Source organism: Oryzias latipes, chromosome 10 (assembly GCF_053564925.1).
Source record: "Oryzias latipes strain Hd-rR chromosome 10, Olatipes_Hd-rR_3.1".
Lineage (NCBI taxonomy): Eukaryota > Metazoa > Chordata > Actinopteri > Beloniformes > Adrianichthyidae > Oryzias > Oryzias latipes.
In genome coordinates, this window is record NC_136246.1 from 8,228,205 (window position 1) to 8,372,383 (window position 144,179).

General features: G+C 41.6%; 8 protein-coding genes across 25 annotated transcripts in view; 4 read left to right on the plus strand and 4 right to left on the minus strand.

Moving 5' to 3' along the window:
• Positions 1-528, plus strand: part of LOC101169707 (heterogeneous nuclear ribonucleoprotein A0-like) — a 5,700-nt gene extending 5,172 nt beyond the window's left edge. Inside the window, exon 1 of the mRNA XM_078953495.1 lies at positions 1-528. This exon is cut by the window's left edge and continues 5,172 nt beyond it. The gene's annotated coding sequence lies outside the window, so the exon portion shown is untranslated.
• Positions 529-16,261: 15,733 nt separating this feature from the next.
• Positions 16,262-24,767, plus strand: cxcl14 (chemokine (C-X-C motif) ligand 14). The gene is made up of 4 exons (XM_004073010.4): positions 16,262-16,673; positions 18,389-18,494; positions 21,331-21,444; positions 23,380-24,767. Exons 1-4 carry the CDS (start codon positions 16,610-16,612, stop codon positions 23,393-23,395), a joined length of 300 nt encoding a protein of 99 aa, XP_004073058.1. The 5' UTR covers positions 16,262-16,609; the 3' UTR covers positions 23,396-24,767.
• A 3,749-nt stretch (positions 24,768-28,516) lies between these two features.
• Positions 28,517-86,051, plus strand: fam13b (family with sequence similarity 13 member B). Of its 18 annotated transcripts, none has more exons than XM_020706382.3 (24): positions 28,517-28,824; positions 40,043-40,194; positions 41,559-41,780; positions 43,979-44,191; positions 45,124-45,301; positions 45,420-45,564; positions 53,394-53,515; positions 68,201-68,245; positions 70,696-70,791; positions 71,115-71,250; positions 73,325-73,452; positions 74,687-74,738; positions 74,824-74,953; positions 77,524-77,598; positions 77,927-78,197; positions 78,278-78,416; positions 78,974-79,055; positions 79,619-79,825; positions 81,087-81,301; positions 81,651-81,734; positions 82,362-82,457; positions 82,541-82,893; positions 84,291-84,392; positions 84,629-86,051. In XM_020706382.3, exons 3-24 carry the CDS (start codon positions 41,615-41,617, stop codon positions 84,750-84,752), a joined length of 3,159 nt encoding a protein of 1,052 aa, XP_020562041.1. In that variant the 5' UTR covers positions 28,517-28,824; positions 40,043-40,194; positions 41,559-41,614; the 3' UTR covers positions 84,753-86,051. The 18 variants fall into 18 exon arrangements, with proteins under 18 accessions (XP_020562041.1, XP_011478148.1, XP_020562042.1 ...); XM_011479846.4 differs by having other exon boundaries at positions 77,527-77,598; XM_020706383.3 differs by having other exon boundaries at positions 73,355-73,452.
• A 1,922-nt stretch (positions 86,052-87,973) lies between these two features.
• klhl3 (kelch-like family member 3) lies at positions 87,974-109,551 on the minus strand. The gene is made up of 16 exons (XM_023958958.2): positions 109,512-109,551; positions 108,692-108,777; positions 106,285-106,419; positions 105,807-105,913; positions 105,611-105,732; positions 103,151-103,313; positions 102,958-103,067; positions 96,974-97,090; positions 94,894-95,043; positions 94,692-94,809; positions 94,386-94,583; positions 92,585-92,686; positions 92,380-92,508; positions 89,079-89,219; positions 88,846-88,989; positions 87,974-88,774 (listed from the first exon to the last, which is right to left on the minus strand). Exons 1-16 carry the CDS (start codon positions 109,512-109,514, stop codon positions 88,746-88,748), a joined length of 1,854 nt encoding a protein of 617 aa, XP_023814726.2. The 5' UTR covers positions 109,515-109,551; the 3' UTR covers positions 87,974-88,745.
• Positions 109,552-109,711: 160 nt separating this feature from the next.
• LOC101163177 (heterogeneous nuclear ribonucleoprotein A0-like) lies at positions 109,712-112,370 on the minus strand. The gene has a single exon (XM_004073012.4). The coding sequence runs from the start codon at positions 111,207-111,209 to the stop codon at positions 110,301-110,303; it is 909 nt and encodes a 302-aa protein (XP_004073060.1). The 5' UTR covers positions 111,210-112,370; the 3' UTR covers positions 109,712-110,300.
• On the minus strand, positions 112,364-115,769 carry LOC101163417 (heterogeneous nuclear ribonucleoprotein A1-like 2). The gene is made up of 3 exons (XM_023958959.2): positions 114,260-115,769; positions 112,853-112,952; positions 112,364-112,765 (listed from the first exon to the last, which is right to left on the minus strand). The coding sequence occupies exon 1, from the start codon at positions 115,320-115,322 to the stop codon at positions 114,420-114,422; it is 903 nt and encodes a 300-aa protein (XP_023814727.1). The 5' UTR covers positions 115,323-115,769; the 3' UTR covers positions 112,364-112,765; positions 112,853-112,952; positions 114,260-114,419.
• Positions 115,770-121,487: 5,718 nt separating this feature from the next.
• Positions 121,488-122,566, minus strand: LOC101170194 (heterogeneous nuclear ribonucleoprotein A0-like). Its single transcript, XM_023959438.2, has one exon. It carries the CDS (start codon positions 122,489-122,491, stop codon positions 121,490-121,492), a length of 1,002 nt encoding a protein of 333 aa, XP_023815206.2. The 5' UTR covers positions 122,492-122,566; the 3' UTR covers positions 121,488-121,489.
• An 8,143-nt stretch (positions 122,567-130,709) lies between these two features.
• LOC111948052 (heterogeneous nuclear ribonucleoprotein A0-like) lies at positions 130,710-131,980 on the plus strand. The gene has a single exon (XM_023959437.2). It carries the CDS (start codon positions 130,832-130,834, stop codon positions 131,552-131,554), a length of 723 nt encoding a protein of 240 aa, XP_023815205.2. The 5' UTR covers positions 130,710-130,831; the 3' UTR covers positions 131,555-131,980.
• Positions 131,981-144,179: the final 12,199 nt, after the last annotated feature.

Sequence of the window (144,179 nt, forward strand, 5' to 3'; positions counted from 1 at the left end):
ACTTCACAGCCGTGAGGCTGCTATGTTTAACTCCAGCTGTCCCAGCAAGGGAGACAACTGCAGCAACATCCACTGACCAAGCTGGCAAGCCCTGGCAGAAAAGATCCCCACAAGAAAAACACTGGCTCAGGCAGGCTGGTCAATAAAAAAATATAGTTTTGCCAATGTCTTGCAGCTCGCAGATCAAGTGGTTTAGTTTTCCAGTAATGTCAGTCAAGAATACAAGTTCAGATTCACCATATTCATATTCACCATATTCAGCAGATATCTCCACCAATAGCACCTTAAAAATCCTGTTCTGTTTTGCTTTGCAGCTGAGGTTTTTTTTATGATTTTCACAATAGGAGTCATTATGTGTCCAGAGCCAATCACTTCTGCACATAAGGCCTACTGGTGAATGACGCAGCAGTAATGCAGACATTTTGGAAAGTCTGCGTCAGCTTTACAGCTTACAGTGAGTGATGAAACCTGTCTGCAGTCACTGCTACTGGCTTTTCTAATGGTACCTTTTTCTGCACAAAAACTCCTTCACCGTGTTATACATTTCAACTCCTCTTGTAGATGTCTGTTAGGGCAGATGTGTCAGGAGTTCTTCTCTTGTGGAAACCAAAGGCTATGCTGTACTGTTGCCGTCCACAGACTCATCACACTGGACGTTAACCACCTGCACTTTGCAAGATCCCGGTCCAGCTAATTGGCCAAGTTATCAGACATAGCTGACACTCATCTAGACATTGTAGTGGAAATTGAATGAGTTCTATTGTTCTCATTCTTAGGAACAGTGATAGCAATTATCATCATTGCTTGTTTCTTAATCTGATAAAAACCTTCTTCTACTTGATGAGAAATTGAGCAGGTCTAAACGAGACTTAGATTTAAGAATTTTTTTCATGCTATATGCATAAGTCTTTGTCCTTTAAGGAAACAGATTACAGTCCCCCCCCCCCCCCCCCCACAGGCTGCTGTCATATTAACATTATCTTGGAGCTCCAGAATGGACAAGAAAAAACAACGAGAATGGCTCGAGCAGGGCGTTGCTCACGGGGCGGTCGCTCGTGCCAGGCGGTGGCACGTGCTCGGGCCCGCTAAATGCTACTTGTAGCTTTAATTATTATTATTATTATTATTCTACCGGAAGAGTCGCCTTTTTGAGGCCTTTAACATACCCCAAAACTCACCAAATTTGGCACACACATCAGGAGTCGCGAAAAATTTCGTATTTTATAGGAGATTGGCATGGGCGCAAAAAAACGGCTCGATAGCGCCACCTACAGTGACTTTTGTCCCGACGCCCCGCATACGCTTTAACGTACAAGCTTGAATTTTACAGGGCATGTTCTTCAGATGGAGACCTACAAAAAAGTCTGAAAGGACCCACCTGTCACTCGCACAGGAAGTCTGATATATTGAGGTCAATATGTCATTTTTGCTTCATTTTGGACATTTGCAGGCCTCGCTCTAGAACGAACTCCTCCTAGAGATTTTGGAGTAATGACTCCAAACTTTGGTTTTGTAAACTAGACACATGTCCGATGTTAAATTGCGAAGCTTTTAAGTTTTTACGGATGTTTGTGACCGTGGCGGCGCGTCGAAAATGGAGGTCATTTTGAAAACACGCCATGAAAAGAAAAATGGCCATTACTCAGCCATGCAAAATCCAATCTGATCCAAAATTGATATGCATGATTGTAGTCTGACCCTGACCACATCAGAAGTGGAAAAATCCAGAACAGGTGTAGCGCCACCTGCTGGCAAAAGGAAATGACATGTTTTACTTGGAGCATCACTGCTCAAAATAGGATGAGCCGACACACCTCAAAATGATGTCCACCTGTTGAAAAGCCATTGAAGTTTACTCTGATAAAAAGCCATAACTTTCAATGCGGGGGTGTGGTCGTGACAGAGCGGTGAAGTTGGGCGTCTCGCCATGCACACAAAAGTTGCTCTCACGTGCACATTCCTTGTCCAATCTCACTGAAATTCAATAGAGGTGATGAGGCTTTCATTCTGAACCAATGGATATGACAATCTTGGACGAACTCCATAGCGCCACCTAGATATTGACAAATACATTTTATGTCACATTCTGACCTATCTTTTCTCTTTGCTTTGTCCGACATTCATAAAATTACAACAGGAGATACTCATAAGGGTCTTCTCTCATCGTCTAAAGTTTCATGGGTGTACACCTGATGGTGCCTGCGCAAGCCACCACCAAACAGGAAGTGGTTGATTGCGTTGCAGTCAGATAATTAAAAATTCATAAAAAATCAGCCGTTTGTATCACGAGGCTGAGATTTCAGAATGAGATGCCTCATAAATATCTCCAACTTAGATATACAGCACTTGCATGGGTGAACAAAAACGGCTCAATAGCGCCACCTACCATGTTTGTTTTTGAGAGCCCCGCCATGTTCTTTAACATACAAGCTTGATTTTTACAGGACATGTTCATCAGATGAAAACCTACAAAAAAGTCTCTTGGTACCAAGCTGTCAGTTGCACAGGAAGTCTGCTATATTGGTGTCAATATGTCATTTTTGGTGTATTTTGGTCATTTGCAAGCCTCGTTCTAGAACGAACTCCTCCTAGAGATTTTTGAACAATGACTCCAAACTTTGGTTTTGTAAACTAAACACATGTCCAATATTAAATTGCGAAGCCTTTAAGTTTTTACGGTTGTTTGTGACCGTGGCGGCGCGTCAAAATTTGAGGTCGTTTCGAAATCACGCCATGAAAAGAAAAATGGCCATTACTCAGCCATAAATAATCAAATCTGATCCAAATTTGTTGTGCATGATTGTAGTCTGACTTTGAACACATCTGCAGTCGAAAAATCCGAAACAGGTGTAGCGCCACCTGTTGGCAACAGGAAATGACATGTTTTACTTGGAGCATCACTGCTCCAAGTAGGATGAGCCGACACACCTCAAAATGACGTCCACCTGTTGAAAAACCATTGAAGTTTACTCTGATAAAAAGCCATAACTTTCAATGCGGGGTGTGGTCTTGACAGAGCGGCAAAGTTGGGCGTCTCGCCATGCAGACAAATGTTGCTCTCATGTGCACATTCCTTGTCCAATCTCACTGAATTTCAATGGATATGATGAAGCTTCCATTCTGAACCCATGGATATGACAACTTTGGACGAGCTCTATAGCGCCACCTAGTTATTGCATGGGGCACATTGTGCCCTGTATTTTCTCTGTGCTTTGTCCGATGTGCATGAAATTAAAACTGGAGATACTCAGAAGGGTCCTCTCTCATCATCTCAAGTTTCATGGCTGCACATCTGACGGTGCCTGCGTAAGGCACTGCCAAACAGGAAGTGGTCGATTCCGTTGCAGTCATATAATCAAGCTTTATAGGAAATCAGCCGTTTGTCTCAGGAAGCTGAGATTTCAGAATTAGATGCGTCCTACAAAGCTCCACGTTTGAAAAGCAGCACTATACGTACGAGAAACATTTAACCACCTTAATCACCCTATTGTGCTAAAAGCAAATTTTGGGACATTTTGACTCAAGCAAATATTTTTATCATAACTTCTGTTTAGTTTATCAGCACCAAAATAAAAAATATTTACATTTATAAAATGAACTGGTCAACTCTAGGATTTTATTTATTCAATCTTACATCCTCAAGCTTTTCATCAGTCTCCCCTGCTGCAGGAGTGGAGTTAGCCCCCCCCCCAACCCCCGGCTGTGTGCTCACATGTAAATTAGCCAGGAGTGGCAGACAGAAAGTAGAACAGTTAGAAAGCCTAGTTCAACCCTAAAATACAGCATTTTCCTTTGTTTTGTTTGTCTTTTATACATCCTTAGCACTAATCATTGCTTTTTTATTCATCCAAAATACAATTAACTTTATATTTTATCTTTTTTTTTTTTTTTTTACAAACAAAACATATGAATGTGCTCCAAAACAAAACCCAGCCTCAGTACACTCCTACAGATGTAACATCAGACAGTAAATGTCTCTTTTATGCTTTTTTTAATCAATGCTGCAACTTCTTTTCATTTCCTTTCAATACATCCAATAAAATTAAACTACAATGACAACAAACACAACATATAGCAAATGTCTCTAAGAAGATTGTGTATATACAATATGTACCACCTTTAAACACCAAATAAATAACAAATCTTTCTAATAAAATCACAAAAAATGGAACACAAAATGTAAAACCCAAATTAGAAATTGCAATTTTAAAAAGATACATTTTTCAGCAGCTTTTCAAAATCAATCACATATTTTACTCTTCTGTGGATGAAACAAAGAAGTCCAGAATAATGTAGCCACTTCTCCAAAGTCTCTGTCACCTTCAGTTTTAAACAAAGTCTTTGAAAATCCATTATACATTGGTCACATGTATTCAGAGACCTGCTAAAAGTGCACAATTGTAAAAGCTCTTTTATATAGACAACTGTTTGTTTGCTTAGAGCTCTAAATATAAAAAAATGCTTTTCTATCACCTAGACACAGGTGGGGAACCACATCAACTGGATTAGTAACAGGGAAACATGTTTAGGTTTAAACTTACATCAATACACAACATGAAGCTGTTCATCACATTTTTGACCTAAACATGTAAACACATCCTTGGCTCTGCGGTTAGGAAATTGTAATTGGGAATCTCTTCATACCAGGAGCCAGCCTGAACATTGGAACATCACCACAGTGCCCACCCAGACTGGGACAGCAACGGGGTCCACTTCACAGCCGTGAGGCTGCTATGTTTAACTCCAGCTGTCCCAGCAAGGGAGACAACTGCAGCAACATCCACTGACCAAGCTGGCAAGCCCTGGCAGAAAAGATCCCCACAAGAAAAACACTGGCTCAGGCAGGCTGGTCAATAAAAAAATATAGTTTTGCCAATGTCTTGCAGCTCGCAGATCAAGTGGTTTAGTTTTCCAGTAATGTCAGTCAAGAATACAAGTTCAGATTCACCATATTCATATTCACCATATTCAGCAGATATCTCCACCAATAGCACCTTAAAAATCCTGTTCTGTTTTGCTTTGCAGCTGAGGTTTTTTTTATGATTTTCACAATAGGAGTCATTATGTGTCCAGAGCCAATCACTTCTGCACATAAGGCCTACTGGTGAATGACGCAGCAGTAATGCAGACATTTTGGAAAGTCTGCGTCAGCTTTACAGCTTACAGTGAGTGATGAAACCTGTCTGCAGTCACTGCTACTGGCTTTTCTAATGGTACCTTTTTCTGCACAAAAACTCCTTCACCGTGTTATACATTTCAACTCCTCTTGTAGATGTCTGTTAGGGCAGATGTGTCAGGAGTTCTTCTCTTGTGGAAACCAAAGGCTATGCTGTACTGTTGCCGTCCACAGACTCATCACACTGGACGTTAACCACCTGCACTTTGCAAGATCCCGGTCCAGCTAATTGGCCAAGTTATCAGACATAGCTGACACTCATCTAGACATTGTAGTGGAAATTGAATGAGTTCTATTGTTCTCATTCTTAGGAACAGTGATAGCAATTATCATCATTGCTTGTTTCTTAATCTGATAAAAACCTTCTTCTACTTGATGAGAAATTGAGCAGGTCTAAACGAGACTTAGATTTAAGAATTTTTTTCATGCTATATGCATAAGTCTTTGTCCTTTAAGGAAACAGATTACAGTCCCCCCCCCCCCCCCCCCCCCACAGGCTGCTGTCATATTAACATTATCTTGGAGCTCCAGAATGGACAAGAAAAAACAACGAGAATGGCTCGAGCAGGGCGTTGCTCACGGGGCGGTCGCTCGTGCCAGGCGGTGGCACGTGCTCGGGCCCGCTAAATGCTACTTGTAGCTTTAATTTTATTTTATTTTAATAGCATTCCAACTAAAATTGTCTATTGTAATATTTTTACCTCTCGACTGATTTAGAAAAGAGGACCAGAACAGTTTAGGATGTAAACAATGAAAAAACAAATGTTGTACAGTTTTAACCTCATTTAACAGAAAACATAAAGATTTTAACAGAACAAAATATGTTTGTCACAAGAGACGCTCAGCCAGAAGGAGCTTTTGTTCAGGATAAAGGAGTTCATCCATCTCAATAACAGAACTCACTCATGACTGAAAAAGATAGAAAAAGTTTTCAAACTCCGTTAAGGACCAAACATCAACATATTGTGCAAATGCAAGAAAACTAAATCAGAGAATATAAAAAAGGAAGAAAAACAAATGCAATGCAGGTCAAAAAGTCAGCACTAAAGAATTTCCACAGACAGAACACAGCCCATTCTTCACAGCTGCTCCTCCAACCCAGACATTGCAGAAATCAAAGCTCACCAGGTGGAATGGTGTTGCTCCATTCCCCTGTTTTAACTGCACACCTCAGTGTACACCCACAATAACAAGAGGAGGGGGGTCACGTCAGGCCCTGTCTCTTGTCTTGAGGTGGGATGGGCCTATGACTGATGCCGGGGTGGTGGGGGTGTCTTGGGGGATCCTGTTCCCCGTAACATCTGAGCTGGGTGGACCACGCTTTTTTTTAGCTTAAACAAGGACACTGACTTTGAATTAAAAAACTATGAACTTAACTATGTGAACAGAGCAGACAAAAAAGGTGGAGGAGTCACAATATATGTGAAAAGAAATTTTAAGTTTACAGTAATTGATAAAGTGTCAGTAGCAGTGGATGGAATATTGGAATGTATTACAATTCAAAAATATTCAGGGAGAAATGTCATAATACGCTGTGTATATAGGTCACCAGGGTCAAGCTTAAGCCTCCTTTTATGCTCAGGGTCAGATTGACCCATTTTGAATTTTAAAATCCAAAAAATAAATAAAAACTGAAAAGCATTTTTCAGCAGGAGGGTTAAAGGTGTTCAGTGACTGGATGGAAAAGATGTTTAACTCTCAAAATAACAAAATATTTACTATAATATAGAATACACTCATATGAGTAGACCAATGACATGTGACATAACTGATCGTTTACCAGTTTTAGCAACATGTCTATCAATCAATCAATCAACCAATCAATCAATCAAACTTTATTTATATTTTATATTTCACATAAAAGTATAACACAAAGTGCTTTACATTAAAACAAATAATACAAAAACGTGCCTGAAAATTAAAATAAACAAGCACAAAAATTAAAATAGAGCCCCCTCCCCATACCTATACACAACCCCCACCCCTTTCACACACACAACCCCCCCTAACTGATGGGGATAGACAATAAGAAATAGGCTGAGCACAAAAACAAGATGTTTGTTGTTGGAAACATTAATCATTTGGAGCTCCCTCTCTGTGAACAGCTGCATAGCAGCCAAATGCAGCATCACAGGCGGGGACCGCTCCACCACAGCAAAGTGGAGATGCAGGTCCCCATCTAGAGCTGCAGCGGCTGAACAGCAGCCGACCCAGAGGGACAGGATCCAGCTGAGGAAGCACCGGAAAGAAAAATGAGAATGAAAAAGTAAATATTACTGATGAAAGCAATAAACAAATAAACAATAAAATATTGAAATAAGTTAAACTAAAAGAAATCTTTAAAAATCTAATATAAACTCATAAAACAAGATAAAATGAACAAACAAATAAATACATCAAATAGATAAAAGTAGTAAAAATGAGCTAAAAGCTAGATTAAAAAGGTTTAGCAATAAAAATAATAATAAACTTTATTTGTATAGCACCTATCAAGATAAAAATCACAAAGTATTTCACAGTAAAACACAATAAAACAATCCCTGATTATCGCCTGACTTTCTATTGCAATCACTCACAGTCTACGTCGCACTGAGTGAGGCTCAGGGCGAAGAAACAGTGCGCTGGGGTTGTTTGGAGATGTAGTGCATTCAGAACTCTGGAGACGGTTTCTGTCGGTGACCAAAGGGGGAGACAGAGCTCTGACTTCTGACAGAAGTATTAAATACGATAATTAAAAATGGTTCAATATCCAGACATACCCAGATTACTTTACAGAAGAGAAGGGTCAAAACTATAACATCAATGAAGCTGCAAAACGGCATCAATAACCCCTCTGTAAATGTGTTTCCAGAGTTGTCAGGGGAAATTCTTAAATGCAAAACCAGCAAAAACAATAATCCAACCATTGAAAGGATCTCACACTCAATCTTTTTTTCTGATGTAAATGAAAAGGAGCTGATATCAATTGCAAATACATTCAAGAGTAAAACCTCAAAAGATTGTGAGAATATAGATATGTAGGAACTTCAAGATCAAACTGAAAAGAACCACCAAGAAAAGTTTCTGTGTGTCTGTGTGTGGCACTAAACTCTGGAACAGGTTAAGTAATGAGCTCAAACAATGTTTTAAATATAAAGAAATTCAATGAAATGTATAACGAAACCAGTGGTGGACAGTGCATTAATCACCTGGGCCTTCAGTAGTGCTACGTCTGAATCACTCAACCCCTAATTAAGCATTTTTATGCCTCTAAATACACTGAATAAACAAAACAGTAAACACATCTCATTATGCAACTACAGCCAGCATAAAACATTGAAAACAGCCACATGCATTTGAAATATTATTTATTATGCGCTATATAAGTATACGCCATTTATCATTTCACTCATCAAAAAATTGGATTATTTGAAGACAAAATGCATCCTCCTCTCTTTCCTCAAAAACAGTCCATCACCCTGTCATGGAGATCATCGTCGTCAGTTCCATCAAGAAGTCCTTTTCTATTCCATCAACGCCAGTGCTGAGAGTCTGTCCAGTTCTGTTTCTGAGTAGCTTTAAATTAGCTTTAGACCATTTTTTTATGTTATGCCCCTCGACGTACCCCTAGACAGCAAATGGGGCGCAACAATACACTTGGTCATTTTTACGTTCCAGTAAAATAAACCTAACGCTCTTCTATCCAAATGGCATTTTCCACTCTTGATAATATGCAATGTTTTCATTTTAAGATGATTTTGCATCAGACAGATGAATCTGGTTGGATAAATCAATGCATTGATTAATTGTTACACCCAAAACTGCTGTCAAAAAGATTTACGTTGAGGTCGTTTGTTTTAGTCCAGACATAAACAAAAACCTACTTTCACTCCTGACTGTAAATAAGTACAGCCTTGAACATCTACACTGCTGCAAAATACAGCTGCTTGGATGCTGACAAACACTGGAAAATAGATCCACATTTCTGCACTTACCCCATTGGCTTCTGATCCATTTCAGAGTTGATGTTGTACTTATTTGCCCCCTTTCCTCTTTGTGATCTTTGACATTTTCACAAATCAAGTTTATGGTTTACAGATCAGCATTTGCTGGAAGTCCTGTGTGCACAGTCTATGCAGAAGGACGATCGCAGATCTGCCTGTTTTGAAAACATAGTTTAAGGCATGTATTTTTAAACTGGCTTTGAATTTGTGAAAGCACTGCAACTTTCCTGGTTCTTATTCGTTTTACTTCCATACGTTGTTTCGTGATCTGACTTTTTCTAACATTTTTTTTTTCAGTATTTTAGCACTGCTTTAACGTTGCATTAATGGAAACACTCCCTACTTTCATTTTTACTTATTCTTAATCAAGCCTTGGTCTAAAAGTGGACATAACAGATGTTAATTCCATTGCGACTTTATAGTAAGCAACCTCTGTCTGTGTTTTTTACTAGTTTGTACATCCCGTCTAGTTCATGCCTTTTGGTGTATATGCACGTGAAATACTAAAGCCAGTTCAAAAGAAATTTCACTTGTAGTACACTGCAGCTTTCCTTTTGTTCCTAAACTTTATCTTGTGTTCCAGTTTCCAACAGGCTGAGAGTCCTGACTACCTGATGAGACTTCATGTTGGTATCTCTACCTTCTGCACTCAACCATGATGTGACCCTCCTTCCCAACATGGTCATAGCATCATCTAGTCTATCTTGCATTGACTCTAGCTTTCCTTACATATTTTTGGCCAAGTACTAAGCTGGTTGCAGGGATCATAAAACCCACTCTAGTTCAAGCTCATGATCCTGCCTCTCTGGCCTTTGTTGTGTCCACCTCCAGTCTTTAGCCTCTAGTGCTCCATTCTTGTAGATGTAGCTTCTCAAGCCAGCAACGAGTCTATAGATCACTTCCATGTTGCTCCATAGTGACAAACCCTCACAAAAGTAAATGGTAAATAGCAATTTTCTACCTTTTTAGACGGCCCAAAGCGCTTAACAGTCACAATCCTGTTGACCCATTCACACACACATTCACACACCGATGGCAACTCCAATGTAGAACACTGGCACCAACCTAATGCCACCAGGAGCCATGCTGGGTTTAGTGATTTGCCTATGGATACTACAAAACATGGTTGGGCAGGACGGGAACCAAATTTCCAATCTGCACCACACCACACACCAATGACAACAAAAAAAAGTCACATAAACGTTCATGTACTCACAAAATACCCTAATGTGGTTGCAAAATAGATGACTATATAACGAAGTGGGAATGTTGGAAAAATAAGGGCCATTGCTCCTTCCCCTTCCCCCTCTGCACATGCATATTCTGGTGACATGCATGCTTTGTTTTGTACAAGTTTCAACAGTTTCAGAGTTTCAGAAGTCTTCTCAGGTTTCTGTGGTTAGAGTTCAACACAAGCTGGTTTGTAATTAACTGTCCTTTTCCATTAGTCATGAATACAATATGAAGGTGTCATTTTTAGGGATTCAAATTCTAGCTTGGCCCCTTTTTGTCTAGAAGCAGTAAACAAGTTGTGTTCTAGATATTTGTTAGGGTTTTTTTTAGGGTGGTGCAGTGTTGTTTTGTGGTCAAATAAATCCCATACCAGCATAGTCATTTGATTTTCCTGTTCTTTACAGATTGTGAGCAAATTTACACCCCTAAGCCTATCTTTATCTTGTTTTCTTTTTACAGCTCCTCAATAGTGTAGAACAAAGATTGAGCCTTTTTCTAAAAGGTATGTAAACTTTTTTTTAAGCTTTTTCTCAGGGTGATGTTTTAGTACTGTTCTTTTATGAGCCCTGTGAATTATTGAGGACTCTGGTCATGTTTCAAGCAGGTGTTAAGCATGTCTCGTGCATATGCGTTCATTTGGTAACCTGTGTCAGTTTAAAACCACACCCTAAATCTGTCGTTGTCTGCTAGATTTCTAAAGAGCGACAGTGTATTTGGAATATGATAAATTAGAGGATGGTTCCACTTACACGTAAAGTATAAGAAAACCTGTTGAACATTTTGTTTTCTACTGTTCTGTGCTCACTGGGCCTAATGCATGTCCCACATTTTTTGCACTATAGGTCACATCAGAGTATAAGACGTAGGGTCAATGAATTGTCTATTTTCAAACGTATATCATATGTGAGGCGCACCGAACTCTAAGGCACATTAATGCCACAGTTACAAATCCCAAGTTACCACTGAGGCAGTTGTGGCAGCTCCCTTTGTAATCAGGCGGCGGCAGTTGCATTTTTATATGCTGCACGATGGCTGGCAAGGTTGTAAGAAAAAGTTTAACATTTTACAGTGACTGTGCAAATTTCAAGGTTGTGATGGTGGCAGTCCAGTGACATCCAGAATGGCCCGCTTTTTATACACTCGCAGGCTACCGAGCGGCTGGTGGTACTTGACATGGACGGCCGCCGAACAGAGACATTTGCACATTGTCCAATCAGAGCTGCTGTTGGACGGTGATCCTGCGTTTTCTTAGATTTCTGTTACTACTTGACACAGTATTCAGCACCCCTAAATGGGTGGGGTCATCTAAGATAGCACAAAGGATAAAGAAATAAATCAAATGGGAAGGAATTACAAACATGTCATGATAACTCCGTCATCATGACATGTTTGCTAGAAGGGCTAAAACAGGCAAACAGATGTCAAGCGTGTACCCCCCCTGCATGCATAGACTGTGATTGCCTTAACAGTTTTCAAGACACCACAGTCAGGTAAATTGTGGTCCTGAGGGGAAATACTCCCATATTCAAACCCCTTTCACTTCAGCCCCACCCAGTCTTTATTGTTAAGCCTTCTAGCTGTAAACATCTGAAAACTCTGTGAGAACATGACTGCTTTAACGGTTAATTTACCCCTCCCGGAGGCTGTTTGCCCCACCCTCCACTCCTCTTCAGGTAATTTTGAGGAATGTTACTGGGATCTGCCACAAAGCCTTTCTCTTTCCCCTCTGCTGTAGCAGCACAGACTTACACACACATTTTAATGGTTTTTAACCAGAGCGCAATGCATATTTCAGCTTCTTCAACCAAAGCAAAAACAATAGTAATTATTAAAATTCAATTATATTGAACAGAATGAGAAAAGAAAACGTTGTGAATTTTTTACAGTTTTTAGAAGCTAAATGAACACAATGAAAGTTGTTAGGTTGTTATAAACAATAGAAAAATAAAATGTTGAGTTGTTCTTTTGAGATAAACTGAAGTAAACATTTTCTGAAACCTTAGGTCTAGTTCCCTAAGATTAGAAATTTCCAGAAACTCCAAGTGACCTCAACTAGAACTTTCTAGAGTCTCGCCAACCTCAACAAAAATAGCTGACATTTTTAAACCCAGTTCACCCTTAAATATATATTTTTGAAAATTCAGCAACCATTTAACATTTAAAATTTAAATCCTGTAGATAGAAATGTCGAAATAAAGATTCCTGGTTGGATTGACTTTGATTTGAATGGCCTGCATGCCTGACGATTTTAGCCGTCACATTCAATTTCCAACTCAAGCAATTGTGTTGTAGTTTCACGTGGTTTAAATGCTGCAACAGTTAGTGCAACTACTCTTGGAAGTAATTACCCCAAATCATCTTTTTCTGTTTTGGACACCACACCATCACTCCATTTGCTTCCTTGTCCATCTCTGCCAAATTCCCTGTCCCACTTTTTCCACAAACCAAACCAAACATCAGCAGCAAGCCCCTTCAGTTTTCCAATTTTTAAGCTATTTTTACCCCCCCACCCCCACATAAATAAATAGATAATTAAATAAAAACCATGGTGAAACAAAATCACAATTATGAAGAGGGCAAATTGTAATTTCAGGATTTTAGTCTCAAAATGTTTAGAACTTTCTTAACGTTTTTTACTAAATTGCCAAAATTTTAATTAGGCTGTTCAGCGTCAGGAGCAGAGCTATGGGGGGCAGTGGGATCTCCTCTCCCCCCCCCCCCCCCCCCTCTCAGCAAAAATACCCACACACACTTGCCCCCCAATGTTTGAATCTGCATTTGTATTATTATTGACAAAAGATTAAGAAACCACCAATATGAGCTCTATTAAGTATTGCAAAACTAAAACAAGCAATATGTTTACATGAACCCCTCAAGTTATTTGCTGTGCCCCTTTAATGTTTATGCTCCATTTCCTTGTGTCAGAGACTGGTGGTGCAGGACCCCGAAATGCAGGAGACAGGCTGGTGGCAGAAACCTGGAATATTTAATCAGCTGAAACGTGGCAAAACCCTGCAAGCAACAAGGAGTGACAGAACACAGTACATCACCTAAAGAGGAAGAACTGAAACCAGACACTTGGACTGACGGTAATTAGCTGAACTGAAGACAGTCGAGATAAACCTGAAACTGGTAACTGAGGGACAATTCAAAACACAACATGACAAAAACCAAACTAAAGGGCAATCCTCACAGCTTGCTATGGCAAGAGGAAATTCTTATTTTAAGAAAACTCGTTGATATTGACTCATCAATACTAAAACCAGCTGAAATAAATATTTTTGATCTTTTCATTTGTAATGGCTTTCCACTCTCCTGTTCTCATTTGCCATCCTTTCAAAGTCTTCCGTCCCCCATTAGCCCCCCCATATAAAATGTCCTAGCTCCTCCACTGTGTAAAATGTAAGTTTCTTTGTCTACTTAAGAATAGCCTACAAGATACATGTCGTGTTTTCTTTTTCCACAGGGAGATTGAAACATAATATTAAAAAATGTGGTTTGTGGAATTGCTGTCAGTGCAGACTGATGCCCGCAGAAACCCCCTTCTGTGTGCATCAGTCTGCACTGACAGCAATGATGACCACCCCCGGCCAGAGCAAAATGCAGGGTGGCCAAGGGATGTCATGCCAATTATGCATAACAGCAAATGTTCACGCTCCATGTGCGGAAAAAGTTTGAGCTGATGCTCAGAAAAGTTCCTGGTCTGCAATATTCCTAGAATACAGAGAGTATTAATACAACTGTCTTCCAAGATCCTAAAAAATAAACCTAAATAAACGATTGTCATTCAAGTAGTGTCTCTGCCACCAAGAAGTTGGCTTTAAGTTTAGCATAAACCTGCATTTATAGATCTGAGTCCAGAGTCTAATCATGTGGAGATTTAATGGTCACAGACAGTTTTATTTTGGATTCAAATTATAATTTAGTAGAATTCTTGTGAAACAGTCTTGTATGGTGTATGAAAAAGCTGGATGACCTTAAATGTGACCATTTAAACATATAAATCAAATTAATGGTCACATATGATGAAAAACACATCTGTTAATACTGAATCAACATTTTCAGATTTCTGTTTAGTCCAACATGTGTAAATACCAAGACAAGTTAGGACAAAAGGGTTGGTGAGACGCAAACGTGTGGCCGGGATGCGGGGGAAGTTGGTGGGGGTGGGAGGTTGGTGGGGTGTTAGCTGCCGGGAGCTCGCATTCCCACCACACTGAACTCCTTTTAGAACCACTGTATGAGAAATTTTGTTTTAACAGTGGATATGACGTCATCAATTTTCACGAATTTAAAATCTCATTGATATGAGTGTTTTGTGAGGATTATTTATGAGTCTACTGTAGAACGGGCCGGTTTAACTCGTGCTGGTTTGCGGCGCCTTCCGTCCATGAAACCAGGGTTCAAATCCGGGCTGCTCTCTATTCCCTTCTCTGCTGCTGTGCCGGTCCCGAGCCCGGTTGGATTGAGAGGGTTGCGTCAGGAAGGGCATCCGGCGTAAAAACATTGCCAAGTTAACCATGTGACTCATCCTCGTGGGAGGGTTGTTTCACTGTGGTGACCCCTGATGGGAGAAGCCGCAAGTGAAGGAAGATTTATGAGTCCACTTCTGAAGATAAAAGCATATATGGTTTATTAAGAAATACTTATTTAAATACATTTTTTGGCAAACATTGTTCCGATGCAATGCATTGTGGTCTATATTTGCCGATCCAGTGAACATCGATGCACTCTGGTTTTTCACAGAGACCTCTGGGAAATGTCTAGGGCACTCGATTTTCTAATTGTAGATTCAGACGGCACTACTAAATGGCGAACGCACTATATAGTGCATTACAGTACAGACCAAAAAAAGTTTGGACACACCTCATTCAAATGAATGGGAGAAGGTGTGTCCAAACTTTTGGTCTGTACTGTAGTGTACTATATAGTGCACTACCTGGTGCACTATGTAGTGCGTAGGGAAGGAATTCGGACACAACCATAGATGTTGCAAATTGTAGGACTTTAGAAAAAGCTTTTTTGAAGCTTTGTTTCCTAATTCGGTAACTCAATGCCTTTGAGACTTTTTAGGACCATGACAGCCCTGTTTAAAAGCTAACTAGCACTAGCCATCACACTTGCAATTATTTTAAACACATCAAAAAATGAGCAGAAAACCAGAACTTAAATGTTAAACTGACCATTCCATGCCAACTGTCTCCATCTTCTGAAAATCCAGCCTTTTCCATAATGCGCATAATTTTAACAGGAACTCCCGCCTCCGTCCTCAAACTTCACTACTATTAGTAGGACCCAACTTTTGAGGTGCTCAGATTACATTTTTTCCCAATTATTTATTTTTATAATATTAGATCATATTTTGAAAGATTTTGACTTTTAAAAATCAAACAACATTTGTGGACTGTGTTGACAGTCCACAAATGTTGCTAAAAAATAAAATAAAATAGTAGAATCTTTTTCATGGGTGGCCAGCATTTTTTTTGGGTGGCCAGTGCCACCCCTGGTCACCATGTGTTCTTGTTTGTTTATGGTAGGTTATGTTGGGAACCCTGACTAGGTTTTTTAAAGCACCCAATCAGAACCTTCTGGAGGAGTGTGCTGGAATCAGTTTGTCAGATATGACCCTACAATCAGCATTAAACGACACTCTAAATGACTGATTACAGGTTTTTGTCTAATATTTCTGCCTTAATGTTTCAAACTGGGAATCCCCCACTGCCAGTTTCCATGTTATTTTTCTAAGATTTGTCAGATTTGGGGTTTTATGGTTTAAGAAATAGGCCTAACAGAACTTTACTAAATCTCTTGCTATTCTTGAGTTGTTCCTTTGGACATGAACAACCACAAACCGGTCAGAGCAGGCGCTATCCCACCCCCGTCCTGAGTTTTTCCTCCTCTCATCCCCTCGCCGGTCTCTCGACTTCTCTCTCGGAGGCCACAAGTGTTTGATTCGCTGCCTGGTCGTGCATATTAATGAGCTGGAGGCAGCGGGCAGCTTTATAAAGCCTGACGGAGACGGAGAGAGACCCCAGCGGCTGACTGGCAGCTCATCCAAGTGCTCCAGACGCACGGACGGGTTGCGCAACCAGCGACGCAGACTGTCTTTCCTTCACTCTCATCATTTTCTCGCCTAGACTTAAAACACATCGGATTTTTTGAAAACTTTGTTTCTAAAACTCATCCCCTCCACCCCCATTTTTCCATTTGTGGAGACATGGGTCGGTGCACAGTGCTCATTATTTTGCTGGTGGTGTCCTTTTACGTCTTGAGCGCAGAAGGTAACAGACTTCATTTCAACTTTTTTCTTTTAAATGTAAACTGTTTTTGGTTAAAGCTGTGGTGATGTAACTGAATAACAAGCAGTAGGAGCATGTAGGGTTGGAAGTTCCGTCTGTTTACTGGATTTACTCAAACTTTTCAGTGTTTCTACTCACTCACTAGTTTGTGTTTACTTCACCCAAACCTGCTGCGCACACTGGTTTCTTCTAACAACACTAAACAAAATGTTTAAATGCTGAAAGTATGATTATTTTTTCAACACTTTTTATTCAAACGAGAGCAGCTGAGCAAAAATGTCCACATATGAAAGATTGGTTTGGACTGGATGTTGTGTTTCCTGTTGTTTTTTAATGTTAACTATTGTCTAAAAAAATAATAATAATAATAATAATCATCATAATAAAGTAATAAAAAAAGATGCTGAACACAACTTCCCAGAGGTAAAAATGTTTGTTCCAAAGTGCTGAAGGTGTTTATGTTGCGCTGCAGATTTAGTGGCCGGAGGTCAGGACAGATAGCAGGGTGATGGATAAGAGAAACCTTGGAGGCTGTGGGGCATCACAGACATAAAACCCCAGCAAAACCAATTTGCTGCGCCTCCGTCTTTCAGCGGTGAAGCCTGGAGAGCATGACCCGGGGATGATGATGCATTGCTTCTGAGTTGTTGGCTTACTTAATGGCAGTTCATCTCTTCTGTGCTATTTTGATAGGAAAATAGACATATAGAATGTGCTTTGTGCAGCACTTTAAATCTTTTGTTTATCGTCCCTGTAACTAAAAATCTGAAACTATGTTAAATCTATTGAAAGATCAGATAAAATAAGTTTGGGTTTCACATGGTTTTATTTTCTCCTCCTGAGTGACACAGAGGTGTCCAAACATTTAACTTACTGTCTAATAAAAATTAATAAAGGCTACAGATAAAATATAATACTATACAATACAAATGATTTATAAAGCTAAAAAACTACTTCCTCAGAACATACAAATATATGCCTTTTGATGCAAATGTGCATCAAACTACTTCGGGTCCAAACCCTTGTGCTATCCTAGGCACTTTAACATTGGAAGTTGGGTCATCTAGACCCACTAGACAGTGCTCTGAACCTTTTTTCTTCAATGATTTGTGATCTTCAATGGTGTCCATGGATTACATGAAATCTTTCCACCTTTATCCACCTTTGTCATGGTAGGGAGAACACGTCAATGGAAGGGGGGGGTCATCTAAGATAGCACAAGGGTTAAAACAACCACGTAATGGAAAATGTTTACTTAGAAAGGTAAATGACATCAAACAACCTTGTGTAAGGACAACCCAAAAAACTATGTGCATTTGTGGGGTGAGGTTGTGGAATAAAGTATCAAAAAGTTACACAAGAAAAAATGCAAACTGAAAATTCTGGGAACATATAATTTAGAAAATGAGAAGCCTAATGGGACAATGTGAGGCCTTCTTGAGGCTGTTTTGGTACCTTCACTTCTCTGTTTATGTAAATAATGTTTAAATGTGTACAAATGTAAGCATTATATGTAATTAGATGAATTAATGCATTAATTAATACATTTTTCTTCTCCCCACTCCTTTTTTGTTCATCAAGTAGATTTAAGTATTTTTTTTTTTGTATTTGAAAATATCAGGAATTTAGTCAAAAAATATGTTTGTGAAAAGTTGCAGCAGCAAACTCCAGTCTAATTTATGTTGTATTTTTTGAAGCCTACAAGTGTAGGTGCACCAGAAAAGGACCAAAGATCAGATACAAGGATGTTCAGAAGCTTGAGATCAAACCCAAACACCCCTTCTGCCAGGAAAGGATGATTTTGTGAGTCAAACTTTCTTCTTCATTGTGTCGGTTCTCCCTCTTTAATGTAAACTTAAGTATTTCTTTGCTCCATTTCCACCTGTCAACCATTTTCATGTCTTTTAATTGCTCTGCATCAGATGTTTTTTTTTTCTTTGATCCCATTAACTTACATCGTGGAGTCACAAACCCAGCACACACTTAGCAGGTTTGTACTCACAGCGCTGTATGACAGCAAGAGTATCTGACAGGTGTGCATGGAAAGCCTCCATCATCCGTGCTAAGAAGCCAGAGAGCACTTCACGGCTTGACGAGGGTTTAATTACCCGCTACAACCTAGAAGGTGGGAATTTCTCACTTGGGAAGGGGGAAGTGCAACTTTCAAGAACGCTTAACATCATATGGGCTCGTTGCGAGGTTAGACCTAACCCGAGCTGATAAATGTTTTCCCACAAGTGTGAGCAGCTAGTTCAAGGATCCGAACCTGTTGCCTTCGTCCTCTCTGCTGTCTAAGCTTCAACCCCTGGAACCACGTCTGTTTCACACAAACAGATGTTACCTTGAGTTTATAGTATCACAAATAAACAACATCATGATATCAAAATCTACTGCTCTCCTTTCTCACTTCTAAATAAACTTTAAAAAGGTGGGGTTAAAGACCCACTCTGATCATCTTTTGATCGATTTCCAAAGCATTCTCAGTGGTATTTTAATCATGAATTACCGTTTTTAGCCACAATTTAAAAAAAAAAAAAACCCGTGGACAGAGTTTCTGCAGATTGACAGTAGTTCATTTGAAGTTCATCTCAGTTATGGGTAGGACTGTTGGTGTGGAGTAGCCCTGACCCCCCTTCCCATCACCCATAACTGAGAGCTCTCTACTTACATGCTCTTCCGCTAACCCCCAACCTCACACTAGCTGTCCAACAAAAATGATGAGCAATATCAGAGCTATCCAGCCGCACAGTTTTGATCCAGATGCCAGCTCAGACGAGAAGAACAAAGACGTATGTGGATCTATTTGTCTGCAAGTGGATGCATCGGAATGGAGCGGAAGCTGCTTGCTGTAGTAGCCTCCACGTCTCAGTTTCGAGCTTTCTCAAACAGCATTTTCTTCATCTGCTTCTGATTTACAATGATTTGAATAAAAAAGAAGTACTTAGAAATGCAGTTCTAAGAAATTTAAGACATTTTTTTAAATATTTGCCCTTTCTATTAGAAGAATGCAACAAGAACATGATAAAAAAAATAATACCAAAAACACATCAAAGTGGGTCTTACAGGCTGCATCAGTGAGTAACATTTCTAAGAAAAAACACTCTGCTGCCCCCTACTGTTCTCTTCAAGCCAGACACAACAAAGAATGTTTGTGTGAAATATGTCCGTTTTGAAATATTTACTCTGTAATTCAGGCAAAATCGTACAGTTTGTAGGAGAGAGGAGGAAAATGATAAGAAAACTGAGCTTGTTTGATGAAACTGTTTTAAATGTCTTCAAATGTAAATAATTTCGACCACTTGGAACCACAGAATTAACTTATTTATTTTAAAATGTGTTTTGCTGTTGTGTTTTCTGACCATTTGCATTTGACGTGGTGTATCCGTAGAACTAGAGAGCTTCCGAAGACAGCCGCGTTTCCGAGTGTTTGACTGAAGTGTTTGTAGCATTCAGAAACATGGGAAGCACTCACAGGCCCTCCACGGCTTGTGTGTCTGTGTTGCTACCTGCCACACAGCCATCATTCAGCGCAGCTCTATTAGCATGAGATGGAGGCCACCAGCCGTTAGAGCCTGATGAAAAATGAGCCTCAGCGGGCTCCGGAAAGCCACAGAAAGAATGGGAGCGGGAGAGAAATGAGCATGAGAGTCCGCTTTCGCTTTGGCATTCTGAGCAGCAACTCCAGAAGCACAAACACAGACAAGGAGCCCCCAAATGTTTCTCCTTGCTCCCTTTTGTCTTCTGTCTTTTTCAGTCGTTAACATTTCATCCCCACCCCTGCCTCTGTTCCTTCCATAATTTTTAGAGCTGGTGGCTTCCCTTAGATACCTAGGAGAATGAGAATGAGCTGGAATTCACACAGCAATTAGGTTAACCCCCCCCTGCTGAGCAGATATGAGTCCATGGGCCTGCATGCACAAGCAGGTTTTTTAGGGTCCGTTTCCTCAATAACAAAGCACAAATGGCTATCAAACCGAAGCTAACTAGTCAAACGCAGTGACAAGTGAATGGGCAGGAAAGCAGATGCAGAAGTCTTTAATCAAATCATTAGAGGGACTGGCTGTGAGAGGGGAGCCTTTCCTGCAGCCATTTAGCATGCACGGTCCGCTGAGGCTTTGAGCGTGTCAGTAGATGAAGAGGCCCCCCCTCTTCTCTTTTCTCCTGCCTGTTTGAAATGAATATGCCACATGCAGGCAGATTGTCTCTGTCCTCACCTCAAACGCAGGGTTTACAGACAGACCCTTGATTCATCAGGCTCCCATGTCACATTTTTCTGTGGCAGCTCCGTGATGTTGCCAAAAGAAGTAGACCCAGCTGCGCAAGCCGCTCTTTTGAAATGTGAGCGCTTTCTTATTTTTTCATGGTGGGAATTTGTTTATTAGCTGCACTGAAGTATGGCATCCAAAGCACATCAGCTATACTGCAACAGGAACAGCCGTCATAGAGAAAGCCTGGCAGGTTTTGACATGTTCATAGGGGTTTTAACTCCAGGAAAATTCCTGTGGTCACAGGGTTTTGTGGGAGAAGGTTTAGGGTGACGACTGAAAAGCTTTGTACGTCTGATGGATTCATACTGGGCTGTTTTTTCTCTCCTCTTCAGCTTTGACTGAACTGCTGTGTGTCCTCTGATCCTTTTCAGCGTGACAATGGAGAACGTGTCTCGGTTTAAGGGCCAGGAATATTGTCTCCATCCCAAACTTCAGAGCACCAAGAATCTGGTTAAATGGTTCCGGATTTGGAAGGACAAGCACAGGTAAACATCCTGTGGCCTCCATAGAAATGTCCGATTTTACATTTGTAGTAATTTAACTTATTTAATAATGCATGTCTGAGGAAAAGTTTTTTTTTAATAAAAATAATAATGGATTAGATGTAATCTGTGCTTTTCCAGATGCTCAAAGTTCTTACTATGTGTCCATTATTCATTCATACTTGGTGATGGTAACTACTGATGCCACAGCTGCCCTGGGGCAGACTGACAGAGGCGTGGCTGCCAGTTCGCGCCTACAGCCCCTCTGACCATCACCGGGACATTCACACACATTCATACACCAGTGGAGCCACACTGGAGGCAGGGGGGGGTGAAGTGTCTTGCCCAAGGACACAGCAACGGTTCACTGGGGGGAGCGGGGATCAAACTGCCGACCCTTTAATCATTGGCCGACCTGCTCAACCTGTTTGCAAAAGTCTGTTTGTTTGCAGTAGCTATCATACTGGAAAACAAATGATGTGGTCCCTTTATATAACTCCCCAATGGCATGTTGTTGTTTTAAATATTTTATCTTCAAAAATGATATTATTAAAGTGACATTACATCACGTTCCCACTGTTAAACCATGAATAAACACTTCACTATTGCTATTTTGGTCAACAGTTTCCTTCCCTGAAGGGGGCAAATATGAAATAATTTAAATGAGCCAGACCGGTGTCAGAACATGTTGAAGTGCGTAGCTAACAAGTTTGAAGCAAAAACATATATTTATATTTTTGCTAAACATAGTAGAGGATGAATGTGGCCTTTTTAAAAACCCAACTGGAAAAGATTATGCCAAATTTTCGATATATTCCTTGGTACTACAGACCCGCGTTATTATGTCAAAGATGCTTTAGAATCTTTGAATGGGTTTGATAAAAAGTTGGTTTGAATATCTATGTCCAGTTTTAAGCTGCAATGCTGATGCCACAGTATGACTCAGTGAGCTATTTTTGTGGATTTTATGCAACATAGCCATGATGCACACACAAAGCTATCGTTCTCACATACTGCAAATTCCAGATGCGTCAAGTTCTATTATTAATGTCATGAACGCTGCATTAAACATTTCCAAACTGTCTTATTTCTACACACTTACAATGACATAACCTACTGTAGGTCAGAAGAGTAACATATGAATGGATTCTAAAATAAAAACTCTAGCTGGTTTGGAAATATTTCAAAAAATGAATTTATTATGCTGTTAATCTTTGTAGTTTGTTCTAATAGTTGCCTATCAAATTTGAAAAACTGGGAATCATCTTTTTATACTTTCATGGAAATGATTATTTAACGTTTACATAAAAATGTGTTGCTAAATAAATTGTTATTTCTGCTATTTTTCTTCAAATCATGTTTATCTTCTAGTTTGACTGTCTAACTTCAATAAACTGAGCAACAGAAGAATCCTTTTTTTTAAAACTATCTATGCATTTTATGTCATTATTGTTTTCTGTATATGTGAGACGGTTAACAGAATGCCAACAATATTTTTTTAAACTTTTTTTTTTATTAGAAAATAATTAATGTGTCATATGTGGACACTTTTTGCAGAGTGCCAAATTCAGTTGGTTTTATGGCAAACCATTCAGCCTGCATTGTTTTGAACTCTTATACATTTACTGTAAATGCCAATGAGTTATTTAGTGGAAATTTCATTTTAATCAATACTTGTAATTTCTTCATGTTTCCTGAAAGCAGCGACCCTTACTGTCAACTTTATTTTCTTTTTTTATTTACCGTCGACATTTTAGAAATGAGCTACACAGTGTCACAAAGGAGTCTTGGCTTATAACATAATTTAGCCAGTCGCAATAAGAAATCAGACAGTTTTTAGAACGTGAAGGGGTTCATGATTCATGATTTTTTGACAAAAGTCTGCAGGCCGGACTTTGGACATGCCTGAATTAATGCAATTCTGTTTTTGTCTTGCAGGGTGTATGAAGCCTAAAACATGGTCTACGCAGAACACATGGATCAAACAAGATTTTAAAAAAGGACAGGATCCTCACCAGGACTTTTTTGATGAAGAACTAAGTTCATCTGCAGTGAAGTCACACTTCTCCTCCTCTGGCTCAAGTTTACTCAAGAATGCAGAGTTCTGCCTAATGTGTACATAATCTGGTGGGCTTGTTTTAGTAGGTTTTTAGCTACATCACTTACTTTTCTTGTCTTTGCAAGTGTAGCTAATTCTGTGAGGTAGTGGGAGAGACAGCGCCATCTGTCTGTGAACAGTAGGGCTCATCTAAAGGGATTATTCCCACAAAGCAATAGATGAGTTTACTGTCCGCATTTCGGAGATTGTGAGGTCATAGATGAAATGCAGTGATAAATCAATGTCCACGTCTTCAGTGGGTTCAACATACATGTCGCCGTTGATCACACAGGTCATTCACAGCTGTGTGTGTGTTTGACAATTACATGTTTTCTAAAGAAAAGCACAAAGTCACACACCCAACTAAAAATCCTCTCCTGTACCAGCAGATAAGACGGGTAATAAGCAGTTCAAGTAAAAGCTGTTACATCAGAGTATGCATGTGTCTTACAGATGATAAAATTCTTTTAACTGCATTGTTTTTATATTTTCCATATATATATTTTTTCCATTATTTAACAAGCTGAACAGTCTGATTAAATGAAATGACAACATAATGGCAACAACACCACACGTCTCTATACTTTTTGAAACTTTGATTTTTGAGTTTCAACACAGTTTGTGTTGACAGCTCAGAAAGAAAACTTTATTTTTTTAATAGCAAATCATTCTGTTGTTAGAAAGTAAAAGCACTGTAGAATTAAGACGCAGATGGTTGTGATAATATACGTATTCCATCTATAAGGGATTTGATCTGACAAGAAAGGTCACAATAATGTCAGCCTAATGTCTAATGTTTTTCTCTTTTTTTTTTGCAAAAATAATACATTTGCAGAGAAACATCTGATTTGTGACAACTGAGATCAACACAGAGCTAACTCTCATTTGATCATCTAATGTAGTTTTCTTTTTGTTTTAATGCATTCTTTATATTCCACTTAAACAATGTTTGTGTGTCTGCATGTACACATCTGCACATATGGTAAAATTTAAAGCATTCTTCATTTTTATGTTCCATGGATGTGTGTATGATCATTTTCGAGTGCAGTGATATGTTAATGACAGTAAGTCGATATTTACACTTTAGTGTCATGGTTACGTCAGTCTCAATTACGTCAGGTTTTTTTTTTTTTTGAGATTGAGGATTTGGAGTCGCCACCAAAAACAAACGTAGATATTTCATCAAGTGTAAAAATGATAAACACGGTAATAAACTGTCTATAGTGCATCTTTTGTTTGATTTACTGCATAAGGAAACAGCTGTGAATAATGCCAACGTGGTGCAGTGGAAGAGCGGTCAACCTCTAATAGGAATACTGCAGCTTTGGGAAGGGACCAAACCAGTGTCCTTGGACAAGACACTGATCTCCAGATTGCTCCTGGTGGTTGTAGGTTGGTGCCAGTGTTTGGCCACCGAGCCATCAACAGTGTGTGCATGTGAGTGTGCATGGGGGAATAGGACAGAGACTGTATTAAGCCTTCTAAAAAGGTAGTAAAATCTAAGAAAGTATAGGCTAGGGATGTAACAATTATTTGATTAATCAATTCAATTTTATTTGTATAGCCCAAATTCAACAACAGTCGTCTCAATGGGCTTCGTACTGGTAATTGTAAGGTAAACATACAATCATAAAGGATCATAAATGCATAGAATTCAATAGGATAATAGTAAAACTAAACAGACTAAACTAAACTGGACATCCCTGCCCTTCGGGGTAAGGAAACCTCCTAAAAAAACTGATTCCGGAAAAAACGAAGAAACCTCAGGGGTGTCCACATGAAGGAAGGATCCTCCCCCAGGACGGACAGGCAATGTACCAGAACTCATAGAGAAGAATTAACTTATCTAACCCTACAACTACATATTTAGAGTCCAGCGGACGAGCTTCATCCAGATGTAGCTGGGGGACGGCTGGGGGCGCGAGACGAGCCGAAGACCGGATTCACAGACAGAGGTAGGAGCAGTGGTATATACGAGCCAGAGACGAAGTACTCCATGGTGGGGAGTGGGAAAAGAGGGACAGCACCTGAATTGCACTGCATCAAACAGAGGGAACTAAATGATGAATAATGATCAAGAATAGAGAAGAGAAGGAGAGTAAAAGTAGATGAGAATAGAGGACAAACCCCAGTGCACCATAGTTACCCCAGCTTCAAACTTCTAGCAGCTACTAAAAACTAATTGTTATTGTTACGTTTAATTTAAACAAATTAACATTAAGTTAAATAATCTCTGAATAATAGCTAGTCTGACAATAAGCCTGTCCAAAGAGGAATGTTTTAAGTCTAACTTTGAATGTAGAAACTGAATCGGCCTCTCTTACATGAGCTGGGAGTTTATTCCATAAGACAGGGCCTTGGTGGCTAAACGCTCTACCTCCAACCGTACTTTTACTAATTCTAGGAACCACAAGCAGTCCTGCATTTTGGGAGCGAAGTGTTCTGTTTGGGTGGTAAGGGACTATGAAGTCTTTGATATAGGACGGGGCCATACCATGTTAGGCCTTATAGGTTAGCAGGAGGATTTTGAACTTGATTCTGGAATAAACTGGGAGCCAGTGAAGTGAAACTAACACAGGAGTGATGTGATCTCTTCTGCTAGTTCCTGCTAACAATCTAGCTGCTGCGTTCTGAACAAGCTGGAGACTTCTTAAGGAACTCTTAGGACACGCTAACAAAGAGTTACAGTAATCCAGCCTAGACGTTACAAATGCATGGATGAGTTTTTCAGCATCACTTTTGGAAAGTATATTTCTGATCTTAGCAATATTCCGCAGGAGAAAAAAGGCAGTTCTACACACCTGAGATATGTGAGCCTTAAATGATAATTCCTGGTCTATTACTGGGATCAAAACAGATTGATCTGTCTGAGGCAGAATCGAATTGACCAATACCATTAAAAATCATTTAAAAAGAAGATAAATTGATAATTGAATTGATATTGGAAAATACCATTTGGATTGAGACATGGTGGGTTTATTTTACTATAACGTAAAAACAACCAAGTAGATCACACAACACACACGTGATGTCAGCAGAAACTGATCAGTCCATCGTCACAGTCCAATGTGTGGAAACACTTTGAATTTAGCAAAGTCATGTGACCATCCAGTGTCTAGAATGTTCTAAGAATGTTCTTTTTGGATTCTTTGGGTGTGGGAAAACAACAGTGGACTGAACTTTAGGAAACTAAAATGTGAATGGATTTGACATTCATTCTAGTGTACTTGTTTGTTTGGACACATATTTAATTTATACTTGATGATCTGGAAGAAAATACAAGGAATCTGGAAAACTTCACTGTTCAGTAGCAGCTATTTCTCTCTGAGTCCCACTGGTTGAAGTTCTGGACAAAGATGTCCTGGATCCATTTTAGGTCAGTGAATTGGGCCGAATTCGATAGTTTAAAATGAACAAAAACCAAAAGCGAATCAAATTGGCAACCACAAATGTCGAATCAAATCAAATATATATTTTAGAATAACCGTTGCACCCCTAGTATACGCCAATTACCAACAATGAAGGAGTGTCAAACTGAAATCTGCTAAGAAAGAGCAATCCACTAGGTGGCAATAAAGACTGCCTCATTTTTCTTGCAGTCAGTTGATTGTGAAGTTATAACAAGATGATATCAAAAAGGTTTTCGAATCCACTGCAAACATAACAAATAACCTTAAACACACCGTAAAACAGCCTAAGTGGAAAGAAACCAAGAGAGAAACTTTAACAAAATTAAAAACAATACTTATTCAATGAGCCTAAGCAATGTCAAGTTGAAAATGACGTTTTTGAGTTTTTTAAGTGTGTTTGCACTATGAAGTTGAGTGAATGTGATGTAACTATGAACTCACAGTGTTATGCTTACTATAAACCACACCCCTTTACTATAAAAAAAGGTATTGTGAAAAAATCTATATATATTATTTATTATTTCTACAAATGCTGTCCTAATAGTTGTGTTGACAGTGCTATTAAGATGAAAATATGATTAATTTCTAAATTTCTTAGCAAAATTGTAGCTCATTTTGCACGTAGCATGTGCAAAGGCACCAGACATTAAAATGTGGACATTAGGGTGGTCCTTCCAGAGGGTTACATTTTTTCAAATTAATATTTTTTCAGCTCCAACCCCTGAAATTTGTTGGAATAGCTGAAAAAACTCTCCTTGTAATTTTTTTTTTCCAATTCCAACAACATCTACCCCTCCCTCAATGAGACTGGTATGGCGCCTCAGCAGAAGATTAAGGAGAACTAAGCTGGCTGCCAATAGATGGGCTTAGCAGTCTCAAAGTGAACACTAACAAATGTTTGCGACAGAGACTGTAGATTGGATATGGAATATGAATATCGCCTTTTTAAGAATTTTTTTTTCACATTTAGAACAAACAGGAATACAAACATACTCAGTTATATAATGGATGTTTTGAATGTTTACAATTTTTCATCATCATTGATATTTGTTCTTTTTCATACATGTAGAATTGTAGATTAAATTGTTTGAGATCAGTTCTGATGTTACAACTTTCATTGTAATTCTAATTTTAATTGTTATGTTGTTTTTATTCCTTCCTGAGGGAGGGGTAAATATTGTCAAATTGAGACAAAAAATTCACAAGGACAGTTTTCTCAGCTAATCCAACCAACTTCATGGGTTGGAGTTTAGAATTTCCAACTTCCACTTTTAAGGACCACCCTAGTGGACATGCTATGTAAGTAAAGTAGATCCATTATAAAACAGCCAGAGATTGTATGATTGCTTTAAAAGGGTGTAATACATGTGTGACAATTATACAATCAGGTCTAAGGGTAGCTTCAATGTGAAAAGAAATGTGTATTAAAAAATGAAAATAAAACAACTGACTTTAGAGCAAAAATAAAAGATCGTTTAGAAATCAGCTTCCAACACTACTGTCGTGTGAGAACGGGGCCTGGCAGCGAGGCGGGGTCCGTATTTGGCAGTGATCCCCCGCTGTCTTCACAGCCAGAGGGGCGGGGTCAGTGTTTGGCAGGTTCGTCCCCAGAGGCGGTGCGTGTGCGCGTGTGTGTGTTTCCTCGTAACGACAGCAGAACTGGCTCTGGAGTGTGGACCAGCTTCCAGATAAGAAAACGCGCTAAAGTAGATTTATATATATTTTTGCCCATTCTGCAATGTTCGCAACGCTCTCCATGCACCGTCTGCTGTGAATCCGTCAAAGTTTTGGTTTCCACCGACGTCGGCTCCAGAAACGAAAGCAGCTAATTGATGCGTCTCAGTCTGGCTGCGGCTTCCTGTTTGCTTTGACCCGGTAAGGCTCCCCGGAGCGGCTCACTTATTACCCCGCCGTGCTAACAACTCCTGCCCGGCTTCTTTCAGCATCTCAGAGGCTAGCCCATGCTAGCCTGCTTTGCTAGTTTTAGCTTTTAGCCATTATTGTCTATTTAACACTCATTTGTACATTCAGCGGTGATAATTCATCTGTGTCTCCACATTTGAACATCATAGGAGGGGTGGAAACGATTTTCACGGGCTTTTGGCTTCCTTCGTGTCCGCTGGAAGCGAGCGGCTAAAGGCTAGATGGCTAGGAGGAGCGGCGGCACTTCCATCCCATCCGCGGCTCTTCGCGCATCAAGCTAACCGGAAGGCACAAACCTAAAAATAATTTCCTGGCTGATTTAAATAGTTACATCATTTTAATCGCACTTGCAGACATTTTGAGCTCTAACAATGCCCATCTTTTAGTTTGTCGATTTAGCCTTTAACACAGACAGTAGGTGTTTAGTGTTTTGTGTAATAAAAGGATGAATTCAGTCCCAGTTCTGACTGACTGTCATCAGGGCCGCACAGAAAAACATGACTGAATTTCTGTTTTTGGGTGTTTGAAAGGATTTAAATGAAGGCGGTTGCTTTATTTTATTTTATTTTTTATTTTTTTTGACGGTCCGTTTCTGGAAGGCTTCTTCTTCATGCATCGTCAGGCTTCCATACGGGCTTCACTTAGTGACTGTGGAATGTTCTGGTGTTTTTGTGCCAAGTGTTTGACACCAGGGCGCTTTTTTACCTGTCCTCCTTTTTGTTGCTGTTTTGAGCTGCTGATCAAAATCGATTGTCTCAATTTCCCAAACGTTTGTGTCTGCTGTGCTGCTAATGAAGACAGACTAAAGTGTCTTTGTGGTCAACACTAAAGCTTTTAAGAACCGCAATGGAGGATTTTTGTGCAACAATGTTATTTTTCATAGATTGGCTCAAAAATCCTTTCCGGTTCAGTTCAATCACCTTTTTTTTATGTAAAGCTTGATATGGTTAGATTTACCAATCTAAAAATAGCTCCAAGCTACTTTTTTAAAATGCACATTATTATCATACACTAATAATATGTTCGACCTTTTGAAATGCACATCAAAGTTAGCAAAATATTTTACATTTTCTAGCATATTGATGCAGAATATGGTCAAATATTAACGTATATACTGCTAATAATTAGTCCCTGTAATAGTACACATCAAATAATATGAGGTGAGTGTGGCCATTAACCTTTATTCTTAGTGAATCTTGCTTTACGTGAAAGCTGTCACGTATTCACATACCAACTGTGTTTAAACTCTCCAGCCTCCTACAGTGTGAGATAAGGCCTGGATGTAACCTAGGACACGGTTTCAAATGCAAAGAAAATATGTGCTCGCATGCAGCAGGAGTTTCATAATGGCACAGCTGCCTGCAGCGTCCGACTTTTGTTGCCGGGTCACCGAGTTGTTGTTTTAGACCGGATGAGGGGGCCAAACTAAACCGAAAAGATGGAGCCAAAAGCGGTCGGTTTTCATCTGCTCCTGTTCATTCAACATCTTTTAAAATCATGTAGTATCTATAAAGTTTTTCAAAGACCCACTCTGATCCTCTTTTGATCTGTCGGCAAAGTGGTCCAAGTGGTCTTTTAATTATGATTATGTCGTTTTCTAGGACATAGTTTCTGCAGAGCAGCAGGAGCTCATTAGAAATTCACCTCTGAGTGGTGGGCTGGACGATTGGCATCCGTTTGTATGCTCTCCCGGTAGCTTACAGCGCCTCACACCCCCAAGCTAAAATTACCAGTGCAATAAAAATGGCGAGCAACATCAGAGCTATCCAGCCGTATGCGATCTTGTCGTGCACAAGTGCATGGGAATGGAGCAGAGCAGGGAGTTTGTGGCTCTTTATCAAACGGCGTTTTATACTTGGAAACTCAATTTTGAGCCTAATTGTCTTTGTATATGTCCTCCATCATGAGAAAAATGGCACACGAACATGTGAAAAACACCATTTTTATCGGGATGGGGCTTTGAAAACCTGATCATCAAGCTCCGGCTCATCATATCAAATGTTTTTAAGAGTCTGCAAAGTGGATTTCTGCATGTCATTGCTGTTTAAAAACACCAGTTGCTGCTGCTGCTGCTGCAAAAAAAAAAGCTTACTGAGCAGGGAAAACAAATCTACTGATCGCTCTGCTATTTACATTAGTTTTGCTGCTATATTAGTTTTATATTCTTTTTTAAAAGATATACCTCACTAGAGGGCAGATGGAGAAATCCTGACCCGCAGGAAGAAGTAATCTAGGGGTGAGAAAACATTCCCAGTAGGTTTAAGGTCAGTGCTTACCAGGTCGCTGTCTGCTAAATGTGTCGGGCCTCCAGAGAGATTGCACGGCAAGTAAAGTCACATGACTTGAAATGCAGCCTATAGTAATCCTTGCCACTAGTTCAGTCGGCTTTGTCTCACATTACAGACTACTCAATATACTCACAAATGTTTCTGTGTCTGTGTGAATATTGTAAATAGACAACTTCAAATGTTCATCTTTTATGTGGTTTTCTATGTTTTGGTAATCTATAAAAAGCTTTTTTTATAAACGTAGCTGTTTGGTGCAAGAGATTTTTTTCTCATCAGATGGGTAAAAGTTATTAATTTTAATCAATTGGATTTTCCAGCTGGTTCAGACTACAGGTGACTGACGGAAACCCCTCTTCTCATGGGGGCGTTTTTCAGAAGGAAAACAGAAAAAACTCCTTTGGGATTGAAAATCAAACATTTCATAGACGGTGTGAAAACGGTAAAAGCAGAGAGCAAAGATTGATTAGAAATCAAAACTGGAGTTCTATAGAAGAAAAAAACAGTTGTTGTTATCTGATGTTTTCATGATGTTGTGACTTCCTCGCTGTTTGCATTTAACGTAACATCATGTTTTAAAATAACACCTATGATATCGTTTTTCTTTGTAAAATAATGGAATCATTTGGTTTCTGGGGTTGTGACTTCAAACTTGGAGCATCAAACCACAAACAGCAAAATCCGTTTCAAGGCTGTTGCTACCAAAAATGCTCTGTCGAGTGCGTTCTAGTATTTCTCATTCTGAAAAGCTCAAGCTAGCGGTAGCTCCCAAAACATCTGCTGCATTGATCTGCAAACATTTTCACAGCTTGGATTTAGTTGAACTTTGTATTGGAGCCAATTTCCAAAAGGGCACCTTAGAATAAAATTAGTTTTTGATAAATTTACTCCATTACTTGTGTTCAAGAAAGTAAAAGCAGGAAGAAATAAATCGATTAAAATAAAAAATGGAACTTGGGCGAAAATATCTGAGATTTTATTTTTTTGCCACATCACCCAGCTCTACATGTAACTAGAAAAAAGAACAATTACTACATTCATTTTTATTCATTATCTTTCTTAAATGTATTATTTACAAACTTACATGTAACAAGGGACACAATCATAAGTGAGCTGGCAGGCGAATTCTTTGATAATGTGCCGTTTCCTGTTTTGTGTTGGATAATGCCCTTAGAACTGCAGTATTACCTCTATGCTTGGTCACTTATTGCATGTTCCTTGCTTGTTGTTATGCGGCTTCCTCTGACAGTCAGTGTTTTCATCTAACATTTACTCCCACTCAAAAAATAAATGGAAAGAAGAGACCGCATCTGGTAATGTTGAGATAGGTTTTGTCATTGCTACAATGACAGCAGACAGTACAGCAGACACACTAGAGAATTTCACCATCAGGTGAGTGCCGAGACCACCACCTGTTCTGTCTGCTGCTCTTCGATCTGAGGCCAGCTTGGCTTACCGCAATCCTGAACACCTCCTCCTGGAACAAATGCCAAATCAAAACCAGGTCACTTAAATTTAACGGGATTGGGGGAGATTAACTGCTGTCAAAACTTGAAAATGTAGCAAACTGAAATTTTCACCTTCAGACCCTGTTTAAGATCAATTTACAACAAAAGAGAGAGATATGTAACTCAGAAAGCACAAACAACACTACAGACTGTTTATCTCCTGCTGTGTAAATGTTGACATGCGTAAAATTGTAAAGCTTTTAAATAATAATTATTTTTTTAAGTGTTGGTCTTATTTTTGCATGATCAAAAGCTTTATTTTTAACAGGAAGAAGAATGTTAGATGGCTTATTTTCAGCGAATCAAACTTCTGGGAATAGAAAAGAGAACTTGAATGACTTTTCAATTGTTTGGCAAATGACCAAACTCTATGCAAATGTGTCAAATGAATTGATGCCTTTCTTCCAGTCCCACAGATGCCAACACAGTACAGTGCTGCATTTTGGTTTCCACTGTAGGAATTTAAAGCCTTTTTTGTGTTCCTGCCTCTTAAGGAAACATCACACTGATTTGCTTTTTTTCCCCAAAACTTTACAGAAGAAAAAAACTACATTAACACGACAATGCTGGGCTTTAGTTGAAAAATCAAGCAGTTCATTAAATTTCACAAGTTAAAATTTAAACTGAAAGTGCATCATGGATTAAGTTATTGTACACGTTTAGAATGGAATAAAACAAACATTTCTTGAGTTATGACATTTTTTTTAGCAAATGTTAACCAACGTGGCAGCTTGTTTTTTTGTGCCAGTGGAATTTTTGGTTAAATCTGTGCTGGCTGGGCTCGTCTCAGTGCCTGGAAGAGGTGGCTCTATTCACGCATCCATCTCCATTGTATCCCCAGGCTTTAAACTACATTGACTTAATTTATTCCAAAATGTCAAGAGTTTAGCTGCAATCTTCTCCCCTTTTCCTTTTTAGTTAAACTATTGAAAATAGCTGAGTAAAAAGAGGAAAGTTGGACTTTTTCATTATCGAAAAGTAAAAGTTGATGCAAGTGTGATTGAAGCCTGTGAACTAAATTGAAGGGCAGATTTCATTCAGGTATTATTTGTCAGGAACAGCGAGTTATTAATTAATCAGTGCAAAGGCCAGCCAAGTTACTGAATTATGAAATAACAGGGTTAGTTACCATTTTGCTCTTCTTTGTTTTTCCCTGATTGCCCGTTTGACTGGCTCCTTATTTGTCACTTATTTAGTAGTGTTCTAGTCATGTTTCTTGTACATATTTGGTAACATTTTCTAAATTACATCAGGGTAAGAAATACCACCCAGACTAATACTACAATGAAAACTACAAAGATATATTTCATGCTAGGAATATTTAATGGAAAACAGTAATGTTTACATTTTTAAAATCCTTTTGTGTGGAGAGAACCAATATAAGACATTTTAATCCACCAGTTTACAATGACGCGTTCTAATGACCACCCAGCTTTATTTATTCGTGATTTGAGCAGTACAGGGGATACACGTCTATGTCAATGGCAGGCAGTAAACGGTGCTGAAAAACTGGTATTAGAGGTTTTTTTTTCTTCCTTTTGCATTGATGTGCAGTAGACTGTCATTTGCCAAACTTTTTAGGCTTTGAATTCTCATGTATGTGTGTAAATAGTAGACTGATGCAGCTGCAAATCGTGGAGTTTGGAGCCACTGAGATCCTCGTGAAACTGCAATCTAGTATAAACAGATTAATAATAAACATCCTGCTGTACAGCTTCCTGTGAAACTATTTATAGGAACCTTAATGGCTAACTGTGATGTTGGCAGGCTTATTGTGAGCACTCATCAAATTCACCTGGCATTAGGGCAGAAAATCAGTCATATGCCAGTTTTTTATGTGATCTCAACATTTTTATTCCTTTATTAGTTGTTTTTAACGTTAGCTGCAATGCACTCTTTAAAAAGACGTTGTAAAATGTTGTTTTTTTTCTGTCTTTGACAGCACAGATGAGGATCTTGGTCACATGGTCAGTGCCTGATAGATGAGATCTGAATCGCGCCTGTCACAAGTGTTGTTTGGGTGTGGGCTTTTATAGATGGCAAATGTGAAACTGACACTGAAGAGAGTACAAGGAAGTTATGTTGTACAAAGGTCACAACACATAGCAGAAGTACCAGACATTGTTTTCAATCCTAATGTTTTCTGGAGTTTAAAGTCACTAAACGGTAAGGCATCTCGGAGTCAAAACTGTGTGTTTTCATCTTGATAGACCTTTAGTTTTTACCATGTTTATTCATTGAAGACATCTAATGTTTTGTTATTCGAACCACCTTTATGAGATTTAGCTGAGAAATCTACATTCTATAAATTAGGGATGCATTAACATGAAAAATTGTGGCCGAAGCCAAATAAGTATTAAAATGGTTGGCCAAATACTGTAGTTACCGAAGGTCAAATGTGGATGTTGACTTTTATTATAACTTTTTTAATGTTCTACAACCTACAATAAATTTTAGACATGTTTTTCAAAGTAAATGTTTACTTCCCAGGTAAGCACATGAGGAATACCACCCCTTCTGTATCGTGTAACAGGGTACAGTCCATGTACTCCACAATCCTTGGAAAGCTAATGGCTTCCAAAACACTATACGGTTGGTCATCTAAAGCTCTGTACTCCTATTTTTGATTCTGTTTGCTTTGACATTACCCTTTGAAAACGTTTTCGTCTTTCCAAATACGTCAGCCATGGACGGAGTGCTGGCTGCTAGCTTTCCTTTTAGCTGCTGTAGCAGTCTCTGTCTCTCGAATCCGTCATCCTGTTCCAGGTGTCACCTTTTAAATGGTTTATTGAGAAAGCGGTTTTAAAAGGTTTAAGCCCCTTATAATTTGGTTCCACATTCATTGCATTTTTAGTTTTTTTTGTTGCTCTTAAGTTGCAAGATCATCCATGCACGTTGATGAACCAAACGTTGATCACATGCCAGTATTTGGCTGTACTTTAAATCACTCCCACCGAAGGCCAAATTTGGCTTTTTTACAATACGATCAGTTGCAGAATATCTGGTGCATCCCTACTTTAAATGTTTGCAATCTATTCCTGTCAGTTTGTCACATGATATCTTTGTGATTGTAATTGTTTTGCAACTGATGATAAACAGTGTAAAGATAAACATCTTAAGAAATGTTACCGTGATGCAAGTTGAAGAAAATTCCTGAGTATTTCAATAACTTAAAGTAATTGTTTTACTGTTCGTTGTTTACTATCTTCTAGAGAAACTGAAGCTCTTAACAAGACTTCTGTCTACTTTTTTTTAGAATGGAACACCAAAGTCGCTTTCATAATTAACACATTCTTCACTGTCTTAATTAAATGAATATTTTGTGGTTATTGTCAGGTGCCTTTATTTGGTAAAAGCTGCCAGCCCTGCAGTGGCTTGTTCTTGCATGGCTTGAGAATGTTGACAGGTTGACCTTCATTCTGATCAGTTCACTGCAACCACCTCTAATCAAGAGGTTTATTAAATGTTTGTGCAAGTTGAAATGGGAGTTAAAGGTTTTCCTTACACTTCTACTGTTCAATGTAATGTTTGATTGTTAGGAAGTAAAAGCCTAAGTGGTGGTATAATGGCACCTCGATGTGCTGTAGCACGTTTAGCAACACAGCGGGAGGCAAGCTTCTGCGTGACTATATGTAGAGGAGGAGGATAGACCTGCAGAAACCTCCCTGAGCTTTGCTCCGGTTTGGTTTGGCAGTAATACGTCTGACAGGTTTACTAGAAAAAGTATTTGGAGATAGGAAACTGGCGTGTATTTTCTAGTCTCTTCTAGTAATTGTGAGTTCAAATCAAATATAGTCTTAGTCCAGCTTTAGAAACTCTTAAAGTAAAGGTTTTTAGTTATTCCAGCTTTTCTTTTTCTCCTTAAATACTGATGTTGGGTTTTGCAGCTTTACCAGCAATGAATCAAAGGGAAAAAAAGGTTAATAATATTACATTTTTCAGTCATTATACACTTTGCATAAATTAAGCATTACTTTAAGCCTTTTTATAGTTTTTCTGAGTCACAATGAATCGTTTAGAACACATTGTACAAATCTAAACCCATTTTAGGTACATGTTTAAGGCTTTTCTGCCTCTGCTGAGCCTAAACCAAGCTTCCACAAAAAAACCTGTGCTGTTGAAAATATCAGAGCTTTGTAGATGCACTGTTGCACTGTTCATACTCTTAAAATATGATCAGTTAAAAAAAAAACTATTTTCTGTTTGTTAACTTTACAATGTGATCAAATACTAAAAGCATCAAACAAGGGAAAGACAATGGCCTTTTTAAAATATTACAAAAAGTTACTTTGAACTACTTTAAGTCGTTTTTAGGAATATTAGTTTTACTGGTGTACTTTTTAATCATACTTTTACGTGCATGTCTAGGTTTAGTATAGGTACAGATTTTCAGTACTTTTTCCATTGATGTTCAGATTAAATCTGTAATTCCCTGTGAAAGCAATTCAGGGTTCAGGAGATGGATGAAGAAACAGATGGAAATGAAGAATTATGTAACTAATAAAATGAAGAAAAACAAAGACACTGTTCTACTCTACTTTAAAGTTGCAGGTCCTTCACCACATTGTATTAGTGAGGTATTGCAACGTCTAGTTCTTCTTATGTTTCTTCTACCATCATCATTTTTTGAGTTTTGTTATCCAATTTATATCTTTATGCTCTGTTAGGAACATGTGGTCAGTCATTTCATGCCTCCTGGTAGCAAGACCATCCTATTTTGTGTTTTCATTCTTGTTTGTCTTGGAGCAGAAGTCCTGGTGTGAACCCCCTTTTGCTTTAGCTCCTTTCTCAGATGCATCCTGCTAATTGACACTTAAGTCACATCTTTGTGGTCCTTGTCTCTTTTTCTGGCTGCAAAACATTAGCCTTTGCTGTATTTGGAGTTCAGGTTCAGGTAAAAAAAACACACACTAGCTTTTAGATTAAGTATGTCGTGTCATTTAAAGCTTCTTGTAGCATAGCCGTTAATTTTAGGCACTGAAGTCCAGTAGCAAAACACTGTTGAGCTTAGATCCAAAAAATCTGTTCCTACAAATCTACCTTCTTCATGCTCCATAGCATTAAAAAGATGCATGAATACAATGAACGGTCATGACAATTCTCTGACTTCCACAAACCCTTTCTATGTAAGTCAGCTTTTCCTTCACACTCTACTTCTCTTTGATGCTTTCTGCAGTTAGATCATCAGTGTTTCTGAACCTGGACTGCCATTCTTTCTATTACTGCATCTGGTCACTTAGCTCTATCATTAATAATGATAAAGTAAAATAAAGATAAAAATACATAATAAAACATCAAGAAATATTGCATTCATGTGTCTCCTTAACTTAATTTTTTTGTCAGTTGACAAAAACATTATGCAGTGCACTGTTACAGTCTTCTTTAAAGACAGACATGGGAATATAAAGTTCTCCTAATTGTATGACGGCGTTCGTATCTATGGGTCTAAAAAGGCCTTTGAGTCAGTTACCTCCAGATGCAGGTTCTGTGCTATTTAATCCGTTAGCTGGTAAAAGTCATTGTGATTACACAAACTTCAACAATTTATTGTTGTACAAAGTAGTTTAGTTTGCTGAGAACAAAATACTTCAGTCTTGGTTTGTGTTTGTAATGCCTCTGACCCGGTTCTAGGATTTCAGCTGGAACACTGCTTTGCCTTTTAAAAAGGCTTACATTCTAGGAGTGCCAGGTTACCTAGCTTTACAAGGAAAAGAGGCTCAATTTGAACTAAAAGCTTTGGAAAAAAAAAAAAGTCCTTTAGTCAAACTATAATAGGATTGACATTTGAAAGAAAGTCTGAAAGCAGAAGTCAGATTTTTCAATCTCCAAATAGTTTCTGAAGTAAAATCGTCTTTTTTTAAGTTTGTGGCTTTTCTCACCATTCTCTTTGTATCTCATCCATCATACACAGCTTCATACCATGGTATCAGATCATTTTTTTCCTTTACGTTGTGCCTCAAACTAATATAAAATAAAAACTCTGCTTCATCTGCTACATAACACTGGGATATATGATCAAGATGCATTCTAATTTTGGAGCTTTGGGTACTGCAGGGCGGAGCTACTCTCATTTGGTGATTTTTGTTCCTGGTCCTCTTGAGGTGGAAAAGCTGCCATCTTAAATAGGTCAGATGGGAAAGCATGCAGCTGAAGATGAATGCACTCAAGACATGTTAAAGGAAAAAGATCACAGACCAAAAATAATTCACTTGTGCTGTTCATAGAGTCCCTTTTATCATTAGTTATGAAGTTTATTTTTTTGAGACCGCTTTTTCTTGGAAAAAGTTTAAGTTTTACCATTCATTTATTTCCCAAACCCACCAATCCCAGTTACTTTTGGGTGAAGGTTCAGTACATCTTGGATGGAGCTCCAGTCCTTCACAGGACCACACACTCACATTCACACCTCGGGACAAATTTAAGTCACTAATTAACCTATGAAGCATATTTTTGGACGGGGAAAAACCTACACAAGCACAAGGAGGATATGCAAACTACAATAAGCAAAAACCTAGGCAGGATTTGAACCAGGACCTTTTTGTTGTAAGGCAATAGTCCTAACCACATACCACCATGCTGTCCCAAGATTTACCAACTGGCTATAAATAAATGTTCTTGGTCACAAAAATCCAAGTGAGCGTTGCTTAAGAGCAGCAGTTTAACTTTAGTTCAGGTTTGGATGTTGTGGCGTTCAAAGGAGTATAAGACTCACTAGCTGGGTGATTGGCTGCAGTATATTAGGAAGTATTTCTGGCACATTCTGATGGTGGGTTTTCTGTTTTTTCACCTAATTAATATTTTCAACACTCTAAAATGTAGAACTGTTGAATGTTTTTATGTTTGTCTTTTCGCTCTGCTTTTATTGCTTATTGTGTTTACAGATGAACAAAGAATTATCTTTAAGTGCGAAAGAATTCTATTACCTTTATCTACCCTTCTTGTTTTTTGTTTGAACAGTCATTTTATTCAGATATGGACCATGCTTTGTTTGCTTTACCTGTTCACACACTAACATCAAAGGTGGAGTTGAGGTTGTGTTTTTGTACACAAGTAGGTGTGACCAAGATATGACCAGATTTTTGAAATTTTAGAAAGTTTTAACAACGTTATTTTAATCCTGATGACATTTCTCGTTTTCTTGACCAATAAAAGCACATTTATGTGAACTTTATTAGCGTTATACTTTCTTTGAAAACACACAGATCTACTCGAGAGGATGTTAGTTGTCAACAAGCAACTATGGCTTTAAGTTGAAGTTCATTAAATTAGGAAACCTTTTTATTTTTACTGTCTGGATTTTGGCCTGCTTCATTATTTCCTCCTTTCTTTCATATTTTGAATGTTTTTCTTTTCTCTGCCACCTTTGTCGCTCCTTAGAGTAGCTAAAAGGGGATCCTGCTCGAGGATTAGCGGTCTGTCAATGAGGAACTACCGGCTCATCTTCTGCCACAACCTGAAGCAGCCATAGATGGTTCAGTGATTCACTGGCCAGGGGAGAAGAGGAAAGGACGCACTTTCACTGCTACACGGTGAGGAAACCACACACCGGCACACAGACAAGCACACACATACACACACAGTCAGGTATTTATTTGCACTTCAGGCTCTATCCTGTTCATCTCAAAACTGAAAGCACTAAAGCAAAAATATGTATGAGGTTCTTTGTTATATACCTAATTTTTCTCATTCAATCTAATATATTGTTTGCTTTACAAACCTATTGTCTTTTCTAGAACAGACTAACAGGATCTCAGTAGACCTTTTCATTGTCATCGATTAATGTTTTATTCCTCGTCATCACTAAGATGTTAACCATTACAATCATGGACAACGGCTCTCACTCACTGTAGTCGACTGAAGGGACTGAGAAGTAGATTCTTTGACAGACGAAAGCTACCACAAGTCTGTCATTCCCACTGCCATCTGCAAAGCTCATCTGTATGACCAGGTCACCCAAATTTGCACAATTGTGTATCTTTCGCTACAGCAAATCTGTTTCTGTAGACCCAGACTTGGGCCCCCTTGTGGCTACATAGTTGGGCAGTAGCATGAAGGGGCAGTAGCTCATTGCACCGCCTGGGAATCGAACCCTGATTTCCTATGTCCTCGTCCTGCGCTTAACCAACTGAGATATCCAGCAGCACCTTATTTATGTATCTGTATTCTATATATTATCTGTATCTTTTTACTTTGATGGATCCGATATCACGTGATGAGTTTCTCCCTGTAAGGCAAAAAAACTTCAATTCAATTCTATTCAATTAAAAAATACAGCTAACAAGAAGATTACATTCCACTATTTTCCACACTCCAACCAAATGTCTGCATTTAACCTGAGGGAGTGAAGAGCAGCAGTAACAGCTGTGTTTGACCCCTCCTGTCCAAGTCTTGATGCTCAGGTGCCAAGCAGTGATGTATTTTTTAGAGCATATGGTTTGACCGTACCATAGAACGGACCATATGATTACCCAGTGTTGGGGGCAGATACTCCTCCACCTAGCCACTCTGATGGTGTGGAGTAAGACCAGAAATGCCTCCTGAACTAAGAGTTACACTACGTAGGGAACCTGTTCAAAGGTGGGCCCTACCAAAAGTTTATTCCTACATTGGTTTAAGCATCATTTAAGCATCATCCTCATATTCTGTTATTCTTTCTCTTTTCTTGCTTCTAAAGTGAGTTAATGAGATGAGGACATTCTTATCTAAACTTTTACGATAATATTAAGTCCAGACATAATTGCGACCTTTCGGTTTTGTGGTTTTTCTTTCTCCTCCCAACGTTCTTTGAATCTCAATGCAAACATCATAAACTGCGATGCTTCACGTGAAGTTCCCTCCGTCAGCAGAGCTGCCAGTCTTACACTTCTCTATGTGTTGCTCCCTCTTTTGAAAGACGTGAGGTCTTGCCAGGGTTGTGGTGAGGAGGAGGAGGAGGCCGAGTAGGAGGCCATGAGGAAGAGCGTGTCTTTGTTGCCAGGCAACGAGGGCGAGGGCTCAGCCAGCACCGCGCGTGTTTTTGGCGTTCCTTTGGAGGAAGTGACTCGAATGCACACAGTCAGCGGCCATGAGGTTCCTGCTCTGGTGAAACATATTGTGGACTACATCGTGGAGCACGGTGAGTGATGGACACTAAAGCACGGGTTTCTGCTATAGTTTGATCCTGTTTAAACATTTGGTCAAAGGTACGACGAAATAATCTTCGTGAAATCATAAGTAAGAACCACAGATGTTTACGTACTGTACCTCAATGTAGCATCACTCTCGAGAAGGACCTGGCTGCAGACAAGATGGTAACTGACATTATTGTCCAGAAACAGAAATTACAGCTTAATTTAAGCCAAACCCTATCCCAAAAGTGTTCAGAATTGTAGAAAAACCGTTTATCAAAGCTTATAACTGAAAAAACGACAACAAAAAAACGTAACTGTTAGGGATGGCAGATCAAAGAGTGAAATGGAGGGACTACAGGTTCCGATCAAGGACTTCCAGTTCTGGCTGTTGATGTCTGCAGCCAGGTCCCCTTGTAACCGTCTCAAAAATGCTGAACCACAGCGACCAGCAGGAGGCTCCGTCTTCAGGTCTCTGGGGTCAGACGGGTAAATATCAGATCAGTACTCTCCTGCATCATGTTGGACCAAAATGTTTGTTAGGGAAAGCCAGTTTGTAAGATGAACTCTGACACCGGTGATGCGCTCCATGGCTGACTGCCTTCATCATTGCATAACCAGTCTGTTAGCTCCAAATCATCTGAGAAAGGCAAGGAGCTGACCTTCCCATGACCTCCACATAATCTTTTTTCCTCAACCTTTTCTGAGGCTCCTGTCAGCAGTTGAAGGTAAAATCCTCAACAAACTGAAGATAATATTTATCTTTAAACGGTGCTTTAATGGATAAAATAAAATGTGTGTTCAGGACCTTTTGCTACATTATAAAGCAATCCATTAATTAAACCCTTAATGCTGAACGGTATGCTGGTTGTGCAAACACAGATCATGTACATTTAATGCATAAGATTTAATGAATGTATACCTGCTACTAAATGAAAATAAGCATTGATTTACTGCTGTGAAACTTGTTAAAAAACCAAAACAGAGAGAAGAAATACAAAATGAAGCTATTAGAAGATGCAACAGATCTTCACTAGTTTCAAAGTTGACATTAATAGTATGATACTTAAAAAACCTAAATATTAATTTGTCTGCTTTGTGACTTTAAAAGCAGGACTATAGAAACGGTCTGTGTTGAAAACTTTCCTCTTCCAGCCTTTGTTGTCGTGCCAAAAGTGGTAAGATTAAACACAAAGCCAATGTGTTTTTAAATTCTCTCTATTGAGAAGTAAAGCAGGGTGGGGTTTGTCTCACAGAGTTATGCCGTACTAACATTTCAGATGTATTTAAATCAGCAATAGCTGTTCATTTTAACCATTTTATCACAGAATGCCCGAAAACTATCAGATTATTCTGAAAGACTTTGAATGCCAGCGTATTGTTGTACGAGATGACTGGATAGTAACTTATGTAAGAAAGAGAAGACTCGTGAATGTGGGCTAACTGGCCACATTCACGCTGGTGTCAGTCATTTCATCGCTCTGTGATTTTGTCCTGCATTACACTGATAACCGTCTGTGTGGTTTGCATGGACTTTGCACAGATAAGTGAGAAGATTGCACTCAGAAGGTCATTTCTATTCACAAAAAGGCAGATTATCTTCTGGTGGACTTGCATAAGAGCTGCATCAATGTGAAATCGAGATTGTTTGTGCAGAAGCTATGAAGATAAGGGCAGATAATTCAGCTCCAACTACCTATAAGGGTTTGGCCTTAATTTAGAAAAATCCCACAGCCAGTGTTTTTATGTGACGTTACTCAAATTGCTGCTTATATTCACTCTTTTATTGGAATTTTTGAGAGCCAAAAATTGAAATTTCCATCATATCTCAGTAAATATTTTTTCTATGTTTTCTTGAAACATTTCACAGTTTCTTAGCACAAACAAAACGGTGATGACTATAAAAAAGCTAACTTAAATAAGAGTTGCTCATCTTCATTTCCGGACATCTTTGTCCATAAAGCAATTTACAAACTGGACACTAATATGCTCAAAACAAAAAAGGAAATTATTAGATAATTACTAGAGCCAGAACTATCCAGAAACCCTGATTCATTTGGACTTAATCAAAAACTGTGAGAAAATGGAAGACATAATATATGTGATAATAATTCTGAATACAGACTGAGAAGATGAGGGTTAGTCATTCAGGTGGTTTGGTCAGCAGCTGACATGTTAATAGCTTGAGCCGCTTGTGTGTCATCAGGGCATCTGGACTTACAAGGGCTCTTCCTGGTTAATGGCAATGCAGAGCGAGTGGACTGGCTGCGTCGGCGCTATGACAGCGGAGAGGAGGTGGAGCTGGAGAAGGAAGCTGATCTGGCGTCAGCGGTCAGCTTGCTGAGACTCTTTCTGCAGGAGCTCCCCGAGCCGGTCATCCCCACGGCCCTACAAGGACACATCCTCCAGCTGCACCAAGGTGTGTCTGCATGGAAACTTTCCCTTCTCCTCGCCTTTTTATTTCTGTCTCTGATGAGATTTTCTTGCTGTGGTGTTTTGTGAAAACTCTGAGCTCAAATCAAACTTTTGTTTGCTTTAGATCTCAATGTGGACCCTTTTAATTTTTTTTTATATATACGCACATGATATTTATAAAGCAGCCAAATTATATTTATATGTATGCCTATGTAGGGCATATATTTTATATATGCAGATGCATTCGGTTTTTATTTTTAACATTCATTGTCATGTTGATAATGTTCAAGTTGTCATCATGTTTCAGCATTTATAAAACTTTTTTCACAAACAAAATCCTTTGAATTTCTGTGAAACTGAAATATATCTTTATTAGTAGCTCAAGATTGCGAAGCACAAGCTCAGTTTTCTTTCTTTTTTCAGCTCAGACAGTGAATCATAGATGCTTTTAGGGACATTAATGTCATTAGCCTCTAGTTCCCACATTTGTTCTGTTTTGTCCTCCATTTTTCCATCGCTGTCATGTCTAATCTCCTCTAATCCTTTGGTTAACAGAATGTTTTATCTATTGCAGTCATGCCTGTCACTGCAGAGCTGTAGTGTCTAGACACGCTCTTGTTTCTGTTTGTTTTTGTTTTATGCTGTGATGGAACAATGATACGAGATGTAGGATTCACTTTTTTCTGTTTACGTTCTTCATAGCCATCTTTCTTTGTCTCATTTCTTTTTCTCATCCGTAGAAATTTATTTTAAAAGACACATCATCAGGTATTTTGTTGTGTCCACTCTTCTTTAGAAAAATAACATTTGCTCTGCAGCAGAACTATGTATGGCAACAGGTGCTTGTAGTAATTGAAATGTATGTAGGACAAATGCCACTTTCTTTCTTGATAGATTTCATCCTAACAATCTCCTGCTTTTTTCCACTAAACACAGATTATAGAAGCAAAGAAGAGCTGTTCAGCAACCTGAAGAACCTGCTGCAGCAGCTTCCCCAGTTGAACTACTGTCTGCTGCGCTTCCTCTGCCGCTTCCTGAGCAGTGTGGCGTCATTGCAGCAGGAGAGCTGGAACATCGGGGCATTAGCTGCTGTCTTCGGACCTGACATCTTCCAGTAAGACGCACAAAATGACTGCAGATGTTTTGATTATGTCATAGGAAAGCCTCCTGTTCTGATGGGAGCTGGTGTTTTTGTCGCTGCAGTAAATGGTTTCTTTTGTTTTCACCTACAGTCTGTCAACTGAAGGAGATGATCTTCGGGATCAGGAGTCTGTCAGCAGAGTGTTGGCCGAGCTGTTGGACAATCAGGAGGGTCTGTTTGACTCTGATGATGAGGACATCTCCTCCACCAATGACTACAGCTCCCTCAATGAACCGGTGAGAGCTGTGTACTTCCACATGTTGCCATTGTAGCTTTGAATCTGGAAACGAAATGTCAGACATAAAGAGACCCCTTGCTGGATTTTGAATGACGAATAATAGAGAGTTTGTCAGGTTTAGCATCACAGATGTGTATTCGTGTTTGCAGTTTCTGGTCTGCTCAGCACACAAACATCTCATTTCAAGCTTCAATGCTTTCTACAGAGAAACCAGTGGATTGCTTTTTTCAATTATTATACGTATATAGATGTTTTTTACAGTACTTTTGAGCTCTTGTTGTTTTTTTTTATGAGAAACCTTTCTCCACCCTTTGTCCTGTTTGGGTTTGTCAACCCCTCCCCTAAATGACGAGGCCATGACTTTCTTCTTAAATCTTAAATATACTGGTACACGGCAATGCTTTACACTTGTATAGTATTTCTCTCCCCACTGATACTCAATATATAGATGATTGAACTGGAGGTCTCCTTTGATCTAGTTAGTGTTTTCAAAAGTGGCTCTTGGAGATGATCTCAGTAATTACATGGAACAGATCCAGAGCTCAGGATAACATGTCACACGTCTCAGATTGATACTTTTCTTCCACATCCATTACTTTTTTTGTTACTTCATGGTGTTTGGTCAGTTGATGTGTACAGTGGTCTCTCGTTTATTGAGGAGGATACGTTCTAAAAATAACCCGCGATTGGTGAAATTTGCGAAGTAGAATTATAGATTCTTCACTATAGAGACATAAACATTTTCTTTATTCTCTCTTTTGTTTAAACGTTTGAAGTTCAAACCTTTTGTAGACAAAAGGGCCTGTATTATAAAATAAAAACAAAGACCAACTCAAAGATTTTTCCAAATGTGGCAAACTAAAGGCATTCGGTACAGGAGACACAACACAGAGGGGACTGATTGACACAGTCAACAGCCAATCAAAACGCAGAACACAATGCACTAGGAAAACAACATACAAGACTGCACACACAAAAATCAGCGAGAGGTGAACAGCGATATAGCTAGGAACCCCCATATAGCAGATTTAGATTAATCTACAATGTGTGTTGGTTGCAAATTTATAAGGGCAAAATCAACAGTGAAGATGAGCAGTGAAGCAGATAAGAAAGAAAACAGGTTTCAGTGAAATCCTGCAAGTTAATTAAGTTGTGTCAATAGAGCTCTAGCACAGACGTCATCTTTCACATGCACTTGCTTCAACATGGGAGACACCCACAGGATCCAAGCTGAAGAGGACATGGAAGTTTTAGAATGTAAAAGCTGCTGATACAAGCAATGCTGGGTTAAAGGTTTTAGAAGAATTTGTTGTAGAGACTGTAGAAAGGACTAAATTCCCCTCTTTCGGAACATACCAAATCACAACATTTCTTTATATGTGTTCTTTTTGTGCATGTATGTGTGAGAGAGTGTGATTCAGTTTTCCTTACCGATCAACTCCTTCCTCCTCCATCATATGTGTACATGTGTAGCTGTTGACGTTACCAAAACAAAAAGTATACCAAAAACCCATGGTGCAATCCAGCATCATAATTTTTTATTAGAAATCTTTCCTATTTCTCTTAATTGCATTAAAACCACATGTGCAGCAATAAAGGCATGTGTAGCACTACAGTGGTATTTACATATTCTTTGCTAGCTAGCTTGTCTTTCGTGTCTGTGGAACCACAGTTGCTACAATGGGTCGGATTGAATCAGAGCAGTGACTCTCAGAATGTTTTTTTTTTGTTTGCTTCCTCTTTCCCTTTTTACATAATTATTTGGGAATTTTTTTTCTCTATGTTTGCATAACACCCTAAATCCCTTTTATTCATCCCTTTGGCCCTCAATCATCATTCAAGCTCCAGTGACTTCATGGGCTTTGTCACAGGCGTGAACCCAGAGGAAAGCCTTTAAGAACCATCACAGCTTTAAGGGCGGTCATTTGATTTGTAGTCATTTCATAAATTATTCTTAAAGTTGCACTTTTAAAAATATCTGTTTGTGTTTCAGAGAAGTTGTTAACGTCTGGTCAGACAAAAGTCATCACTACAAGTAATTAAAAGTAAAACCAGCCCAGTGTATAAATGTAGGGCCTTCAGACCACTATATCTGCAGTAATGCAGAAAGGAATGGAGTAAACACAAAAGCACAACACTTCTTCATTGTGGAGATGCCGGTAAAATGTAATCCCACAGTCCTGGAGCAGCGCGTGAGCTGGCATAAGTGAGAATCTGGTTAGACTAACCTAACCCTAACTAACCCTAACCCTAACGGGACGGTGAAAATAGAAGGTGAAATAAAGCAGCAGGCATGGATTATCTAACCTAAATGGGGCTCAGAGTAACAGCATTGAAATATATACCCTTTTTTTTCATGAAGTGCTTTGAAGAAGCACTGCAACGTGGGCTTCTCTTCTCATGCATGGATTCATGGACAACTCCTTTGCTTGGACATTCAGAGGATGAGTGCAGTTCTGGATCATCCCGCCTACTCACCACGGAAGTGTTAGGCCTGAGGGTTTTATCTCCTGCAGCTTTAGCAGGAAGTCAAAAGTGCATCTGTATGAGCAAAGATAGTCGAAACCCCAAAATAGGTTACTGAACATTTTAAATGCAGGACTGTTGTTGTTCCGGGGCTGTGAATGGGGGTCATTTGAATGGAAAATGAGCTCCAACTCACATATGAAGCATGTAAATACATACAACAGAATTCCGTCTATATACTGAGTATCTCATTATTGTTAAACAGTAATGCCTTAGTCACAATTGCCCTTATGGATGGGGCTGTCTGCAGGTGAAACATTGGCAAACCTGCATGAGGCATGCAAGTGGCCCGCACAAAATGTTAAGATTGTAGACAACCTTAATTACAACTAGAATGTGGCATAAGGGCATTGCACGACAGCATGTCAAAGCACATCTAACTTGCATCATCCTCATAAATACATTTTACGACACACTTGCCCCACGCATGACAATGGTATGTTCACATTTTCGTGACGTTCCGTAACCCTTGTGCTATCCTAGGCACTTTAACATTGGGAGTTGGGTCATCTAGACCCACTAGACAGTGCTCTGAACCTTTTTTCTTCAATGATTTGTGATCTTCACTGGTGTCCATGGATTACATGAAATCTTTCCACCTTTATCCACCTTTGTCATGGTAGGGAGAATACGTCAATGCAAGGGTGGGGTCATCTAAGATAGAACAAGGGTTAAGGTGGCACCATGTCAATGGAACTGAAAGACACACCTGCACACTTCCTCTTTACAGCCCTCCACGGGCCCAGGCAACCCAAAAATCTGCACCACTAAGGCCTAGCTCCTTATAATCAGCAGAAGCTTTATTTTTTTTTGCTTTAGGACTTGTCTTCTTTACTTTGGTTTAGTGTTTGCATGTATTGCTTGATCTAAACTAATTTTCTAATTCCTAAAGCAAACGCAATAAGCCCTAAAAGGCACAGCCCAGGATTTGAGCCACCATTCTAACTCAGCTGTCTTTGTTCTTGGTCCTCAGCGCTTCAGCAGCCAAGCTAATGATGTCAGTTTAGCTCGCTGTTCCATCCCAAAAGTTTGGAGCGGCTTGTTAAACAAGGTCAGGGAGTGTGGCCTTTTGTTCCAGAGTGGACTCCGCCTTGTCCTTTCTCCCACCCATGCACACCGTCCAGACAGAGACACACTTGTGTTTCAAAATGTAAAAGAATTGTAATCGGTTTTGTCCAAAAACAAGTCCACATGACCAGCAGATTTGAATGTTTAGCTCAGCTGTCATTTATCAGTGTGATTTAAAAGTATAAAGTGTGGAACATGACTTGATGAATGGCAATGCAAGGTCATCCTGAATCCTGACAGGACTCAGCAGCCCTGATCTTTTAATGTTGTTACATCACTTCAAATGCTGTCAAAGGACTTGTTCAGCTTAGCTCCGTCACCCTTTTATGGCTTTCTCTGTCATTTAAAAGACCACTCAGAGCCCAGGGAGCAGTTACACAATTAAGCGTCATTGTTCTTATGTCAGCTTCTCCATGCTAATGGTTTTCACTCCGGGGCTTTGCGATCAAAGAGGACATTTTTCTGTGTCAATGACACATGCAAATATTCCACTGAGCTTCCTCAATAGAATATCTGCCAGGTTAATGGTGGATAAGCCACATTAATGTTCGGTCTTAACCCGTTTTCTATTTCTGATGCCTCTTTTTAGATTAATTTTGCATAACTAATAATGTAGTCATATTCTGGGTAAATTCCTGAGCTTTCACAGATTTTTTTTGCCTGGTTGTGGTTTATCAAACAACAGGATCTGATGGAGTGTGGAATGCCACTCTACATTTGGACTGTCTTTTAGGTTTTTCTGTGAGTTTGTCTGCTTTGAATTGTAATGTCATTTTGGAGAATTGTTTTTCTTTCTACATTCAATGGCATAGAAAGGACAGTTTCACTACATTGTAGGCCTAAATTACTATCATCATCTTCTCTACATGTTCTTAGGCTTAAATCTGCAGATCTGATTCTGTTTGGGTAAGACCAACAATAAAATGTAACTTCATGTTTGTTAAAGGAGCAACGTAGTGTTTGACAAAATCTGATTAATGATTTATGGATTATAGAGACAGGTTAATGTTTTCGTGCTTCAGTTATAGAGTGTCTGAAGCAGCATAGCCCCTGTGTGGACAATACGGCTCCAGTTTGTAGCACTGATCTGTGGCTGAGAGATTTCGGGGGGTGAGTGGTTGGACTTATTCTCACTACTTGTTTGCATGCGTAAAATTGTATTCAGACTGGACAGCTTGGAGAAAGATGAATTGCATTTTATTTACTAACCAGATTGCGTCTGTTAGACAAGCAAAATGACAGGCACACTTGCTTTTGGGACTGCAATATTAGCATGTCTGCAAAACACTCGAAGATGAGGAGAGTAGATGCAATCAGATCAACACAGCAGGCGCAACGCGATTCAGTGAGCCAGAACCAGGAATGTACTTCTGTTTTGTGTCTTTATTATTCTTCATCTGAAGTTGACGTGGATCTATTGGTATTGGCCGATAAAAAGGATATCGGCCTGTCCGTACTTAGCAAAGATTTTGTGGCATTGTAAAGAAGTAATTAAGTCTTGATAATTAAATCTGATGTTGTTTATGTTCTTCTAGTTTCCCATTTTTTTTATCTTGAATGTTTGAGAACCATCAGTTCCTCAGTTCCTTTAACAAGGGCGTTAGCTCAGATACAGATGTGCTGACCCATCTACTGAGAGTGTGCATTGACAGTAAACCAAGAACTGGACTGAACGACCCGCCAGAGTGGTTGCCACAGAAATGTAGACGGGCCAAACGTGGTTTACTGAGGATGTCTGGTTCCAACATGGCAAAGAACATGTCGCGAATAAAAAAACACTGAATTGGGCTTCATTTGGTAGGAACCGGGTTGAGTTTTCAATGAGCATGTGTTGCAATGGCCTGAGCCATTGAAAAAAATTGGCAGTTGCTCCGTGGCTGGGGCGTCAAGCAGTACATTTGATGCACGTCAAAAGAGAGGCGGCAGACGCAAATTTGACGCACAAATCGCATCCGGTGTTAATGCAGCATTAGTCACAACTGCCCTTACGGGGCCGTAGACCCGCTTGGTAAGCTTGGAGAGTGAAAGTATTTGTGTGCTTATTTTCATGGGCGACAGGTCAGCATAAACTCTTCAGCAACATTCGAGTAAGGGTGAAGTAGGTAAGTTGCAGGCGAGTTGTACTGGTTTTTCATTTTTTTCAGCCCCCCCAAATCCTGCTTACTGCTCAAGACACCTGTTGTAAAACAGTCTCAGGGAAACTGCAAAACTGCAAGGCCCAGACCACCAAAAAACCTACAGCACATGTACCGGCCGATCCCGTATGGGTGGACTAGGGTTTGAGTTACACCTGTCAGTTTTTATAATGTTGCGGGAGAAAGCTAGGATTAACATAAACTGCTTATAGAGTTATCTTCAGTATCTTGCTCATCAAGAACTCATCTTCCCGTGTCTGCCGTGATTTTAAGGTATAAATGTTTCATTATTTTAATCCCTCTCTGCTCATAGGACACTAAAGGACACGCTGTCATATTAATGATTCTACACAAATCAGAGTACCTGAAGGGGTTTGAACTGAAACACAACTACTGATTAATTGATTTGAAAATGAATCAGCAGGATGTTATTGATATCCTTCTTTTGATGAGAAAGATATCAATAAAGTTTTGTAGTTTGAAATTGTCTGTCAAGCTGCAGTACATTGTCAGTTCTTTTAAAAACATTTATTTCTCTTCTTTTTTTGCCTTTGGTTTTTATACCATCTTTTTATTTATTGTCTTCAGTTTTATTTGCAGTTGAGGTCAGAAGACCTGTAAGCTCAATCGTAAAGTCTCTATTAGCCAAAACACAACATTAAATGTGGAAACTATCTGAAGGACAACTTTATCCATTGTGTGTCTCACTCTCACACAAACACACACAAAGAATCTTGTGAGTCATCCTCCCTGATATGCACATGTGACGATGCAAGAATTCCCCAGCAGCCAATCAAAGCTTTTTGAATGGCTGTTTCCATAGTGACGGGGCAGCAGATGAGCATATGGGCTTTAATGCTCTGAAGGATATAAGCAAAGGAAGGAAAGTGCTGCAGAAGACAAACAGGCTTTAGCCACTGTCTATTCCAGCTTTTCCTGTGACAGTTGCAGCAATTAATCATTAGTTGAAGCTTTGAAAAAGCTTTTGTCAGTCACATTCAGCGTCACTGTCTCGGACCATTCAGCTACATATATGTAAAATTTCAAGCTAAACTGGCAGAAAAACTAGTAGTTTCCACCATCAATCCACCTAAAAGCTTCTCCCAATGATCCAACTGCAGCCCATTGTTTATTTTGTAACATATCTATTCCTATTTACTCACTCACCACACCACTTAGATATTTTTCTCTCAACTAAAAACAGTAACTTTTGTGTTCTAGTTGTATGAACTACTTCTATGTTTTCAAATCTAAATATTTTTTTTCCTCCCTTTATGTTCCCTAAAATGCTAGTATGGATGCAGGAATCTAAAAATCAAGCCGGACTTTGCCTTTTAATAATGATTTGGTCATGCGACTAAAAGTCCAGTATAACTTATTTAATCATCTTAACATCTTAGTCATAAAATGACTAAGATGTTAAATAAGGTAAGGCTTTCTTGGATGTCCTTTGGCCTCATGCAACAGTTTTTAATTTGATTATCATGTTTGGGAACCCTGCCAAGTCGACGTGAAAATAATATGTCTATCAACACCCCATCTCCAGGTCTGAGCCTCCCTCTCTGATTTCCCCTCCTTCAGCTTTTCCGTTCGGTCCGTCTGTCCTGCTGAGCTCTGAATCTGCGGGTTCATGATCTAACCTGGTGTCCAGCTTTCATGTCTCACTGACACCTGCTGATGGCTGTCTTGTAGAAGCCCACACACTGAGAACGGCCACTGGAAAAACATCTCTTGTGGGTTAATGATTGATAGAAATACACATGCAATAACAACCTATGAATACAATAAACTTGAAACTACTATTTCTACTATCTATTAAATTAAACAGTTTTTCATGAAGTTTGTTTCATTTCTGTAATATTTACAAGACAGTTCCCTTTGGTCTCCCTCATTACTATATTAGAATTCAGTTCATGTTTCCCCCCCACAGTAATTAAACGCTTTTGTGTTTTTTTTCCTCATATATTTACTTTGGGTTTTTCAAAAACATGCTTTTTGAATTGATTGCGTTGGTTTCTTTATAAATCTGCGTCCTCTTAGGTTCCTTTTTGTAATGTTTTTGTTTTAATTGTTGTTGTCTTGTGTTCTCTTGATTCAGATAACAGAGCTGTTGGATGATGATAAGTGTGAGGCGGAATGTGAAGAGTTGCCTCAGGACAGCGAGGAAGGACCTACAGTCTCCGACTTCCATCAAAACGCTGATGACAGCCCTGCTGCCAGGTGAGATGTGGTCTTTCAGTTTTTGGGGTTACATGTCCCCGGGGCCCAGACTGCACCTAAACCTCCGTGAGGAAGCAGTGGTTTTGCTCTCTTGGCTCTCTTTCATCAGTAAATCAGTTGTTTGGTGTTGCAGTGTCACTTGGGTTGGGATTTTGGAATTGGTTTAAATCAAGGAGTCAAAACAAAAATAAAACTAAAGAAGACAAACAAAAGAGACATATCAAACTCAGGATAATTAGTCAGGAATTGATTGGAAAATATATGTACATACGCATACATCCATTTACACATATTTTAATTAGAATTACCCTTAATCATAAACAGACCTGTTAGCTCTCATGCATATATAACATGACACATTGAAACCAATAAATATATTAGATTGGAGTTCAAGTAATTGCTTGAAAGGAAGTGAGAGGAAGCAAACCTGTTTAATCCCACCTGTTTTTCTTTAACTTTTTTATTTTCATGACATAAATTATCATTATCCAGTTCTTAACTTCTGATCAGTTATTTATATTTTATAAACGCAAATGCAGGTCATACAAAGATGACAAACACATTAACTATGTAAGAAGACATAAAGTTATTTCAGAAATCATTGTAACATATCACAGACCAAGTGTCCAAAATAAGTGCATTTTGTTTGACAATATTGCAGTGTCCGAACAACTGATATTACTTATCATATAATTGATAATCATCAGGAATAACTATTATGAATCACAGATCAGGAAACAACTCGGAGTGCTTATTGATATGATTAGACATTACTATTGCTTTAATGATCTTTAGATTTTAAGGGTACAACATTTGGGCTGTTCAGATGATTTTCATGTTGTGTTTTTGGAGGGAATAATTTTACACCATAGAGCTCTAATGTTGATAGATTTTCCTTTTCGTGGTGGTTCCGGTTAATTTTAGACACGCTAGACATTTTTGTTAAAGCACTACAGTATGATTTTGTTTTCAGCTGCTGTGTGCCCCCCCCCCCCCCCCCCCCCCCTGTTTTTTAAGGAGTTTTTCCTTACTGAGAAAGAAGGCCCAAGGGCAGGGATGCCCAGTTACTCAGTTAAACTTAGTCTGTTTAGTTTAGGTTAGCCATTACCTATTGAATTCTATGACTTGGTGTTCTTTATGATTTCATGTTCTGATACAATTACCGGTATGAAGCCCATGGAGATGACTATTGATGCAAATATTGGGCTATATGAATAAAATTGAATTGAATTTTAAAATGGGTTGACGAGGTTTCTTAGCGGCTTAGAAAATCCTAGTGGACATTGAACTGCTGGTTATTATGAGTGGCCTTGGTGCAGAGAGAGAACCGTCGGCATCTGATCAGAAGATCGCCGGCACAATTCCCGCCGCGCCCACGTTGTTGTCCATTTATTGTTCTTGTGAATCCAGACTGTCCCGGTTGCCAGCCGGATGATTTTTAAGATGATTACAGGATTAATCCAAAACCTGGTCACACGCATGAAACATTGGTGCTTTGGGTCAGTGCTACATCGGTTCTATAAGAATAGCACTGATGTCGCTGGCAAGAGGAGTGCTAACTCTTCTGTTAGAGCGTGTTCCAAGTTTATCTGTCAATGAGCCATCTTCCTCCAACTTTTCAAACAGATTAAATCCAAAATCCATCTCTTGCTGCCTTCTCTGTGGAGAACAGCTGGTGGTAGTAGGGGTTGGGGGGGGTTACATTTATAGCTGAATCCTTTGAAAGTTATTCACATTAAACAAAACTAAGCAGGCACTGTTAATCTGCAGATCTCCAGCGATTTGATTTGAGTTGTTTTTAATTTTGTGCGAGCTGTTAGAGTCCTGCAGCCATCATCCCTCTGACCTTTACTAGTCCTCTGTCTGGTCTGGGGGATTACAGCTATTTTGGTCTGATCTAAAGGGGACTGCCCACACATCAAGCTTTTGAAATAATGTGGATCTCTCTGAGAGCTCTGGCAGATGTTCAGTCTACAACATCTTCATTAACAAAGTGACAAGCCGGAAAGGCTTGGTGTACATTTAGTGGAAACATATAGAGGCATGTCACTGATTTATTAAACCAGTTTTTCTGCGTATTCTGTTTTGATGACCTCTTGATGATCTCTTGCTCAGCAGCTCTTCCATATGTTTGCTATGTACTCTCTGACATACAGAGGGGCAGCTCCGTTTAACTTATCCTGTGACTCAACATGTTTGCTGAAAACTTGACGGACAGAGTGGTCTGTCCCGCGCGACTGTTGCTGCACTCTTTTCATAGACTTTTGACACCCATACGGACATACACAACTGTCTAACTGCCACTGCCAATTTTACCGTCTATAAATAACGCGGGCATTTCCCTTCTGAATATCTCAGCACGTCTCCACAGAACATAGAGCGGCGTTCTGAATTTTTGGTCGCATGGAGGAGACGGGAGAGGCGGAAAAGAGGGATGGTTTAATCGAAAAACCCTCAAGGGCAAAGAAGGAGGGAAGCGGAACTGGAGGGTGACCTACTTGTGAATGATTTATGGATATACAGTACGCATAAAAATGCTGGACCACACTAAAGGTTAGAAAAGGTCAACCCAGACAAAAGACTTTTAAACATAGAATGGAACAGTGGGTTTAAGCATTCCTGCCTTTATTTTAATCTTGTTACTAGTACAACACAGTCCCTGTGGCCTCACTGGCATATGCGGGTCTCCTGCTTTAGACAGCCTCACTTATGAGTTTAAAGCTTCTAGATGTGAGATTATATGTGGCTTACAAATAAAGCTGCCTTGCCTTGGTCTTTATGTGTCTGTAAAAACCATTGAATGCCCTGTGCTTGCAGGTCGTCGAGCAGGTCGTCTAAGTCACCTTTAGTAGACTTACCCCTATATTGTTCAAATAGAAACTATGCGACAAATGTCCCAACTTATTAGCATGTTAGTTGAAGATTATTTACCTGCTCTTGTCCTGAATCCATGATGATTAACTCAAAGCGTGCTTGTGTTTCGTAAATGTTTTACTTTTTAGCCATAATAACATCATTAAGTACAACACCTAATGCCTAAGTCAGTGTTCTAGTTCTAGTCTGACCTAAGTTAGCGATGAGTTTCACCCAGTGTGGGTCCCTGTGCAAGACCCTTAGCGCTACTGCCTAAGTATGTTGCAACAAGGGGGCCAAGTCTAGGTCCCCCTGTGCCGGTCCCCAACCCGGATAAAATACAGGGTTGTGTCAGGAAGGGGATGCGGCATAGAAATCTCTATGCCTGTTCAGCTCCGTGAAAGCTGATTCACTGTGGCGACTCTTAAAGGGATATGCCGAAAGGTGAACAGCAACAACAACCAAATACCTTAGTCACCTTTGCCATTACGGGTGGATATACAGCCTGTATGTGGCCGAAAAATGGGCAAACTTGTTTAGGGCACTCATATTTTAAGATTGTAAACCGCTCAGTAGGCTGAAAAAATTCATGCGCGTTCTTTCAATAGACATGATGTGGGTGACAGGTCGTAGCTAATACTAAAACACGTAAACGTGAGTAGGGGTGAAGTAGGTGAGCCACTGGTGTTTTACAGATTTTTCATATTTTTCAACCCCTCTGAAACCTGTTCACTGTGCAAGGAAGCCGTTAGTGCTGTTCAAGAAGTCAGGGTGCACCCGTTGTGCGCTCATTGCTTGCAGCCTTACTGTTAGAAATTAGACAGACTGTAGTTTGTGTGAGCATTCCACTGGTGTCCTATAGGCGCTTGCGAATCACCTGCACACCCCAACATTTGCACACAGTCAGTGAGAAGTCAGTGTGCTTACTTTACAAATGTCTAGAGTCAAAACGGCACGTAACTTACCTTCATTTTCTTCCATTTGTCCCTGTCTAAGACCCTCCACAGACCCGGATAACCCAAAAACTTGCAGGACCCGAACAGGTGTGACTTTGGCATAAGATCATATTCTGCTGTGTTTCATATCAGTGATTTTGTCCACTTTACTGGAGTTGGATGGAAAACATGAAGGTTTTTTTTTTTTTGTATATTCCTGACTCCTTCAGCAGTCACACTGCTGATCACACTCAGTGTCCTTCTGCTGAGATGTTTTTCTCATGGTGAGCCCTGGAAATGTTGCTTCTTAAGTCTCTGACTTTAAAAGTGGTCACAAATAAACTTTATAGGTCAGAGCAGCAGGATCAACTTTGAGCCTTTGATGTTTGGTAACCTGGTTGATGGTTAAACCATCCTCTGTTTTTCTCTATGGTTGAAAAGCCAATAAAAGATCAAAACTGTTGTGTTTCCTACACTGTATTTCAGAAAACTCAGTCTGTAAGGACTTCTAAATTGTGTTTTAGCGTATTAGACACACAGTCAACATTAGCTTTACTAACGAGTTGATCTGAGTTTCTAGCTCTGAAACTCAAAACACTTTCTACTAGTGGAAAAAAAATTTGGTTACCTTCCAGCTATCTACCAGGCTGCACACACTCGTAATAATGCAACTTAAACTTGAGTGTCCTGTCAGAGAAGTTTAGTTTAGATTCCAGTTAACTAACAAGCCTGGACGAGCCAGTTGCAACTTGGGAAAATGCGTTCCAGATTTTGTAAAGTGGAGATGATTTTTGGTAAATGTCTGTTTTTTTGTGCAGTCTGTCATTGAGAATTGAATCTCAGTATCTAGTAGTTGTAACTGTGGTTCTATTTAGAACCCGGTTCTTGAGTTGTCTAATTTGAGACTGACAAATTGCGCACTGGCTGAAATTCCTACTTTGTTGCATCATGGAAACTTTATTTTCTGACCACTGAAAAACATTAGCAACTGAAAATAAATGAATGTTTAACAGTTCTCAATCTGTTGAAACATTTCAAGCAGAAATATGTGAAAATGATCTTCTTTCTACATTTACATGTTGGATATACCATGGACCAAGTGGAACACGGAAGAAATTTCTAAAAAAAACAAAAAATTTGGTTACACTGATGTCACAATAGGTTCTTATGAGTTAAACTGAACAAAAATGTGTTGTTGTTTTTTCTCAAGGTTAAGTAGATCCATGGTAATTTTGTTGAGCAGCAGATGATAATCTATTGTCCTAAAACTAAATTTGGAGAAATGTGTATTTAGTTACATAAAACATGCTTTCAATGTGAAGCCAAGTGGATTGTTTGCTTCAATTCAGCCCTCTGAAGGGAGACGCTGGATTGCAGCCTCTTTTCCTGATTGTGTTGAGGCCTTGGTGCTGGAATTAAGCACAGAGTGTAACACGATAGGCTATCTGACCTAAATAGTTGTGGTCTGCCCGTACTATCAGTTCTGACCCACAGTTCTTCATCTAGCCTTCCAGTGATCTACTACATTCTCACATCATTACAGACCTGAAGCTTTTATTCACTGAACATAAACACTGTATCCTTCATTAGAAATTTGCCCATAAGGATATTTAATGAATGTAAAATCAAATAGTTATGATGTTTTCAAAAGCTCCTGTAGTGATAGAAAGATGTATCCCTGATGAAGCCATCCATCATAAAGTCAGATAACTAGAGATTTTATGCAGGGTCAGATAAGATGCATCTATGCAACTTCATTTAAGTGAAATAACTGCTGCGTAGGATTGTTGCTCAAGTTTGAGATTAAGTATCTGCTGAGGTTATTCATTTCAGTCAGTCAAGAATGTACCATTCTAAACTGGTGTAAACTGGATTTAAACCAACAGGTCCAAACTCGATCCTTCAATGTGCTTCAGTGTGGGTTTTTTTTTACTTCATCTTCAAGTTTTTACAATTGGAAATGTTTAATCTAAATCTACATTTGAATTAGGAGTTGTTGAGATCAACCATCGTCTGCAGCGCGGCAGTCTTCACTATCAGAGCAGAGGTAATTTGATGCTGTAGGTGAACAGCAGTGGACATGGCGGCTCTGCAGCACTTTATGGTCAGGGCTTCCTCTGAGCTGCAGCTGCTCGAATGCTGCGGAAAAGACTCTTTGACTCTCCAGGAGTCTTTGAAGAAGAAAAAAAAAACAATTCTTTTGAAAAGTGAGAATGAGTAGGACTCTCTGGAGAAGCTTTAAGTTGTAGTTAAATATTTTCAAAACAGCAGATTTGTCTTTTATAAAATATATTTGTTTATTGTTTAAAGTACAGAGACCAATTTCATGCTGTGAATTTGGATCGTCTTTTGTTTGAGTTGACTTTTACCTGCAAATCCACAATTCATTCCACGTTGAGTTTCAAATTGTTGAATCCTTATACCATAATATAATGAAAATCGCCTTTTTCTTTACAGTTTTTTTTCTTTGCCTCATGATTGTTTGGATTTAGGATTGGTGGGACACGAGAATTTAGACTCTGCTTACAGCCAGGAGAGTAAATTACTAGAAAGTCTTCGGTGAACTTTTTATCTCTGGTATTTCCGGCCTTAACCCCTTGACGCCTGTTGATGCTCCAAACTTGCCTTAATTTTAGCTTCTACATGAAGAGGTTAAAGATGCACGATGAGGTGTGAAACCCTTCTTAGAAGGCCAAAGCGCCCAACTGTTGCATAATAAATGCACACTCTTTATACTTTTCCAGTGAGGTGACTCCTGAAGATACGAACACATGGGGCATCTGACATCTGTGGCTAAACGCAGTATTTCACGACCATAAGGCGGACTGGGTGTTAGGGCGCGGGCACGTTAAAACATACCGGTAAAACATGCGTGCTAATGTTGAATCTTTCCTTTGATGATGTTTCTGACCGTGGTCGGAAGACGCAGGGAAAATCCTCTCCAGGACGCCTTCGGGGTTCACTTCCCCGTTCAGGCCCTCAGAACCTCCAGAGTGGGTTAATAAATGAACCAGTCTCCGTTCTTTTTAAAAAAAAAACTTTTTTTTTATTACTGTTCTCCGTAACTGAGTAACACAAACTGATTGTGTGCTCACACAATCACTTGCGCTGAGCTCTCTGCCTCTCTCCCTACTGCACACGTGCGAGCACAGACACACCGGTTTCAGCCCACACACTCATTTTATAACACTAGTGTGTTTTAAAAAAGGCAGCGGGAGCAAAACTGAGTTTGTTGTGATTTTTTTTTTTTTTTTTTCAGCCAGTCAGAATCCAAAAATCCATCGAAGTCCTCATCTGCTGTATCTGAAATGAACAGCTGGGCTAAAATTCTATTAAACACGGCAGGTTCCCTTCCGTCATTGTCAGAGTCTGTCTCGTTACCGTGCGGCTCCTCTTGAACCTCCGCTGGAAGTCGCTGTGGCACCGTAATCCTCGCCCAGATGGAAAAATAACAGTGTTTCAAGCGAAAGTAAAAGTGTTACTTCCCTTAGTCGAACGGTGAGGCAGAGAACCTTCTTCAAGCCGATCGCTGATCGTTAGTCTGTCACTCAAGTCGACTTTTTTCCGCTGAAACTCAGCTGCATCTTCTTGAGTAAAGTCAGCTCAGAACCATCTTCTTGAGTTTGTTTTCCAGCTTCCTCCACTTGTGAACATGGATTCATTCATTTTGAATTCTCTGCAGCTGCTCCCATGATTCTCTGCGTAGCTGATAGCTTGCAGTTTAAACTGTATTACAACTAATGTTGTTCGCGCCCACACTTCCCTCCTCCGTTCTCATGCAGATTTCTTCTACGTCCCACAACAACACATTAGGCGCACTGCCTCAAAGGGCGCCCCCTACAGTTTGGAGAACATTTTAGACTTTTAAGTGCACCCTATTGTCGTGAAAATACGGTGATTAATTTCTCTTCCATGATCAATTTTCAAACGGTTGGCACTTCCATGAATTATGAGATACCATCCATACATCACTGCTAAATCTGAGCCCCAGATTGGTCCAAGCTTAACCTGGTTAAACTTGTTTTGAAAAAGTCGTAGAATCTTGCGTAGCTACAAGTGAACATGAGAGTGTTGAATGCTGAAACCCAAAATCCACGTTTACATCGACTTTTCATTGGAAGTGGCCGCTTGAGCGTGCGTTGCTGAGGGCGGTGTAAGCATAGCTTGATAGTCATCCTGATGTTACATCTTATTATTGAAGCTTCATTTCGGCTAAGATCGGTAGAAACTTATTTGTCACTTCATTTATTATTTTCATAGCTGGCGCTTATTGTGGGTAGATGCAAAGATGTTTAAATCTTGTTAGAATAGTTGTTGTACATGTTTTACAAAAGTTTATGAGACTTTTTTCAACACATACAAATTGCACACAAAACAACAATCCTCAGTATGTCTTTTCCGCCCTCTTTGTTTTGTCGATGTGCGTCTGTATCCTCTCTGGTTCTTTCAACATCTAATAAGTTCCCCTCTTCTAATTTCCTAAATGCTTTAATGCGTTATCAGCCCAAATTCCTCCCACATGGTTACATAAGTACCTCAGGTGTGTCGGTTTGTGTGCTAATGTTTGTGTGACCATACACAGCGTGGTGGACTGCTGCAGTGACTGCTGAGTTTGTATTCATTACTGTCAAATCCCTAAAAACGAACCTCCTCCCACTCTGCCCCAAGACTGGCTCTGGCAGCTCCTTTTCTCATGCAATTGGCTCTTCCCTCCAGCCCGCGGCTTCCTATTGGCCCTTCCAGGTTGTTGCATGGTTACATCAGAAGCTGGTATATTTGAGCAGAGCTCAGGGTTTTTCTGCTGCAGCACTTGTACGGACAGTGCAGAGTGAGACAACCTCACACTTTCAAGAAAAGGCACACTCAAAGGACGCCTCAGTATGCAGCCGGCTAATATTCCTGCTCCTCCGCTGGACATGCTGGTGCTGACGCTGACTCCTCAAAGTGATCAAATGGGATAACCAGCCTACTCCATACTCTGTTTCTCAAGGCTGCTCTAAAAACAAACAAGACTGGAAAAAAATAACAAGAAAAACGGACGAACGTTGGACAGAGGCATGTCAGAAGCTCAACAACCAACCAAAAGGAAAAGAATTTGTGCCGAGCTCACAGCAATGCTGAGGATTGAGAAAGCATAAAAAAGGAGCAGAAGCAGACTTCAGTGGCACAGCAAAGAAGAAAGGAACGCCATCAACGGAGAAACTTCCAGAAACTCCAAACTGATAAAGAAGGCTAACAAGTCACACCTACTGGGTGGACCCGCTGCCTTAAAAAGTTAAGGTCCCTGTGCGAGGAGAAAACAGCTGGAAACATGAGAATGGCCTGTGACCTTCTGCTGCGGAGGTAAACAAACTTATATAACTCTTAGAGGGATAGATGAGTGACAGATGAATGAAAACATGAGGAAAATGAGGCAAAGTGAAACATTTAGCACTAAATAATGATGCCTGTTGGGGGAAAAAAGGACTTCCTGTAAGTTTGGAGAACAGTAAGTTTGGAGTTTAGGAGCCGGATTATCGCGCAAGTCATCTCGACTTTCCAAAAATCCTCCTTAGATAAGAAGGCAGCGGGGAATGAGGCTGAGTGGTTGTTTGTTCCTCAGTGTTTACAGACAAGCAGAGGATGTAACACAGAGAACAGAGGATGTCTTTGTTAGAAAAAGCTGCCCTGTCATTATTTACCAGCTGCTTTTGTCTTAGTCAACCTCACAAAAGAGAAATGAAACTTTACTTCTTTTCATTTTAACTTCCTCATCCTCGTGCCATTAAGACAGAAAAAGTCGCAATAGAAAATGGACTTCACATGTTATAGTGTCTTTTTAGTTCATGAAAGAAATAATATTAAAAAATGTAAAAGTAACATGTTGAATTTTGGCTTGTTGTTTATTTTGAGCACTATAGAGCAACTACAGATGCTTAATTATTAATTATTGTTTAAAAGTATCATAAAGTTGTAAACTGGCATATTTTCTGCCCTCTTTTTGAATCTTGCATTTTCTTAAGTGAATAAAAACTGAACAGAAAATAACTCAAAAAAGTATTTTAGTCTGAACAGTCATTATTTTGACTTAAGGATTTGGTTTATCCTTCGATAATATCATAATCTGCACACGCAACAAAACAATATCTCTTTCGTGGAACGATGTGAAAATACAAGATTATTTGATTGTTTTAAAACTAGCTTCTAAGTACAGCTTGTTTTTAACCAAACGTGTCAAATGTATGATCTGAACAGTTCAGCTGTTTACTTTTTGTTTCTGGTTTTCAAATAATTTTTTCTTTAATCTTTTAGAGACAAACTATCTGAAAGACCTACTCTGACAAAAATTGTGTTTTTAAAATGTTCTTGTGGCATTTCTCTGAAGATAGAGGACAAATATGAAGAAAAGTAGGATTAAAATAGCATTTCTGAGTATTTCTTTTTTCAAATAATAAAAATGCTGTTTGAGAAGCGTGTAGGTGTGATGCTATAGTCGGCAGTCGTTAGACTTACTTGTAGAACATTTGACTCATTTTTAAGCTTGCATTTTGGGAATTTCCGTCTTTTTGTTTGCTTCATATATTTTTCTGGGTCTGTTTTCAACGATCAACCTACTATTCATTCATAGTACTGTTTAAATTCTATCAGTACTTTACGACTGCACACGCTCGAGTACATAAATTATTGTACATGTAAACAAGGAACGCATGTATCTAGGTCTGCTGTGTCTGGTGTAAAACATGAGGTTGTGTGCGTCATAGATGGTAGTTTAAAAAGTCCAAATGCGGTTCATTGGCTCTGCGTTTGAGCTATTGACGGCTTGCGGACATGCGCTGCAGGCCTCTGTCTGCTTTTTGGCTCTGGCTTTTTTCCCCATAAATGTTTACTGTGCGGGAGACGGGACACGGGGAGCTTTTTATGAGCTGTAAAATGATGCCGATGATGACTGGTCATGTGGAATATGAGTGAGGGATCGAAGGGGCGTTGAAGTGGACAAGTTGAAGGAGTGAACTGGATCCTCCTGTGCATCCAGACAAGTGTTTGTGGGGAGTTAATGCACCGTCTGCTGCACTCTGCAGCCTCGGCACAGCAGAGCTGACAGCAAACATGGCTGTGCAGTCTCCTCAGGTCATCCCACACGATTCCCTCTGTTCTCTCTATCCCGCCACAGATACAGTCGGTATAAATATTTGCAGGACAGGCGATTTTTCTCTAAAGCATCAGTCAGAAAACAAATATCCTCTGCACTCTTTTTGCAACCTGCACCAAACATCAAAGTGAAAGCTCCCAGAAAGAGCAGTTTTAAAATACTGTTCCGTGCAGAGAATATTAATGAGCAGGCTAGATTTTTGCTGCAGTCTGTTGGAGTCGGGATGAGGTTAGGTCGTGTTTTTCAGTTGCTTTATGTCCCAAGGTTCTGAAGGTCGCGTCCTCGTGTGAAGCGATGCAGTGCCTCCACTTATACTAAAATCTGTACATCCAAGATCCAGAACCGTCAGTACATTTGTCCCCTCAGAAACCTTTTCTGCACATGTGGATCTTCTGACCCACTGTACTCTGCAAAAATGATCTTCTAATGTCTACTAACATTTGATTTTGTATAATATGTTTTTATGATTCACAAACGTAGGTGAGCCTTGGAACTTGTGTTGAAGTCTACTAAACATAAAAAGAAATGTTTTCAAATGCTTTTTGCACCTATAAATGAAATGGAATGACATAAATCCTCAGGGAGGTCATTTCTGTCAGCAGCGACCTCCTGCTGATGTTTTTACACGATAAATCAAATCATCAGCTACAGATAAATGTTCATAACAGAATAAGAAGTTGCCTTAATCTGTCAGATGTTATCTTTTTGGCTTTAGAACAATAAAGACAGTCGAAGTAAATAAGCAAAAAAAACAAATAGTTTGGACCTCAGAGTTTTAGAAAATAACTGTAATAAGAAATGAAAAGAGAAAATTCCAAAATGTGGCTAAATCAAGGTCAAACACAAGCAGCTAACTAGTCACGTCATCCCACTGTAAAACCAGCTTTTGTTTGTTAATCATCAAAAAGTTCAAAGGTTACCGATTGTAGAATGATGGTTTCTTGGGATTCATGGATCTTTGGGTGTGGTGACCTGCTGTTGGAGCTAATCTATTAAAATGTTATTCACATATTTTTGGATTGAGATGCTAGAAGCTTTGTGTAGCATCAACCCAGACAGACACGAACTAAAAAGCTCCTTTGGCATAGAGTCAGACTGGAAAACTACAACAGAAAGCAGCACAGCGCATCGTTCAAGCAGGAAAGAGACACTCAGCTGCTGTGTGGTTCATGGAAAGAAAATCATCTTACCTCCAAAAACATCTGTTCCCCAGTGGTGTTTCAGTTGGGATTATGTTGTTGTTGTTTTACTCAAAATAAAAAAACCTATCTTGTTTTGTAGTACATCGTTACTGCAGAGCGGCAGGAGTTCATTAGAAATCCACCTCTGAGTTGTTAGCGGTAATCGGGACTGTTTGTGCAGAGCATGTCCGCCCCCTCTTCCCATCGTTCATCCGTTTTTAAGACCGTCTACCACTAGCTTACAGACCCACACACCCCTAACCTAACATTAGGAGTGTAACAAAAATGGCGAGCAATAATGGAGCTATCCAGTTCAGACGAGGAAAAGGAAGACGAATATGGATCTGTTCGTCTAGTGGACGCATCAGAGTGGAGCGGAGCAGGGAGCTTGTGGCCCGCCAAGCATGTTTTCTGTCACACTTACGAGCTTTTTCCAACTGCGTTTTTTTTCCTGCTCATGATTCTTAACAATTTGAATTATGAAGTACTCAGAAATGCTATTTTAAGCTTAATATTGTTTTAATGTATGTCCTCCATCGTCAGAAAATGGCACCAAAACATGGTAAACACCAAAAAACAAGTTACATCACAGTGAGCTTTGATTTTGGTGTCAGGGGTGTTGAAAGAGCTCCCTGTGACATGTAGGAAAAAACAGTTTCCTCCTTTACATGTAAAGCAAAAGGAATTCAGCCACACTTTCTTTGTCTTTATATGATCTTTAGCATCCCAGCTTGGAGCGGGAGGCTTAAAGGAGCCTAGAGGCTGGATTTTTGTAATCCTTAAATGATGATCTCAGTTGAAAAGTTTCTTATACCCTGGTTAAAATTTAAAGTTTCCCAAAAATCCTTTATGTTTTCCAGTCTCAAAGTGAACTGTAGTGAGGCAAAAAGTGCACATCTAAAGACTGCAGGCATTTCTGTTCTCAGGGGTTCAGTGCTGTAAGGTTGGATATTATCATTGCAGCTACAAACCCTTGACAATTATGTAACATCTACAGGCCCTTTAAATCTATAGTTAGAGAGGAGGGCACCCACAGCAGCTCAGCCTTTCAGCTTTCTGACAGATCTTATCTCCACCATGAAGGGACAGTTGCTATGACAAGAAGCCGCTGGCTGTTTTTCTGCTTGAAGGACAGAATGAGTGGTGGTGGGGGGGCTCACATGCCAGAAGATCTGATGTAAACTCGGCTCCATCTCTGACGTACTTGGCCTCTCACCTTCACCCCCGTGGCAACATTTCCACAGTGAAGGCAATTTTTTTGGAGCAGTTGTGACGTTGAAAGTTCAGGTGGCCAAAGCGAATGTCAGAAGTTAAACATTAAAATAGGCGTATAAAAAAATAAATAAAAACACGAAAATCCGACTTAAAATTAAAATATTATATATAAAAATGTCAGCACACTGCAAAAATTGAACCCAAAGAAAGATAAAACGTCCTTGTTTCAAGAAAAAAATGTCTTGTTTTCTGTTTTGCAAGAAAAATAATCTTATCAATAAAGTTTTTCAATAGAAAAATAATCTTATCAATAGTTTTTCAATAGAAAAATAACCTTATCAATAAAGTTTTTCATTGGAAAAATAACCTTATCAATAAAGTTTTTCAATGGAGAAATAACCTTATCAATAAAGTTTTTCAATAGAAAAATAACATTATCAATAAAGTTTTTCAATAGAAAAATTACCTTATCAATAGTTTTTCAATAGAAAAATAACCTTATCAATAAAAAAATTTCAATAGAAAAATAACCTTATCAATAAAGTTTTTCAATAGAAAAATAATCTTAGTTTTAGAAAATAATTATTAGTAATTAGATTTTTTTCTTACAATAAGAATTCCTGGTAAAACCATTCTTCTTACCCCTTTGGTAGAATATTTTGCTTATTTTAAAAAACCTGCCAATGGGTTAAGAATTCTGACTTCTTTCTGAAGGGCTTAGGGTTGTTGCTACCAAATTAGTAACAAAACTAGAGGAAAATGAGTAAAAATGAGAGGAATCTCTTTTTTTATCTAAAGTTATTACTTCTGTCTACACTGGCTCTCAAAGCCCTTCTTGTTGCGTCAGAGATGTGTGACTTGACACATGCACACATATCATCAGCTGTTGTTTTTCCATAGGGCTGCGTTGACTGGCTCTGATGCACAGACACATACTAACCCAACACGAGGCGTGAAGGACTCTTAAATAAGGCTGCAGTTCCAGCTTACCTGTCACCCGGCGGGTTTGCGATCGCAGCATAAGGCCCCTCTCCCCCCCTCACACATGCACACACACGTGCACACACATGTGCTTGTGCAGGAAGGTGCAAGAACAAAGACAGCGTTGCCCCACACCCTTCAGTCTCATTAGAGGAATCTCTCTCTGGAGCCTAAATAGCAATCGAATGGGCGCCACTCGCAAACGTGTCTTTGTCTCGCACATTTCTCGGCTAATCAGCACATTCTGTAATAAAAGCATGCAGAAACATAATGCTTATGACTTCCAAAGGTTTCTGTGGTTAACCTCTTTGATTGTGCATCTTAAATCTCGTCTGATCGAGACTTTTGTCCTGAAAGCTCTGCTAACCATGTTCTCCGTCTTCCTCTGCAGCTCCCACCTCTCCTCCATCTCCATTCTGCCCGCTGACTCAACCGAGTAAGTCCACTCCTCCATTCTACACAGCGTCACACTTTTATGGACAGTCTGAACTTTGGCACACATTCACATAGCCAAATTGGAAGGACTGTAGATGAAACCATTCAAGTCATTTAAGGCGAACAAACATCTATATAAACATTTATGCAAAGCAGAAAACCTGCAAGCAATGTTCTACAAAGAAGGAATCCAACTAACAGAAGTGAAAGAGATGCTAAAGACAAGTGGAGGAGAAGGAATTCCAGACCGTGCTGAGATAGAAGCATTTCAGGGCCAGCAGGTGTTTGATTACAAACCTTAACTCAGTCTCTGCATGGCTCGCTGTCTTGATTAACTGACAGTTTTTCACTCCTGGTCGACGTGTTCTGTTTTTTATTCATCAACTATTCTCCCATTCTAATTTGCTTAATTTGACATTGTCAACATAAGTGGCTTGTTTCTCTGTTGAACTTTAGAATCCCTTCTGTTTTAGTCAACATGTTTGCAATCACATTCAATATTAAAATCTGTGTTAGTTTATTCTTTTCTTTCGTCGATGTTATATTTCAAACAATTGTTCTAGTAAAGAATTGTTTTGTTGTAGTGATTTCAATTAAAAAAGGGGATCTTTTGTTGTTAAAATGGTCAAAAAGAAGCTTTTGAAATGCAGCCATTCTTCTCTGTAAGTTAGGAAAACATCACCTGAGGTTTCACTTTGCTCTTCTTCAGAGTTTAATGTTGTTTTTCTAGGAATTGTCTTAGATCTGTGGGTCTTTCTTCAGGCCACGCTGCTTCCTGTCTGAGGATGCACAAAGGTCTCATTTCTCTCTGTTTACATGGATTTCCAAGCATTGCTCGTGCTTCTCATCGCTAAAGAGAATGCTGGTCCATCCTCTTAGGTGTGTGGTCCTGAGGCAGCGGTTGTGGTGGGATGTGTGCATGTGTGAAAATATAAGTAGTCCTGCACTGAAGACTTCTCAAAGTTTACACACATTCAAAAACAAACAAAAAAGCTGAAGCCTATCTGAGTTATTTTAAACTTCAGTGTTTCTGGTAATTCACAGAGAGACATCGCTGACATGAGGCGTCAAACTGAAGGGATTAAGCGGGAAGCTTTTCCTCCAGCGTTTAGTCTTGAAGGAGAAATATATGATCATCCAGAGTCCAGTAAATGTAGCTGAATAAATGGATCGTCAGTGAAGCCTGTGAATCGACTCGCGTGTCCGTGCAGAGGAGGTCATAGTGGGACTGCTGTCATTACCTTTTATAGAGCGTGGAAGCCTCCGTCTCCTCTTTGCCCCTCTCTGGCTCCAGTTTAAGCAGTAAACTGTAAATTAAACTATACATCCTTCTCCATCTGATCCAGGTTTAAAACACTGGAAAAACTTGTTTCATTTATCTGTCTGTGAGAAAATGTATTTCTTGTTAAAAATATTACATTTATAGTTATACCATGGTCCGGGTGAATACTCGATTCTGATTGGCTGCTAGGTGTGGATCCATAGGGATAACGCACACCTAAAAAAGTTCCGGTTACATAGCTTAGATGTTCTTCTTTATCACAGTTCTGGCTTCTTTAAAACAAACTTTAGCTTCATCATCTGGACAAAAACAAGCATGAAGAGGAGAACTTTCTCTCTGAACTGATGCTTTATTTAACCCATCGTGACGGTCAGCATAGATATCGCTTTCCTTTGCCGCTGCAGTCGAGGTCAATACCGGCTCAGCTGGCTACAAATAGTCTACTTTTTGTGATAAAACCTTTCTAAACTAAAAAAACTAATAAAGTACTAAAGACTGATTGAATATTCATTTTAAAAGTGACCATGGTTTAAGCGGGTTAATGGCCTTCAAAGTGTGCATTATCACTTTTTAACCCACTTCGTGGAATCAACCATCTGACGTGGTACAGGCCTCCGCAGCGCGCGTTCCGATAATGTACACTGTAAAAGCCATCAACCCTTAGTTTATTTGTGCCGCTCTGCAGAAACTATGTCCTAGAAAACAACACAGGTTTTTGGATTTTGGTTAAAAACTGCATAATCATAATTAAATGACCACTCATAACATTTTGACAGCAGATCAAAAGATGATCAACAGCCCCCGAAAACAGACTTTGTCATGAAGGCACGGTGCCTTAATTAAATATTTGTAAAGTTTTTCATTTCTTTTGTCTTTGTGACATTTTTAATATACTTGAGAAAATCATATAAGAGCAGAACACGGAAGAGCTGTTAAGTAAACCCAGAAGTACTCCTGGCTCCACGATGAAGCTCGGCCTTGAAACAGTTGAACTGAATTCTGTCCTCTGCTGTTTAAGCCTGAAACAAATGATGCATCCACAGGTGGTTTCAGCTTTTAAGTCATAGTTTGAATCAAAAAGCAGCTGTTCAGTAAATGTTCATAGGGAACTGTGGGTAAAGTCCAGTTCTTTCCTCACACTGTGTGTGTTTCCTCTTTCTGTTGTTCAGCATCATTCAAAGAAGCATCAGAGCAGCGGTGGAGCATCACCTCTTAGAGCTGAAAAGCTCCATCAACCACGACCTCAGCAGCTACAACAGCCAGGGGTGAGAGTGCAGGACAGACTCACACACACACACACACACACACACACCCACACACACACACCACAGCAGCTGTGCTGGAAGCACACACACTAAACATGTAGACACCTTCCTGCAGACGCAAGCACCAGATCGCTTCAAATAATGTTGAAAGGTTCACAGCCAAGCAGATGATGTGAAGTGTAGAAAGATAGAAACATATTTATGAGGAGAAATCTTCACCTCACTGGTTGTTGTCAACTCTCAGGACACAGCAGGACTTTTAAATCCATCGTTTACTGGATGTAATTTAGGTCGATAATGCTTTTTTCTGGATTACCTGACAGCTTGAGTCCTACTGAGCCAGAAGACGAGGACCACCATGGAAATGAAGAGCACCAAACTGACCCAGAGGACAGGCTCTGTAGCCCAGAAAAGGATGTCCAACAGCCAGAGCGGCACCAGCAACCGATCAACACACAGGTCAGTGTGAGCGTCTTCATTCTACAAAAACCTTGGTCACAACTGCCCTTGACGGGTGGAAACGGGCTGTAGGCAAGGGAAAAATGGGCAAACCTGTACGGGGTACACGTGTGGTGTGTATACAAAACAGCAAGGTTGTAGACCGCTTGGTGAGCCCACAGGCTTTGAGCACTAATGCAATTTGTATGGGTTAAGTAAGGTGACGTAGGTGAGATGCAGGTGTATCGTAAGGGTTTTTATTCTTTTGACCCACCTAAATTATGCAGACTGCACGAGTGGCCTTTAAGTGCTGATAAGTGCGGGCTCCTAATGCCCAGCCTGACTGTTAAAATGAAGGAAATTAGACAATCAGAGCAAAGTTTGTGTGGTCATCTGACGGGCCTCCTATAGGCGCTTCACATGCATATTCCGACCATGTGGCATTCATGCGGGGTCAGTAAATAGCCAGTGCTCACGCCTTATTAACAACTAAAGAGCGCCGAAAGGGCACTGTTGGACTTCAACCGCTAATCGCATCATCAGCACGCAATGTGTCCAGTTTTTTAACTAAGCCATGCCCGATGCAAAAATGCGCCGCAGCACCTCAGATTGCATCTGTACTTTGACCCGACACTGAAACTGGACGCTTCTGTTGTGCACATCGTGCTCTGTGGAGACGCAGCATTTAGGGGTTCCTCATATTATATTTACCCCACGCACAAAAGTTGGTACGTTCCATTTTTAGGTGGCCACACGCGCCTCAAGGAAACACAAGACACAGAGGACAGGCTCTGGAACCTCTTAACCCTTGTGCTATCCTATGGGGTCCAGATGACCCCATCCTTACATTGACGTGTTCTCCCTACCATGACAAAGGTGGATAAAGGTGGAAAGATTTCATGTAATCCATGGACACCAGTGAAGATCACAAATCATTGAAGAAAAAAGGTTCAGAGCACTGTCTAGTGGGTCTAGATGACCCAACTCCCAATGTTAACATGGAGGCACGTTAACGTCAAACAAAATGATAAAACCAAACAATGCCAACATCAGTACCTCCAGTACAGAAAGTCACAGATCCATGCTAGGTACTTTGAGGATCTGCAGCACACCGCTCATGGATAACTTCCTTCCTGTTTCAGTGTGTTCCGGGCTGGATTGATAATATTTGATAAGATCGGCACAGGTTATCTTTGTTCTGCACGCTCTGTTGCAGGATCTGGATTTTCCCAGAGAGGGAGTCAACAACATTTCCAGTTTCACAGTCACACACAAAAGCTGCTTTCACAAAGTTTCTATCAGTTGCATACCGAGACCACACAAACCCAAAAGAACGTTCTCACTCTTTAGACTCTGTGTTCTTCAAGTAGGTGAGAAACAAAACGTCTGTGCCGCGTCCATGTGTGTTGTGCCTCTGAAAGGAACTAAAGGTTGGAACACATTTTGCTTGAATGAGGCTGTGGAGAAGCTTTGGTTTCTCTAAAGAAGGTGAGGAGCAGCAGAGAGCATGGCTGACAGGGAGATGTTCTGCTCATCCTTACGTGAAAATCATTCAAATAGTCAATCTGTGGACCATCCCAGCAGCAGCAGCAGCAGCACCTTCAGAACCCAAGGACCGGGAGGACTCATGTAGTTTGAAGTGTGGGTCCGTGTTATATCTGTTTCCCTCTGAATCACCACAAAAACTGACTTCACAATGAGTCCTGTCATCACTCATACCTGCATGACCTTCAGTGTCTTCTTCTGAAGAGCCTCGCTTCATTTTAGGAGAAGACCTAAAAGTCCTGGGATGGTAAACACCCCTTTAAGTTTTGTTTTGTGATCGGAGGTTTTCAGTTTACTGGAAAATGAATCTAGACAACCCTTCTCTGTTGAGCTTGGGAAGTACCCTAATGTGTATTTTTACTGCACGGTTTCTGTTTATGGTGAAGTTCCTTGTTTACAGCCAGTGAATTGTCAGCTTGTGTTAAATTTGGGATGTACTTCTTTGTGTGAGCACAACTTTGTGTGATGTTTGTTCTTGCTGCCTCGTGGCTTTGACTCTCCTGAATTTCTTCATGTCAAACTTCAGATTGATCCGTTTGTCATCCACTAGGCGGTAGATGATTGTCGTTTCCCGTTCCAGGATCCTCTGGGTTCTGTCACCTCCATGGAAGAGGGCTCAGGAATGGACATCGACACAAAGGCTGCCGGAGATGCTGACAGCAACCTCAACACTGCCAGGTGACGAGCTTTTCTTTTTTCTCCATCACCTGAAATGACTAGCCCAAAATCCTGCTTACTGGTCAAACCAAGAAAGCAGCTGAGTCACTACTCAGTGCACTATTTAAGATAGTTTGCCATTTTTGTCTTCGAAAAACCAGTGTGCATTGATGCTCACTCGATAGTCTGACATAGAGCACTGTATTTGAGGGATTTGTCATTTGAAAAAATGTACTTACATGTATTTTTCATAAATCATCGAAGTTTTCATCCTCAGAAAACAATGGATTCATAAATAGTCTTTGGAAAACCCTTATATTTATTAGGTTTTTACTTCAACATATGGGTGGCATCATATTTGCTGATTCAAAAACAAACATCCAGGGCACTAGATAGTCCAACATGATGTTGTACTTAAGGGTTAGGGCAGGAGTCTGCAGCCTCCAGAGCTTTTTTAGCCCTCCATTCTGGCTCTTTAGCTTAAAAGAAAAAGGCTAACAATTTTAATAAATATGAAACTAGTTAGTTATGTAGAGCACATCTTTTAATCTATGCTACACCTATGCGTCTAGTTGTCATAAGAATAGAAAATATCGCGTTTGACTTAGTTTTCTTGCATTTTTGATTGAAATCTGCTGCAGCAGGAAGATCTTAATTAACACAGGTTGTATTTTATTTTGAAAGGAACTTTGAGGGTCTGCTGTCAAAACTTAAAAATCAAACTTTTATAATTCTATTATTCAAAATATTTAAAAGCTACATTTGCAAACGAATGGCTTAATTGTCACATATAGACATAAATAAAATGTATTTTTAGTGTTAATTTGCAGACCTCTGGGTTTGGGAGTAGTGAGTGAATTTACACACAGCCCATGTGTTACTGAGGGTTAACAAACCCTTTGGACATGCTATATCAGCAGTTCTCCATCCCATATTAACTAATGACACATGAATGAATCCTGACTGCTGCTGTGAGACTCTGAGTCGGTCTGTGTGACGGCAGTGTGACTCTGCCTCAGCTGTTCCCGCCTTTTTCTGTCATCACGCTCTCAGCACGGCTGTGACCTCTCATCACATGAAAACAAATGCATTTTTACAGATAAATCGGAGCATAAATAACTCAAAAGCTGTTGTCTGAAGTCAAAGTCAAACAAAGTAGCATCCTTTCCAAGCGTAAAGAAGTCTTGGAGTATTGTTGATGCGCCTTACAGTTTTTTTAAACTAAAAGTCTGCCTCTTGTCTTTCCTATTTCCAGTCAGGATCATCGGCTATTTGAGAGCATGGAGCAGACCATCACAGAGATCAGTGTGAGTATTGCCTCTGATAGAGACTTGTTCTCCTCTGTGTTTGTTCTTTTTTCCATGATGGTTTCTCCCTGCCCTCTTCATCCAGGACTCTGATGTGTCCCGCTGCGACCAGAATGCCAACACCAGCGAGACCAACAGGAACCAGCCGTCGTCATGCCAACAGAAGTCTGGCCAGGACTCTCACCTGCAGCTTTTTCCTGACAACCAGTGGGAGGGTATGTACTGGCCTCTCAAGGATTCCACTGCAGGATAACAGTACTTTTGACATTTTTGGAGGGCAAAAATGCTAAAGGGTTTGAAAGAAATAAGAAAAACGTAGATTGAGGATTTTTCTGCCTTCATTTTTGCAACAAAAACACAGAGACTGTCTTTTTGGACTGTCAAAGCACCTTCAACACAACATAGACTTGAACTGAGTCCTGAAGTCTGTTTTGGGAAAACACACAGACGTTTTGTTTGACTATTTTTTAGTGAAATTCAGAAACAAAGAGAGAATTCCAAGCCGTTCTTCTCAGCTGCGTTATAAAGTGTTTAAAGTGGCAAATGATATAATGACATAAAAGCTGTGAGTATTATTAAAGAAACAAACTCTGCCGTCTCAAAACTATAAATGACTTGATCTTTGGACATCATTAGACGGCCCAGTTGCTGACAACAATGTCTAAAAAGATTGATCACTTTCATCCAATCATCTACAGTCCTAGACGGCTTCTCTTTAGTCTGTTTAAACCTGCCTTAAAGCATTTTGTGTGAACTTGGCTTTTTCACGATGATCCACTTTTCATTTCGCCTCAGGTGATTTTGGACAGTTGAGTCAGAAAGTCCTGCTGTTTGTTAGTTCCCTTTTAGGATGACACTCTTAGAGTTGAATATTCCAAACCTGCAGCATTTTCCTGTGGCAGTGTGTCTGTTGTGTCCTCCTGCATTCTTTCGCTTTGCTTCCCTTCATCTGTCGACACAACTGCAGAGAAGGTTGAACACCTTAAAATACCTTTTTGTCAGAGTTTTCAGTAGATTGTTTTACACACCTCGCTAATCTGAAAGTCAGAAAAGGACTTTAAACAAATGCATCGAGCAATAAAAAAACATGTTTCCGCGCTACAGACATGACTTGACAAAAAAGAAACAAAACAATGACTCAGCAAACTGGACTCAATGGGGGGGGGGGGGGGGGGGGGGCTGTTGTGGTTCAGTGGCAGATTCTCAGTGCAGTCCTCCTCCTAGTGAGGCTTAGAGAAAACAATCCAACCTGTTTGTTCTACAATAACTGGAAGCAGACGTTGAATTAGCAGCTGTTTGCCCAAATTTCCCTAAACGGCACCAGATGTGAGTCACAGTCGACTGAGAGGCTGCAAATAAAAAAAGATGACCGCAACACTTCCCTGTCTGCTTGTCCAAGGGATATTTTTAAGAAATAGATTTTTCAATTTAAAGTAACTAAAAATAAACACGTCTGAAGTTTACAGTCTCTTATTTACGGCAATGAGATCTATTCTGCCCTGGAGCTCCACTGTGGGGTCACAACAGGATCAGCCTCAAGCCAGTGAAAATAAAAATAAAAACTATTTTGAATACATTTTAAACTCCAAAGTACATATTGTAAACTTGAAAAAAAGGAAAAATCAGTAGTGATAATGCAATGTTTGGTACATCAGTGACTGGATGACACAGGAACTGTTTTAGGGCAGTTGTTGTCACCGTAACATCCATGTCCCCGTAGCCAATAGGCTCAAAGCCCCACCGCCACAAAAATGAAGGTCGACTTTGAAAACGAGAAGTCTGAATTGAAACTGTAAATTTAGGACTGAAAGCCAAGAGAGAAATAAAAACAGAAAATAATGTTGAAAATACAAAGCAGCAGTTTTAGGTTTATTGTATTTTAGTCAGGTTTTCAGTGTTTTTCTTCAGATTTCAAATATAATTTTTTAAATGTTCAGTATTTCTTTAAAGTTTACAATGTGTACTTCTCAGGTTAAAACAGTTTTTCATTCACTTTAATGTGATCCTGATGTGTTTACCACCTTCTAGACACTAGAAAACACAAGAGAGATTATTCACACAATAATAACAACTTTTAATGTCGCTTAGCCCGTCAAGAAAAAGCTGGGTAATTATGATTTATAATTAAAAATTAAATTCTTTTGCACAAACCAAAGACAAACATGAATAAATTGAAGATTTTCTTCCTCCTGTTTAATGGTGATAGTCCAGACTCCACACTCCTGGACCTGTACTGCAGTTGTTGGACTGTAAGTCGCTGTGGAGTATAAGTCACAGACGTGTCATATATAAGTCGCACTTTTGGGAGAAATGTATATAAAATATACATTCATTCATATCATATTTCCAGTAAATGGAAATATGAGAGAAATGTTCAAGCATGTGTGGGTTATGTCTGCTGTATTTTATATTGTTTTTATACTATTTATTGTGATTTTATTTTTTACTATTTGACTATTTTTGCACCTTAATCTCGTTGTACAATGTTGCAATGACAATAAAGACTATCTATCTATCTATCTATATACATATATACATATTAGTATTTAGATATCACATACAAGTTGCACCCCCAGCCAAATGATGCAAAGAATTGCGACTTGTACATCAAAAACTACGGCCCATGTTTGTCGTCCATCGTCTCTCTGACACACATATATGTAGAGCTGTAGAATCTTGATGCTCGTGTGGATTTTGAATGGCTGCAGGCGAGTGACATCGTTCTGAATGATTGACCTCCCTCTCTCCCTGTCCTTCCTCCTCTCTCTTCTTCCTCCCATCCAAGCAGCATCACCCCCATCCCATCTCCACCTTCCTCCCATCGACTTCTCATGTATGCACCTGCAGAAGGAGGGTCAGGGTAAGTGGTTTCATGGATGCGCACCTGTCCAACCCCCCCTCCCCCCCTCCCCTCCACCTGTCACCGCCATACATACGGAAAACATGAGCAGCTTTTTTTAACACGTGGAGGTTCTTCCCGCCTGCATGTGAAACCGTCTTTTTAATGTCAGAACTCCCTGAGTGGTGTTTGATGCTGCAGACACCGTCCCCCCGATGACACTAACTCTCTCTTTTCTCTTGTAACCCCTCCTACACACAACCTTCCCTCCTTATTTTCTCTCCAGCCCTGCTTGTTATTATAGTTCTGCCTTTACTGATTTGCTGTTGCACCTCCTCCCCCCCCGCAGACCCGGTTCCAGCGTTCAAATCATGGCAGGACGACAGTGAAAGTGGAGAAGCGCAGCTCTCCCCGTTGGCTGGCCGCATAGTTCCTCTCCCCCTGCTGCGCCTGGAGGACGACGGCGAGGAAGAAGAGGGGGAAGGAGTTCAAGATGACTCCCTTTCTTCTTCTCGCACCCACCCTCACATCCCAGCGCGGCGCTTCCTGGACTTTGGAGCCCACAGCACCCATCGTTTCCTCCAGGACTCGGACGCCACCTCACCCACCAAAGCGCCGAGGTAGGACGGGCGTCAGGCACGAACTGAGAGTTCACAGGAGGGACTTCAAAGGAACCCGGCTCTTTCTGGTTTCTCCTCAGGCAGAGGCGTGCGTCGTTTGGCTCTAGAGACGTGGTGAGAGGAGATTCTGTGACCCATCAGCTCACAAAGAAGCTCCAGCATCTGAAGAAGAAAATCAAGCAGTTTGAAGAGCAGTTTGAGAAGGAGAGGAACTACAAGGTACACACACAGGGTTAGGCTGTTATGTGAGGGAATGCTGAGGATCAGACTGGCCTTTCCTCTGAGCTCCTGCTCATTCTGCTTTAAAGCTTAACCCTTGTGCTGTCCTATGACCCCACCCTTCCATTAACGTGTTCTTCCTACCATGACAAAGGTGGATAAAGGTGGAAAGATTTCATGTAATCCATGGACACCAGTGAAGATCACAAATCATTGAAGAAAAAAGGTTCAGAGCACTGTCTAGTGGGTCTAGATGACCCAACTCCCAATGTTAAGAATATGAGAAAATGGAGGACCAAGACAAAAAAATATAGACTTTTAAGGGAATTTGATCCAAATAATTACATTTTTAATCATCAGAGCTGTGATGTTGGTACAGAGTGAGATCCTAAGATCTCAGATTTTACACAAAAAGTGAGAGAGATGAAAACATGTTTTTAGCAGGATCCAATGAGAATAAGCAGGAGTTTTGTCCACAAAACGCGACACATTTCTGTTTTGGGGAGGATCAGTTTCTTGAGCTTCTCTCCTGACCCCCTCCTGCCGTGTCTCTGCAGCCCTCTCATGCGGAAAAGGCAGCTAACCCCAAAGTCCTCAAATGGATGACGGACCTCACCAAGATCCGCAGACAGATTAAAGGTAAGTGTGTCAGTGCTGTCTCCTCTGAATGTGCATGTGTGTGTGTGTGTGGGGGTGGGTGGGTGGGGGTGGGAGGATAAAGCAGGACAGGCTGACCCCCTCCCACCCCACCCTGTGTCAAACATGGCATGTTTGCTCCTCCACGCCAACACGAGCAGACATGTTCATGTTCAGGGCTGGCGTGGCTCTCACATGCGTGGCTCCCACCCTCCAGTGTGCTGGTGCGTCCTTGTGAACCCACATCCACGACCTGCCGGGAGCTCAGGAAGGTGAAGCCATGACGGAACGTGGGCGGTTGTCTGTCAAACAGGACTCCTCCTCCTCTGAGCTTTGACGGCTGTTTGTCGCTTCACCCTGCTGAGCCCCCCCGCCTCTGCCTGTTCACCTCCTCCTCCTCCTCAGGAGGTGGCAGCGGCAGGGACATTCTCGTTGGTTTCAACTCAAAATGAAGGAGGAAAAAAATGAATAAATACATAAATAACACGAGCACCCGCTCTCCGCTTTTCCTCCCTTCTCCCCCTTGACATCCAACGACCGATTGATTGATTGATTGGCCAAACCAGGACGCCAGCACCACCTTTTACCCAGAAGCACGCTGAGGCACCAGGCTTTGCTCCATTCACACAGACGCCACCATGCTTCCTCCCCTTCCTCCTCCTCCTCCTCGTCCTCTATCTGCTCACCTCCTTGTCACACTCTCACCCCCCTGCTCCACCCCTGCTCAGGCCACAGCTGTAGACCATTTGACCTCACGGAGTACCGCCCCCCTAGTAAGTAGATGTTACAAACACCACTCAGTCACAGTGAGGCTGCCTTGTGAGAGCATCTTGTTTGGGTGGATCTGGATGGTAATCATGTGATCATAAACTATGTCCTCAGAAATTTACCTGTGAGTTGTGGCCAGGACTGCCTCGTTTCCCATCATCAATGCGTTTGCACACTCTCCCACCAGCTTACAGCCCCTCACAACCCCAATCTAACATTAGCGGTGCAACAAAAATGGAGAGCAATATCAGAGCTATCCAGTCGGACAGTTTGGATCCAGATTCCAGCTCAGATGAAGAACACAAAGACGTTCATGGATCTATTGGTCTGTTAGTGGATGCATCAGAATGGAGCGGAGCCTGTGGCCCGCCCAGCGTATTTGTTACGTCACAAATACGATCAAACTGCTTTTTTTATGCTCCTGATTGACAGCAATGTGAGTAGAAATACTCAGAAGTAAATTTTTTAGCATTTATATGATGATGGAGGACAAAAATAAAGAAAATTTAGCTTAAACTTATGTAGGTGCGACAGTCATCAAGCTACAAGCTTCCTGCGCCAGTAGATTCTGACGGATCTAATTGACTATTTGAGCTGGTACCTGGCTTGTAAGAGTACGACTGGATAGCTCCAATATTACTCACCATATTTGCTGCAGCAGTTGTGAGGGGATGTAAGCCAGCGGGAGAGCATGTAAACAGATGGATGATGGGAAATATGGAGGCTTAAATTACAGATGAACTACGCACAGACTTTTAGATTTTGTCTAAAAACAGCATAATGACAATTAAAAGACCACTGGGAACACCTTGAAAATAGATCAAAAGATCGGAAGCCAGATGTTCTGCAGGAATGACGGAGGAGTTTAAGGTGGAGGGGGGAGTACACCAAAGATCCGCTTTAAGCTCCTTCTTGTTTGCTGTGGTGATGGACAGATGAGGTTAGACAGGAACCTCTGGGGATCATGATGTTTGCAGATGACACTGTCATCGTAGTAAGAGCAGGTGGAGGAACATGTAGAGAGGTGGAGGTTGGGTCTCCAGGAGAGGAGATGATTTGTTGTGGTGGGGAATGAACTTTGTTTAGCGTTAAATTTCTGTTCACCTTTTTTCTGTGTTTCTCTTCGTGTTTTGTGGTTTTCTCACATCCTCCTCGGCAGTCATTAAACAGATGCATGATGTAACTGCCTCCCTGCACAGCATCCTCTTATGTTTGTCTTCGGTTCATGTTGTGTTACCTCGTTCTCATCGCTGTCCCCCCCCCCAGATGCCAAACACTGTGCTGAGAGTGAGCTCGGCCCACAAACTCGCCCCCGTAGCAACACCCTGCCCAAGAGCTTCGGCTCCACTCTGGATCAAGGCCTCAGCGACACAGCAATGGAGGTCAGAGGCCCCCACCCCACCAGGGAGGAAACGCTGGACCTCATCCAGAGGAGGGTCAAGGGCAAAAGGCAGGAGGACGGCTGGCCAGACGACATCAAGGTGAAGAGACGAGTAGAAAAGGAAGCAGTAAAAGTACCAACGTGTCAGTCATTTCATACGTGATGTTGGATTGAGTTACGTTCTCCCCCAGAATCCCTCCACAGCAGGAAGGAACATTTCTAAAATATAGCACAGACAATACCAAAAACGTCTGGTGTGCCCTCCAATTACCTCCATAAAACGATAAACAAGTAAAACAGACACAGGTCTGATGTCTCTGGAAGAGGAGACAATTAAAAAACGTCTCGCTCCTCCAGTTCTCTGAAACTAAACCAAGCGTCTGATCGTCTAACGCCACAGAAATGTTGGAGTTCTGTTTGGATTCTAACATCTCCGTCTGTCTTCCTAGAAAATGACCAAAGAACAACTGTCCTGCGAGAAGGTGGTCCTACAGAAAAACCTGCTGCACTACGAAGGCCTGCATGGTCGACCTGTAAGTTCTGATGGGTACTCTGTGCCATGTTGGTACCGGTACCGTAAAAAACTGGGAATGTCGATGCTTCATTTCAGACATGTCAATCGCTTGTTTTCTATTTAATTTTTCTGTACAATTCTAGCCAATTATTTTACCTTTCCAGCAATTGTGGGCGGGCTTATATTGGAATGGGTGTGGCTGTGCAGGTGGGCGGAGCTTCAGTCAAAGTGCAGGAGAAGCAAGTGAAACTTCTCATTTGACTGAACTTCACAGCAAAAATTCTAAGTCAGCAACTCGATGGTCAAGAGTGATGTGTACAGTGCTGTGAAAAAAGACTGTCGCCATGGTGATGAGCGGTGAACGACGTGTTTGCTTCAGCGAGTGTGACAACAGAGAGGCAGTGCAGACTGTCAGAAAGAATCAAATAAAGCCTCTCAGGCACATTCACCTCCATCACGCTGCTTCATCACATTTTGGGGGAAAAATTAGCGTTTTTTTTTTTTTTTGTGAAGCACCGTTTATGTTTCAAAAGTACCGATTTCGCATCGGCGCCAGAAAAAACGATACCCATCCCTAATCAGAAGTTGCCGTTCGTAGCGTGTAGCTGCACCGCGGCACTCACCACATCTCCCTTTGCTCCCCCAGGTAACCAAGGAGGAGCGTCTGGTGGTGAAGCCGCTGTACGAGCGCTACCGACTGGTCAAACAGATGCTCACCAGAGTCAGCATCACACCCGCCACCGTAAGAACCACTGCCTGCACCTTCCAGGAGGGACGCAGCGGCGTCAGCTGAAGGTGGTTCCCTCTGCTTTCCCTCTGCCTCAGGTGTCGCCCTCCAGTAAGAGGCGGACTCAAACCCTGCAGCCCATCATCGAGGGCGAAACTGCTCATTTCTGGGAGGAGTTCAAGGAAGAGGAGGAGGAGGAGCGAAAGGTTGTGGAGGAGGAAGAGAGGGACAAGGACGATGAAGAGGAGGAAGAAGGCGAGAGCAGCGGTGGAGAGATGCAAAGCCCCGATGTCATCATGACCTTCGACAGCGGGACTCCCACTGATGTGTCCGGAAGGAGCCAGAGCCCCCATGACGGACAGGGCCACTGTCCAATGACGGACAAGATGGAGGAGGGATCGGGGAGGCTGGCTCTGGACCTGCGGCTGTCCAGCTCCAACGCTTCGTCCATGTAAGGCTCGGACCGCTGACGCTCCTCCTTAGGGGGGCGGGGGGGGGGGGGGGCACAGCATGTTTGTCTATCCTGTGACTATGAAAACAGGCCCACATCACCCCCCTGCCACCACCGTGCTTTGCCGTTATATCCTGTTTATGTAGTGCTTCAAAGGAAATCTGGACCGTTGGACATGAGACCCCCACCTTTTATTGAGGCATAAATAAAAGTCAGTTGGTCAGTTTAGGACTTGAATAACTTGCAAAAAAGAAAAGCAATAAGAAAAAGACTGAATGTGTTAAAAAATGTATCAAAGAAAGAAGGGCTCCTCTGACCATAGAAGTCTATGGGATTTGGACTTCCTGTAACCAGCTGGTCCTTCCTGTTTAGAACGCCAGGGGGGAGGGGGGGATCAGTCCAGTTCTCACGTACTGTCAAGCACACTTTCACCTTTACAGTCTTCTCAGTCATAAGAGGTCATATTTGAGTTGTGGATCCTTCAGTTCACAGTGAAGTAATCTTCAGGAAACAAGGCAGGAAGCGACACGGAGGAAACTCTGAGCCTGTAATCTGCGGCGGTGCTTTCATGGCTGTAATTACCTCCAGCATGCATCTGTAATCAGCTCAGGCCTGCAGGTGCTTACCGGTCCTGGAACATGATCCCAGCAGCTGATCCTCCATGACACCATGAGTCACCTCCTGCCTGCGCCTCCTTCACGTCTCCACTTTGGGGTCACGGCCCAAATAGGCTACAAGAATACTCTCTAAGCACACCAACCTGCTGCTGGGTGCAGTTCTGCTTCTGACCGGGACAAACCGGCAGCTTCAGCTTCTTAAAACTTTAAATTTTTCATTTAAATGACGGCTTTGGAAATATTAAATAAAACATTTACATTTACAGTAGAGGACTCTGGCTGTGTCCCAATTCCCACCCTAGCCCCTATATAGTGTGGTTAGCATTTTGTAGTGCTGTTCGAAACCACAGTGATCCAGTGTCCTAGAAATCTCCCAGATGTCTCTGCGAAAAACCTGTGTGCATTGATGCTCACTGGATCGGCGAATATAGACCACAATGCATTGCGTCGCAACAAATTTTGCCCAAAAAATTATTAAAATATGTTTTTTTAATAAACCATCGAGGTTTTTATCTTCAGAAGACAGTGGACTCCTAAATAATCATCGCAAAACGCTCAGATCAATTAGATTTTAAATTTGTAAAATCGATAACGTCATATCCACCGTTAAAAAAAAAAAAAGTGGTGAGTGTGGTGTCTGAATTGCTTTTTAAATTAAATTAAATATAGTCCCTCCCAATATAGACTTTTGAGTAGTTAGGGTGGGAATTTGGACAGAGCATGTGACTTTTGTGTCATAATATGGCAGTTTGTGTAACTACATTTCCCATCATCCCCCAGGCCAGAGCTGCTGGAACAGCTGTGGAAGGCTAGAGCAGAAAAGAAGAAACTAAGGAAGACCATCCGGGAGTTTGAGGAAGATTTTTATCAACACAACGGACGGTAGGCGGGACAATCGTACACACACACACACACACACACACACACACAAGTTCAGGAGGGAAATTCCCACATGAAACACTCTGAGTACAAATATGAAGGCAGAGGTTTGCTCCTCGCAGATGGCAGCAGTTCCCTTGAGCAAGCGCGGCTCGTCCACGTTCTCCAGAGACGGCCAGCTCCTTCCAAAGGTTTACACATTTGATGACCTTCTCTCTCCTCCTCCTCCTCCTCTGCAGAAACGTCCAGAAGGAGGACCGGGTGCCCATGCTGGAGGAGTACAGGGAGTACAAGAGAATCAAAGCCAAGCTCCGCCTCCTGGAAGTCCTCATCAGCAAACAGGATTCTTCCAAATCCATCTGAACCCCTCCCCCCCTCCAGACAACCGCTATCGCCGCACATTTTAGCCGCTGTCACCGCAGAGGCCACGCCCCCACCTCCTCCAGCGGCAGCCTTCACCTCTGCTGTCTGGGAATCAGACATGACTGAACAACAAGAGGAAAACTGAGACCACCAAGTCCTGAGCATCCCTGCATATCACCGCCGTCATGGCGACACACGGCTGACCCTCATCAGCAGACTGTTTGCACTCGTCTGGATTGTTTTATTTGAGACTTTGGATGTGAGGAACTTTTCGAGTTTCTGGACAGCGGAGGACTGGCATTTTAGACCCTCTGGAGAACGCCGCGTTCGCCGCTTCACCTTTTAAACCTCCGACTGTGGACTCTTGTTTTATCCGGATTTCTAAATGACACGACGGACTGATGCCGGCGTTCTTCCCCACGTACTGCGTTTGTTTTTCTACCGATCCTTCCTTCCAAACGACAGCTGAACGCCGTTGTCCACGGATGCTCACGCTTGTGTTACTATGAGGACACGCTAAAGGGCGGAGCCTCCGTCTTTTTCTTTCTCTCTGAATCCAGCAGCTCGTTGACTGCCGTGTCAAAAAGGTGGAAAGCATCTGCCGTCGCCCGGCTCGGATCCGGAGAAGTGGGATTTCCTGCTGGCAGGTGGAGCGAGAAGCGACGGCGCCGACGAGCTCGTCTTCCTGTTCCCTCCTCGGCGAAGGGCGTGGGCGGAGCCATGCGGTCCGGAGAAACTTTGGGGCTGTTTGTTGGGACTCTGATGTATAAAGATGTTATTTGCACAGCATTCACAGAATGCAGCCCCCCCCATGTCCCCCCTCCCCCAGTTTTTGCATTTGGAAAAATGAAGCACTACTTGTAAATCTAAACACTGAACACCAACGACGGAAAAAACTCAAAAACAGTGAATGTCAAATACGTTTAAGTTATTTCAAAGCTGACCCCTTTTTGGTTTTTGTGACCCTCCCCCCCTGACCTTTAACCCCTCCCAGCTTCTCCTTTGTGTGTACTCGCCCTCTGTTAACCAGCTGTAGATGTTAGTCCGGCCCCCACCCCCCGGCGCCGCCGTCGGCACATGAAGCTGCGGCGCCCGGGGGGGGCCGGCCTTCGGTCGCTCTGTGTAAAATAAGCTAAACTAGAAGCAGTACTGTAGTGAGCTTGCATGGCAGCAGAGAACATAATCGTACGACAAAAGAAAATGAAAAACAAAAAACACCAACAACACATGTATTGTTTTCACTGTTTGTGCCATGAAGAAGCAGCAATAATAAAAGTTTGCGTTGGATGTTTTAACCCATGTTGGGCGTGGACGACGGTGTGTCGACTCCTGTGCTTTTTTCTGTCTTCAGACAAAATCTTTTTCATTAATGAACAAAATATGAATCACGGAGGATGATGGGGAATAACAGCTTCACTGACATTCCAGATTGATCCAAAAACGTCATTTCTGAAGGGCTTTTTCTGCAACTCTCACCTGTTTTTTTCCAGCTTCTATCAAAAGTGTTTTTTTTAGGTTGCCGTGGAAAGAAACTCGCCGTCCGTCCGCAGCAGAAATCCTTCATGTTTGTGGCTTTTTTTTTGTTTAGTAGTGACAATAAATGTGTGTCTTTGGACAGAATCGGAGAACTGAGTGGACCTGGTTTGTCATGGAGATGGAGAGATTTCTCTTTTCATTCAAAAACTGAAGAAAAACTTTGAGAAAATCGATGCTCTCCATTACGTCTTCAGTCTCTAAAGTTTCTTTTTTTTTTTTTAAATAGGAAACTTGTCTTTGTGTGACCTCTTCGCCTGTCCATGGATAACATGAAATCTTTCCACCTTTATCATGGTAGGGAGAACACGTCACTGTAAGGGTGGGGTCATCTAAGATAGCACAAGGGCTAGTGGGTCTAGATGACCCAACTCCCAATGACAAGGTGCCTAGGATAGCACAAGGGTTAAGTCAGGTCAGATGTAAATAAAGTTTGTTGAAAAGGAAAAGAAAAAAAAGTGGAAGAAGTCCTGAAGGATCATTTGAATAAACCAGACTCTTATTTTGAAAGGCACACTTACACTAATTAGTTTTACATTTTTTCTCCAAAGTAAAGGGGAAAAAAGAAAAACTTCATAGTGACGAAAGTTTGCTTCAGGTGGGCCTTTTTAGAGCCAAGAAGCCAAAAAGCGCCACCTTGAGGCGGATTTCTCACAGTGCGGTCAGAACGTTTCTGCATATTTACAGTTTTCATGATTGTTAGGACACTTTTCTTGAAAGCGGCTCTCCTTTTCTCTAACCCTTGTGCTATCCTAGGCACGTTAACATTGGGAGTTGGGTCATCTAGACCCACTAGACAGTGCGCTGAACCTTTTTTCTTCAATGATTTGTGATCTTCACTGGTGTCCATGGATTACATGAAATCTTTCCACCTTTATCCACCTTTGTCATGGTTGGGATAACACGTTAATGGAAGGGGGGGTCATCTAAGACAGCACAAGGGTTAAAACAGAACATTTTGAAACTGTCATTTCAAACTTTGTGGCTTTTGTTCTCATTTTTGTGATAATTACACCAACGGGTTGATGTCCATCGGCGTAGAACGCTAATTTAGAGAAATGCTGCATTCGTGTGTTGTTGGAAAGATCAGAAAAATGACTGTCCGACATGCGAATGTCAGACAAACTGTTCCTCTTCCAACAACATCTGAATGCAGAACTCTCTGAAAGGTCACCAAAGTTATTTGTAGAGCACCAGAATAACAGGGAAAATAAAACAAGAATGATCAATATCATTTATCTGAATTTGGCGAGACTCAGACAAGTTTGCTCTACGCACATTAGGAGGCGTAAACTGAAGGTTTATCACCTGACCTCAACAACAAGAATGGAGGAAGATCCCTCCAACAAGAACTGAGAGACTACAAACAGCTGAGACACCTGGGTAATCTCTCTGCAGGGGGCTAACGTCCTGCACACGCCCTTATTTTGAAAGGGTAAATAATGGAAATAACAGATCTGTAATCTGATGCCTTTAGAAGATGTTTCCTTGGCTTCTTGATGCACAATATCATCACTTTCTTACCTGGGGGGCCCAAACCTTCAGAGGTTTTCATCTGCATTATGGTTTTTCTTCATCACTGAAACAAACTCAGATTCTCCTCGATGTTTGGAGTCACATTCAGAGAAATTCTGGGCTCAATTTTTGTGTAAAAGATCAAAAAAAGGCTTTGAAGTCACCAGACGGAATAAAAAATAATAAAGACTTTCTTTATATGAACAGATACATAGATTCGGTTTAGCAGAAACAATAAATACAAGCCAGAGTCTTTGCCAACTTTACAGCTGATCCTGTACAGTGCAAAAAAACAAAAACAAACGGCGACTCAGCAATAAAAGCATCTTCAGTTGTGGCCTTTAGGGTCAGAACTGACAGCAGGTCAGTGGCTCAGACAGTCAGGAGCTGCGGCGGTCAGTGCAGATCAAGCTTCAGCCGTCTGTCAGAGCCCATCTAGTCCCCGCTCACCACGGGAACATTCAATGCTCACACGTCCTCCAGGTCCAGACGCTGCATTTGGAGCAAACACAAACCCAACTTCCATGATCGAGCTGAGTGATGAGTTGGCATTTTGGACACAGGCTGCAAAAATGCTCCTGTGACGGCCAATCACAAGCCAGCGCTGCAAAGTGTGGCTGTCATTGGCCGGACGTTCTCCTGAGCCGTGGGTGCGAGCGCTCGGTTGCTGTGCGTGGTCATGATTGATGATTCGGGCGCCTCCGCTGACGCTGGTTCTTCCCACACAGGAGCTCCGCCTGACACCCACCTTCCAGGCCGGCTGGTCATGGCATTTGCCGTAACCCTCGAGTCCTGCGGCTGCTGCGGCTGCCGCTGATCCACAGCAACCTCCTCAGAAGTCACGCTGCTGAAATGAAAGCCGACCTAAACCTCAGCTGCGGCTCCGATCCAGGAGTTCTGAGCTCCGGTCAGACGTCTGAAGGGTGGGTGCAGGCGCCGCTGGGGTCAGAGCGGCTTGTCGATGACCGCCACCCCTGCAGGAGGGAGGGGCAGAGGGGTGAGCACAGGTTAGATGCCCCTCTTGGTGTCGTGAAGCCTGGCTCACCTGCATAACTGCGGCCGTTGCTCATGTTGGTGGGAATGAGGCTCCACTTATCCGTGGCGGGATTATAAAACTCCACAGAGGAGAGGTTACAGGAGCCGTCGTCTCCTCCAATCACGTACAGAAGTCCGTTAACGGCGCACACACCTGAGGATCAAAGCAGGCTGGAAATCAAACGTGCGTTTCCTCAACACGCCGCAGGGGGTGGCCGTGAATCCCAGAGGCCGTCCTCTCACCTGCGTTTCGACGACACATGTTCATGTCGCAGACCAGTCTCCAGGTGTTGGCCTGTGGGTCGAACACTTCCACGCTCTTCCTCACCAGAGGGCCGTCGTGTCCTCCTGCTGCGTACAGCAGGCCGCCCAGCACGCCAACGCCTGCAGGGGAAACGCCACAACCGTCCTCAGACGGGCCCGAGCCCAAAGAACCCCTGCTGACCTCAGCGCTCAGCAACACTGACATCTGCAGTTTGAGTTCAGAACATTGCATTCCATGGAAAAACAAAAACAAAAGATAAATTCCTGTTTTTTGGGGTTTTTGATCAGCTCACGTAAAACTAAGGCTACGTTCACACTGCAGGGCTTAATGCTCAATTCAGATTTTTTGAAAAAATCTGATTTTTTTTGCAAGGCCGTTCACATTTCCAATTAAATGTGAACTTTTGTGATCTCCTGTGTGACCGTGAAATGACCCAGAAGTGACCCGCATGCGCAGAAGAGTATTTAACGGTGAACGACGTCACGCGTTGTTTGTGGAAGTAGCTAACGTTAGCAATGGATGTCAACAACAGTGTTGTCAACAGCGGAGCTCTTTTTGCATTATTACATTTATTTTATTAATTATCTGGGGGAAGTGAACTCCGGAGGAGGATCCGCCTTCGGTCCCCCACGCTTTTTTTGACCACGGTCGGAAAGGGGGAAAAAAAAGTAATTGTGGAAAAGGTTCAACACCACGCTTGGCCATTTCACTGGAAATGTTTTCAAAAACCGCCCGGCTGTGATAAGATCGATTGAGTTTGGCCTGAATAGAGCTGTCACCCCAAATATGAATCCAATCGGTGACCTCACTTCCCTTCCACTGACTGGTCTCAGCAGCATCGTCCCCCATGGTTGATGATTATGTTCTCGTCCCGCTTACTTCAACTTCAGAATGATGACCTTTGTAGCGTGTCGATGACGTATGGGTCGGATTCATGCGGCCTGGCCCTTCAGAGGGCGGTCGCATTTCAAAAGATCGGATACGTATCGAATTCAGGACCACATACCCAAGTGGCCTGGGTCACATTTGAAAAGATCGGATCTGGGTCGTTCAGACTGTCATGAAAAGATCAGATACAGGCCGCATAGGGGCAAAAAATCAGAATTGGGTCGTTCAGCCTGCAGTGGGAACGTAGCCTTACACCAACATTCTGCTTTTGGAAGACTCACTTTTCCTTTGTGGATCATAAAATACTTTGACACAAACTGAAGTTTTATATGAATGCATGCTGCACACGTGTCCACCTCCTGTCCACTAGAGGGAGCTGTCAACACGTCAAAATGTTAGCAACAGTTGCCCTCCAACCTCTTCCAGGCCACAGACTGCCTTCATGTCAGACAGCATTTTCATGAACCGCTCACGCCGGGCTGAAGTTGGCAATTTTCTTTCCTTATTTATTTTTTACCTTAACTTTTGAGGGTAAAGTTCATCTTCATCCTCTGTAAAAAATCTGCAGCTGCTTTAAACTTTATTTATACTCTAGATCAAAGAATATAACACTTTTGCATATTGATCATCTGCTTTAAAACAACTTAGTGGAGACAAATAACAGAAAGCTGCATAATATAAAATATTTTCATGAATAAAAATGTATAAATTAAACATTAAAAGCTTAATTTAACATTTAACTTTTAAAGTGGAAGCTTAAAGGAAAACACCAACTTCAGCCTCGTCTGACTTTAAGGATTTTCTAGATATCATCATTAACATGAATTTGAAGTTTGAACAACTTTATTAGCAGCATCCTCATAGCATTAGACAGCCGGATGCTGAATATTCTGCATTATTATTATGGTCTGTGGGAAAAACTGTCACAATAATCCACATTTGGAGTCAAGGTTTTTGGCTGTTAGGCCGCCTTTACACTGCATGGTTCAAGTGACCCAATTCCGATTTTTTCCTCTCATGTGGCACAGATCGGATATGACCGGTGAATGTGTAAGCAGGACAAAAGCGCATGGATTCCGATTTTCTCAGATCGGATACAGCCCTCATTCATATGTGGAAATAAATCGGAAACGAATCGGATACGTGCATTTGCGTGTGCCATGTAAGCAGACAAATCGGATATTCGCCAGTAAATGCGAGTCGTACGTCAGTGACGTCAACTCAGGACACCACCAACTGAGATCACATGACTTATTAAAGTGCTTTTGTGCGCTGATTTTGCTGTCAGTGTGTTACCTTTCAGCCTCAGGCTTCAGACCGTAGTCGGAAACCGCTGTTATTTAATGAAGCGGGACACCGTTGCTCTGGAACAGGCTAGAAGCCGTTTAATTCTTTGCTTGTGTTGCGGAGTGGGGGTGTGTATGATGGGGACCGCACATGCTGAGTGTGTGTGTGTGTGTGTAAGGAGAGGAGAGGGGGTGTGAGCGTGGAGCGGGGGAGTGTCGGAGAACCGTAAATTAAAAATAAGGTGTCTCCCCCAAAAGTTTTGGAGTCTTTCTTAACCCACTCTGGAGGCTGAGGGTTCAGAACGGGAAAGTGAACCCCAAAGGAGAATCCGCTTTCGGCCCTGGAGGAAATCTCCCGTGTGTTTCTGACCATGGTCGGAAAAAGAGAAGTCATCGCTCAGGAAAGGTTCAACACTTGGATCAAACCGTTAGTACAGCACGTCTGCAAACACTTCCTCATTCAAAACTCAGAGAGCACATAAGACGGCCGAGTAGCCCTCCTTTTTCCTCTCCCCTCAGCAGCGCCCAAGGCAACGCCTCCTTCGTTGCTGCGTTGCCTCCATGACAACCGCAGTCACAAAAGTCCGAAAGAGGTCCGCGGAAGACGGAAATGCTGCTACGTAGTCCTCAGAACATCTACGTTTGATAGTTTCAGCATTGTATAGTGTAAATGCAAAAATCAGATACGGGTCACTTTTAAAAGATGATGTAAGCGGGTCATCAAAAAAATCGGATATAGTCAGAAAATCAGATATGGGCATCAAGACCTGCAGTGTAAATGCAGCTTAAGATGCCGCTTTCTTTTTTTCTGTTTCCTTACTGACTCTGTTCTGCTAAAAGAAACTTTCCAAATGTGTTTGTTTTTGTTAACTTTGCTAGCTAGGCGGTGTCAATTTAGCGGTCTTTAAAAAAAAAAAACTAGTGGTTGGATTTCTAACACGTCACCGAGTGTCGACATGTGTCAAGAATGAGTCGGATGTGGTGAAGAGAATCCAGTAGATTTCCAAAATAAAAACTGTAGGTAATGTTTTTTATCCCTGTGGTCTGGTACCAACTGTCCCACGGACCGGTACCGGCCTTTGGGGCCCATTCACATTACAAGTACCTGCTCCACTTCTCCGTGTGCTCATGTCAGCCACGTAGCACCACTGATCAGAGACCGGGTCGTACTCCTCCATGGTACTGAGACACTGACGGGACGCTCCATCGTACCCCCCCACTGCATACAGCTTACCTACACACACACAAACACACACGTGAAGGAGGGATTTGGCTCATCTAGACACTCGTCACTCAGCTGATGTGCTCACCATCAACCACCCCCACGCCCACACTGCTGCGCCGCGTGTTCATGGGCGCCACATACAGCCACTCGTTGGTTTTCTGGTTGTACACCTCCACAGTCGACAGACCTGGAAGATGAAAACAGGGAATGATGAAGACGGAGGCGGTGCTTGTGGATTCAGAGTCTCAGGAGGAAACCCCCACGTTAATGGCCGACGAAGTGTGCATTATCACTTTTTAATGCATGCCGTGGAAGCCTGAACCGTCCGACGCCAAGCGAAGTGGGTTAAGAAGTGATAATGGACACTTCGTCGGCCATGAACCCACCTATACCATGGTCACTTACAAAAGCAATAAATATTAACCAGTTTGTAGTCGTTAATTCTTGTTTTTTTCCAATTTGGATCGCTTTTCTCACAAAAAGCGGACTATTTGTTACGTGGTGCGGTACAACGCAGTTCCAGTTATTTTTTTTTCATATTTTCTTGTCCATCTTCATTTTTCATGATATTTTGTCGGTATCTCAAGTTACTTAAGTTATAAACTGACCAATCTGATGCCTCAATAAAAGTAGGTGGCCTCTTGTTGAACGTGAGAAACAATTTCGTGTAGGCAGCTTTCAAGTGGCAGGGGTGTGGACTTCCAACAAAGCTCACTCCTGATTGGTGAGAGGGGTTGCCATAGAAACGATAACTCAGACCGACCGCTAACTGACATCGTCTGGTTCCAACCATAGACTGTAAAAACGAAGTCTGTAAAGACGAGTCGTGGTGTGACGCCACCTTACCGCCGGCTCTCCTGAAATGAGGCCCAATCCCTCACCATTACTTCCTGATACGGGCGCCGTCATGATTGGTCAGAGTCGCTCTGAGTCATCGTTTCTCTGGCAATGGCGACAGTAGTTGCCATAGATACGATGACTCAGAGCGACTCGGACCAATCATTGTCGACTGTTTTCAACGTGGCGGCATCCGTATTACGAAATACATGGCAACTGAGTCGAATGGATTTGGTCGGAGCCAGAAGTAAGTAGTTTTGGATGGATGACGTCACACTGACCCAGTCCAGTCCTCTTATACAGTCTATGGATTTACCATGACGGCGTCTGTGTCCAGCTGAGGATTGAATGTCGGCTCTGCTGGCATCAACAGCAGCTCCTCCTGACCTCCATCCTGTTAGGAGCCGGAGGTTGAAGAGGTTTTAAACTAAATCCAAAACTACTACTTTCAACTACCGGAACTACTCGATTCTTTCAGGCAAGGAACACAATTCCAGCAGGTTCTAAAACGCACAGAAGTAAAGTGTAATCCATGTACGTCGGTAGATTCTGTCCCATCAGAATCCGTTAATTGCATAAACAGATGAAAGTTTAGGTTTTGCTGTCGCTGTTAAAGGGTTAAACCGAATTAAAAAGGTTTTGTGGGGGGGGGGTCTAACGTAGAGAAACCCCCAGAATGATGAGCTTGGCTCGGTTTACGATCCTTTTTTTTTCAGAAAACTATTATTTTATCTCATCTTCAAGCTAAAGGTTTCAGTTTTTATGTCTGGAATGAAGAGAAACCCAGCAGATCTAATAAGATCCCCTTAATCAATCCTGGAATACCCAGGTTCCACACTTCAAACACTGTCTGTACGTCGTATAGTCAGGGCATTTCTGAATTTCAGAGGACATAGTTGGGGCATAAAGTGGACTGAAGTTTTTACTCTTTTTGGGCAGCATTTACCGACAGCTCCTGGGACTTTGTGCTTCAGAAATAAATCCCTCATCAGGACCACAGAGCAGCTGCTGAAACGGCGTGTTTCTGTGTGAAGCGCTGGGATTGGTACCTATGCTCCCATTAAAGCCGCCCACGGCGTAGAGCAGATCCTGCAGCACGGCAGCTCCCAGCGTGCTACGGCGCTCCTGCATGCTCGCCACGGACTCCCACTGATCTTTGGCGCCGTCATACACGTCCACCGTGCGTTCTCGCAGCGAACTGTTGAAGCCCCCGACTGCGAACACGCGGCCTCCCATGGAAACCACGCCTAGAAAATGACGGAGGAAATCGGTTTTGAACCACCGTGAGCTTTCCTCGTCACCTCCTTCAAAGTTTGACCTTCTGATCCGGATTTTGGCGTCAGGAGGTAACTCACCCGCCCTGCAGCGTCTGGACGGCAGGTCGGCCACTTGGTACCAGCGATCCTCTTGGAAGTCGTAACACTCCACACTGCGGATGGCTTTGGGCGCCTGACCCCCCACCACGACCATCACCTGCAAGACGGGTCAACATGGAAGACTGAGGTCTGTGGCGCCAGCAGACACCCGTCCCGTGAGGGTTTTGGGGTTTTTTTGGACCTTGGGGTTGCTGACAGGTGTCCGCGGTCTGGTTCGGTCGGTCTTGATGAGGTGCCGCTGGTCAGCCGGCAGCAGGTGATACTTCATGGCTTCAATCAGGAAGTCTTTGCAGGTGTTGTTGTTCTTTATCAAGGCTTCCTCCTCAACAATCTGGAGACACAAATAAGTGAGCTACACCTGCTCCCATCAGGAGGGACTTTGTTTAAATTGAACCCTGTTGACAATGAATATATTAAACAAATATTTGTTTGAACTTTAAACCATTTAAAGTCCCCTTCCGATGAAAATCATGTTTTGGGAGTTTTTGACATGTACGCGTGGCATTTTTCTTATGAAACTAATGTAATAAAAAAAATCTTCTCATCTTTGTTTTTCTCCTTTTAAATCGCTGTCAAACTGTCCCAAAGATGCTCTTTTTGAATCAATGAGTCATAATGATGTCAAAGGGCCAAAGAGCATCAGAGAAGAGAAGATGGCGCCTTCCTGCATTCCCTGCATGTATTTTAAGGGCATCTAAGGTTGCATTTTGTTGTTGGCCTCATGTATTTAAATGAAACTTAAAGTTAAATTCCCATTAGCTGTCGCGCACATAGTTACTTGAAATGTATTCTCTGCATTTGATGCATCCTCTGGAGGAGCGGTGAGCTGCAGAAACAGCTGCGCTCAGGAATCATCTGGGGCCTCATTTATAAACGTTGCGTACGCACCAAAGAAGGCGTACGCCACTCTCTACGCAATAATTGAGATTTATAAAAAGCAAACTTGACGGGATAATGTGCGGTCCTTCACGCAAGCTCTGACCCAGGCGTACGCACAAAAACGGGTGAAATGATCTTGCGCTCTTAGAAGATGTGGCAAATGGAAGAATTCGGAGTGAACGCATCTTTAGACAGCAAGAAGACTTGCTGGCAAACAAGGACGAGTGGCTTATGAGCCGGTTCAGACTTCCTCGAGCCGTCCTGTTGGACCTCTGCGGGCTTTTTATTCCGGCCACGGTCCGAGGTTGTGAGGCTACAGCATTTACGGCGTCCGCCACCGTTTGCCACTCAAGTGCCTTTTTGGCATTAGTAATGCCCACACTGTGCCCTCCAAACAATATTCTTCTCCTCTTTTCCACCTCGCCAACGATAACTTCTACTTCACATTGAGTGAAGTTACGTTTTTTTCATTTCCTCTCTGTGTGTGCCATGGTTTCTCAATCAATGAATATTAATTTGTGGGCGTTTCACGGACTATTTATGGGCAACTATGGGCGTGTCATGAAGCCGCAAAAGCTGCGCTGCATTTAGAATTGATTGTGATTTATTAAGGAATAAATCCGTAGGATGTGCGTGCGCACGGTTTTATAAATCAGAATATTTCTGTGCGTACGCACATCCTATGTTTCATCCGTACGCCACTTCTGACGCAAATCCTACGCAAAGTTTTATAAATGAGGCCCCTGGTGTTCTAAACCTAACCTGTAATGCTAAACTTAACCCTTCCTTCCTCTGGGTCCATGAAGCCAAGAAAAACCTTCAGCTCTGACCACACGTATTTCAAAAGTTACGTGTGAACAGGGATTTTCTTTCTGGCATTTCATTTTATTTGCTGTGTGAGGGAATTCAACAATCTGCATGTGCTAGCATCACATCATAATGAGGAAATAGAACACTTTATGTTCTTAATTTGTTACTTATTTTTTGTCCTCAAAAAGTATCGATAAGAGTATCGTTAAAATACCGGATCGATAAGCAGTATTGATAAGAGTAGTAGTACAGTTCAAACCTTAACGATACCCATCCCTACTAAAGAGAAACTTTGGAGAATAGAGACTGTCAGTCGCTGTTGTTTGTTGGGAATGTTTTTTTTTTAACATCATAGGGGGACTTTAAAAAACAAACACTACTCACTTTATGAAAAATCTGAAACTTTAAACTTTAAGTGTTGTTTCATAAAGCTTTACAAACCCTGAGAGTAAAAAAAAACCTTCCTAAAAGCCTGTAACCGAGGAGAAAAAGAAACTTCTAATAGCGGTACGGTAAAGGAATAGAGCTTCACAGACATGATGATCGTCTGACAGGAACAAGGGTTTTTTTACCTGAACCAGGTAATCTCTGGACAGCAGAGGAAGTCTGACGTGCTCCATTAGTGTGGGCATGAACTGCAGGCGGTCCAGTTTGTTGTGTTTGATCCAGGTTATCATGGCCTCAAATACCTACAGGGGGAGAACATATCTGCTAAGATGAAGAACATCTACAGATGTTCGCCCTTTAACACTGGAGACGTCACTGGCGACACCTGAATAATACACACTCTTTGACACACGGTGACTCCGACCGCTCATGCCATCAACCGGATGCTGACGCAGAGAAAAGAGGCTTTGAGTGTCGGCTTTGCACTGATATGCAACAGATTACGGTCTTGGAGAGGATTCGACTTTCTGGAACAGCATAGCTATTCAAATAGGAGGACGTACACGTTTGAATAAAACCGTTGGAAGTGTGGCTTCAGAAATCTCAAATGCTTGATCACATGTGAATCAGAACATTGTTTATACTGATTTTAAATCATTCTATTTGGTTTAGGTTTATGCTGCATTTCTATTTGGATTTTGTCTTCTGCCTCTGTTTTAAATTCTTATCTATGGTTTCTTCTTCCTCCTGCAGATGGAAATTAGCCTGTGGCTAAAATCTGACATACCGTATTTTCCGGACTATAAACCGCTACTTTTGTCACCAACCTTTGACCCTGCGGCTTATTCAGTGATGCGGCTAATTAATGCTTTGATTTAACGGCCGCCAGGAGCGCTCCGGCAGCCTCAGAGGGGAGACTCTCTGTATAATTCTTTGTCCAGCAACAAGCGCGATAGCTTTGACACACACTCAAGCAGCCAAACAGCATGGACCTCACTTCAGCTCTTTAGTCATGGTGCAATAAAAGAAACACCCATGCTCAGCCGCATCCCACAATCCTTTGGTGCCATTAGACCCAACGTGCACGTGACCGCCACTACAATATGACGCAGCTTTCAAGTTAAAAGAAATCGTTAAAAGCAGGGTGAAATAATCCACCATCACCAACGGCTTTGGAAAAGCCGGTCTGCTGCGTGACAGAAGTTTCCTTCACTGTTGTGGAAGGAAACTTCTGGCACGCGCAGCTCAGGGCCCCATAGAGCACGCATAGGCGCGTGCTGCACGCACTTATAAGTCACTGCTGCTCTCTTCTACTGGTGTGTTTTTTCATCCAGCCCTGTTATTTCCACATTGCTGCCATGTTACAGGCGGAAGGAGGGGAGAGCTGCTCTCGCGTTCGGCTGCAGCTCCATGCTCCTTCTTAACCGCGTTTCAGCACATTTACATCCTCAATCTACAACACAGTAGCCGCGTTTACATGGACAAAAGTAATCGGAATGAACGCCTGATCGGAAAGAACATGCGTCATGTAAACGCGCCGTTCGGAATATTCTGCCCCGATCAGACTCGTTCGGATCAAAATTTCTTTCCGATCGAGATAGGTGCGTTATACCGATCGTTTATCCGATCGTGGAGCATGTAAACGGTCATTCTGATCGTGTGTCACTTCTGCTCTGGTTTACGTCACGCATAGACGGTGTTTCGCTGAGATAAAGCTTTGGAGCTCATAAGGGACCGACCAGCTGCTCTGCAGACGCCCCGTGAAAAGCGCCGCTCCGCTCTCGCCCCGCTGGCTCTCCCCTCTCTTTCACCCCTCACGAGGGAGATGCGGGGCAGGAGCACTTCGTGCCCCCCGACGCTCACTCGGTCCACTGGCACCCGAGTGAACAGAGGAGCCGGATTAATAACTTCGTGTCTGAGGGGAGGAGGATGCTTGTTCGGTGTGCGTGTTTTTTGTTTGTTTTGTTATGTGTGGGAGAATTCAGACTGCGAGCCGTCCCGCCGCTCTGGGTTAGCGGCTGCAGGACTCGGGAGAGCCGCCAGCTCACGCAGCGAGTTTGGGGAAGCAGAAGTAAATGTCGCTCAGTCCTTTTCAACACTACTGCGCATGCCCAAATGATTCATTCCGACCGAAAGTGAGAGCCATCGGAAAAAGGTTTTCTGATCCCATGTGCAGGGGTGAATTTTAACCCGACCATTGATCCGATCAAGATATTCTTCCCATGTAACCGTGGCTAGTGTGGCGAACTGGGGGTTAGCCCCGCCTTAAACCCCTAAGACTCATGGGAAGTGGAGAATCTGAGTGTGAATTTTCACACCATAACTGAGGGAGCTGGGGGGTTGCAAGCCAGTAACTTCTGTGCCGGTCCCAAGCCCGGATAAATAGAGAGGGTTGCGTCAGGAAGGGCATCCGGCGTAAAAATTGCCAAAATAACCATGCGAATCATCCACAACACTTTAGACATACCGGATCGGTCGAGGCCCGGGTTAACAACGACCGCCACCGATGCTGTTAACCTACAGGGTGTCGGTGGAAATTTGACTACTGTTGGTGGAAGAAAGAGGGGAGGCAGAAGGGTCCGTGGCCAGAGAGAGAAGGGAAAAGGCAGGAACATAGGTTTGAGAATAGGGACTCTTAACGTTGGCACAATGACAGGGAAAGGCAGAGAGCTGGCAGACATGATGGAGAGAAGGAAGGTAGATGTACTGTGTGTGCAGGAGACAAGGTGGAAGGGCAGCAAGGCACGTAGTATTGGAGGAGGATACAAACTGTTCTATCATGGTGTTGATAGGAAGAGAAACGGGGTAGGAGTGATTCTGAAGGGGGAGTTTGTAAACAGTGTTCTAGAAGTGAAAAGAGTCTCAGACAGGATGATGAGCTTAAAGTTAGAAATCGAAGGGGTGATGGTGAATGTAGTCAGTGGGTATGCGCCACAGGTTGGCTGTGAGTTAGAAGTGAAGGAGAGATTCTGGAGTGAGTTGGATGAGGTCATAGAGAGTTTTCCCAGAGGAGAGAGAGTTGTTATTGGAGCAGACTTTAATGGGCATGTTGGTGAGGGCAACAGAGGTGATGAGGAGGTGATGGGCAGGTTTGGTGTGAAGGAAAGGAATCTGGAGGGACAGATGGTGGTGGACTTTGCGAAGAGGATGGAAATGGCTGTAGTCAACACTTACTTCCAGAAGAGAGAGGAACATAGAGTGACATACAGAAGTGGAGGTAGGAGTACTCAGGTGGACTACATCCTATGTAGACGAGGTCATTTGAGAGAGGTTAATGACTGCAAAGTGGTGGTAGGAGAGAGTGTAGCCAGACAGCACCGCATGGTGGTGTGTAAAATGACTCTGGAGGTCAGGAAGAAGAAGAGAGGGAAAACAGAAAAGAAGACCAAGTGGTGGAAGCTACAGAATGAAGAAACTTGTGAGGAATTTAGGCAGAAGTTGAGGCAGGTCCTGGGTGGTCAGGATGAGCTTCCAGAGGACTGGGAAACTACAGCAGAGATTATCAGGGAAACAGGTAGGAAGGTGCTAGGTGTGTCATCTGGAAAGAGGAAAGACGGTAAAGACACTTGGTGGTGGAATGAGGAAGTACAGGAATGCGTCCAGAGGAAGAGGTTGGCTAAAAGGAAGTGGGATGTAGAAAGGACTGAGGAAGGTAGACAGGAGTACAAGGAAGCGCAGCGTAGAGTGAAGAGAGAGGTGGCAAAGGCCAAACAGAAAGCTTACGATGAGCTATATGACAGGTTAGACACAAAGGAAGGAGAAAAGGACTTGTACAGGCTAGCCAGACAGAGAGACAGAGATGGGAAGGACGTGCAACAGATAAGGGTGATTAAGGACAGAGATGGAAAGGTGCTAACAACCCAAGAGAGTGTACAGAAAAGATGGAAGGAGTATTTTGAGGAGCTGATGAACGAGGAAAATGACAGGGAAAGAAGGGAGGAAGATGTGGTTGTTGTGGAGCAGGAAGTAGCAGAGATTGGAAAGGATGAGGTTAGGAAGGCTCTGAAAAGGATGAAGAGCGGAAAGGCCGTTGGTCCTGATGACCTACCTGTGGAGGTATGGAAGTGCCTAGGAGAGACAGCAGTGGAATTTCTAACAAGGTTGTTCAATAGGATTTTAGAGAGTGAGAAGATGCCTGAGGAATGGAGGAGAAGCGTTCTGGTCCCGATCTTTAAGAACAAGGGTGACATGCAGAACTGCAGCAACTATAGAGGAATAAAGTTGATGAGCCACACAATGAAGCTGTGGGAAAGAGTAGTGGAAGCCAGGCTTAGGAAGAAGGTGGAGATCTGTGAGCAGCAGTATGGTTTCATGCCCCGTAAGAGCACCACTGATGCCATTTTTGCTTTGAGGATGTTGATGGAAAAGTACAGAGAAGGTCAGAAGGAGCTGCATTGTGTGTTCGTAGATTTAGAGAAGGCGTATGACAGGGTGCCGAGGGAGGAGCTGTGGTACTGTATGAGGTCGTCTGGAGTGGCAGAGAAGTATGTCAGAGTAGTTCAGGACATGTATGAGAGAAGTATGACGGTGGTGAGATGTGCTGTAGGTCAGACAGAGGAGTTCAAGGTGGAGGTGGGACTACACCAAGGATCAGCTTTGAGTCCTTTTTTGTTTGCTATGCTGATGGACAGGCTGACAGACGAGGTAAGACAGGAATCTCCCTGGACAATGATGTTTGCGGATGACATTGTAATTTGCAGTGAGAGTAGAGAGCAGGTGGAGGAACAGCTAGAGAGGTGGAGGTTTGCTCTGGAAAGAAGAGGTATGAAGGTCAGTCGTAGTAAGACAGAATACATGTGTCTGAACGAGAGGGATCAAGGTAGAAGCGTTAGGTTACAGGGGACTGAGGTGAAGAAGGTGCAGGAGTTTAAGTACTTGGGGTCAACAGTTCAGTGTGATGGGGATTGTGGAAAAGAGGTGAAGAGGCGAGTGCAGGCAGGTTGGAGCGGTTGGAGGAAAGTGTCAGGAGTGTTGTGTGACAGAAGAGTGTCAGCAAGACTCAAAGGAAAGGTGTACAAGACAGTGGTGAGACCAGCTCTGCTCTATGGGTTAGAGACGGTAGCAGTGAGACAGAGACAAGAGGCTGAGATGGAGGTAGCAGAGATGAAGATGTTGAGGTTCTCCTTAGGAGTGACCAGGTTAGACAGGATAAGGAACGAGTACATCAGAGGGACGGCTCATGTTGCCTGTGTTAGCGACAAAGTCAGAGAAGCCAGACTGAGATGGTTTGGACATGTTCAGAGGAGGGATAGTGGATATATTGGTAGAAGGATGTTGGAGATGGAGCTGCCTGGCCGGAGGGCAAGAGGACGACCAAAGAGGAGATATTTGGATGTCTTAACAGAGGACATGAAGTTGGCTAATGTTAGGGTAGAAGATGTCCATGATAGAGTGAGGTGGAAAAGGATGATTCGCTGTGGCGACCCCTGATGGGAAAAGCCGAAAGAGAAAGAACTGAGGGAGCTGTGAGCTGAAGTGAGGTCCATGCTGTTTGGCAGATATGGGTGTGTTCAATTAAATAGGCTAAATTACTGGTTACTACTCTCTCTCTGAGGCTACTGTGGTCTCAGTTACGTAACACTTGAACTGCCAAAACATGCAGCTAGTATACAAGTGTGGCTTGTGTATGTAAAAAGTGGTTTCTCATTAAGGGTGCAGCTTGTAATCAGGTGCGCTCTATAGCCAGGCAATTACAGTATTTACATTGATTTTTAATGTTCATTAATATCCAATGTCCCTTTCTTAACAAATAGATTAAAATGAAACTAAAATTTAAAAATGACTACCGTAAGGGGTTGCACATCAGCTTCAGAATTCCTTTAATTGCTGTTGAGGAGTTCCTGTTGTCAAAAAGAATGTCAACACTGGAGCTAAAGCTCTGGTGTTTAGGGATTAAAGACGTGTTTCTTCCAGAACCAGATGAGGTTATGTTACTGTAGAGGAAAAAAAAATCCATGTGCCATCACAGACACTGTGATGTGGGATGAATTTCTCAACAATTTCCTCATCTTCAACCATAAATAGAGTCCCAGACACACATTTTTAGCCTGCTCTCTGTGTCTCCAGTGATAGCAAGATGACGCACAGCTGCTGACTGTCGTCCTGTAGAAACATCTGCTCTCATGTTTAGCCTCAGCTGTATTTGTTAGTGAGCACACTTTTTTCTGACCTTTTCCTCAGTGGAGACGGTGAGCTTGTCGCTGGAGATGAGGCTGCACACCTGCTGCAGGGACAGGCTCAGAAACTCCTCCCCCTGCACCACCTCACTGAAGTGCTGCTCTGAGGGACAAACGGCCAGCGTCACTCACTCAGCCTCCTCCAGACAGCGGTGAGGGTTGACGGAGGAGGAGCTCCCAGCTTACCAGCGTATGCGTCGGCCTGGCTGAGGAGCTGTGTGCACGTGTGCAGGTCAGCGAAGGCTCTGATGCCCAGACAGTTGCTGGGGTGAAGCTGCGCCTGCAGGAATTCACAGCAAACCTGCCGGACGTCCATCAGCTGGAGGAGGCTGGCAGCTGGAAGCAGCACCTGGAGGCAGAACGAGCAAAGACTTTCAATCGGTCTGCTTCGGTTCAGAGCTGTGCACGTGCGTGCAACCAGTGAAACCAAACCAAGCGCAACACGTCATCAACTAAACAAACATTTATTGTTTGCAGCCAATTAAGTTTGCGTGTTTAAACAGCAGCGGAATACATAATCAGAGCCAGAAACAAGCGTTTACGTCACAGTCCTTAAAAATCAAACCCTGTAGACACGCTGGACTGTGTCTGAAGGATCCCAGTGAATTCACCCCCTAAAAACACGGATCTGTGGGGCCAGACAGCATTTTTCTTCAGAATCACTGACTGTATAAGAGAACTGGATTGAGTGATCTCCCCCCCCCCCCCCCCCCACACACACACACACACACACATTCCAAACAGGAAGTGCCCACTGGTTCCAAGGAAACCAGACTCCCATAGTCTTCTGTAGAGAAATAGACCGCTGTTACTCAGTCATTGAATAACCATCCTCACTCTGATACGTTCTTGATAATCCTGATGATCTTTTTCTTCTGTAGTCAAAGTTATTCAAGTTTATAAACCGACCAATCAGATGCCTCAGTAAAAATAGGCGCTCTCACATTGAACGTTGGAAACGTTTAACAGATTTCGTGTCACCTGCTTTCAGGCAGCAGGGGTGTGGCCTTTGAGCAAGCTCACTCCTGATTGGTGAGAGTTGTTACCATAGAAACGACTACTCCCACTAAGACCAATCACTGCTTACTGCCAACTATGACCAAAAAAATTGTGACTGAACTAGCTTTATTTTGGTTGGAGCTGGAAGTAAGCCATTTTCTATGGATGACGTCACACCGACTCAGTCCAGTTCTCATTTACAGTCATGGATTTCTTCCCAGCAGGTGATCCAACTACTACCATTAGCGCCCCCGGTCTTCCGCCTGCAGCTGCTCTGCAGCCTGGGACCTCCTCAAAGGTGACATTAAACCAGCAGAAAAGCCCACACAAGAACACAAGGATCGGTCGGAATGCAAAGGCAACAATAAAAGCAGTCGAAATGTTGTGACACATGCGGGGAGGCCAATCAGCCAGGCTCCCTGCTAACAACGGCAGGATTTCCCGGCTCTTCCCACACACGTTTCCGGCTCTAATAATGGGAGGAAGTTTCCCGCCTGCAGCTGCACCGGGCTGAGCCTTGAGCTGAAGAGTTGAGGCATGGCTGGTGTGGCCTCCGTCACCTCATGTGCTAAACATCTGCTCCAACATCTGCAGACATTCAGACGTTCACATTTCAAAGCTTCAGCTGCTCCCGGTTGATGGTTACCAGACTTCTTCCGACCTCAGAGTCAATTTCTTTCAAAGACTAGACTGAGCTTTTAATAAAGTCGACTTCATCAGATGTTTTTTTAGGCTGAACATCATCAGAAATGAACAATTGTGGAAAACCTGTTTGTTTTTCCAAATGTAAATAAAGAAAAAATAACGGAAGGATTCAAGGAAAACTTCACCGGAAAAAGGGTAAAAGGGATCGTTTTTCATGCGATTTTTATTCTGATTAGTAATTCTGCTAAAGTTAAAGAAGAATAGATCTTCAGGGAAAAATCCAGAGTGAAGTGCTACTTTCAGATCATCAAACTAATTTACAATTAAGACAAAGATAACACAAGAAAACACAAAATACTTTATTTTAAAATAAAAAAAAACTCTAAACCTACCCAACTGAGTGCCAAACTCAAGAACTCAATCCCAAAGGAAGTGCCTGACAACGTCAATAAGAACCAAAAATATCCTCAAAATATCCTATCAGTCTGGTAAAAACACCAACAACCCAAACCTTCCCAAAAGACATGAAGACCCCACAACAGCCTCAGCTTAGGTCAGCGTCCATGACTACGCTACAAACCTGAAGCAAAGTGACCTCTATTGAAAAAAACAAGACAACCACAGCTGAGAAACGGATCATTGGCAGACGTTGAACTTTGAACCATAGACGTCTGCTGCTGCTTAAGAACCCGGACGACTTTCTGCTGTGGAAGGAACCATGATTTCTGCTGAAGGAGAAAATCCTCCGTCTGTAACTGACCTGACCCGAGGTCTGCTCATGTTTCAGCATTTCCTTAAAAAAGGTGGCTGAAGCCCGGAAAGAAAACTCCAATGTGACGGATGTGCAAAGATAGCTGAGTCAGAACGTCTGCTCATTGCTGGAAACAGATCAAAAACATCAACTGTGTTTCCCCAAAGGAGGTGGGAATAGCGTTTTTCCTCACAAACGTTCGTTTTTTATAAATTTTTACTGTGTTTGTTGAAACAAACGCTCAGCATTACCTGCACGTTGTCTTCGGAGACCTCGATTTCCGCCGTGTAAATGTAGTCCACCAGCTTCCTGAGTGTGTGTCCGTCCACCTCTCGGATCTCCACCTGATGGGCTCTGCTCTCACTCATGTCGCCTGCGTGCACACGCACACGATTAGCAGAGCTTCACAACACCAACGCACAACTCCACGCAGCCGCGCGCCAGCACCTGTGAACATGGCGCAGAAGTAGGGGCTGCAGGAGGCCAGGACCACCCTGTGAGCTGGCACTTCCACACTCCCAGCCACCAGCTGGACGTCACACAGCGTCTTTTTACTGAAGAAGCAGAACACCGGAAATTTATTGTGTTTACAGTCACATCTGCTGTTTGTTGGGCTGATTTGGAGCATCTATCAGGTTGAATGATGTAGAATGTCCTTTTTTATATTTGCTTCAAACTTACTATTTAATAAACATCCACTGAGTGCTTCTGTCAGCTGTAGAAGAGCAAAAGCTGCAGCAGAAACTAAAGTAATATGGCTGCACTGCATGAGTTTATTTGGACACTTTTGTCTTCTCTCTCTCAAAGTGACTCACGTGTGCGACACTTTTTAGCTTCCCTGCTGAAACCGTGTCTTCTAAAGCAAATCAGAGCTGACGCACGGCTTCACAGCCCATTTAAAGCCACAGGACAGACCCGCACGGACCTCCTGAGGTCGTTCATCAGCAGGAAAGCTCTCCTCATGTGCATGTGGTTGAAGGTCTGCGTCCCCCTCCTCCCCGTGTCCTCCTCTGAATCCGCGGTGCAGGTCGGACACGGTGAAGCCGGCATGCCCACCAAACTGGAAGATGTTCAAACCAGCGGAGATGGAAGAAGATCACCAAGTTACTGTTTGGATTCCTAAAAAGGTTTTAACACTTAAGCTAAAGTTGGAAAAACAATCTGAAGTTAAGTGTTGTTGGTGATGTCAGATTGTTTTATTTTACTTGATTTTTGTTTCCTGTGGGTATGTTTGGAATTTATTTTAAATAACTGGGTTTATTTCCTTCACAGTTCAGTTCATGGCGCAAAACAAAACTTAAAACTTCAGCAAAAACATTCATAATAAACACAATAACAACGCTTTTGTTGGTTTAGCTAGACATTCACAAATATAAAGGCACCGCAGGAAAAATACACTAAAAGTCACACAGCAAATGTGAGCACCTCAACTTTTTACAGCCTTCTCCATGTGGGTGGAGAGCTCCTACCCCCAGGTGAAGTTAAAGTATTTTGGGACTTTGCTCACAAGGGAGGGAAGGACGGGGGGTGAGATCAAAAGTCCATTAATGCTCCTACTCTCACCTATGGTCGTCAGATCTGGGTCATGAATGAAAGAGATCCCAGACACACCCAGCTGTGATGTGATGAGTTTTCTCCACAGGGTGGTGGGCCGCTCCTTCAGAAATACACGGAGGAGTTCAAACCAAAGCCCCTGATCCTCCACGTCCAGAGAAGCCAGCTGAGGAAGCTCAAGCATCTCTTCAGGACTCCTCCTTGGAGAAGTGTTCTGGACATGTCACTCCAGGAGGAGACCCCGGGATGCTCTGGGGGGGATTATGCCCGTCAGATGGCCTAGAAGCCCCTTAGGGCTCCCCGAGCAACCCTGGAGGGAGTTTCTATGGAGGAGGAGGTCAGACCTCCCTGTGACTGCTGCCCTGTGACCCGGCTATGGATGAGCAGCAGAATAATGGATAGAAGCTCAGCCTCTGAAGATCTGATCTGAGCCAGCACAGGTTGTTATAGAATATGTGGGGAAGTCAGATTACAATTTGTGGACAGAAATAATGGTAAACAAAGGAAATGGAGATGTTTAAAAAAAAAAGACACCTTAAATGCTCCGGTTGCAGTGTTAGGAGGAATGCATTACAAAAAGTAAAATATTACTGTAACAAATTACTTTTTGCTGTTACTGAATAGTGTAAACATTACTAGATATTTCTGAAAAATATATAACCTTATGTCCAGCAACATATCCATTACAACAGACTTACCACACAAATGTCACTGTTTAAATCAAGGGCTTCAAGGATAAAAAAATTCCAAGAAAACAAATGTTTTTTTGCTTGAGATAGATCGTTTTGAGGCTTTTGTTGTTGTTGTTGCTGCTTAAATTAACCTAATTTTTTGCGTTAATTTTAACCTACCATGTCTCAATCCCAAATGGTATTTTCCAATATCAATATAATCAATTTCATTTTGAAACAATGTTATAATGGTATAAATCGATTGGATTAACAACTTGCTTGGATCGTAATTTGATTAATTGTTACACCCCTACTTTCTACAGAGTAATACTGTGAGGCAAGAGATTCATTTAAACCTTAAGATTTGCCTATTGTCATTGTACAATGACATTGAAGTATTTCTTAATAATTACCTAAATAATCTATAATGTGATACAGTTTAGTCCATCTGTCCTATGACGGATTTCACAGATCTGTGGAGAAGAAAAGCCAACCAAGAACAGCTGAAACCTGTCATGTTTGCTTTAACATTGAGTTTCTTTTATTATGCGTGTGATAATAATATAACTAAAAGAAAAAAAAGGAGAAGGGTTATTATTATTTAAGACCCTGAAGTGAACTAAAAGTACAGCTAATTTTTCGATCTATCCACTGTGTGACTTCAACATTTTGGGCCAAAAAAGTCGATTATCAAACTGAATGCATGTTTGTATTTTAGCAGAGCTGTGCTTTTTCACTGATTAGCTTCTACTAGCGTCGCTAAATTTAACTTCTCTGCTAACACAATTGAAAGCTATCGTTAACTGCCATGAAGTTCGGCATAAAATAAACCAAAAAAAACAGTTCTGCTTTTATTCACGGTGAAATAACTCAGAAAGTTCAACGTGTTAGCTTAGGTGAGGAACTTCCCTTCAAACGGCATCACCTGAGCAAAGCTAGCTAATAACCGAGGCTAACCGGTCACCAGGGCTAGCTTAAGTCCCCGTCAAACCTGAGCGAACAAAAGGGTGGAATGTGCGGCCATGGGTTTCACAAACTACCGAGCAGATGTAGAAACAGCGTCAGACACCGTTTAGAAAAGTAATCTCTGCTGGTGAGACAACTCACCCCGACGACACAGCGTCCATCCTCCCGGAGTCAGACACCACAGCAGGCATGAGAGCAGCCAGGGCATCCACACAAAGATCGTGTATCTGGGCGATGGATCACAACGTCATGTATTATATTTAAATAGGGACCATGCAATAAAGTTGTGGACACATGCTTTCTTGCTTTTTTTTAAAGTAAAATGTGTTCTCTTTGCGTTTTTGGACTGATTAAAATATAAAATAGTTTAAAAAACATGAAGGTTTAATAAAATGTGTTATTTGGAATAAACAATCCAACATATTCTGTCATGGTGACATTTCATAATTGTTTGCATATTTTCCGGTCCTTTGATTATAAAAATGACTGGAGCGCAGGTCACGGCTTTTCTTCACCGTCATGTGAACAAACACTCTTCTACATTAAAGGTTTTTTTTTTTTTTTTAAAGAAAGTGCTTCTACTTTGAAAGAATAAAATATGTAAATGATAAAAAATATATATAAGAAAAATACTGAGCCGTTTTTGTTACCGGAAGTGGAATCATCTTCAATTGTCTCTAATCCCTGATTTCCTCCCCAAAAAACTCCCAAACATTGACAAGTCATTTGTGGTTTTAAATATTTGGCTTCAGAGAAGTCAATCTTTTATGCTACGAAAAACAGTAGTGGGTGTAGTTGGTTCTGTAAAAAAATTATTTAACTACGAGGCCAAAAACACCATTTTAAATCCTTGAAGTGTTAACAGGTTACCTATGAAAAGATAAACATGTTTCATCTTAGAAAAGCTATTAGAAAATTTTGCAAAAATAGTGCACTAGAAACTTTAATATCCTGTCCATACCATGTTTAAATCTTTGTTTAGAAGAGGCCTACCCCAAACATGTACAGTTCAATTTACCCATAAGGCATCTCGACATAAAATGGCGGATGGAGGCCATGGCTTTTTCTTTATAAAATCCTGCCCTCTAGTGGCGGACAGCAGGAATAGAACTTTTGTCAACCCACCAAAAAATTGGATTAAAACTCCCAAGATTAGATAGATGTGTGAAACATTAAAAACTTTAATAAAATCAGAATAAAAACATAGGGGTGAACTGAACACATCGACTTCAAAAAATGTTTAATCTAAACAAAACATCGTGGGGGGGGGAGAGAAGGTAAATGACACTCAAAATTTCGTGACATTTTCAGAAAATATTTTTGCCACAAAAAATCTTAAGATCAAGAAACTCAAGCATCAATCTAGAACCGTGCTACCAGACGAGACACTGCCTCCGATTTCTCCATGAACCCTGAGTTTATGATGCAAACAGAACAGATAACTGATCCGGCTGGACAGAGGGAGACGAGCTGCGAAGCGGGACTGTCAGAAGATTACAGCTTTACAAATGGTTCGAAACGAGCAAATTCTTTTTAAAAACACAACAAAAATACAGCTGACAAATCTTAGTAGTAGTAAGGTCCTTAATGTGCGGGGGCGGCGGATCTGGGTCAGTCTCTCATTCATTTGAAAGGGGCGCAGCTCGTAACGCGCAGAGGCCGCACGCGCCCGCAAGGTATCGTGTGATGTGTGGAAATTCAAGTCCCTGTCGATTTACCCCCCCGTGAAAATCAGAATTGAGTGGGGGCTCTAATAGCCACCGCCAAAACCACCACCCCGGCTGTAGCCCCCTCCTCCCCCGGCGCCTCTGTACGGCGCTCCGCTCCTGTAGGAGTAGCTCCCCCCCTTCATTGCTCCATAGCTCGACTGCTGTTGTCCATAACCGTCTCCGAACTCTCCGTTGCTGTATCCGGAGCCCATCTGGCTGTCGTAGTCGTCGTATCCGCCGTAACCGCCGTAGCCACCTCCGCTGCCGTTGTAGCCGCCGCCGTAGCCGTACCCTCCTCCATAGTTGCCGCCATAACCTCCGCCGTAGCTTCCGCCATAGCCGCCGCCGCCTCCTCTGCTGCCGCCGCCGTAATTCTGCATGCCTCTGCCTCGGCCCCGTCCGCGGCCGACGGTGGAGATCTCCTGCTTGGTGAGGGCTTTCTTCACCTCCACCTTGTTCCCGCTGATGGTGTGGTATTTGGCGAGCGCCGCCTTGGTGGCGGAGTCAGTGTCCTCGAAGTAGACAAAGCCGAAGCCTCGCTTTCTGCCGGTCTGCTTGTCGGAAATGATCTCGGACTTCTCCACCCGGCCGAACTGGGAAAAATACTCGGTGAGGTTCTCGGCCTCCACGTGGTCTTTCACCCCGCCGACAAAAATCTTCTTCACGTTGGCGACAATATCTGGGTTATTAGCATCCTCCCGAGCGATGGCCCTCTTCAGTTCCACGTTGTTACCTTCTACAACATGTGGCTTAGCCGCCATTGCCGCGTCGGCCTCCTCTGGTGCGGAGTAGGTGATGAAGCCAAAACAACGGGACCTGCCGAGCTGCTGGTTCATCACCACAACACAGTCCGTCAGCGCGCCATACTGCTCGAAATACTTGCGGAGACCTTCATCCGTAGTCTCCACGTTTAGTCCTCCGACAAAAAGCTTGCAAAGTTTCGAAGACATGACCGAATCTCTTCTCAGGACGGTGGCGGACTGAGCCTTTCCTCTCCTTCAATAAACTACGTCATCACGTACAGTCACGCTGTCGTCAGGCGTAGAGCTCCCTGATTGGTCAGATTCAAAAGGAGAAAAAGAATCACTACACTCACGCGGGAGCGATTTGATAAAGGGATTCTTCAAGGAATAAAAGGAAAATTGTGTATAAATTTTTCATATATAATTACTAAAATCTCTCTAATTCAATGTGTATTTGGGCAAATTACAAATTAGTCAGTAAGAAGACAGTGTTTCTAAAATAAAAATGACATTTCCAGCAAACATACATTCTCACTAGTTAGTCTTACAGTATCAGAAAAACCTGTTATGCAGGAAAATAAAACCTTTGGAGATGGCAAGGTTATTTAAAAGCTATATGCAAATACTAAAGTCCATCATGACATGTAACACAATTTGGTTCCACAACGCTAAAACAATGTTTAATCTTTATAAACATTTATCTTCTGATCCCTTTTGGGGTCATTGGGCTGGCGTAGCCTGGACAGGTGGCCAGTCTGTCACAGGGACTCAAACACACAATGCACACTCACACCTAGGGACAATTTAGAATAACCTATTAAGCATACTTATAGATGGGGGGGGCGGAAGCTGGAGTCCCCAGAGAAAACCAACACATGCACAGGGAGAACATACAAACTCCTAACAAAGGTCCCCATTGAAGTTCTGTTTCAGGTCCCCCAGCCTGAGACTTGAACCAGGGGCCTTGTTGCTGTGAGGCAAGGGCGCTAACCACTGTGCCTCTGAGAAGCCTTTTTAAAACAGTAATATTAATAAAGTGAAATAGTCTGGTTGTACTAAAGTACTGTGCAATACATATGGGTTCTCAGCCTCCCTTTGGCCATATGCTGCATGGCCAAGTAGAGATTTAAAGTGCAGCGGTGAACCCCCAAAGTCCGTTACAGACATGTCAGAAGGCATGCTGAAAAATCAAGCTTCACATACAAATCCAGTAACTGAAAATTAACAGAAGACTCCTCACATACAAATGTTGTTCACAAGAAAAAAAATACTATGTTTTAAGACTAGTAGGATTTTTTGCTGTTAAAACAATCTGAAATGGAGGGAAAATAGCTGAATATAACAAAAAAAAAAGGAAAGGCTTTGTCGTTCTTAAAATTTTATTTTGCATTAAAAGCAACTTTTAAACGGTTTTCAGAACCTTTTTGACCAAAATATCACTTCAAATGAATCCAAAGTCTTGAAACCCATATACAAATTAATACACAATTTTTCTTCTAAACCAACTTTATTTTGTCTTAATTCCAGATTCATGATGGCATTGTGTTGTCCTAAAAATATGCAAACCTGTAAGGCACGTAGATTCATAAAACAATAAAAAATGTGCATTCATTAATTTTTCTTTGTTTTTAAAAAATATAAAAGCAAGTGTCCAGTCGCTCAGTCATCTGATGGAAGATATTGGAATTTCGCCAGAGAAGACTTCCTGCAGAGTTGAACTGAAAACAGTGACACCTACACCCCCAGGGATTTCTCAGAAATCACTACGACATTGGAAAGAAAGAAAGAACTGTTAGCGTTTCATCTCCACCCATTTATACATTCACAGGGAAAGAAAAAAGAATTTTCACCTTAGAGGCAAAAGCACAAACTTGTCTGCCCCCATCAGCAAGGAGATCCACCTCCATCGCTTTCAGGGTGACGTCCTCACTTCCAGGTTACAGAAGCAACCTGGATGAAAATGAGAAAACACCAATGAGACACAGGAAGACATTGTTGTGTTTTTTTAAAGAGACATCAAGCTACTTTACATTAGAAATTTTGGAGCAAAATAGCATCCCATTCCACCCCAAACATTAAGCCACCAATTCTCATAAGATTAGCTACAAGAAATCGCATGAGTTAAAAATAATGGCAATCTTACGCACCATGTCAAAGATACGCCATACATGGTTGACCAACACAGAGTGAAGACAGGTTGATTTACATACCTAGTTGGCTGGATGTGGATTTCCTAAAGAGATATTTCAGACTTCTATCACAATCGACCCCAGGTAATCAACAGGGTCCTGATGTAGCCTACAAACAAACTGCTACGGCTATATTGGCTGGGATAGCCTACTGGTAAGAGAACACCTAAATATAGGAATAATCAAAGATAAATAACAGAGCCCTCAAGTCCACAAAATCAGAGTGTAAATAAATGAATCAATGAGTCATTTGTAATGCCTACAAAAAAAGTGTTAAATATGTGTATATGTTAAAAATAAAGTCACACCCTATGAAGCCTACATGCATCGGCTCTGGGTAGACTACAACCATTTCACCCACCTGAAAGTAAGGCATTAAACTGGTAATGATTCCATGTAACTAAACAAGACGGCGTCTTATAACCTGTGAATAAACTGTGGGAAGCCTGGTTAAAGAAGTAAGATAACTAAGCTAAGTGGTATAACGTTTTATTTAAAATGAACATACATAAGCATACCAAAGTGTTCCAACATTGTTTGTTCTCCAGACATGAGGGATTACAATATACATTAGGTACTGCTACAGGTAATAAAGATGAACATTAAGACTGAAACTATACGTGTGGAGTTTACATTTGGATGAAGAAAACAAGGAGGCTAGACCTGTAAGGATCGCGTGTCGCCGTCGCTGAAAGACCAAAGAAATCATACATAATCGATGTCCAGTATAACATGCCTAATAAGAAAAAACCAAACATTTTTTTATCGTCACACAATGGATATTCACACTAATTTTACTGCTGGAAAAAAAAAAGAATGATCCAACTTTTTAAAAATGCAAATATTAAAATAATCATCAGGAAAACAATCCTACATCGAAGGTTTAACACGAGTGAACGCAAATAAAAAAGAAAAACAAAAAATATATTCCAACTCTACACGACAACCACACGCTGCAGTGTGGATTCATAAAAGAAGGGTTCCTGTACGTGGTTTTGTGTGTCCTAGTTGAACGAAACAACCTCTGTTCGTTTTTAAATCAGGTGTTCTGGGAAGTGACCTTCCTACCTGTTTGGGCTTTGGAGGTCTTCTGTATGAATAGGGGATCTTTGTGTCCTTTTCGTCTGCCGTAGTTGGAATTGACGGCAGATTTTCGCTTTCGAAATCTTGTGGGGGAGGGTAATTTGTGGCATGAAGCGTGGTTGTTGCTCTCCATGAAGCTCTGGGCCTAGTAGCCGCCGCCATAGCCTCCCCTGGAGTAGCCTCCTCCTCCTCCGCCGCCGCCTCTGGTGTAGGGAGCAGAGCTCCTCTGGCCGCCGAAAGGCCCTTTCATTGGACCGTAACCAGAGGAGTGCTGGCCATAGCCACTACCAAAGTCGTTGTAGCCATTCCCACCTCCATAACCACTTCCCTGGTCGGAATAGCCGCCTCCGTAAGGCCCACCGTACCCCCCGTAACCGCCATATCCTCCTCCTCCGCCGCCATTTCCATAGCCGTAGTTTCCGCCATAATCCCTTCCGCCGTAGCCATTTTGGTTTCCCCTCATGCCGCGGCCTGGTCTGCCTCTCGGCGCCATTCCGGTTCTGCTGGCTGCCTGCATCTCCTGCTTCGTCAGAGCTTTCTTTACTTCGACTTTGTGTCCATTCACGGTGTGGAACTTTACAACCACGGCCTTGTCAGCCGAATCGTGGTCTGTGAAGTACACAAACCCGAATCCACGTTTCTTTCCGGTCTCCTTCTCCGAGATGACTTCAGACTTTTCGACTTCTCCGTACTGAGAGAAGTAGTCGGTGAGGTGGTCCTCTTCGATGTCGTCTTTCAGGCCACCGACAAAGATTTTCTTGACTTTGGCGAGAGCTTCAGGCCTGTTAGCGTCTTCTCTTGCGACGGCTCGTTTAACCTCGACCGCGTTGCCGTCGACTGTGTGCGGCCTTGCCGCCATGGCGGCGTCGGCCTCCTCTGGTGTAGAGTAGGTCACAAAGCCAAAACAGCGAGAGCGTTGCAGCTGCTTGTTCACGACGACTACGCAGTCGGTGAGGGTGCCGAACTGCTCGAAGTGCTTGCGCAGCCCATCGTCATCGGTGTCTACGTTGAGTCCACCGACGAAAAGCTTACAGAGTTGGTCGGTCATTTTCAGCAAATGGCAGGATGACAGTCGTCGTCTTAACTCAACAAAGCAGTTATCTCAAGATGGCGGAGGGAGAGGAAGGTGGCTGTATTTATAAGTCCCAAGCTGTGACGACATACGAGCTCGCGCAGCGGCGACGCCTTTTTCCGCCTTTTCTAAGTCAAACACGGATCACACCATCTGATAATGTCTGCACGCTTTCCCCATTTTAATAAAATCAGCTTAGAAAAACACACAGTTTATGATCATCAATACTAACGTTTTTTTTACATTTTTGACTGACCACGTGACACAACACTTTGACATTACTGTATGATGTGGAGAATAACTAATGACGTATTTTTGTTATACAGTATACCAAATTCAAATTAATTTTATTTATAAAGCACCTTTCATGTCAAACAGACAGCTCAAGGTGCTTTCCATAAAAAACAAACAAGAATACAAAAAAAAAAACAATCACCACACATGTAATAAAATAATTAAATAAGCCGCTCATAATAAAATACACAAAAACAACTAAAAGAGAAATGACAGAGCTTAAGAAAAGAGGACCCAGAAGGCGCTGTCCGCCCTGTCCTCCTGTTGGGCGGGGTATCAGCATCTAAGCAGCACAAGCACAACTCAACCCCAACACTTCCCGCCCCAGAGACCCCCAACCCCCAGATCCAGTGCGCCCAACATGGGCACACCCGCCCCGGCAGCCCGGAGGAGCCGGAACAAGAGATGCCAGAGGACAAGCATGGCCAAATCTCTGGGAGCCCGAACACTAACACCCCGGCCAAGGGTGAGAAAACACTCGTAAACAGCCTAAAATGTGGAAGTGATAAAATAAGAAAGATAAAATATAAGGATTATTTATTATTGTTAACCAAGTTTTCTCTAACCACAGGTTTACGAATTAGTTATCATTATTGATTATTAACTAAATAAAGCCAACCAAGGTGCCTAAAGAGAGTTATGAGTTACTAAAGAAAAATATTTAAAAAATAATTAGATTTCTAACCAGGAAAATGTATGGAAGCGATTGTGTAGCATAATTAAAAATAAAAGTCAAAACCAGAAATGCTTTTTCATTTTCAAAATGAAGCTGCATTTTTTTAACTCAAAATTAAAATGAAAAATAAATCCGCCAAAATGCTTTTTCATGTTCTTCCTTAACACTGCATTTTCTGTCACTTAATTGAAATGATAATGAAAATGGTATTTGAGATTCATTTTCAAAAAGTCCTCTGGTAAATGTGTAGCAAAATTCATTTAGAAATGTTTAATTTGACAATTAAAATTGATTAACAGAAATGCTTTTTAATTTTCAAAATGTGACTGCATCAAATGACTCAATATTAAAATGAAATGTCAGTCATTTACAATGCTTTTTCATTTTATTTTTTAACATTTCTTCAAAATGTTTTTTTATTTTCTTCTTTAACATCGCTCATTCTGTGACATAATTAAAGTGAAAATGCAAAGACGGGATTGCATTTGCGTTTTCAAATTCACCACGCAATACTGTAGCAATATTCAATACCAGTCAGCATTTCCGTGGGGGCGATGACGTCAGTGCTCACTCGGTGTGGCTACATGCTCTGCGCGAGCCAAGCATGTCTGATGAGTGCAGCCGGAGTCTTCGTGTTTGTGTAAAATGAAGGGAAGGGCAAGGTGCTTTGTTACATTCAACGCTCCGGAGGACGCTTCAGGCCTCAGTCCGTCTGACTGTGTCTCCCGGGAGAACCGAGTCTCTGAGCAGAAGAGTAGCTTTGAGCCGGCTTTTGAAGGCGGAAGTGCCGCTTCGCGCAATCCTGAGAAACCGTGCAATCATGTGAATTTGTGTTTCCAATCGCGTCCAGACAAAATAAAGGCTGAAGTTTTTCCCACATATTTACAGCCAAGATGCACATTGTGGCATTATGCCCGCAGTACGGAGTTTAAATGCATCAGAAGCTAAATGTTGTTGACACGTGTTAGCCTGATCCTAAACCCTTCTCCTGAATCTTATGTTTTCTTTATTTTAATCGATAAAATAATTATCAATCTGGTTTTAATTTTTTCCCTCTCGGGTTAACGCAGGACAGCAAACTTTCAGACTCAGTCAGAGAGGGAGATGAAAAACCGCAGCCTGCAGCGCAGCGGCCGTCATGCTTGGAAGCTGAAGCAGAGACTCTGGGAGAATCTCTGGGATGAACTTGAACACGGAGACAGGATTATGATGTAGAACTCTTTAAAACAAATAAACATGATCTCTCCACATTCTCCGTGTCTACCATGCATTGTAAGTGAGATAGTTAGTGAAAGAGACACCACTCCATGTAGCGATCCGCTAAAATCATTAGCCGGTAGCTCCTCCAACACTTGGCCTGGTGCGTTCACGGAGCTCCAGTACATAGAAGCTTCGCAGAACTCCAACAGCCACACAGTCCGGTAATATATTTTCATGAGAAAATAAGAACTGCCAGACCGACCCCAAAACCACCTCAATTTTGCCTACTACCCTAAAGCCATTTTTACCCGCAAATTTAGAACCAAAACCGCCCAACCTAGCAATACTGCCGGGAGGGCAAAGTGCGCAGAAGAACAGTGAGCACTGACGTCATCGCCCCGCCTCCCCCCTGGAAATGCTGACTGGTTTTGAATATTGCTACAGTTTTTGCTGGGTGGATGTGAACACGCAACTGCAATCCCCTCTTTGCATTTTCGCTTTAATTATGTCACAGAATGAGCGATGTTAAAGAGGAAAATGAAAAAGCATTTTGAAGAAATGTTAAAGAATAAAATGAAAAAGCATTGTAAAGGACTGACATTTCATTTTAATATTGAGTCATTTGATGCAGTCACATTTTGAAAATTAAAAAGCATTTCTGTTAATCAATTTTAATTGTCAAATTAGACATTTCTAAATGAATTTTGATACACATTTACCAGAGAAGCAGAGAACTACCATTTTCATTATCATTTTAATTAAGTGACAGAACATGCAGTGTTAAGGAAGAACATGAAAAGCATTTTGGCGGATTGATTTTTCATTTTAATTTTGAGTAAAAAAATACAGCTTCATTTTGAAAATGAAAAAGCATTTCTGGTATTGACTTTTATTTTTAATTATGCTACACAATCGCTTCCATCGCTTTAATAAAATAAAATAAACGCAAAGAAAAAGTATTTTACGATCTTTTATATTCCTAACTCCTCAGTGTTTTATCAGGGCCTGTTTGAATGAACAGAGAGCTGAAATCCTGGAGATGGGAAATGTTGTTAAATCAGTTAATGAGGGCAATTTCCCACGGCACACTTGACCATCTCCCACGGCACACTAGTGTGCACACTGGTTGAAAAACACTGTTCTAACCATTCCAGCGGCATTTATTTTACACTAAGGCCTTCATTTATGGAACAATCTGTCAGAGGACCTGAGGGCTGCAGAGAGCATAGTTGCTTTTAAGATAAGGCTCAAGACCTTTTTCATCTGGCTTTTAGCTCATTTTTACTACTTTTATCTATTTGATTTATTTATTTGTTTGTTTGTTCATTTTATCTTGTTTGATGAATTTAAGTTAGATTTTTAAAGATTTCTTTTAATTTACCTTATTTCAATATTTTATTGTTTATTTGTTTATTGCTTTTATCAGTTTGTTTACTTTTTCATTCTCATTTTTCTTTCCGGTGCTTCCTCAGCTGGATCCTCTCCCTCTGGGTCGGCTGCTGTTGAGCCGCTGCAGCTCTAGATGGGGACCTGCATCTCCACTTTGCTGTGGTGGAGCGGTCCCCGCCTGTGATGCTGCATTTTGCTGCTATGCAGCTGTTCACAGAGAGGGAGCTCCAAATGATTAGTGTTTCCAACAACAAACATCTTGTTTTTGTGCTCAGCCTATTTCTTATTGTCTATCCCCATCAGTTAGGGGTTGGGGGGTGTGTATGGGTATGGGGAGGGGGCTCTATTTTAATTTTTGTGCTTGTTTATTTCAATTTTCAGACTTGTATGTATTATTATTGTGTATTATTTTGTTTTGTTTTAATGTAAAGCATTTTGAGTAATGCTTTTATGTGAAAATTGCTATAAATATATATTGATTGAATGATTGATTGATTGATTGATTGATTGATTGATTGATTGATTGATTGATTGATTGATTGATTGATTGATTGGTTAGTTGATTGATTGGTTAGTTGATTGATTGATTGGTTAGTTGATTGATTGGTTAGTTATAAAAACTGGTCAATGATCAGTTATGTCACTTGTCATTATTCCACTCATATGAGTGTCTTCTATATTATTTGTAAATATGTTATCAATCAGATTAGCACTTTGAGTAGTGATTCTGCTGGGTTGTTATGGTTGGACATAAACTCATAGAATACATTCTGCTGATAAAATCATCGTTTTTTTTTAATGTTTTCTGGGGATTATCAGATTGATATTGAAATCACAGATTAATAATATTTTGTTATTTTGAGAGTTAAACATCTTTTCCATCCAGTCACTGAACAACTTTAACCCTCCTGCTTTGTTTGTTTCTGAGGAACAGCGTTGATGCTCGTTTCTATTTGAATTACCATTCATCCATCCATCCATCCATCCATCCGTCCATCCATCCATCCATCCATCCATCCATCCATCCAACCATCCATCCATCCATCCAACCATCCATTCATCCATCCATCCATCCATCCATCCATCCATCCATCCATAGTATCTGGAGGAAACCCACACATGCTAATGACTGATATGCAGTACTTATTTGAACTACAATTAAAGTATATGAACCCTTTTTAATTGATATGGTGATTACATTAAAGCTTCAAAGTAGAAAAATGCTTTACAGTTTTTTTTTTGTATTTTAAAATTCAAAATGGGTCCATCTGACCCTGAGCATAACAGGAGGCTTAAGCTTGACCCTGGTGACCTTTCTACACAGCGTATAATGACATTTCTCCCTGAATATTTTTGAATTGTAATACATTCCAATCTTCCATCCACTGCTACTGACGATTTATCAATTACTGTAAACTTTGTGTTTCTTTTCACATATATTGTGACTCCTCCACCTTTTTTGTCTGCTCTGATCACATAGTTAAGTTCATAGTTTTCTAATTCAAAGTCAGTGTCCTTGTTGAAGCTAAAAAAAAGGGTGGTCCTCCCAGCTCAGATGTTACGGAACAGGATCCCTCCCCCATGACACCCCCACCACCCCGGCATCAGTCGTAGGCCCTTCCCACCTCAAGACAAGAGACAGGGCCTGACGTGACCCCCCTCCTCTTGTTGTTGTGTGTGTACACTGAGGGGTGCAGTTAAAACAGGGGAATGGAGCAACACCATTCCACCTGTTGAGCTTTGATTTCTGCAATGTCTGGGTTGGAGGAGCAGCTGTGAAGAATGGGCTGTGTTCTGTCTGTGGAAACTCTTTAGTTCTTCCTTTTTTATCTTCTCTGATTTCGTTTTCTTGCATTTGCATTGTATGTTGCTGTTTGGTCCTTAACGATGTTTAAAAACTTTTTCTATCATTTTCAGTCATGAGTGAGTTCTTAAATTGAGATGGATGAACTCCTTTATCCTGAACAAAAGCTCCTTCTGGCTGAGCGTCTCTTGTGATAAACAGATTTTGTTCTGTTAAAATCTTTATGTTTTCTGTTAAATGAGGTTAAAACTGTACAACATTTGTTTTTTCATTGTTTACATCCTAAACTGTTCTGGTCCTCTTTTCTAAATCAGTCGACAGGTAAAAATGTTACAATAGACAATTTAAATTGGAATGCCATTAAAAATAAAATAAGAACCTCTTTTTGAAAAAGATCTAGACTTTATAATCAATACATGGATTTGCATTGCACAACATTTCATTCACATATGTAAATTCATAAAGGTGAAACCTCACATTAATAATTAATCAATGTTAAGCTACTCTAACTCATATTAAAAATTCCTACAACTAAAAAAAATAAATATGCACAAAAAAACTTTCCTTTTTAATACATTTGTTTAAGATTTTAGCTTAATTCTCTAAAAACTTCTATTTTTCTTTCAAACATTACAAACAACAATATAAATGATAAAAGAGGTTCCTGTCAGTCTAAATCCTCTTTTTTTGTGTTTCCTATTATCATAAAAAGTTTGTTTATTAATTTAGGTGTTCTGAAACGTGAATTTCCTACATTTATTTCACGTTTCCTCTAAGTCTTTACTGTTTGCCTCTTGTGTAAGGAGCAGAGCTTCTCTGACCACCAAAAGACTTTTTCATTGGACCGGAGCCAGAAGACTGCTGGCCATGGCCACGACCTTTGTAGCCAGTCCTGCCCTTGTAACCATTTTGCTGGTAGGAATAGCCGCCTCCGTAACCATTTTGCTGGTCGGAACAGCCACCTCTGCATGGGCAGCAGCACCCCCCATAAACGCCATATCCTCCGCCATTTCCATAGCCGTAATTTTGGCCATAATCCATGGCGTCGTTTTGGTTTTCCATCATGGTGCGGCGTGAATTGTCTCTTGGCGTCATTCTGATTCTGCTGGCTGCCTGCATCTCCTGCTTGGGAACAGCTTTCTTTACTTCAACTCTGTGTCCATTCACTGTGTGGAAAGGCACAGCCACGGCCATGTCTGCCGCATAGTGATCCGTGAAGTGCACAAAGCCAAAACCCCGTTTCTTTCCGGTCTCCTTCTCTGACATGATTTCAGAGTTTTCCACTTCACCAAACTGAGAGAAGTAGTCAGTGAGGTCGTCCTCTTGGATGTCGTTTTTCAAGCCACCAACAAAGATTTTCTTCACCTTGTCACGAGCTTCAGACTCATCGGTCTGTTTCTTTGGAACAGCTCGTTTGACCTCAACCCAGTTCCCTTCCACTGTGTGTGGACTTGCCGCCATGGCTGCGTTGGCCTCCTCTGGTGTTAAGTAGGTCACAAAGCCAAAACAGCGAGAGCGTTGCGCCGTCTTGTGTGGGACGACGGCACAGTCGATGAGGGTGCCAAACTGCTCGAAATGCTTGCGCAGCCCGTCATCATTGGTGTCTACCTTGAGTCCTCCCACAAAAAGCTTACAGGCTTGGTTGAACATTTTGGGTAAATCGTAAGATGTGTTTGGTTTAATCTTTAAAGCAACCTTGAAATCTTGAGATAGCTGATGGAAAGGAAAGTGGGTGTATTCATAGATTTCAAGCTGTGATAATGTGATGTCATCTGACATCATCTGACTTCATCTGACATCATCTGATGAAAAGGCGACGTCATCTGATGACATGCGACGTCATCTGATGACATGTTTTTATTTCTTCATCTGATGATATGTTACATCATCCAAGTTTGCACAGTGGGGATGCTTTTTTTGCCTTTTTTAAAAAAAACTATTGAACAGAGTACAAGTTTACAACATTGAGAACCAATGTGCCAAAAATATGTATATTGTTATATAACATTATTATATATGTGTTATTTTTAATAAACCATCAACATTTTTATCTTCACAAGACAGAGGATTCATAAATCATCATTGCAAAATGTTCATATCATTTAGATCTTAACTTTGTGAAATCCATGAAGTCATATTCGCCGTGTAATAAAAAAAAGTGGTGAGTGTGGTGTCCAAATTGCTTTTAAAATCCAGGGCACTACATAGTCCAGCACTGTATAGATTTGTAGTAGTTAAGGGGGCTGTGTCCGGATTCCCACCCTAATCCCTAATTACTTTGAAAATGAAATTTCACGCTAAAACGACCTGGCAAAGCAATGTTTATGTGTATAGCACAATTCAAACACAAAGTCATTCAAAAAGCTTCACAAAACAGGAAAATGCATTAAACATTAAACTCTCACCCCCTGTATGAGACGGTGAGGACCATGAGTAGCTCGTTCAGATACAGCTTATTTGTGGGATTTAGAGTCCGATTCAAGTTCCAGGGAAAAGACAGACAGCAGAGCAGCTGATGTCCATCTCTGTTAGTGAAGGATGAGCTCAAAATCCAGCAGAACTAAAGGACTGCCCTGGTTAAATGTTTTCTTTCAATAAAAGAAAAAAAGGTGGGTTATTTTGAGATGTTTTGAACTTGTGCAATGGACCACAGCCACAGAGCTGCCAGGAAGAAGGAGAAAATGAGGAGCAGAAAGGAGGTTTAAGGCCGGTTTCCGGCCGGTTTCCGGCCAGGATTCTTTGAAACTTTTGAGTCTTTTGTCTGAGAAGCTTTATAACCAAATGTTTAGCCGTCCTTCAAGTGCCTTTATGGTCTTACAAATGTCCAGACATTAAACAAATTCCCAACAACAACAAATAGGCAAGGCAAGTTTATTCGTATAGCACAATTTTTACACAAAGTAATTTAAGGTACTTCACAAAACAGAAAAATGCATTAAAATCACAATACATCATAGAAATAATCAACGTAAAATTTACTTTAAAAGAAAAGAGAAAATTTGAAAATTGATTTAAAAATAAAGGAAGGATATGAAAGAAAAGTGCAGATAGAACCTTTCAGCAATATACATGGCTAAACAGAAATGTTTTAAGTCTAGATTTGAACATGAACACAGAAGAGGCCTGTCTTACGACTTCAGGGAGGCTGTTCCAGATTTTAGCAGCAGAATATTGAAACGCTGATTCCCCTTGTTTAGTTCTGACTCTGGGAATCACCAGGAGGCCGGTCCCTGAGGTCCTCAGAGTACGAGAGGGTTCATATGGCACTAACATGTCAGAGATGTACTTTGGTGCTCGGCCATGGAGAGACTTGTACACAAGCAGAGCTGCTTTGAAGTTCATTCTTTGAGGTACAGGGAGCCAGTGCAGAGACCTGAGTACAGGACTAATGTGATCATACTTCCTGGTTCTGGTCAGGACTCGAGCAGCAGCATTCTGGATGTACTGAAGCTGTTTTACAGCTTGTTTGGAGAGGCCGGTGAGCAGGCCGTTACAGTAGTCTAACCTACTGGAGACAAATGCATGAATAAGTATCTCCAGGTCTGGCTTTGACATTATGATTTTGATTTTGGCAATGTTTTTCAGATGGTAAAATGCCGCTGATGTTACTGACTTGATATGGCTGTTAAAGTTCAGGTCAGAGTCCATGATTACCCCTAGATTTCTGACTTGATTTGAGGGTTTAAGAGACAGAGAATGAAGGTAGCTGATGATACTTTCTCTTTGTTTCTGTGGGCCAAAAATAATAACTTCGGTCTTGTTTGAGTTTAGCTGGAGAAAGTTGTTCTGCATCCACGCACTGATCTTTTGGAGGCAGTGGCTGAGTGAATCCACCGGCCCATATTCACCTTTTGTCAGTGACACATAGATCTGAGTATCATCTGCATAGTTGTGATAAGATATGTTATTACTGCGTATTAACTGCCCTAGTGGCAGCATGTAGAGGTTGAACAGAAGGGGTCCCAGGATCGATCCCTGGGGCACACCACAAGTAAAGGCCATGTAGTCTGAGACACAACTCCCAATTTCAACAAAATATTTCATGTCTTCTAGATAAGACTTGAGCCAACTTAGGGCAGATCCAGAGATGCCAACCCAGTCTTGGAGTCTGTGCAAAAGGATCCCACGATCAACAGTATCAAAGGCAGCGCTCAGGTCTAGCAGGATTAAGACAGAGACTTTGCCATCATCAGTGTTCAGGCGGATGTCGTTGGTTACTGATATGGTGCCTCTGTCAGACTCCTCCCCCTCTCCTCTCCGCTTGAATGCTGATTCATCCCAGCTGCGACCACTTACCTCATCATCTTCTTCCGCCTTCATAAGGAGCCTCAGGATCATCAGTCTTCGCCAGTCCGTTGCCCCTGATGGTGCATAGTTGGTCTCATGTTAAGCTCTTGTTTTGTCACGCTACGCCAAGCCTTGCCTAAACTCTCTTTCTGCTCACCTCCAGGAATCCATAACCACGAGTGGTCGCCAATATCAGCCTCAGCCCGGATCCCCCATTCTGTCTTCTCCTGCGGTCATACCTCGAGCCTCTGCTGTTGCCTCCGTACCTCGGACCTCCACTTCAGGCGGCTGCTCATTCCTGTGGAGGAACCCACCAGTGACGCCACCAGCATCTGCCTCAAGCCAGGGACCTACCTCATGTCCTGCTCACACTCTGCCTCAAGAATCACCCATTAAAATCTCTTACCTGCCACGCTCGTCATCCGCTGTGTTTCTTCTGGGTTCCAGCATCTGGGTCCGAAAGTGTTCTGTAGCCATGACAGGTTACCTTGATAAGAGCAGTTTATGTGCTATGATGGGATCTAAAACCTAGACAACTTTTTCAAGGACTTTTCCTAAAAATGGCAGATTAGAGATAGGTCTGTAATTATTCAGTACAGTGGGATTAAGAACGCTCTTCTTCAGGAGAGGTTTAATGATTGCAGTTTTTAAGGCCTCGTGAAATATTCCAGATTGAAGAGACATGTTAACTATTTGAGTAATTGATGACAACACACAGTTCAGGACAGACTTTAGAAATCTAGTGGGTAACACATCAAGGCAGCATGTAGACGAGCTCAGACGGGTGATGGTCTCTTGGACAGTTTGGTCAATGACAGGTACAAAGTGAGTCAGCTTAGAGTGAGTAGGTGGCTGTTGGATAGTTATATGTGTTGTGGAGTTGATGGCTTTTTTAATGCCCTGAACCTTGTCATTAAAAAATACAGTCAACTCATTACATTTAGGTGTGCAAACCAGTTCTATTGGAAGCTGGGTTGGAGGGTTAGTTAATCTGTTTACTGTTTGGAACAGGACACAAGAGTTGCTGCTGCAACTTCCAATGAGTTCAGAGAAGTACCTTTCCCTTGTTCTGCATAAGATCTGGTTGTAAGCGTACAACTCCCCCTTATACATTTCATAATGAACCTGGAGTTTTGACTTGCGTCACTTTCGCTCAGCTCTGCGGCACTATTGTTTCTGTGCCCTGACTAGATCATCGTTCCTCCAGGGAGCTTTCTGTCTATGTTTTTTCAATTTAACCTTCATAGGGGCAATTGTATCCAGAACATTCAAGATGCTAGAAGTAACAGAATTCAGCATTTCATCAACATTGGCACCAGAAGCGTTTTCAGGGTCTATCATTTCTACAAACTGTGCCCTAGTGCTCTCATTTATTTGTCTCCCTTGGACAACTGCAGGGCCAGGCGGTGGTTTGGGAGCAACAGACAGGTCAAAGAATACACAGAAATGATCAGAGAGGGCGACATCAACCACACTGACATTGTAAATAATACCTGAATGAGTGAGGGAACAACAGCATCTTCTTTTTTCTCAGAGTTGTCTGGAGTTCAGCCTCAGAATCCAGGAGTTTATTGAGCTCATCAGACAAAACAAGTGCATGGATGTAGTCAGGTACTCCTCAGTAACACAAGCACACATCTGCATCTTACAATGCCTTGCCAAAGTATTCATCCCCTTGGATGGTTGTCCCTTTTATTGCTTTCAATAAATCACTCGTGGTCAAAAAAATTTTCTTTCCTCACACTAAAATGTACTCCAAAAACCGGTACTTATTAAAATGACCCCACCAGTGTCTGGATCTTACATTGATTGGTGTTTTATAACACCCACACCACTCAGGTGGTTGTCATTTCACTAATTGTGAGACTATTGGCACTAATTGGATGGACTTCTATTGAATTAGAGAAAGAGAATGTTTATGCAGACATTTGAATATCACCACTTACTGACCACAAAGCTTTAACAATCAAAATAAAAAATTTTCCTGGTGAAAATGGGTCCTGAAATATTTGTTACTGGAAACTGAACAGCATATTATTAAAAAATGAATGTGTTCAATCAGTAAATAAGAGACTCAGTTAACTTTACTGGGATAAAGCTCAACAGGAAAAGGCTGACAGCTCGAACTGGGAACTCTTAAAATTTGATGTTTCCAAATATTTGCAAAGATATGGCAGCATCCAGGCAAAATCTAAACGTCAATTAGAAGAAGGAATTATCTCTGAAATCTCTGAACCCTCAAGTTTACCACCAGAAAACCGAAATGATGAGCAAAATTTAAGATTAACCACACAGCAAGAAGGCCCTGGTTCAAGTCCCTGCTGGGGGACCTGAAACAGAACATCAATGGGGGACCTTTCAGTGTGGAGTTTGCATGTTCTCCCCATGTATGCGTCAGTTTTCTCCTGGGAATCCAGCTTTCTCCCACTGTCCAAAAACATGCTTCATAAGTTAACTGGTTACTCTAAATTGTCCCTAGGTGTGTGTGTGAGAATGAATGGGTGTGTGATTGTGGCCCTGCGACAGACTGGCGACCTGTTCAGGATGTCCCTTGCCTTTGCCCACAAGTGGCCGGGATAGGCTCCAGCAGCTCCATGACCATGAAAGGGACAAAACGGATAAGAACATGAATGACAAAAAAAACTTGACAAAATGTAGAAAGCAAAGTAGCATGAGTAAGAATAAAAATTGTAATAATAAAAAATGGAAGTAAAAGTACACGTCATAAATAACAAGGAAAATACAGCAGTGTACCGTAATTTCCGGATTACAAGCCGCACACACCCATTTTCACGTGTTTAATTACTTTTAAACATACACAAGCCGCGTCGGAATACAAGCCGCGCATACTCCGCAGAGTGAGTGTGATTCATTAGCACACTGTGGGTGGAGTCGGTTTTGCCTCAGGTTCATGTATTTAAGTATGTCAACATCTGTCAAACAGCACGGACCTCTATTCTGTTCACAAGTTCCTCAGTTATGGTGTTTTTATTTCCTTTTTTTTTTTTTTTTTTACTTATTCACAATCTAGGTATCATACATAAAATTACAAACAGTAACCATATAATCAACATTACATCCCTCAGTTATGATGAGGAAATTTACATCCCCGATCCCCCATTTCCCATGAGTCTTAGGGGCTAAAGGCGGGGCCAACGCCCGGCTCGCCATACTGTTGTACGTGTTTAAGAATGAGCAAGTATCAGCAGTGCATGGAGGGGTGAACGGGTACAGCTCTCCTTCCGCTTGTGTCGCGGCAGCGTTATGGGAGTAACAGGGCTGGTTAAAAAACACACCGGTAAAATAAAGCAGCGGCGACTAAAAAGCACGCGCCTCAGCGCGATACGCGCGCCTCAATGCGGCGCGTGCGTCAGAAGTCAGAAGCCTCTGCGCTCCGCAGACGCATCTGCGCTCAGTGCTCGCCCCGCGCGCTCCCTGTCTCCCCTTCCTATCTACTCCGACACCTCTGGCCAGGGCGGCTTCAAGGAGGAGCACTTCGTCCCTATTGCGCCGGTGGAAGGAGCAAATCGTGTCTGTGCAGAGCAATCGAACTTAATACTGTACGTTTTGTGTATGAGGGGCGGATGCGTTGTTACGTGTGGGAGCGTTCAGACTGCCATCGGCCCCGCAGCTCTATAAGAGCAGCAGGAGAAGATGTCTCCAGCTCACACGGAGGCTGTGAGCTTTTCAAAGCAAAATTCCGCTCAGTCCTTAGAAGCCGTAAAAACGATTTGTGTTTCCAGTCGTGTCCCGACAAAATAAAGGCTGATGTTATTCCCACATATTTACGTGCAGCCCAGCTGCAGATTGCAGCTTTTCCGTCAGCAGCTGACCGGCTTTTCCAAACCCGTTGGTGATGGTGGATTTTTTCACGCTGCTTTTAACGATTGCTTTTAACTTGAAAGCTGCATCATACTGTAATGGCGATCACGTGCACGTTGGGTCTAATGGCACCAAAGGATTCTGGGATGCGGCCGGGCATGCGTGTTTCGTTTTGTTGAACCATGACTGAAGTGTCTAAGACCTGAACTCAAGTCCATGCTGTTTGGCTGCTAAGCGGTATGTTGAAAATAAATGCCTTGTGCTTGGTGTTAGATAGAGAATTCAAACCATTCACTGAGATCGAAAGTACGTACATGGCGGCTGCCAATTACATCCAAAAATTAGCCGCGTCACTGAATAAGCCGCAGGGCTGTAAACGCAGGAAAAAAGTAGCGGCTTATAGTCCGGAAATTACGGTAATTGTATAGTCCAGGGGTCGGCAACCTTTTTTACTCAAAGAGCCATTTGGGACCGCCCCTAATAAAAAAGAAAGCACCCGGAGCCACAACCCGTTTTGACATCATTATATATATTATGCATGTATATATTATTCAAAGGTGCTCATTACGTCGATCGCGATCTACCGGTCGATCTTCAATGACATGAGTGTAGATCGCGGGCCAGAAAAGATAAAAAAAAAAAAAAGTACTTCTTTAAAATCCACCAGTCAATCAAAATCCTCACTGAGGAGTACAGGACATGATTGACATGTAGATTGGCCAATCGGACATTGTCTGAAGCATACGTCCCTGCAAATACACATTATGTTCTTTAAAGGATGATACCGCGGCCGCGTGTGGGAGGACCTACTAGTTCTGGTCTGATCGCTGCATGGAGCGATGTGTTTATCAATGCATGGTAGACACTGAGAATGTGGAGAGATCAGGTTTATTATTTTGAAGAGTTCTACTTGGTAATCATGTTTCCATGTTTGGGTTTATAAAATCATCCCAGAGAAAGTCTTTGCTTCAACTCCCACAGGGAAAGCTGCGTCTGAATCTGACGCCCGTGTTTGCATCTCTCTGACAGAGTTTGAAGCCAAAGCCCCTCCTCCGCCTCTCCACCTGCTTTTCCTCTCTACCTGTTCACATCCTCTGCAGCTGAGAGTTGTTTCCCCCGCGCTCCTCAGCGTGTCCCACAAAGAGCGCAAAATACGATAGTCGGGGCGCACCAGCGCCGCACAAGGATGAAAGAGCCGGATTCAGGTTATAGCGGGGATAGAGCGGGTTAAGCAAATGAATGGAAGAAGGCGCTCCGCTGAAGAAATATTCAATATTGTACACATTTTATTATTAGTCTGAACTATCTTTTATTTAGAAAAATCTTTTATTTTATCAGTCCAGTACGAAAAAAAACATCAACAAAAGCTGTGTTGGGCGGTTTTTGGCTGGGTCTGGCGGTTTTCAGATGACTTTTTGGCTGGAAACCTGTGACTCTATCTGGCAACGCTGGCGCGAACTCTCAGTCTGTCATCAGCGAGTTGGTCTCTGCCCCACGGCACGTCAAGTTCCCGGCAGAAGATCGGAGTGTTTATTGAAGCCGCCCTGCGTGCCTCTCCCTGCTATCAGCTCTGCAGTTCTCGCCCAATAAATACGAGCTCATTTAGGAAGCTGTTTTTTACGTGGCTTGCGCTTCGTGCGGAGCCAGCAGCGCCTTTAAAATGCCATGAAAAATGAACAAACTAAAATAAAATTTAATTATTATAAAATACTCATTATTTTCCAAAGTCACAGGGAGCCACAACAGATGGATGAAAGAGCCACATGTGGCTCCGGAGCCATGGGTTGCCGACCCCTGGTATAGTCTGACTCCTGTAGGGACGAAGGACCTCCAGTATCGGTCTTTTTTGCACTGAGGGTGCTGCAGTCTTCAGCTGAACGAGCTACTCATGGTCCTCACCATCTCATACAGGGGGTTCTCAATGTTGTAAACTTGTATTCTGTTCAATAAAGTTTTTTTTTTCAAAAAAGGCAAAAAAATGCATCCCCACTGTGCAAACTTGGATGATGTCACATGTCATCAGATGAAAAAATAAAAACATGTCATCAGATGATGTCTGATGACTTCACATTATCACAGCTTGAAATCTATGAATACACCCACTTTCCTTTCCATCATCCATTTCAAGATTTCAAGGTTGTTTTAAAGATTAAACCAAACACATCTTACGATTTACCAAAAATGTTCAACCAAGCCTGTAAGCTTTTTGTGGGAGGACTCAAGGTGGACACCAATGATGACGGGCTGCGCAAGCATTTCGAGCAGTTTGGCACCCTCATCGACTGTGCCGTCGTCCCACACAAGACGGCGCAACGCTCTCGCTGTTTTGGCTTTGTGACCTACTTAACACCAGAGGAGGCCAACGCAGCCATGGCGGCAAGTCCACACACAGTGGAAGGGAACTGGGTTGAGGTCAAACGAGCTGTTCCAAAGAAACAGACCGATGAGTCTGAAGCTCGTGACAAGGTGAAGAAAATCTTTGTTGGTGGCTTGAAAAACGACATCCAAGAGGACGACCTCACCGACTACTTCTCTCAGTATGGTGAAGTGGAAAACTCTGAAATCATGTCAGAGAAGACGACCGGAAAGAAACGGGGTTTTGGCTTTGTGCACTTCACGGATGACTATGCGGCAGACATGGCTGTGGCTGTGCCTTTCCACACAGTGAACGGACACAGAGTTGAAGTAAAGAAAGCTGTTCCCAAGCAGGAGATGCAGGCGCCCAGCAGAATCTGAATGACGCCAAGAGACAATTCACGCCGCACCATGATGGAAAACCAAAACGACGCCATGGATTATGGCCAAAATTACGGCTATGGAAATGGCGGAGGATATGGCGTTTATGGGGGGTGCTGCTGCCCATGCAGAGGCGGCTGTTCCGACCAACAAAATGGTTACGGAGGTGGCAATTCCTACCAGCAAAATGGTTACAGGGGCAGGACTGGCTACAAAGGTCGTGGCCATGGCCAGCAGTCTTCTGGCTCCGGTCCAATGAAAAAGTCTTTTGGTGGTCAGAGAAGCTCTGCTCCTTACACAAGAGGCAAACAGTAAAGACTTAGAGGAAACGTGAAATAATTGTAGGAAATTCACGTTTCAGAACACCTAAATTAATAAACAAACTTTTTATGATAATAGGAAACACAAAAAAAGAGGATTTAGACTGACAGGAACCTCTTTTATCATTTATATTGTTGTTTGTGATGTTTGAAAGAAAAATAGAAGTTTTTAGAGAATTAAGCTAAAATCTTAAACAAATGTATTAAATAGGAAAGTTTTTTGTGCATATTTATTTTTTATTTAGTTGTAGGAATTTTTAACATGATTTAGAGTAGCTTAACATTGATTAATTATTAATGTGAGGTTTCACCTTTATGAATTTACATTTGTGAATAAAATGTTGTGCAATGCAAATCCATGTATTGATTATAAAGTCTAGATCTTTTTCAAAAAGAGGTTCTTATTTTATTTTTAATGGCATTCCAATTTAAATTGTCTATTGTAGCATTTTTACCTGTCGACTGATTTAGAAAAGAGGACCAGAACAGTTTAGGATGTAAACAATGAAAAAACAAATGTTGTACAGTTTTATCAAACTTTATTTATAAAATAGCGCTTCTCATCAATTTGTGCAGCTCGAAGCGCTTTAACATTAAAAACAGAAAACACAATATTACAGTGAAAACCCAACCCACCCTTCACCTTTCTCACTCCCCTCTGTTAAAACATATGACCCATAACCCCCACATACAATGAATAATGACTATGTAACTGTAAAAGAAAATAAAGAAATAAACAAGTAAGGCTTGGCTATGCTAACCTCATTTAACAGAAAACATAAAGATTTTAACGGAACAAAATCTGTTTATCACAAGAGACGCTCAGCCAGAAGGAGCTTTTGTTCAGGATGAAGGAGTTCATCCATCTCAATAACAGAACTCACTCATGACTGAAAAACATAGAAAAAGTTTTCAAACACTGTTAAGGACCAAACAGCAACATATTGTGCAAATGCAAGAAAACTAAATCAGAGAAGATAAAAAAGGAAGAAAAACAAATGCAATGCAGGTCAAAAAGTCAGCACTAAAGAGTTTCCACAGACAGAACACAGCCCATTCTTCACAGCTGCTCCTCCAACCCAGACATTGCAGAAATCAAAGCTCAACAGGTGGAATGGTGTTGCTCCATTCCCCTGTTTTAACTGCCCCCCCCCCCCCCCCCCCCCCGGTGTACACACACAACAAAAGGAGGAGGGGGGTCACGTCAGGCCCTGTCTCTTGTCTTGAGGTGGGATGGGCCTATGACTGATGCCGGGGTGTTGGGGGTGTCATGGGGGATCCTGTTCCGTAACATCTGAGCTGGGTGGACCATGCTTTTTTAGCTTCAACAAGGACACTGACTTTGAATTAGAAAACTATGAACTTAACTATGTGAACAGAGCAGACAAAAAAGGTGGAGGAGTCACAATATATGTGAAAAGAAACACTAAGTTTACAGTAATTGATAAATCGTCAGTAGCAGTGGATGGAAGATTGGAATGTATTACAATTCAAAAATATTCAGGGAGAAATGTCATTATACGCTGTGTAGAAAGGTCACCAGGGTCAAGCTTAAGCCTCCTGTTATGCTCAGGGTCAGATTGACCCATTTTGAATTTTAAAATACAAAAAAAAAAACTGTAAAGCATTTTTATACCTTGAAGCTTTAATGTAATCACCATATCAAGTAAAAAGGGTTCATATACTTTAATTGTTGTTCAAATAAGTACTGCATATCAGTCATTAGCATGTGTGGGTTTCCTCCAGATACTATGGATGGATGGATGGATGGATGGATGGATGGATGGATGAATGGATGGTTGGATGGATGGATGGATGGATGGATGGATGGATGGTTGGACGGACGGACGGACGGATGGTAATTCAAATAGAAACGAGCATCAATGCTGTTCCTCAGAAACAAACAAAGCAGGAGGGTTAAAGTTGTTCAGTGACTGGATGGAAAAGATGTTTAACTCTCAAAATAACAAAATATTATATTATAATATAGAATACACTCATATGAGCGGAGCAATGATATGTGACATAACTCATCATTTACCAGTTTTTGCAACATGTCAGTCAATCAATTAATCAAAAATCAATCAAAAATCAATCAGTCATTCAATCAATATATATTTATAGCAATTTTCACATAAAAGCATTACACAAAGTGCTTTAAATTAAAACAAAAAAAAACATAATAATAATACATACAAGTCTGAAAATTGAAATAAACAAGCAAAAATATTAAAATAGAGCCCCCTCCCCATACCCATACACAACCCCTACCCCTTTCACACCCCCCAACCCCTAACTGATGGGGATAGACAATAAGAAACAGGCTGAGCACAAAAACAAGAAGTTTGTTGTTGGAAACATTAATCATTTGGAGCTCCCTTTCTGTGAACAGCTGCATAGCAGCAAAATGCAGCATCACAGGCGGGGACCGCTCCACCACAGCAAAGTGGAGATGCAGGTCCCCATTTAAAGCTGCAGCGGCTGAACAGCAGCCGACCCAGAGGGAGAGGATCCAGCTGAGGAAGCACCGGAAAGAAAAATGAGAATGAAAAAGTAAACAAACTGATAAAAGCAACAAACAAATAAACAATAAAACATTTAAATAAGGTAAACTAAAATAAATCTTTAAAAAATCTAGTGTAAATTCATAAAACAAGATAAAAATTGATAAAAAAATAAAAATTAATTTATTAAGTAATAAGTAAAAGTAGTAAAAATGAGCTAAAAGCCAGATGAAAAAGGTCTTGAGCCTTATCTTAAAAGCAACTATGCTCTCTGCAGCCCTCAGGTCCTCTGACAGATTGTTCCATAAATGAAGGCCTTAGTGTAAAATAAATGCCGCTGGAATGGTTAGAACAGTGGTTCTCAAACTTTCTTCAGTGATGTACCCCCTTAGAAATATATTTTTAGTCAAGTACCCCCTGACACGGGCAAAACATTTTTGGAAGAAAAAAGAGGTACAGTGTTGTAAAGTCAAATTTATTCAAGCCAAACAACAGTGAACCTGACAAAAACATTCATATGGCAAACATTGCATGTACAAAAAAAAAGAAAAACAGAAGACGTTGACCACCAGAAGGCATAAAACCAGTTAAAACTCAAATGTGCAAAATGCTGCTAATAATAAATAAAATAAAAAATATACATGAATAACAAAAATCTGTTCACAGAAATAAATCTATAACTTAATAATAAATAAATAATATTTAGTTTACAAAATAAATTAACTTAATAAATAAAGATTTGCTCACAAATAATAATTAATGTTAACTCCTTAAGGATAAAAAAAAAGAAGATTGCATTTGAATCACTTTGCATTGAACATTTGACTTGAATTGAACAACATGTAACAGGCATTGATTTATGAACAGGAAAAAAATGTACTCAATACAATTCAATGACAAATATGTGCTTGCACCTCACTGAGGATCTTTGTCATTCTTGGTGGCAAGGAGGCAACTGCAGTGATCAAGCTCTTCTCCAGGCACAGTCTGTTTCTTTGCTTCGTTTTGATCAGCATCATTGCTGAGAAGGAGGCCTCACATAAATATGTGGATGCAAACGGTAGCAGCTGCTCCAAAGCTTTCTGTCCCAGCTCAGGGTGCTCCTGCCTCACACACAGCCAAAACTGTGTGAGAGTGGATGCACCAAACTTCATCTGCAGGCCACGGTCAGATGATACTTCCATCAGTTTTTCCTGATGAGTGACAGGAAGCTTGCTTCTGTTTGCTTCAGACAAGAGAAATGGGTTTCTCACCCAATCCAGCTGCACAGATTTCTCATCCATGTCAGGAAAGTAGGAGTGAAAACCACTGATCAAGTTAGCCAAATGTCCCACTATGACTAACTTCACCGGAGCTGTCGCCACATCCTCATTTGAGAGAAACACATCCAACTGAGGAAAGCAGGTGAAATCCTCCTGATCACATGCCCTTTTCCACATCTCTGCTTTCTTCAGGAAACCACCCACCTTGTCATACAGGTTCAGGATGCTGGTGTCCTTGCCCTGCAGGGACATGTTCAGTTCATTCAGTTTCCTGAATATATCTGCCAGATAGCAAAGCTTTGCAAGCCAGTCCGTGTTCTCAAACATGGTGGCATGGGGAGATCCGTGCTCTGTCAGGAAGGTGTGAACTTCAGCTCGCAACTCAAACAGCCTGCTCAGTACTCTTCCACGGGACAGCCAGCGTACTTCAGTATGCAGGAGCAGTTCTGTGTGTTCAGCTCCCGTATTTTCACAGAGGCTACGGAACAAACGTGCATTAAGTGGCCTTGACCTGATAAAGTTTATAACTTTAATGCTGTCGTTCAAAACATCGTGCAATACAGGGCTCATTTTCTTGGACGCCAGCGCTTCCCTGTGTATCACACAGTGCGTCCACTTGATGTCGGGATTTTCTTTTTTAATCCGTGCTATGAGGCCTTTCGCGCTGCCCGTCATTGATGCAGCCGCATCTGTGCAGACGCTGCTGCAGGATTTCCAGCTGATAGCGTTTCTGGTGAAAAACATGTTAACGACATTAAAAATGTCCTCTCCGGTTGTTCGCCCCTCCATTTCTTTGCAGAATAGAATGTGTTCACAGATGTCGTCCGTGTCGGTGTATCTCACAAATGCAACAAGTTGCGCATGTCCACTCACATCTGTGGATTCATCCAGCTGCAGTGAAAATGAGTCTCCAAGTTTTCCCACAACTTGTTCGATAATGTCTGTGCCCATGGTATCTATTCTGCGGCAAACGGTGTCATTGGACAGAGGCACAGTTTTGAATGTATCCGCTGATTTTTTGACCCGGCATAGTTTCGGCCAATACCACAGCGGCGGGGAGCAGTAGGTCTTCCGCTATGGTGGAGGGTTTTTTGGCTTTAGCAACAAGCAAAGACACCGCGTAAGAAGCCTCCAGGGCTTTGGCTGATGTAGTGGAGACTTTTCGCATTGTGGCTTGGGATGACTTGAACTCAGAAAGTTTTCTCCTGAAGAACTCTGGTGCCTTACCAACGTGACATCCATGTTTTGTGGTGAGATGCCGCTGGAGGTGTGCCGGCTTCATGCTAGCGTTTGCTAACTTTTCCCCGCAAAAAAACACAGTGCCTGGGGTGGGTCAGAGCTCTTAGACGTAAATCCCATTAAAACATAATCTTCATTGTACTTTCTGGACTTCGTCGCCTCTTGTTTTGTTTTCTTTTTCACTTGTCCATCTGTACTTTCAGCAGCATGGCTGCTGCGCTTTAACCACGCCTCCATAGTTACAGCGTTATGGTCACGACAGGTCGTTGATAAGTGCGTGCCGTCAGTGGGTCAAACTAACTTGGTGTGTGTGTGTGGGGGGGGGGCACAGTTTTATTTCAAAGGATATTGAAACTAATTACTGAATATAAAATTCAGTGCATGAACGCATATTTATATTTTATCGAACTTTTTACAAAATAATTTTTCTCAAGATTTATTATTAGGATGAGCCTACTGATTTAGATAGATATATTGAAAAGCGTCACGTACCCCCTGCAGTACCTCCACGTACCCCCAGGGGTACGCGTACCCCCATTTGAGAACCACTGGGTTAGAAGACCAGTCCAGAGGATCCCAGGGTCCGTGAGGGTTCATATTTGACCAAAAGATCTGATAAATAAGAAGGGACAAGACCGTTAAGACATTGAAAAACTGTTAAAAGTATCTTAAAATCAATCCTGAAGCATATGGCGAGCCAATGCAGGGATTTTAAAATTGGGGTGATGTGAGCCCGCTTCCTGGTCTTGGTGAGAACTCGTTCAGCAGAGTTCTGGAGAAGCTGAAGATTCTTAATCTTAGTTTTTTGGAAGACCAGCAAGCAGGGCGTTACAATAATCAATTCTACTGAAGATGAAAGCATGCATTAGGATCTCCATATTGGGCACAAGAGAGAGTAGTGGGCGGAGCCTAGACAATTTTCTAAGGTGATAACCACCTGTTTTATATGAAAGTTAAAAGTTAGCTTAGTGTTGAAAATAACACCCAGGTTTCTGACTGTTTCTGAATGGCATAAGGAAAGTTCCTGTAGCTTCAGAAAATGTTTCTCTCTCTTAGCTTCACACCTGTTGGATTAACATAAAAACATGGACATTGGTTGCGCCGCGTAAAAAAAACATGTTGTGCCAACATATTTATTGCACATAGAAAATCCTGTTCTACCGTAATGAATGCTTCTTTGTTTCTACACCTACTAATTTTACATAAACAAACATGATTTTAGTATGCCATTTACCATAATTCTTTTCAATCATTTAAAAAACATTACAATGTTTTAGCAACATTATTATTTGTTTGAAATGAACCAAATATTTCATTTAAAATTATAATTTATTTTAATAAAATTTAAATTGAATAATAAAATTGCAGATTATTATATAAAAGCCAATACTTTCTTGTGCATTATGCCAGTCCAATATACATTTGACACTGAACACAAATTTCAGATTTCACTTTTTTATTATCTAAGCTTGAAAAATATGTCTATGGCAAAGCAAAAAGTACAAATCAAAAAAAAAATTGTTTGCTATTTTTCATTAAACAGAAGATAACAGAAAGAGCCAAAGCAAGCAGCTGGAATTCCCTCTTGGATAAGAGCCAGATCTCAAAGCCTGAAACCTTAGACACAACTTTGCCCTTCAACTCTACTACAGTTTTTTGGATTACCTCAAAGGTGTTTCTGAGATGAGGAGGGTTATCCAGATTTGTGTTGTAATTAAGGCCAAACAGCATGGCATCTAGTACTCCGACACTTGGTGGGGCGACCACCACTGCCACTGTCCATTAGGAGGGAAATTCCCACCGTGGTGTCCTCGACTGCCTCCTGGATTGCTGCGTGGTCTTCATTCTAAAGAACACCGAAAATATTTGTGTGTACAGTTCACATTTGAAGTTTAGTTAAAACGTCTAGATTACACAACACACCTGTACTTGGAATAAACCCCTGCACCTGCTTATGTTGGCGGGGTCAGCAGTCTGAAATACAAAGAGTCAGCTTATTTTAAACTCACATGCAAAGAAAAGGCCACTCTGAAATCTTCAGTTGTATCACACAGCACAATGCCACAGATGTCGCAAGTTTTGAGGGAGCGTTCAATTGGCATTTGGATAGCAGGAATGTCCACCAGAGCTGTTGCTAGGGAAGTGAATGTCTTTTTCTCCACCATAAACCGTCTCCAAAGGCGTTTCCGAGAATTTGGCAGCACATCCAACCGGCCTCACAACCGCAGACCACGTGTAACCACACCAGCCCAAGACCTCCACATCCAGCATGTCCACCTCCAAGATCGTCTGAGACCAGCCACTCGGACAGCTGCTGAAACAATCGGTTGGCTTAACCACAGAATTTCTGCACAAACTGTCACAAACCGTCTCAGAGAAGCTCATCTGCATGCTCGTCGTCCTCATCGAGGTCTCGACCTCACTCCAGTTCGTCGTCGTAACCGACTTGAGTGGGCAAATGCTCACATGTGATGGCGTCTGGCACGTTGGAGAGGTGTTCTCTTCACGGATGAATCCCGGTTTACACTGTTCAGGGCAGATGGCAGACAGCGTGTGTGGCGTCGTGTGGGTGAGCGGTTTTCTGATGTCAATGTTGTGGATCGAGTAGCCCATGGTGGTGGTGGGGTCATGGTATGGGCAGGCATATGTTATGGGCGAAGAACACAGGTGCATTTCATTGATGGCATTTTGAATGCACAGACAAGATCCTGGGGCCCATTGTTGTGCCGTACATCCAACAACATCATCTCATGTTGCAGCATGATAATGCACGGCGCCATGTTGCAAGGATCTGTACACAATTCTTGGAAGCTGAAAACATCCCAGTTCTTGCGTGGCCAGCATACACACCGGACATGTCACCCATTGAGCATGTTTGGGATGCTCTGGATCGGCGTATACGGCAGCGTGTTCCAGTTCTTGCCAATATCCAGCAACTTCGCACAGCCATTGAAACAGAGTGGACCATCATTCCACAGGCCACAATAGACAACCTGATCAACTCTATGCGAAGGAGATGTGTCGCACTTCATGAGGCAAATGGTGGTCACACCAGATACTGACTGGTTGTCTGAGTCCCCTGACCCCCTCAATAAAACAAAACTGAAGATTTCAGAGTGGCCTTTTCTTGTGGCCAGTCTAAGGCACACCTGTGCAATAATCATGCTGTCTAATCAGCATCTTGATATGGCACACCTGCGGGGTGGGATGGATTGTCTTGGCAAAGGAGAAGTGCTCACTATCACACAGACAGATTTGTGAACAATATTTCAGAGAATTGGTTATTTTGTGTATGTGGAAAATGTTTCACATCTTTGAGTTCATACCATAAAAAATGGGAGCAATAACAAAAGTGTTGCGTTTATATTTTTGGTCAGTGTAGTTACTGGGTTAACAAAATCATGATATTCTTAGTGTCATGTTACCATTTATACCGCGATAACTGATTGCCCTTTGTCCCACATGAGGACAAATTTGCCCTTCAATTTCATTTTTTATAATGTATGTACAGTACAGACCAAAAGCTTGGACACACCTTCTTGTTCAAATGAATGGGGAGGTTTGTCCAAACTTTTGGTCAGTACTGTAACCCTCTGCATAAATGGTGTGTGTAAAGAGTAGGGGTGGGAATCTTGATTACCTCACTATTCAATCTGATTACAATTCAGAAGACAATGATTCCAATCATATAAGGTAAATGCATGGTGAAGGGGGCTCACCTGACTCAGTGAAGACTGGAGTATGGACCCCAGCATCACGGAGGAGCATTTGGTGTGTGATGACCTCTGTAATCAGGACAGAGATTTCTGAGTTTAGTGTTACATTTTAATTAAATATAGAGAGTGACACGTGCACAGTTTTGTTGTATCATTGTGCTAACTAAACATGCATTAGAAATCAATAGCTGCAAAAATATTCTGAAGAAATTAGACCAGAAAGTACATTTGACCCCCCACCTCACCCCTAAACCCTAACAGAATTCAAACCGTGCTTACTGAGAACCCGCGAAATTTGAAATGGAAACTGCAAACTAAGCTAGCAGATCTGGAGTAGCTAATCCCCCCACCCATGTACGGTGTTTCCTCATTTATCCCAAAATAGGGGAAATCTGTGAAGTAGGATTACAGACGTTTTATAAGGTTGTAAAACTTTTTACTACACACTATACACTTGTTCCCAAAGGACATGAATATTTTCTCTCCATTTTAAAACTCTCAAAGCTAAAATCTCCATAGAAAAGTAAGTTCAGCATTATAGAATGAAAACAAAGCTCTGACTGAAATCAAAGACTTATGTAAACTTGACAAACCGAACGCAGAGAATGATTGACAGCTGACTGAGACACAGAACTACGCTGTGTGCTGATCAAATAATGCTGTCCTTTAAGCCTTGTGCTATCTTAGATGACCCCACCCTTACTTTGACGTGTTCTCCCTACCATGACAAAGGTGGATAAAGGTGGAAAGATTTCATGTAATCCATGGACACCAGTGAAGATCACAAATCATTAAAGAAAAAAGGTTCAGAGCACTGTCTAGTGGGTCTAGATGACCCAACTCCCAACGTTATAGTAACTAGGATAGCACAAGGGTTAAGCTAGCTCATGGGTGGAACGGAATGGAAAAGCTCAATAATGACAATAGCGATAATAGCATCTCACATTTTCTTTCAATTTAGGTCTCCACAATGCGGAATTTAGCAAAAAGAAATCCACTACAGTGAAGATGAATCCCCCTGGCAAAGTTACCGCCTGTGGAATTAAAAAAAAAAACACCGTCCCCGCGAGCGCCCACTGCCCCTTTGACAAAAGTGAACCCCCAATCCTTCGATCATTGTTGACCTGCTCAACCACCTGAGCCACTGCTGCCCAGATGTAGGGAAGCTGCCCACGCCCCGGCCAAGGATGTATACACTTTTGATTTGATTTCTATATCTCAAGCATTAATTGTAGAGATTTATCAAACTTGTTGCAGAAATGATAAATATCATAATAAATAATATTACTAGTTTATGTGGTTGCTTTCAATGTTTTGAAAACAAGGATTGAGTGTGAGATCCGTTTGATGATTGTATTTCTGTCTTTGGTGGTTTTGCATTTTAGAATTTCCCCTGAAAACTCTGGAACCGCATTGACAAAATAGTTATTGATGCCGTTTGCAGCTTCATTGATGTTATAGTTTTGACCCTTCTCTTCTGTAAATTAATCTGGGGATTTCTGGATATTGTCCCATTTTTAATGCTGTTATTTTACACTTCTGTCAGAAGTCAGAGCTCTGTCTCCCCCTTTGGTCACCGGCAGAAACCATCTCCAAAGTTCTGAATGCACTACATCTCCAAACAACACGGGCGGGCAGTTTCTTTACACTGAGCCTCACTCAGTGCGACGTAGACTGTGAGTGATTCCAAATGAAAGTCAGGGGATTAACGGGGATTCCATAATAGGGAAGGTCCGTTTCTTCAACGCGGTAACTCAGTTTTCTGGGAGCCACGGTTCTGGATATCCCGGAGAAACTCCCAGACCTTCTGCGCTCTTTCCCTCCCCCACTGAGGAGGCTGATTTTACATGTCGGTTTTAATGATACGTCTTATAGACAGTCTAAAACGACTAAAAATGCGTGCATCAGACTTTTAAATTTTTCAAACTCCTGTCCATTGACGCTTCAGCAGGCTGCTGAGTCTGAGCACCAAACTCCAGTCTGCTTCCAGCCTAAACAGATTTGTTTTTATTGACAATTTTAACCTGTTCTGGAACAGAACCTCTTTTTATAAAACAGATGGGATCCTCCCAGTCCACTAGGCAGCAATGTTTTAGCTGCCAACATCAGACATTCTGTCCAGACATCACCGGCCCCCATCATGTCCACACCAGTCCAAACCTCTTCATCTGTGCAGACATCGGTCTGTACATAGCTATGTCTCCTGATGACACAAGGCCAATAGAAGCACTTTTTAACTGTATTTTAGATGTGAAATCATGGATGGCAAATAATTTTCTGCAGCTCAACCAGGAAAAACTGAATTTTTAGTAATCAGTCCTGATGCTAAGAGAAAGAAACAGCTTCTGAAGCTAAAGGACTTTCCTTATGCCATTCAGAAACAGTCAGAAACCTGGGTATTATTTTCAACACTAAGCTAACTTTTAACTTTCCTATAAAACAGGTGGTTATCACCTTAGAAAATTGCCTAGGCTCCGCCCACTACTCTCTCTTGCCATCATTAGAATTGAATATTGTAATGCCCTGCTAGCTGGTCTTCCAAAAACTAAGATTAAGAACCTTCAGCTTCTCCAGAACTCTGCTGAACGAGTTCTCACCAAGACCAGGAAGCGGGCTCACATCACCCCAATTTTAAAACCCCTGCATTGGCTCGCCATATGCTTCAGGATTGATTTTAAGATACTTTTAACAGTTTTTCAATGTCTTAACGGTCTTGTCCCTTCTTATTTATCAGATCTTTTAGTCAAATATGAACCCTCACGGACCCTGAGATCCTCTGGACTGGTCTTCTAACCATTCCAGCGGCATTTATTTTACACTAAGGCCTTCATTTATGGAACAATCTGTCAGAGGACCTGAGGGCTGCAGAGAGCATAGTTGCTTTTAAGATAAGGCTCAAGACCTTTTTCATCTGGCTTTTAGCTCATTTTTACTACTTTTATCTATTTGATTTATTTATTTGTTTGTTTGTTTGTTCATTTTATCTTGTTTTATGAATTTACATTAGATTTATGAAGGATTATTTTATTTTACCTTATTTCAATGTTTTATTGTTTATTTGTTTATTGCTTTGTTTTAATGTAAAGCACTTTGTGTAATGCTTTTATGTGAAAAATTGCTATATAAATAAAGTTTGATTGATTGATTGATTTGTTGATTGATGGATTTATGAGACGTTTATTTTATTTATGACATGTTGCAAAAACTGGTAAATGATCAGTTATGTTACATGATATTAGTCCACTCATATGAGTGTATTCTATATTATAATATAATATTTTGAGAGTTAAACATCTTTTCCATCCAGTCACTGAACAACTTTAACCCTCCTGCTTTGTTTGTTTCTGAGGAACATCATTGATGCTCGTTTCTATTTGAATAACCATCCATCCATCCATCCATCCATCCATCCATCCATCCATCCATCCATCCATCCATCCATCCATCCATCCATCCATCCATCCATCCATCCATCCATCCATCCATCCATCCATCCATCCAGAGTATCTGGAGCATACCCACACATGCTAATGACCGATATGCAGTACTTATTTGAACTACAAATAAAGTATATGAACCCTTTT

Bases quoted from the DNA above. Each gene is read 5' to 3' on its own strand.
- cxcl14 (XM_004073010.4), top strand. From the start codon at position 16,610: ATGGGTCGGTGCACAGTGCTCATTATTTTGCTGGTGGTGTCCTTTTAC. The intron at 16,674-18,388 runs GTAACAGACTTC...TATTTTTTGAAG, and splicing joins TTACGTCTTGAGCGCAGAAG to CCTACAAGTGTAGGTGCACC. The intron at 18,495-21,330 runs GTGAGTCAAACT...GATCCTTTTCAG, and splicing joins TGCCAGGAAAGGATGATTTT to CGTGACAATGGAGAACGTGT.
- LOC101163417 (XM_023958959.2), bottom strand. From the start codon at position 115,322: ATGACCGACCAACTCTGTAAGCTTTTCGTCGGTGGACTCAACGTAGAC.
- klhl3 (XM_023958958.2), bottom strand. The intron at 92,687-94,385 runs GTACCAATCCCA...TTCATCTTCCAG, and splicing joins CGGCTTTAATGGGAGCATAG to GTCTGTCGACTGTGGAGGTG. The intron at 89,220-92,379 runs GTACTTGTAATG...TTTCCCCTGCAG, and splicing joins CACACGGAGAAGTGGAGCAG to GCGTTGGCGTGCTGGGCGGC.
- LOC111948052 (XM_023959437.2), top strand. From the start codon at position 130,832: ATGTCATCAGATGAAAAAATAAAAACATGTCATCAGATGATGTCTGAT.
- fam13b (XM_020706382.3), top strand. From the start codon at position 41,615: ATGAGGAAGAGCGTGTCTTTGTTGCCAGGCAACGAGGGCGAGGGCTCA. The intron at 53,516-68,200 runs GTGAGATGTGGT...CTTCCTCTGCAG, and splicing joins GATGACAGCCCTGCTGCCAG to CTCCCACCTCTCCTCCATCT. The intron at 71,251-73,324 runs GTCAGTGTGAGC...GTCATCCACTAG, and splicing joins AGCAACCGATCAACACACAG to GCGGTAGATGATTGTCGTTT.
- LOC101163177 (XM_004073012.4), bottom strand. From the start codon at position 111,209: ATGTCTTCGAAACTTTGCAAGCTTTTTGTCGGAGGACTAAACGTGGAG.
- LOC101170194 (XM_023959438.2), bottom strand. From the start codon at position 122,491: ATGATGTCAGATGACATCACATTATCACAGCTTGAAATCTATGAATAC.